This window comes from Podarcis erhardii (assembly GCF_964252035.2).
Source record: "Podarcis erhardii genome assembly, chromosome: 2".
Classification (NCBI taxonomy): Eukaryota; Metazoa; Chordata; class Lepidosauria; order Squamata; family Lacertidae; genus Podarcis; species Podarcis erhardii.
Window position 1 is genome coordinate 56,596,830 of NC_138498.1, and position 121,422 is coordinate 56,718,251.

Genomic DNA, 121,422 nt, shown 5'->3' on the forward strand with positions numbered 1-121,422 from the left:
GGCAGCTTCTCAATCGGTATTTATGTAATTTGTTAGTCGTGTTATCTTGCCCAGGGCAACCCAAAGCAACTAACAACCAACCAGTCAATTGACTGGTCGCTGATTGGAGCATAGTTCACACCTTCCTCCGAACTCTCCAGCACCCAGACTCCGAATGTGCTCCCAGGCGGCGCCATCCCTTCAGCCTAAAACACTCACAGTTTGTTTACTGGAGGGGGCGGGAAGGGCAGGAGGAATTATCTGACCCAGGCCACACCCTCCACTGACCCTGCTTTGCACTCCCAGGTGTTTTGGGCCTGGCTGGAAAGTTTCTTGTTTGCTGGATGGAGGCTAGAAAGGGCGATGTATGGAAACTAGCCTATTCTATAACATTTCTTGCTCCACCTACTTTTGGCCCTGGCCACGCCCACCACTGCCACTCCGAGCTCAGAAGATTGAACAGAAGGGAATGTGGTCCCAAAGCTGAAAAATGTTTTCCACTGCTAGCCTTTGCCTCACAAGTGTGCTGGAATGCCTCATATCTGTCTCTGGGCTTCTCTTGCAGCAGTGCAGTTCTCCACAAGGATCTCCCCAGTACCTACACTTTCCAAAGTGCTCATTTCAAAACTGATGGGGGGGGTAGAATCTGGGCCAGGACTTGGCCTCAAAACTTATAAAATGCACACCAGAGTGAGTTTTCAGTGCCAGCCTTGGCGCTGGAAGAAGAATCCATCTGAGTGTACAAATACTTTATTTTCCTCACCACTGAATTCTCATGGCCCCTTTTTGCTATATGGTTGCAAGCCATATTTACATAAAGGCCCCAAACTCTTCTACTGACATCATGTCCAGTTATGCTGGCAACCTTCCAAATCTCCTGTCTCTGTTCACACCTCAGGGCAGGAGGGAAGGACTATGTTCTTGCAGTACCAATGGCCCACAATGACCCTCTATTGTTTCTTAATGGCCCTTGCTTTGCCAGGTTGTTTGGCATAGGCTAGAGCAGGAATTCCTCTCCAACTTGTATTTCTCTCTTCATGTCCCAATTAGTCAGAATCCTACCATGTACAGTTGTACCTTGGATCTCAAACGCCTTGGCTCCCAAACCAACTGGTTTCCAAATTATTGAAACTCGGAAGTGAGTATTCTGATTTTTGAACAATATTTGGTAGCCGAATGTTTGGCATGGCTTCCGTGGCTTCCGATAGGCTGCAGGAGGTTCCTGCAGCCAATCATAAGCCGTGCTTTGGTTTTGGAAGTCAAATGGACTTCCAGAACGGATTCCATTCGACTTCCAAGGTATGGTTGTATTAATTTTTATGGTTTAGGGAGGTTTCCCCCCCCCCCTCAACCTATATAACTTGTATCAAATGTTGGCAGTTGTTGTTGGAGGAACAATATTCATTCAAAAAGATGGAGTCTTTTGTCTGGGAGCTTAAATGAAGCAACTGTTGCAAGCTGGAAACTGCAGTTTAAACATGCTGGTAACACACTAAGGAGAGCACTTTTATGGCAAATGATTCAGATATGAACCCTACCATGGAAATTCATTTAAGAAACAACCACCCAGTAAAAACAGCCAGCAGATAAAGCCGCACGATCAGCAATATTTTTAAATGCCTAAAATATCTTGAAAGCCTGGGAGGATAAACTAGGTTTTGTGCTGTACCTAAAAGAAAGCAAAGAAGGTGCCAGACAAGTCTCTGGAAAAGGCATCCCATGGAAGGAAACACAGCTGAAAACATCCTTCTCTGGTTGTCACCCACTTTACCACTAACAAGCAGGAAGGGCTACAGATTATGATTTCATGGTGTGAGCAGGTCCCTGGGTCTGAATAAAAGGCAGTCATCATTTAGATGTCTGCCTAGCAACATTACTGTGTCAAAGGGCGCAGAACCCACACTACACGGAGCAGCAGGAGAAGGATGTATTATGGTCTAGCTGTTATGATCTAGCCCATATACACTAGGACCAAGATAATCTTAACCTGGAGAAGCATGGCAGGTGTCACATGGAGGAGGTTTCATCTTCGTATGATACCCAAAGCACCGTAAGGTAAAACGTGTGGAAGACATTTGGAGAGATAACCTATGTTTATATGCTGATGCCAGCAGTCTCCAAGCCCAGGTGGGCAAGCTGGAGTGTTGGGTGTTAGAGGAGAGCATAAATATACAGTAGGAAGCGTAGTAAAATGGAATAAAACATAGTAAAATGGAAAGAAGCAGTGGGGCATAGGAAGGGCATTCTGAAGGTGGTGATGCAAAAAGGGCATAAGAGTCCAAGAAACCAGAAATCCCAATAGGGCCACACTGCTCCACAGAATTGCTGTGGGTGGTGATATAGGACTCCCAAGTCCAAATGGGAAAAAAGAACACACTTCAGCAAAAGAAATGCAAGCAGAAACTGGTGCACATCGCTAAAAACATAAAGAGCAGCAACACATTTTTTTAAAAAAATTACATTAGTAGTAAGACTAGGCAGGAGATTGGACCTTTAGATAAGAAGGAAGTCAAAGATATGGTCAAAGGTGAAAATGAGATTACAGAGAAGATGAATGATTTGTATCTGTGGGTCAGAAGATGTAGATCAGAGCCCTATGCCTGAGCTTGCTTTCTTGAGAACAAGAGCAAAGGAGCAGAGGCAAATAGTAATGGCAAGAAATAAAGTGCTAGGCCTTGTTGATAAATAAAAAATAACAAATAAAAAAACAAATCACTGGGTCTGGGTGGGCTAATTTACTTCCCTGTAGTTCTTCCCCTCGGCCAGGTGTGGGTAGCGGTGTGCCAGCTGAACCTTTGCCTGACATCTATTAGATCAAAACTTCAGGACTTAACTTTTGTGGGCTTAACTTTTGACATTCACTTTGCTTTATCCATTAGGCTTTGGACAAATAAAATTTGGTCTGCGTTCTACTGAAACTGGAAGAGGGGGAGAGAATAATTCCTCAACTGCAGCATGGGATTCAAAGATATTTTAGTCATTCCTTTGTTGTGAGAAAGCCACATTTTTACAGGGCTTAAAACCAAAATATTTTGTCGCTTAGTGTCATAGGCAGCTGCCAGACTGTCAGTATTTTGCATTCCACCAAATTCAGGCTGCATAAATAAAGTGGATTTGGTACATTCTCATGACCCTGCGTAGGGAGGTGGGGAGGATCAGGATTTCTGCAGTAAGTAAATATTATGATTATTATGGTATCTTGTTTATGAAGTGACTAAAATTTACTAAGTGCTGTACTGTGATTAAAAAACCAAGGCAACCCCTCTCTTCAGACTTACATTCTAGTAAGAGTGACACAAAAGGGAAAAGGAATGAGGTTCGAAGAGAAAAGTTATGCAAACTGAGTCAGTATTAATTCCTAAAGTTACATAGTTATTATAATGACCAGGTTGAATGGAAATAGTTCATGGAGGATAACAGTTGAGTGGAAGCTCGTCTCTGAGTTGTGCCAATCGAGTGAACCCCCAGCCCTAACTCTTTATCAGCAGCCAGGTGGAGGGGTTGCAGTCAGAAGAGCTTGAGTGCCCCTCAACGTCTTTTTTATTGTTCATTCACAACAATTTGTTCTCATTATGCTATTGGAGTAGTCATACACAATCCTGATTTCAATACCGTTTGTGTCTGCAGAGGCTTTGCAGCAGCAATACTGCTTCATTTCCCATCAGCGAATAGCTTGTAACTTCCTGCTGAAATCATATAACTTTTCATGCCACAAATCTTCTGGTGTTTTTGTGTGTAGAAGGGGTTGCTGCTTTTGTTGTGTTATAGTGCTTTTTTCTGGTGGTTACTCAGTGGGACACAGTACTGGCACCTTCCGCCCAAAAACAATCTTGTGAGCGTGCACATGCATGGCTGGGCGGCAGTGCAGGTACAGTGTGGCTTAGCCACTATGAGGGGAAGGGACAGGACAGGTGTCTGACTGTCTTGCTCATCAGGTGGCGGACATTTTGAGGGGCTCCGTGATGCACCCCTGTGAAAAGGGATGGTGGTGGTGGAAGGCAAATCACCATGAACCTGTTGAGCACCGGCACTGTTTTTCCTAGGGGAAAAAAAGCACTGGTTATAACCCCTCCAGATAGCAATGGTGTGGTAAGCAGTGGAGAAGCATCACAGAACAAAAAAGAAAGCAAAATAAATCTATCATTAATGCTGTGCTATGGAGTTAAAGACACTTGCAATAAAGCAGTCCGTAAAGGCCCTGAGACCAAATTCTAATGCAATGCTTGGTAATTGGGTAAAAGCACAATGGTGAGCTGAAAACCCCTGATTTAATGTCATAGGTAGCCTTAGGGCTCGTCCACACATCGGCTTGTCCTGCCACTTTCCCCCAGGGAAAACCTGCTGTTTACCACTGAATCAGAGCAAATATAAATCAGGATTGACATTAGCTCTGATTCAGTGGTAACCAGTGGGTTTTCCAGGGAAAGCATCAAGACAAATGGAAATCTGGTCAGACTCATGCTTTCTAGGCACTTAGACAAGTGTTATCTTCCTCATTCTCGCCTCCTGTTATATTGGCAAAATGAACCAAACCTACCTTATAAAGCTGCTGTAGAGGTTGCATGTGAGCACTTAGGGTAAGTGAAATAAAAAGGATAAGTATCATTACTGAGGTCATATGACTTAAATGCTAAATATCTTCAGCAGTTGATTGAGTATTAAAGGAACAGAATTGTTCTCGTGACACTAGGTGACCTTGGGGCAGTCACACTCTCTCAGCCTAACCTACCTCACAAAGTTGTTGCGAGGATAAAACGGAGAAGGGAGTGAACTATGTGCTCCACCCTGAGCTCCTGGGAGGAAAGGTGGAGTATAAATGTAATGATGATAATGGGAAAGTCTGTGGTTTACAGGACAGAATAAATCAAAGTCACTATGAAAGCTAACCTTGACGTCATGTGTATTTCTGCCTTTTTTCACTTTCCTTTTGAAGAGACCCCTTGCCAGAACATGACCGGGATGGGATACAGCGGCCCACATGCATCACAAGATCTTTCATGCTGATATAATAGCCTACAACTGTCTCCTCACACCTGTTTTGCATGTCACTTGACACCTCAGTGAAGCTCTCCCTACTAGAAAAAAAATATATATTGATAGTTATATATGGCAAGGAAACTCTCTATCAGAAGAACATGGCTATAGCAGGCTAATCCTGTTATGATCCAACCATCCCAGCGGCTGTTATGTCAGGGCTAATGCCAGCATAACATGAGTGCCATCCTTTGCACCGCCAGTAGCAGCTCCACAGTTTTGAGATGGCAGCCTTGGGCAAAACGTCCTCAGCCGGCCTCATCCCTGAGTCTGTCCCCCCTTCTTGCCATTGGCATGAGTGTCTCCCTCTGGGCCAAATCCATACTACTACCCAGAAGGAGAGGGCAGGGCACATGAGCGTGCTAGTCCTACTTGTTGATATCACTGCTTGGCTCAGCCCCACTAAAGCCTTGGAGACAACAGTGAATAGGCAGAAACAGCAAGGAGATAGCTCTGGGTGTCAGCCATGGGCCTCATCAGATGCCCAACTATCTATATCTATCTATGTTGCATCAGAGAGGTTCCCAGGCTCTATTGTGAAAACTCTGCCTTCTATATGACTGGGATATAAATTTATAAACCAGAGAAAGAGCCCCTTTCTTTCCCAGCGTGTATCCCGCTCTCATTAATAAGTCATCTTTTCTGTTCAATTACGGTATATTTCATTATCAGAAAGAGTTTCCAGAATTATTGTTGTAGCCAATGGAAATCATGGATATAAGTAATGTTGGTCTATTCATTTCCATGTGTCTACTCTGAGTAGGACTGAATGGGATACAAAACAAAGTACTATATCTGATTAACAGTGTGATCCTAGACATATCGGCTTGGAGGTCAGTCACATTGAGCTAAATGGCACATTCCCAATTCTAGAATTACAGCATAAGGGTATTAATAATTCCTTCTCCTGTTCCCTTTACTTACCTTGTGAAAAAGTAAAATAGTGCAGGAATACACTTCACACCTGCCTGCCTTTATATCCTGGCTTATGTCCAGATGTCCTGGCCTTGTATGTTGTGACATAGCCTGAAAACCACTGATAGATGCCTGAGCGTTAAAATAGATGTGACCTGAATATAAACCATAGCTACTATTTGTGTCAATCAGTCCTGATGTCATTGCACGCAGCCCTAGCATGTCATGTAACATATTGCTCATAGTGCTATTCTCGGGTGTGCATGCACGAGCGGCGTTTGTAGTCTCTTGCACTCAGGAATATCATGTTTCTCAGAGGCCACATTCAAATCGTCGGCAGATAATGTTACACAGTTCTCAGAACATCCCAACTGTCTGTGGAATTGAAAGTTGTATATAAGCCACTTTCCACCAGAACAAGTTTCCAAATATTTGAAGGAAATTTGTATTTTGATTATTTATATGGTCCATAAAACTTCTCTGTTTTAAAGGCCTGGTTATAAGTTCAGTGGCTTCTTATTTTATTGTCAATAATCCAAGGGTGCTTCCAAGCAGAGTGACTTCTTTATGGTTCATTATGGGGGTTTTCACAGGGCTCCACACAACATCATTATCTTTTTGAAAGTACCCCATGCCGACCCCTCCTTCCAGTCACTTATTTTCTCCTAACACAGATAGTTCAACTTTTATGAAAGATCTGAAACAGCACCAGAAAAGAATCTGGTTGTGAAGTTGTGGGTTCTTTTTTGCACTTTTATCCCTCAGGTTTTGGTGGGTGTGGTTTTGACAGTGACATTCTTTTTCTTCTTCTTTTTCCCCCTTGTACGCCACTTTTTATTGAACATGAGCGGAATTACTAAACCATACCCGACTGGTATGACTCACAATACCATAAGGCTGACTAGAATTCTCTTTTTTAAAATAAAATAAAATTATTTTTACATAAAGTTATACACAATAACCATATCCAGTGGTTGTTTTTTTCTGGGGGGTACGCAGGGGTACGCATACCCCTAAACATTTTGTGAATCTTTGTACTTTTGCCCATTTACTGTATTTCTTTTTTCTGATTTCAACTATAAAATGGTGATTTTCTTGAGTCAAAATGAGAGTACCCCTAAACATTTTTTAAAGAAAAAACCCACTGACCATATCCATTCCAAAACATAAAAATAAAAAAGGTTCCTTTGATCCTTCAGACCTCTTCCCCTCCCTCCATGGGTTCCATTTCTAAAGATTTATTCCTTTCCCCCTGAATCTTTTTACCGTTTTATATTTATTATGCAATCATAGTAACCAAAGTTCATTTCACTTTACAAGTTTCACTGTATTCCTCCCAATGATTTCAGCTGGCTGTAGTAGTCTTTTACATATACTAAAAAGTCATTCCAATATTTTAAAAATACTTGGTCTTCCTGGTTTCTGATCTTCCCTGTTAGTCTTGCCACTTCTGCATATTCCATCAGTTTGGTCTGCCATTTGACAGTGACATTCTTGCAAGGCTGCCTGGCAGCTATAATCTGTAAGGCATGCAAACAGGCTAAGTCCCTCTCCCCCTCCCACCTTCGGTTTCCCCTGCCCCCAACAGACACTCAACATTCTGCAGCTCCCAGTGACCACTGAGCATGATCATTCCTCACTGGGCAGCTTTTTTTGGGGGGGGGGGTGCCCACTCTTGGTTGTTATTGGTTTCTAAAAAAAAACAAAACACTTCTGTGAACATGCTATCCTCTCATTTCTTGGAAGTCCCATTGGACTCCATTTCTGCTGGCATCTACCATCCTGAGCCTGAGGTCTTCTGGGAGGAACAGGGCTCACAGAGAAACTCAGCATTGAAGGACCACACATATCTGCTATTTGGGTCCCTGAAGCACAGATTCACACAAAGCGGCAAAACGCTCTTGCAGGTTATTAACAGGATTTTTATTTGAAGTGCATATGCAGAACAAAGGAACAGGGCGATCAGTACGCAACCTGTACACAGTAGTCAGGGTGCGCCCCTTTATATAGATTTGCAAAATAGAATACCACCTGATCTCTTGCAAGTCACCTGATTTCTTGTAAGTCACCTGATTTCTGGGAAATCGAAACTTATAATAAGTTCCTATATTACCATATAAGGTCTTGGTCTTCTCTCCCTCCTTCCTGCAACCTCCCTCATCCTGGTGTGACAATAAATCCTTGTTCTTTATCTCTAGCTGCCCAGGCTAGACATTCTGAGGGGCCCATTTGCAATGTAACATTTAAGCATGTCCTTCAATAATAGAACAATTATATTGTAATATGCTCCTTCAGCATCACCAGCAATCCTAAAGAGCCCACTGTTCCTGCAGTGCCTTCTGACCAGAGGACCGACACGTTGCCTGGGCTTGTTAATAGCAGGGCCATGGGAGTAGAGCACATGACAAGTTATCCAGGATCTTCAGGGCTACCAGCAAGGTGCACAGCTAGCTGCCGGATGCTTCCATTTACATGAGACTACTCAAGAGGAGGGAGGAACCCATGCACATACTCGCCTAGATCACAGTGGTTGCAGTGGTGTGAAACACCACAATGCTGAGGTGGGGTAGTTATGGGAGTCGAAGCAAGATGCTGTGGCGGGTGTATCCCAATAGCTTCTTGGGTATGCTGGGTGCTGATGTTGGGCCCAGCAGGCATTGACTGAGTTTTCTGTTAAAGGGAATGACAGAGGTGCCTCTGAGCTATAAAAGGAATATCCTTAGGAGTCATGTTGGCAGATTACTATAACAACACCAACTGGATTGGGAATAGTACAGCATAGACAGTTGAATGATTCACTACTCCTTCGCCAATGTTTACTTACCCACTTCACACATTGAGGTAGGCTTCAGAGTCACTAGAGATTGAGATTTATTGCACGAGAGAAACATTTGTAGATGTAAATAAAACATGAAATACATTCCAATAATTTGTTGAATGGTGTATGTCTCTGCAAATCCACCCAGAGTGGCTGGGGCAATCCCGCCAGATGGATGGGGTATAAACAATAAAATTATTATTATTATTATTATTATTATTATTATTATTATTATTATTCACCTCAGTAATATCCTTCTTACACCCACAAACATCACATTCTAGCAGTGCTGTTTGTGAACTGTTGCCACACAGAGATACACCATGTTCAAGGAAATGTGAGTTCAGCATCTAAAAATACCACAGATCTTTATAGTCCAATGCTTGGGACACTCACCATGCAAGCATTTACTAAGGAAACAGAAAGGCAACAGCATGCTTCCATGGGTACATTACATTAAAATGAATCAGTAGTATCAGGTTCACAGGGCATGAAACAGAAGGCCTGAGAAATGGTAATTAGAACAAAAACCAACAGACAATTTGTTGACCCTTGAGTACTGAAACAGCTTGGTCCTAATCAATATGTTTGCTTCTATATTCTACCAACTCCCTCACTTTCTTATATTATGTTATAGAATCATATATAAAATAAAGGGGAGTTCTGTATGGATTTTTCATACAGCTTGGTGTACAACCCAGCAAAATATATTATGTTCCATGTTTGGATCTAGTAACCATGAGGTCATGAGAGGGACCCATGGAAGGTTCCCCATGAGACAATATAGTGCTTTGTCTGAAAAAAATATTCATCACCCCTTAAACGGCCCAGGACCACAATACCTCAAGGGTTGCCTCTCCTCATATGAACCAATCTGGACCCTGCAATCATCATCTGAGGCCCTTATTTGGATGCCTTCTCTTATTTGGATGCCTTCTCCACAAGAAGTCCAGAAGGTGACAATATGAGAATGGGCCTTTTCTGTAGTGGGTCCTTTATTTGTTGAATGCTGTCCCCAAATAGGCCCACCTGGTGCCTTTATTACATATCTTTAGGCGCAAAGTGAAAACGTTTCTCTATAATGGGGGTACAGGACTTATTCTGCAACCCAGCTTGTCGGGGTGCCACTCCCCGCTGGTCCCTCCAGTCAGCAAAGAAGGAATCTCCAGCCAAGTTACAGAAGCCAATCAGCGGTCAGTAGACCTGGTCATTATTTGTTGCAACAAAGGTTCAAATGCAAAAAGAGAAAGAACCAAGAACATGGGGCTGCACAGACTTTTGAAATTTTCCCAGCTTTCCCATAATACACAGTAAAGGGAGATGGGAAGGATTTCTTTCAATACTCTCTGTGCCTTGTACTTTGTACCTAAGAAAGATTGCTCTCAAATGCTATCTGCAGTAGAAATCCTGTGCTAATCTCACTTCTCCAAATTTGCCAGACGATTAGCACATCGCCAGCTAAATTTGTCTGGCAGGTCAAAAGTCCATTTCTTAGCTTGCAAAAATATTTTAGCTGCTGTTTGCAGATTTAACCAGGCCCCTTCTTCCTGTCTTATGCTTACTAATGCAAAGATAAGAAAAGACACGTGTAAGCAAGAGGGGAGGGGGAGTGCTTAGCTAGCAGAAAGGCACGTATAAGGAATGTTTAGCAAGCATTAAAATGTGTTTAACAAGCAATATAGATGTGCCATATAAGGGAATAAGTTGAACATTTGCCAGCTGATTGGGCAAATCTGGAAAGGGTATGGGAGGGGGAAGAGTGTTCAGAAAAGTATAAGAAAGTCTGCTGAAGTGTTTTGCTTTACAGCCAGTCTTTCAGGAGAGATCCTGCTGGTTGTCACTCTGCGCAGATTGCAATAAACTCTTTTCTCCAAAGAAGAAGTTGCTTTCCTGGTACTTTTGTTCCCTCCATGGTCCAGGGGATGGCGAGGCTAATGGATCCCTAGGTAAATAAGGCTTCATTTCTTTGGGGGCTCGTCCGGGATCAGCCTCCTCCCCAATACGGACCGGAGGGCCAGGCTCGACCTCGGTGAACAGCTCGGATCGGTGGTGCAGGCTCCAAGCGCGCACCCTGCCAATTCGTGGGGGGAAGCCGGCCACACCGCTCCGGAGTGGAGACACAGGTCGAGGGAGAAAAGAGAACTGGCCAGGAGGGGTCCGCAGCGGAAAAGGTAAGCCTGACGGAAAGGGCAGCCCGAGGGAAAGGGCGAGGCCTGATCAGCCTCACCTGGCCGTGGCAAATAAAGTGCCGCCAGGGAAAAGGGAACTGGCTGTGGTAGAAGTGTGCCAGTAAGGTTAAATAAAAGGGAAACAAAGGGGACTGGTTGTGCAGGAGAGTGCCACCAGCAGAAGTTGGGAACAGAAGAGGGAGGGATATATATATATATATTGTGATTTTTTGATGTGTTCTGTGTGGTGTGTGTGTACCAGGTATTATGTTATGTTTTAATAGTTGGATTTTGTTGAGGTTTTAGTTATTGTTATACTGTCTTGTGTTTGGTTTGGTGTGCGAATTAGATTGGCCCACCCAATCTAATTGGGCCAAGCGATTGAGTGTGTGAGAGAATTTTTACTGTGAATAGGAGCGGAGTATTTGGAAAAAGGGTTCTGGCCAAAGTAAAAGTACCCCTTTGGAATGCTTTTGGGGATTTAAGCTGATGAGGGGAGGATGAGGACATTGTGTAAATTAGATTGGCCCACCCAAAAGAATAAATTGGCCGTCCACCGGGACCCTTGATTTGCAATTCATTAATCCATTAGATCAGAACATTTTGAATGTCCATTCTGATCAAATCCCCTATATCTCCACATGGAAGACCAATGTGGAAAAGAACCCCCCCCCCCGGCTGAAGTCATGCTGCCAAGAAGCCTCAGGCAGCTGAATCTGCTCAGTCAGGAAGACAGGAGGACAACCCCCAGTCCTCCAGGATTCAGAGGGGGAAGAAGATAAAGTTTTAATGCCCCCACCGCCTTATGCCCCGGCAACAGCCCTGGCACCACCCCCGCCACAGGGAGCAGATGCCCCAGCCCCAATCCCGTGGATAATGCATTGTTAGATCTGGGCAAAGATGAAGAAAGGGAAGAAAGAGAAGAGGATGATGAGGATGAGGCATTTGTAGGAAGATTGGTTAAATTGACAAGTGATGGAAAGACATGGACAGAGGAACAGGCAGAACGTTTGAGAAAGTCTGTGGAACTTTATGCAGGAGAAGTGAACGTCAGTCCCCATTTGTTAAGAACAGCAGGATATATAGGGGAACAGAGAAGGAAGTGGCAGAAAGAGTGGGGAAGGCAGTGAAGAGAGTGACCCTCCATAGGGCACATGAAGCACAGGAAAAGGGCACGGCCAGAGTGATGCCTCTACGTAGAGTATATGACCCTCCGGCCCCCGCGGGACCTGATGGGGTGGTGCCCAATGGAACTTATACAGTTCAACATGCCCCCTTCTCTAGTGCAGAAGTTTGTAATTAGAGGAACCAAAACCCTTCGTTTGAGGAAAACCCAGCAAATCAGACCACTGAAGGGCAGAATACCCTCACCATTTATCGCCAGAATGTCTTAAATGGCATGAGAAGGGCAGCCAGAAAACCCACCAATTTTGTGAAGGCCAGAAAAATAGTGCAAGGGACAGAGGAGGCCCCTGGAGCCTACTTAAAGAGGCTGAAGGAAGCCTACCGCCAGTATGCCCCTGTGGACCCAGATAAGGCTGCCAATGTCCCTATCATAAAAACTGCCTTTGTAGCCCAGGCAGCGCCCGATATTCGCCGAAAAATCCAGATGGGCCACACCCTGAAATGGATGTTAGACATAGCCCAAACCACTTATAATCAGAGGGAGGAAGAGGCCCAGAAGAAAAAGGAGAAGTTGATGGCCCTGAGGACGGGAGGTCCACCGTTAGGAGAAACCGCCCGGGGAGGAGGGCGAGGCCGCTTAGGAAAGAATCAGCATGCCATCTGCCGAGAGGCACCTATTTCCTCTCCCAGGCTAAAATGAGGAAATGTCAGATGCTATTATTACATCCGCGTTTGAAATTCCAAGTCACCACAGCCCCCAACCCAGCTACCCCATTACCGGTAGGAGAAGGTGAGGAGCCCACGCATGACTGCATTGAAGTAATGGATGAGGTGTACTCTAGCAGGCCTGACCTTAAAGATGAAGCAGACCCCAGTGGCCATCATGGTTTATGGATGGAAGCAGCTTCATTGAGGCTGGACATCGGAAGGCAGGTTATGCAGTGGTAGCCCTGGAAGACCAGGTGATCAAGGCAAAGCCACTCCCACCTGGAATATCAGCACAACTGGTAGAAATAACAGCGCTCACCAGAGCCCTAAACCTGGCAAAGGGGCAGAAGCTGATAATGGACCAGCCTTTGTTCATTTAATGTTGCAGGAATTGGCTAAGGCACTACAAATCAACTGAAAGTTGCATACAGCATACAGACCCCAGAATCGGCTATCCAAGCTGACACAGGAAACTGGGTCTAATTGGGTGACAATGTTACCTCTGGCATTACTCAGGGTCCGCAATCTCCCATTAAATTGTGTTTGGGAGACCGGTCCCATATGTCAGAATGTTGTCCCCACATGCTGGTCAGGATATGCAATTGAATAATTATGTCCAGACATTCTTCCGAGTTTTCTTTTGTCTCAACAGGTGGACCCAGGCTCACAACCCCTGTGTATTGGCTGAATCAGTTCGAGCCAGGTGATGAAGTGTGGGTAAAAGATTGGGCACGGACGCAGCTACAATCGTGCTGGAAGGGACCTTATACCGTCCTGCTCTCCACACCCACAGCCGTGAAAGTTGCCGGCATCACCCCTTGGGTCCACCACACCAGAGTGACCATTACAGATTGGACTGTGCAACTAAATCCCGATTAACCCCTTCGGCTGACCATCTCCAGACCCTCCACTGACGACCGCTCTGCTGATATCACACCGGAAGCTGATATCTCTACGCACAGCTGAAGAATTGGATGGGAGGGGCGCCCGCGGGCAGCGTCCCCAACGTGAAAACCCGTGCTGGGACTGATCCAGGAAGTCCACCAGGACATTTAATACTTTCATAAGGACTTTTCCTTTTGTGTGTGTGTGTGTTATCTGCTCTATGCCCCACAGCCCTGACCCCACTGAGCCATATCGCCCTTACTGGCCTGCTGGCCTCTGCTACGAATGGTTCGTCTTGCCGGTGGAAAGAGATGGCGTGCTCTTTGGCTATTGGAAACTGGGGTTTGATGAGGTTGCCGTATTGAAACACCCCACTGCCCCGTTGTGGCTCCTCTCCCACACCACTGTCCAGCACGCGTGGGTAGTGCTCATACGGGAAGTTGCAGAAGCGGTCGAATTCTATCAAGTTCTGGACCGCTCTTGCTGTTGTGGGAGGGTAGTCAACTGTTATCTGGGGGGTAGAGCACTGTACCAACCTCATCTGATAGACCAGGTCCTACTCTTAATCCAGGCGCTAGATGGGACGGAACCTATCTTAATGCAAGTGTTGCAGGGGTGGGAGCCTTAACCAGGTGTGCATTGAAATTGCTGAACAAGTGCCAGTAAGAGTTGCCACCCCAGGATTTCAGCTTCCATATGCTCTGGTCAGTAGGGAGGCAGCACGAGAGTTCAATCCACCCAACAGGGTTAGTAGGAAAGTTGACCCACATAGTGGGAGCATCAGCTCACCGGTGGGCTCTCATCCTTGAGGCTCAACAGGTAATCAAGCACGAATATCAGTGGGCTCTTCAACAATGAGCACACCCCCTGAATATTGCTGGGAGGAACCATGGAGTGATTGGGGATGGTGGATGGGAGTTATTTCAACTGCCCTTGCCACATGGATGTGTCTCTTTTTCTGCTGGCATGAGCGTCATAGGCTCTGCGGGAGACGACGGCCCGATCCTTCTATCCCCTTGATGATCCTCCTAGTGTTCCTCGTTCTCCTAGTTGCAGGAGACAAGGAGGGTGCTGCACCTGGTGAACATGGTCAGATGGGAACTAGATTATTGAGTAAAATATCACGAGGAGAAAATTATCATAAGATGTGGAAAGACAATATTTATATCAAGGATATGTTCAAGTTCACCACAATGTTAAATCTTTCCAATTGTTGGCTGTGTATGCACATACCACCTTATGCTAAAAGGCCAGGTTTGATGCTACATGGAATTCCCATTGATGATATCTTCAATATAGAAAATAGAAAAAACCCTGAAGAAGCTCAGTGGCCGCCCGTAAAATTGGCCCTGTCCGAGCCAGCTTTTATTTGTTTAAAATTTTCTGAAGGGTCAACCCCACGAGGGATTTACCCTGATTGCTTACATGTATTGAATTTTGTATTTGATAGGGCCTGCTCTGCCTTCGTTAATTATGGAAATACCTCCCGGTGTTATCAATCCGATACTAGCGCCAAGTTAATGACTGATATGCACCACCTCCACAAAAGCTCTATTTCCAATTCCTCTGTTCAGACCCTATTAAATTTTACCCAGGAGCTATGGCACGTAAGCCTTCTGTTTTCACAAGCTTTCAAGTGGTCGGAGCAACACCAAAACATCAGTCGCCTTCTTCCGGAAGAGCTCTGGCTAATTTGTGGCGATGCAGCATTTAAATCCGTTCCCCGAGATCTTACTGGAGTTTGTACCCTAGGAGTGGTGGTTCCCCTTTTATATAAAATAGGAGAGTTACCAACATCTCTCAGACTGCGTAACCGCAGGGCAGTGAACGCACCTATTAACCACTATGTTGGGACCCAGATATCGCGGGCCCTACTACCCTCCTTAGGGGCAGCCATGAATTATAAAGATCTTCATTTGCTCGCCAATTGGACAGAAGGACTATTTAATGATACCATTAAGGCATTAAAGGACCTCAACCAAGAAGTGTCTGCTATGAGGGAGGTCGTTTTGCAAAATCGTTATGCTTTAGATGTAATGTTGGCCTCGAAGGGAGGAGTTTGTGCGTTAATTCATTCTCATTGCTGCATGTTTATCCCAGATAATAATGTCAGCATTTCGGCCACCATTGACCACATGGAAACAATGATAGCTGAAAACCCGCTAAAAATTACAGAAGGTGATCCATGGAATTGGTTATATTCTTGGCTGCCCGATGGTGGTTGGATCAGGCATATTATGGTATTTATAGCAGGGCCACTTATAATCCTTTTGCTTCTCTGCTTTTGTATTCCCTGCTTGATGCAATGCTTACAGAATATGATGGGAAAAATGATGTCTCGCATGATGGGACCTCGCGTGATTGCTGTAATGAGAGAATATAGACCCCTACCCCAGAACGAATCTAAGTAATAGATTGTTCAAAAGAAGAGGAGGGAGTAAAGGGAGATGGGAAGGATTTCTTTCAATACTCTCTGTGCCTTGTACTTTGTACCTAAGAAAGATTGCTCTCAAATGCTATCTGCAGTAGAAATCCTGTGCTAATCTCACTTCTCCAAATTTGCCAGACGATTAGCACATCGCCAGCTAAATTTGTCTGGCAGGTCAAAAGTCCATTTCTTAGCTTGCAAAAATATTTTAGCTGCTGTTTGCAGATTTAACCAGGCCCCTTCTTCCTGTCTTATGCTTACTAATGCAAAGATAAGAAAAGACACGTGTAAGCAAGAGGGGAGGGGGAGTGCTTAGCTAGCAGAAAGGCACGTATAAGGAATGTTTAGCAAGCATTAAAATGTGTTTAACAAGCAATATAGATGTGCCATATAAGGGAATAAGTTGAACATTTGCCAGCTGATTGGGCAAATCTGGAAAGGGTATGGGAGGGGGAAGAGTGTTCAGAAAAGTATAAGAAAGTCTGCTGAAGTGTTTTGCTTTACAGCCAGTCTTTCAGGAGAGATCCTGCTGGTTGTCACTCTGCGCAGATTGCAATAAACTCTTTTCTCCAAAGAAGAAGTTGCTTTCCTGGTACTTTTGTTCCCTCCATGGTCCAGGGGATGGCGAGGCTAATGGATCCCTAGGTAAATAAGGCTTCAACATCATCATCAAAACATCATGAAAGAAGAGTGGTTGGCATGCAGAAACACGAAACTTTCACCCACCCAAGTCAATCATTCCAGTTCCCAACGCCTTTTAATGACCCTCTTCCCCAAAGAACAATAAAAATATTTACACATTCCCCTAGCTGCAAGGCTTTCCTGTGTTTCTTCTCTGAAAGTACAGTATCAGGATTCAATCTACCATCCGATGAGTTTTTTGGCTGCTTAAACAAATCTATGTATGGCCTTTTAAATGTGTCTTTGCAAGGGGGGTTATTGGTTTGTTCTTGTTTTTATTTTACTATGTATTTTGTTTTCTTATTTTGTATTTTCTGTTGTCAACTGTTCTGTGATCTTCGGATGAAGGGAAGAAGAAGAAGAAGAAGAAGAAGAAGAAGAAGAAGAAGAAGAAGACTGTCTCATTCATGTACAGCGCACACTCTACTTTCACATTTCCTTCATTTAACTTCAGCATTAGGCATCTCCATTCACAGCTATGCTAGTGAGGGGCATCAAAACACTGGTTGTGGTGTGTGAGGGTTGCTTCTGACACAATCCAGTGGGGGCGGGGGCAGGGAACTATTTTACTTGAACCACTAAAAACTTGAATTAGTTCATTCTCTTCCGCTGAGTACCAGCTCTCACCACAAGGGGGCAATAAAGACATGGACTGAGAGGGCAGGGAAGCATGCAAAACAAGCTCCTCCTTCATGTTCACATCATGGTTGCCACCAACCATAGATGTTTTTATTTTTCTCTGTCTGCTTCCATGAAACTGACCTTCTGGGCTTTAACTGGCTCAACCCACTGTTGGGTAGAGTGGTGTGGAGAAAGTGGCTAGAGAGTAGTTTCTCTCCCTCTCCCTTCGCCCTACGGCATCCCAGTGTGTGAGTTTGTTGTCCTGCTAGCAATAAGGAGAGAGAGGAAGGAGGACTAGCAGGTCTATAAGCTGCAAGGACCTCCAGTGGCAAGGCCATGAGATGGATGACATCTTTCAGCCTTGGTGGGTGGGGCAGCGTAAAACCCAGGCCACCCTGGAAATAACAGTAGTGAGTATTGTGGGAGAGGCTTCCTCTCTGCTAACCATGAGAAGAGATGCACAGGTCAAACACCCACAGCTTTAAATGAATGGCAGAGACAATGAGCACATATTGCAGAGGGGCAACAGCACCTATCCACCCCCCAAGGGTGGTCACAGCTGGAATATATGCTCCAGTGTGATCTTGGCTTCTGGTTCCCAGGCTTTCATGCTAGCGACAGCAGCCCAAGTCCACATTAACTGTGATACATAACACAGCACACTTGGGCATGCGGCTCTAAGCACTTTCTGCGTTATGTGCCAACTGGCTATTAGGTGCTGGGTGTTTGTGACACAATATAGCAGAAAGGTGTGATATAGCTTCCAAACAAATACTTAGAGTACCTGTCCCCCCACTCTTCAGCCAAAAAGGCTTCCAAAGCAGCCTACATACGGTGAAAATCTATGCTGCCTTAGGGGTCAGCACTCCTATGCTTTTTATCAGCTTTCTCGTCTCACATGTATGGTGTCTAGAAGAAAAAGAAAATTAAAGGCAATATCGTTTATCAGCAATGTTCACACACACCATTTATAATAAGCATTTTTTACCAGAGCCCTTGCCCAGTGCCATTGCAACTATATATTTTTGCAAGGCAGGGGTGCAGTGATTTCCACTGTTAGGAACGACAGCTGCATTAATGGATTCCTAGTCTTCATTACGCCCTCTCTGTCCCTCCCCCAACCCTGCTTTACCCACTGTATCACCAGAGGAACTGCACATATTTGTGGGCCTCTCTTAGCTAGACTTGTCACCAAATGCCCCCTTCTTATCTTGTGCTGTAATGCTCTGATTCTTGATTCTGACCACAGAGCACCCCATAGGTTTATGACTTCTTTCCAACTTCCTTAGTCCCCTAATCTTGCTCTCTTTCAGTTATGATGAAAGCATGAAAGCCAGTGGGTTGAATGTGAACTCGTCCCCTTTCTGATTCTTTCTCTCAGTCTCCTCCCCACCAGCTAAGCTGGATCCTTCAAGCTCTGGCCCACATCTCCATATAAGGTCACCCCCCCCCCATCTTCAGCCTTCTCCCTTCCTATAATTACATGAAAAGCAGAGACATCACCTTGCCAACAAAGGTTCGTATAGTTAAAGCCATGGTTTTCCCAGTAGTGATGTATGGAAGTGAGAGCTGGACCATAAAGAAGGCTGATCGCCGAAGAATTGATGCTTTTGAATTATGGTGCTGGAGGAGACTCTTGAGAGTCCCATGGACTGCAGGAAGATCAAATGTATCCATTCTTAAGGAAATCAGCCCTGAGTGCTCACTGGAAGGACAGATCGTGAAGCTGAGGCTCCAATATTTTGGCCACCTCATGAGAAGTGTCCCTGGAAAAGAGCCTGACGTTGGGAAAGATGGAGGGCACAAGGAGAAGGGGACGACAGAGGACGAGATGGTTGGACAGTGTTCTTGAAGCTACGAACATGAGTCTGACCAAACTGCGGGAGGCAGTGGAAGACAGGAGTGCCTGGCGTGCTCTGGTCCATGGGGTCACGAAGAGTCGGACATGACTAAACGACTAAACAACATAACTACATGCTAATCTGGCCAATGTGAGTGGGTGGCCTGCATAAGGTCTTATTAAACTTTTTTACTCTCTGTATTTTTGGAAGGGCATGCTAAACCTCAAAAGCCGCTTTTTATGCTTAAACTGTTTTATCTTCCATAAATAAGCAAGCATATTAATATGGGTTTCTTACTGATCAGTGCTAAATCACCCAAAGTTAGAAAAGTCATCACTATCAAGGCTGGCCCTAGAACAACAGTGAGTCTCATAACGGCCTACCACTCCTCCTCATTCGTCCTGTGAGTCTGTTTTGAACAAGCTACACCCTCCTGTCCCCCACAACTGAGCCGAAAGGGGGGGTTGCAGACACCAACCACCAGCTGATTAGTGCCACCCACAAAGCTGCACACACCATGTTTGGAAAGTGTTGATGACCAGCTGATTGTTGAGGCATGCAAAAGTGCTGTGCACAGGGCTTTGCGAACACCCAAAATCACCTGATCCTTAGTGCCTGCAAAGCTCTTCACTGAAGCTTGCAAAGCATTGTGCCCTGAGCCATACAATTCAATTTCAAACCATGTGAGCAAAAACAAGTCATTGTGACTTCAGGTGATTGACAGGTAGAGGGCCCCACCCACTTGTCAAACTTGGCCTGTGGGACATGGGGTGGAGTAGATAAAGATGTGGCTTGCTGGTAGGATCCAGTTTTCCCTCTCTGCCCTATAATGAGGTACCGGGAGACATGTGCCTCATGCAGTGGGCAGAGACAATGACATTCTGGAGAATGTCACAGGGAACCACCTGATGAGCAATGACCCATCACCAAACTATAGGTCCTCCTTGCCAAATCACAGCATCGCATCATCAACATCTCATGGTAAACTGTATCAAAGGTCACAGTAAAGATGGAAGAGGTTTAAGAGGGTGCAGTGCCTCTTATCAGACTCTAGGTGGAGATAATCAGTCTGGGCCATAAACACAGTCAGTGCCATAGCCAGACTGTGAAAACCAGATTGGGATGGGCTTGAATTGCTAATGCTAATGTGCGCATTAGTTTTCAGAGGAAAGGTAATCATCACGGTTAGCTAGGCTTGAGGTAAGATTGGAATCCAGGGAAGTAGGCTGAAGCAGAGGGATAAAGGACAGGGAAGGCATGAGCTGAAGGCAAGATCAAACAGCTTTGAGGAGGGAACAAATATCAAATCCTCTATCACTCCCTCTTGTTAGCATATTCAGGTGGTGAGAAATGGAGCCAAGCACAGCCTCTTGAGAAACAAGAGGGGGGATAAGAATAGCACTGTTGTTTCAGAAATATAAAACAAAAATAAAACACCAAACCCTAAGAGGGCACCCTGCAAAAAGAAAAGAAAAAGATACCAACCCAATGAGGGCTGGGGACTGACCATGTTCAATAGAATGTGGAGTTTGGGTTAGAAAAGAAAAATGACCGACTTGGGTGGTGGAGGTAAAATGGAATGCCCTGCTGTCAATGGGCTTGGCTGGCTGGCTGACAACACTCCTGTGAGGGGATGAGAATATATTGCAGTATCTTGTTAAAATTCTCCTTTGTCCTGAAATAATGCCAACAGAATGTACATCCATTGGTGATTACATATATATCCCAACTAGCTAGTAAACCAGTAGCCTTCAGGGCTTTAAAAGGAAAAGTCAGATAGATTTTGCTGCTTTGAAGGCATTTGCAAAAACAGGGCCAGTTGAGGCTTTTACCCACAATCAGCTAGATTATGGGGGGGGGGGGTTCTAGGTGTTGCCCTCTGAAGTGTTGCCTCTGTTGTGTCTCAATGACTTTTAACGTCACGTGTGAGTTGTCCTTGATCCTGTCCCACTTTTCTGACAGCCACACCCCCTGGCTATGCCATCTTCATGTAACAACAAGCTTACTTCTGTTACGCCACAAATACTAATAGCTGAGGTTACCAATACTGTAGGACACTGCCCTGTCATTGCAGCACATTGGTTTAAAAGTAGCATTAATGCTACAATTCTTACATCTGATTTTTGCTTATTGGCACAGGCATAGCTGTCAACTTTCCCCCCTTTCTTGCGAGGAATCCTATTCGGAATAAGGGAATTTCCTTTTAAAAAAGGGAAAAGTTGACAGCTATGGGCACAGGGGTCCATAGGAGTAGGCTAAGAGGTAGCAGTACCAGTAAGCATGATTTAGGTTGCTCAGTCTAGGAAGCATCTTAAACGAAGTACTGTACTGGATATTTGGCAGTAGAGGTTGCAGTGGTGGACAACAAGAGGCAGATATGAGTAATCACAATATAAGTGCATGGTATCATATAGACAACGAATAGAACAATCAAGCAGTAAAACTGAAAAGGAGCAGAACTATCAAACAGCACCATTAAGAGTGCAAGCACACAAGCAGTTATTCAACATTACAATTAAAATGTTCAGAAATGGGAGTTGCTTTGGGATTCAGTCATGAGTCATGAAGTAATTAACAGTGATAATTTAGAGGCCTGAATATCAAATCAAAATCTTGATTAGTTTAAATGGCAGGTGAGGCAAGGGGATGTATTTTCTTTCCTTAAAAAAAAAATTAATAAAGCATTTATTATATATGGCAAGCCTTCAGAAATTCCTGATGTGAAACAGGTAAGTGATAGTTTTACTGAGTCAATGTTTGAACATCAGTAACAATTACGGTACTTAGTATTTCTTAGGGAAAAGCAATATATATTCAGTTCTGATCATATTAGAATATGCATTAGATTCATGGCACAAAATGAGTCCTGAAATTGGCCCATGTTGGAAAGCCTAAGAAGTCAGAGCAGACCCGTGTATGCAGGTGTAACATTTGTGACATCAGTTCTTATCCAGCTTTTAAGTGGGTCATTAAATTCTGCCCCAACTTCAGTTTCTGATAGCGTTGGAAAGCAAGTTTCCCCAAAATGTTTGTTGTAAGCTATTGTCATATGTGCCGTTCATAGAATTTCATTTCATGGAAATGATTGTTCAGCTTAGCATAAGGAATCATCTCAGCTTCTTATATCAATGCTTTTATGTTAGGCTGTTGCAGCACACATCCTAACTGGTTGTCATACTACAGTTATGTCTTTGTATGAAATATCTAGTGGTAGCACATTAAGACTGGCAGTATTTTTAAATACAGAGTAGCAGCTTTTAAAAATCTATTTATGTGGCTCATTACATATATTGTTAAATCCTTGCCCATTTATGAATTCAGCACAAATGCGTTCATCCCTTACCTTTAAAGCTCTCAGTGACTTTGCACCATGCTATTTTTCATAGTTTCCATTTTGTCCTTACCTTTGACCTTCACTCCTCCATATTAATGCAATACTTCTCCTGTTACTTTTGCCTCTCCATTCCCTCTTCTGTCTCCTCCCTTGGTTGTCTCCACCAGAGTCCAAAGTGAGCTTTCAGGCCTGCCCTACTGGAAGGCAGCCAACTCAAGTAGCAAACATGGAGGAGGGTGTGTGTCAGGGAGTAGTGGTGAGGTGTTTGAAGACAGAGCCATCTCACCTGTCCTGTATCCTCTAAGGCTAAGCTAGCCTGCTGCCGTCAGGTGTAGCGGAGGGCATTTATCCCACTGCCAGAGTTGATGTAAGATCCCAGTTTTCATACATGGATTGGTCGTGGGGCATGGGGGGGGGGAGACACCAGCTTGTCCTTTGCCTCAGGCAACAAAATGTATTGGTGCTGGCTTGTTCAGTTTGCACTTCTCATGACTGGCATTGTGTCATGAGCAGTAATAGAACAGACAATTATCACTTTAGTCAAGCTAATTTGCACAGCATAATTCCGTAGGCTGAAATGAATGGTTAAAAGTGGAATGCTCATAAGACACTCAAGAGTTTCTATTGATCAGGCTTATCACTGACGTGCATACAGAAGGAAAACTAGAGCATCAATACAATAGTGAGGCTGTTAATGCCTAAACTTTAATCTGCCAGAGGACACCTTGTTGGAAACAAACTTTTTTTTGTCCAAATGGCACTATATGAGCAGGAACAAAAATTCCCCAAATACTACACAGATATACTTAGTACTGTATTGTTAATCATGCCTCACTTCCCCAAGCACTGAGAAGTACAGAAGTTTTACTGGACAAGAGAGAAATGGAGACTTGGGATCTCTACAGATGTACCATCTTATGTACAGCAGATATAATTTGAATATACACATTCCCTGCTCAGTACATATTTATTTATTAAACTTATTAGATGCTTGTCACCCAAAGAGTCTCCAAGCAACTTACACTGAATACACACACACACACACACACACACACACACATTCAACCATGGGGGGGGGAGGGGAGGATCTTATATTCCATACAACATATGGGGGGAGGGGAAACCAAACCGCTTAACAGTAATAAAAAAGCAGTGTACAAACAATAAACAAAACAATACTCCCAATAATAGCATTGGCACTCCCTCCCTAGCCCCAAATCATTCGCATCAACCTAGCAATTAAAAATAAAATAAAATCCCATTTTGCCTTATCTCTGTAACAGCACATAACATGAGAACAGTGGATCAGACCAGGACCAGATCAGGATCTGTGTCCCTCTAGCCCAGCATTCTGTTCGCACAGTGCCCAGCTAGAAATCAATGGGAAGCCCATAGCAGGACCTGAGTGCTGTAGCATTCGCCCCTCCTGTGGTTTCTGGCAACTGATATTCAGAGGTATACCGCCTCCAACAGTGGAAGGAGGAAGCACAGCTTTACTGTATCCAGAAACCAATTTCCCAGCTAATTTCACCTGCAAGTGAGTTGGCAGCATTCCCCACCCACCCAAAGATGCCGGCACAGCTACAGGAGGGCATTTCACCATTTGGTCATTGTTGAAAACATTCCCCACTCCCAGCCCTACCTACAATAGTTACCTAGGATTATTCTCACTTGCAGCTTAGTGGGTAAGCTGTCGTCTAAATAAGCTATGATATGTGAACATAGATGACTCAAGATGCTGCAGCATTACAGTATCTGAACATTTACATCACTTATAGTCGTGGAAGGACTGCACAAGAAACATTTTACCGTATTTGTACAGGGTTGTCTCAAGATACATCAGATCAAGCCTGACAAAACTCACATACAGGGGTACCTCGGGTTAAGTACTTAATTTGTTCCGGAGGTCCATTCTTAACCTGAAACTGTTCTTAACCTGAAGCACCACTTTAGCTAATGGGGCCTCCCGCTGCTGCGATTTCTGTTCTCATCCTGAAGCAAAGTTCTTAACCCGAGGTAATATTTATGGGTTCGCGGAGTCTGTAACCTGAAGCGTATGTAACCTGAAGCGTATGTAACCCGAGGTACCACTGTACTAGTTTGGACTTTATTCACAATTTCCCCCAAGTAAGTCATCTGATTCATGGTAACTACTATTCTTCTGTTTCATCAATTGAATGTAATTCAAATGTAATTACTTTTCTTTTCTGCTGGTTTTTCCCATGCTGCATTACACACCGAGAATTGCTATCACATTTTCTTTTGCAATTGAGACAAATGGGACTGCTAAGTTAAATCCATATGAAGAAGATCACAGCCATACCCTATGATATTTGGGGGGACCTGCCTTCACCTCCCTTGTGGGATATAAGCTTGCCAGCCTTATTTTTTTTCTGAGCAAAGGCTCTGTGCCTTCAATTAGTAGCATGACAGGCATCTGTCAATAGAAGAAACTTTCTCTCCATCACTGCATCGCTATACGGAGGGAAATATTCATTTATTGATTTCTGCATCTTAAAAAGACACAGAGCTTCTGTTTATAAAAAGTGGCAACCATACAGCACGGATGTTTGAAAACCTCCCGGCAGAATCTAAAACAGGCAGCATCGAACTTGTGTAATAGTGCAAACATTCATTGTTTTTTTTAAAGCCACATACATAAATAAAGTGTGATCCTATGCCTGTCATTCCAATAGCATTTCAGTTATGGAAATGCCTCTCTCTGAAGGTTAAACTGGTGCCAACACTGCATAACTTTAAGGGCCAGCCGAATATCTGTTTGTACAACCCTTTTAAGCTAACCCATTGAATAAACAGACATGTTTAACTTTTACATTTTGTATGATTTTTACTTGTCTTTATACTTGCAACCCCTTTCTGAGATTTTGGACAAAAGGTAGTGCAGTATGTAAGTCTGATAGATACAGATAAACACAATACCATATCAACTTGAAGATACGTAGTAGCTTAAATTAGTGGCTAAAGTTTAACACCAGCAAGAAGGGATAGTCTGTGTCCTATGATGCCAATTACACTTGTAAACTGTGATTGTATCTAATCTGTGAGCTGGATTGCAAGCTGTGTGTGTGTCAGTGAGCCGAATATATCTGAGCAAAAGAAAGCTGTATAATTCTGTAGTAGCAAGATAGGATGGCAGAGGTTGCAATGCCCAGAGGTGCAATCTTATGGAAGTCTACTTTCAGTTAACTACTTGTGCAGCAGAGGTTTAGTCTGTAGGGGATGTGAACACAAACGAAGCCCAGAATGTATGGTTTACAGTCAGGGCTGGTGCTGTCCTTAGGCCGACTGTCCAGGGTGCAGACTTCAGAGGGGTGAAGAGTACTGACCTTTGAGGGGCACAGTTTTATTCAGATTAGTTTTTGGTATATCTTACAAATTTCTGGTAATATTTGACTTTTATTTTATATTTTGAAGAATTTTATCATTTATACCAGACATCTGTTTTTGAAAACTGAAATTAGCAATTTGGAGTGGGTGGAGGAAGCCCTTAGCTGTGCCAAGGGTGCAAAATAGCTTGGCACTGTTTACAGTATTTGCATGTATGTCACATAAACCTACTTGTTAAATATTTTATTTTTGTCCACCTTTCCCCCAAGGAGCTCAGGACATCATACATTATTCATTCCTCCCCTCTTCTAATTTCATCCTCACAACCATCTTGTAACAGAGGCAAGTTGAGATAGTGGGGCACGATCTCCCTGTGAGCTTCATAGCAGAGTGGGGATTTGAGCAGGAATCTCGAGTCCTAGTCCAACACTTGAACAGGACACCTTATCTATGGTGTTTATTAGGTACCAAGGTATGTATCTTACGCTGTGAGCAGCATGCTATCAATTAAAGTGATGCTTCACTTGGGTTTTTATAGATTTCTCATATTACAGGTTGGATCCACACATGCAGCAGAGGTCAGGAATTAGAGGAAAGAGTTCTGAAGTGAATGAATGGAATGGATCACTTAGTACTGCAGATGCTGTCCGACATTAAAACAAAACAGAGTGCCCTGTAAGTAGGAAACTAGACAGCAGGGAAAGGGGCATGGCAAATGTTTCTCTTTGATGAGGTAGTTTTCCTCTCGCAATTTGTTTAAACGTGGCGTAATCAGACATTATATGGAACACCACCTGCAGTCTGAAACAGCACACTCCGTTTTTGTCATTCAGTGGTTGTAAAGCGGACTGTCCAACTCAAGTCTGCAGGTGGGCCGCACCATTTATGATACCACACAACAACATCGCTTGCAAGAAAGCAAACTACTTCGGGTCCTCCCTGCTGTGCTAGATTTCCACTTGCAGGGAGTTATTCTCTTAACGCAAGGGAGAACGAAAGCGGCCCAATCCTATGTCTTTTAGAAACCGCAGAGCTTTCTAAAGCGCCAAGTACATAACTTGCAGCCGTCATTTCGAGATTGAGAAGGGAAGCTGGGAGAAGAGGACTGTAAAGCAGGTCCGGCTCCGTACAGCGAAGACGCGGGGATGGGGGTGAGTGGAGGAGGAGTGAGACCGTCTTCGGCCCCCCCCCCGCCCCTAATGGTACCGCCCTACTCCCCCCCCCCCCCCGCTCCCGGCGTTCGCTCGACGGGCTGCTTGAGCCCGGCTCGTCCAATAGGGCGGATAAAGGGAGGGCGGCGTTCCCGGCATGCAGCGTGCGCTAGTGCCCGGCCGGTGGCTAAGATGGCGACTCCCATGCACCGCCTTATCGCTCGGAGACAGGCGTAAGTGTGCGAGGGGCTGCTGCTGCGGCGGGCGAGGGTCGGGGGTCGCGCTGCGGGGAAAGAGGCGGCGGGGGGGGGAGGGGAGGCGCCGCCGCTAGAGACCAGCCGCGGGGAGCGGCATCCTGCCGGGGAGTCGCGTGCAGCCGAAGAAGCTCCCGGGTTGCTGCTACCTGTCAGCCGCGAGGACGAGCGCGAGCTCTCGGAGCGGGGCCGGAGCGCGCGCGGCCTGAAAGCGAAATAGAAATGGAATGAGAGCGCGAGAGGAGGCGGCGGCGGGGGGGGGGCGCGCCTGGTCCTTCGCGAGGCGGGACCGTCCCTTGGTGTCCAGGCGGGGATGTGCCACCCGGGCTTCTACCTCGCACCTGCCTCTGAATGTCCGGCTATGGGAAGCGCCAGGGTTGTGGGCGGGCGATAGATGGGGGTCTTGAAAGGCTTCAAATCCCCTTCGGGTTCACGAAGGGAGGCTCTCCGTGGCCTGGTGGGCGCTGCTTTCTCCTTTTCTTGTTTATCTTGCCTGCTAGCAAAATATGGTTAGGCATTCAAATGAATCTTAGTGGCCTTGGTCGTCTTTCGTTTGCGAAGTTGTGATCTCGCCCAGTAGCGCTTCTAGCCGTTCAAAAGCTACTGTTGTGTAGAAGGTGGTCTTGTGTTTTGGGACGTACGGTTGTTTCCTCGCCACACACACACACACACACACACACACACCTCCTTCTCGCGCGGAATGACACACTGCTTTCATACAGGCTTTGCGGTAAGTTGCCTTCGGTGCAGTGCAGCTGGAAAAGTTGCTGCTTGGAAGTAAGCTGTAGCTGCTTGGAAGTAAGCGCCGCTAAGTTGAATGGGGCTGGCTTCTGTGTAAGGGTGAAAAGGACTGTGGTTTTAAAAAAGATTATCTAGGCACACAGAGTTGGGAGCTGATTCCCTCAGAGTGAATGCTTAGCAAAGGTTGAAGGTATTTTCTTTGGCTTGGTGCCTTCACTAGGGTTCCACATGTAGACTGGATATGTGGATATAACACTGAATTGGAAATAACCAAAGCTTTCCAGTTGACTTCTTGCTGTGACATTTCTATTAATAAATATATAGAAATGATTCTCACACTAGAATTGTGTAATCCCTGTGAATCTCGGCACTTTTTGATGGCTCTAAGCTTAAAGGAAAATGTGAAAAGGAGACATGACTTCATGCTTGTTTTTAATTACCCATAAATGCTGCTTCACATTATTGTACTAATACAGTAAAGTAGTAATACTTATGTGAGTTAGTCAAGGTCATTTACAGAAAGAATATCAGAGGGACAATTTAAAATGTTGCATGTTCTTTGGTTTCAAAAATTAAGATGCCTGCACAAAACAATTCTATCCCTGTTTGACCGATTCAGTTTTCCTATATTTTTTCTAGTTTCTCTTGCAGCATGGATTGTAGGGTCTGTTGTAATATCCTTTCATTTCTATCATGCAGAAGGCTTGTACAGTGTTGATTCTTAATCCTCATTAAGATTTATGATTTACTCAGAAACGGTATAGGGCCTTTTATGAGATCTTGGTATGCGTATTAGTAGTGTACCATTCCTTAAAAATGTTGTTCCCTTTACTAAGGGTAAGTAAAACGGCAAGTTGAATAAAGACACAAGTATCCATCTAACCCATCTCCTAGTTATTATTTATTACTTGGTACAAACCACATACTCTTAGCTGCTTCATATACACACGTACAGCTTCAAAAATGCTTGGAGGAAAATCCATCATAGTCATACTCTTTGATTTAGTACAACAGGGTGAAGCAAACAACACTTGTAGGTCTAAAGAGGATTTCTTTTGGAGTGGTTTCACAATATTCTCCTTCAGGACACCCACAACCACTCCTTATCAGAATGAGACACTAATGCCCACTTCGAGCCAGCTGGTTAACCATCTCTTACTGGACATTAGAAGCCATGAGTATCAGGCGTCCAGCAATGTGTAGTAAGCCACATCCTTGCAAGCATGTTGACCTTCAACAACTGGCATTCATCTGATAAACTATTACCAGTTATTTCTACGGACACATTCACTGATTGCAGCAATAGTAGTGGTGTCTAGGTCAAAGCAGGTGCAAGCAATTTTATTCTTAAAGTGCTTAGCAAATAAATCACAGGAGACTACTGAGGCTTTTTAAAAGTAAACTTGTAGACCCCAAACCAGGTGTGGGAAACCTTTGGCCCTCCAGGTGTTCCTGAACTACAACTCCCGTTGGCCAGGGATGGCAGGACTTCTAGTTAGGCAACATCTGGAGAACCACATGTTCACCACACCTGCCCCAAACCATTCAAAGTTTTACTGAACATGGGATTCAGCAGTTGTGAAGTATTCATTCTTCACTCCTATCACTGGTACAGAGTAGCTCTTAATATTAGTTGTTCATTGGAATCAGTTGAATTGACCCAAAATTCCCATAACTTGTGTTCAAACCAGTGTTTGGTCTGCTTCATTGTCCCCAGTTCACTAGTATAACAGAGAGCTAAATGTGCTCTGTTTAATAGGTATGGGCATTTGGGAGTGATGTTCGAAGCCCAAGTCATTTCTGCAGCTATGACTGCTATGACTTTGACATGAGCATCAGCCCTTCCTAATTAGGTCCCAAACATTGTCAGGAAATGTGGCTCACTCTGTTTCCAAGATGGACTATTCTAATTTGTTCACTACTCCTGCAAAGGGAAGAGGTCTTCTTGGTGTATTTGTCCTGTAGGGAGCCTCACTTTTATCATGTGGACACTCAAATAATTATTTATTTAAGAAACTTTATGTACCACTTGATTGTAGAAAAGAGTTCAAAGTGGTTTACAAAAAAACCCCACACACAATCCCAATAAAATTATTACTTAAAAAATATTGTCTGTAATTTGAAACACACAGAAGGTTAAAGCTGCAGTAAGCTAGACTAAACAAATCAAAACTCCTACAAACTTTCTAAACATCTGCGTAGGCTTATCTAAATAAGAATGTATTCAGCAGGCACTGAAAGTAATACACAGAAAGTGCCTGCCTGTTATCAGTAAACAGGGAGTTTCAAACATGCAGAAATGTCTGCAGTGCAGCTGTTAACTATGGGATACTTTTCTGCTTTTTAAGTTGAATATTCTCTACATTCCTGAGCAGTTTTTAATTTTTACTTCTTGTTGTGTTGGTGCTGCCACACTAAATGATCAAGTTCTTGCAGAAGTGATGTGGGTTATATGGCATTGGTAAAAGTGCCAATTCTGCTGTTCAAGTGGGCACATAAGGGATACAGCAATCTCCTAGGTTAACTGGTCCCAAGTTGTTAAGGGCTTTATATATTCATAGTAACACCTTCAACTTGGCCCGGCAGCAGACAGGCAACCAGTGCAGACTCTGAGCACAGGTGTTAAATGTGGACAAGGCCTCACCCCCCCAGAAATGCTGTTGTGTTACAGCTTTCTGTGCATAGAATTTCAATGGGGGTATAGTGATTGGCCCTTCAAGTTTTTATGGGGATATATTTGAGATATAGTTTATAGAGTGCCTCATTATCAAACCTTGCATGGTGTCAACTATTGTCATTCTGACACCAAGTGAGCACAAATGTTTCATGGTATTCCTACATATAATGTAAATTGGTTCTAGATGTAGTTTCATCTGTTTTGCTGAATTTATTGACGTTCTGACCTTTGTTCTCCATTGTGTTTTAGAAACTTTTTACCATAAGATGCATTAAAAATGTAAATTGAAGGATAGTGTAGAAATATTCTAAATATAAAAAAGATGATAGTAGCTTTTATTTACTCATTTAGAAGTGTAAGTATCTTGACTTTTTCTAATGGCTCATAACTGCTTACAACAGAATTAATGTTATATAAATCAACTCCAGGAATTGAGAACATTAAAATTTACTTAACGAAAACAAAACTAAATCCTCAGTTAGCACACCTCTCTTCAATTCACTCATACTTACATCTCTTTTTAAACCTTTTGTCTAGTTAGAAACAATTTATTATTTTGTTTTTATTTATTGTTTATTTATTAGATGTGTGACATCCACATGTAGATTTGTACACACGACACCCAGGTAATCTTGCTTAGTTTCAGCAATAGAAATGTAGTAGAATATCAGATATTCACTGGTTCAGTTTTTGTGGATCTGTGAGGCACCAAAGGGTGGAGCCTATTGCTATAATATTGAAATCAATTTGAAGTCAGAAAAGATGCTCTCATGTAAATAGCTCCTGGACTGCAGCCCAGATTCCTGACTCTGGTTTTAGTTTTAAAAAGCCAAAAAGATACTCTGTGCCTTCTAGGAACAATCTCAGGCCGGGTAGAATGTATTTGTTTTTCAGATAAATTCTCAATTTTTATCTTCAGAAATACTTTCAACTTGCTGCTCATGGCGAAGAGCTTATATTTTTAATACATTTGCTCCAATTTATACAGTTGCTGCTTTGCAGCTGTAATCATTATCACCGAATAATAGTCTGTGAATAAATGTACTAATATTTACCATAGCTGTTATTCCAGTTTGGATATTATCACCAGTCTTGTGAATTGCATGTGATAGGCTGGGGTGTGTGTAGTGGTGGAGAAGGAGAAAGTCAATAACTGCTAGCTCCACAGCTAGTGAGGTGAAAATAGCTCTTGGCTACATTTTCCCTACTTTTGTCTGGTGTTTTTTATCATAGTAACAGTTCCTTAAGCTTTCCTGCACTTATTTGCATTCTAACAGGACAGTTTGAAACCATATTTACCACTTTCCAATATGGGAATTAAATTTGTCAAAAGTTTGTGCCTTAATTCTGAAACAACAACAAAAGCACTGCTTTAGTTCTAGAAGATTAATCCTCAGTCCAGCTAAACAAGAGTACTGTACTTAAATGTAAGTCATATTTGTCCCAAGGGAGGAAAAGTTAGTAATGCAGCAACCATTGGAGGCAATGGTAAAACCGCAATCATTTAAAAAATGTTATTAATGGAGTTAGATTGCACTGGAGCGTTGATGTAATCCATGTACTCTGGTTCAACTGGCTTGTGGATCAGTCACCTAAATTCCAGTTAGGTCGTTGGTGTGAGTAGCAAAGCATACATTAAGTGAAGCTATAATTTTAGTTTAAGCATATTTCCTTTACCAACTTTTCTTTGTAGTGTAGTATCCAAGAGTGTTCTCTCTCCCTGCCTTTGGAGCTCCTGCCTCCAAAACCAGAGATGTTGTCACTACCTCTCCATTTCCTCTGACCTTGAGACAAGGACAATTCTCAAGACAGTAGGTGATTACTATTGTCGATATGAGGGAGCATCCAGTCTGTGCCTCTTTCTCTCCTGGGAAGCAGGGCATCTTAAGAATGTAAGACAAGCCTACTGCATCAGGCCAGTCCAAGTCTGTTTTTGCAGTGGCTGACCAGATTCCTGTAGGAAGTCTGCAAACTGGACATCAGCACAACAGCACTTTGCCCACCTGTGATTCCCAGCACCTAGTATTCAGGGGCATACTACCTTTGACACTTCCCTTCAGTTCTCCCTAGACACAACTGAGTAGCAAGGGTTGAAGATGTAGGCAATGTCTCCTGAGCAGTCAGAAGCACACCCCAAATCCCAGTAACTATAATGGGAAACAACTATAACTTTATGCATCTTGTCTATCTTGGTTTGTCTTATGATAACCGTGCAAACATGGCAAGTCTCCAACTTATATATCCAACATGATCCAGTGAGACCTGTAATGCAGATGAAGCTATGAATCCACATCAGTACTGAACCTGTATTTCGTACCATCCCCCAAATCAATTGTCAGGCAGAGGGTAAGGAGGAGTTTAATATGGTGTAATAAATTGAATAGGAAAATTTAAATTAGGATCTAGCAACGATCTGTCATTTGATCTTGTATAAATACACTTGGCCTTTGCTGTCCAGTTTGCTCTTGGGTGTATTAACTTATTTTCAAGAATGTACTTCAGAATCTTATACCACCTTGATGTTCTGGCAGGCAGCTCAAGGAAACTGAAAGAGGGTTTGACAGCTGTTCCTTGATTTTTCATTTTTTGTGTGATGTAAAACTATGTAAACATTTTTTTCTATTAAATAATTATATGGACAGAAATACATTTCTGTCTAGATTCAGTTTTCACCTATCTTTGCTATGACAGTGGAAAGAACATTCAAATGTTATTTTGGAACATGCTGTAGTTCTAGCTGTTCCTTTTTCTTGTTACAGCTGCTCCTGCTGGTAACACATCTGTGTCTCATGCTGGGTTGGGGGAAGAGATGAAAGGATTTCTGCAGCAGGTGTGGAATGACTTCATTGGACATTCAGCCTCCTTTGCACTGTCCCCCTTTTACTAATTTACTGCCTTTTTGGAATAAACAGGGATGGCACACTCATGAATATTTAAGGACAGAGATCATAAGCTGGGAAGTGTTAAAATTACCCTCATCAGTAGATTGGTTCAATACAGTAGCTAGCTCCTTGTGACACCTTGCCACCTTATTGTCTGGAAATGGAACTTTCTGATTCCTTTAAATTCTATATTTTCCCCTTTCTCCTGGGGTGGAAGTAAGAGCTGCCCATAGGAAACAGTGGGATTTCAGTGTTGCTTGCATTTAGATGGCATTGTGCCCACCCAGGAATTGAAGCAGAGAGATTAGTGCATGCTCATTCTAAATTGGATCTAATTTCATTTGTGACTTTTAAAAATCAAAGCACACACCAGAGCAAATCAAAGGAGCACAAGGCTTCTTCATGTAATTGAGTACAGGATTTGGGCTGGTAAGGGAACTAAGGGAACAAGTGAACTAGAATGACCTTAGCTGTGATGTGAGGGATATCTTAGATAGGAGATATTTTTGCTGGAAGTTGAACCCAGCCTCTAACTTGTAATGTTATCAGTGGATTATACTACACAGTTATCATAAGCTTCTTGTTCAGCCACAGTCTGTTCTCATCAAATTACAAATATAATCCCCTACTAGGGGCCCAAAGTTGGTAGTTTTTATGTTGGAATTGCCATCTATTTTCTAGAATGTTGATCTTAGCTGTGGTTAATAGTCAGCTTTTAAATCAAAGACATATGCTTTCAAATACTCTTGGATATTTCCATAGGGAAGCAAACAAGCAGCATGTGAGATGTCAGAAGTGTTTGGAATTTGGGCACTGGACCTATGAATGTACAGGGAAAAGAAAATATCTGCATAGACCATCAAGGACAACAGAGTTTAAAAAAGCACTTCAGGAAAAAGAGAAGCAACTATTACAACAGAGGTAAGATCACAGGGGAAGGAGACTGTACACCATTTGCAGAAAAGTGCATGTGATCAAGCTGTAGTTTAAGAGCCCTTGAATCGTACAATTGTAGAGTTGGAAGGTGCCCAAGGATCATCTAGTCCAACCCCCAGCAATGCAGGAATCTCAACTAAAGCATCCATGGCAGAGGGGCATCCAAACTCTGCTCAAAAACCTCCCAGGAAGGAGAGTCCACCACCTCTCATGTGAGTCTATTTCACTGAAGGTTCTTCCTGATGTTTAGTCAGAATATCATTTCTTGTAACTTGAATCCATTGGTTGATTTCAGTGGAAAAGATAAACATGTTCTGGGAACAAGGGCTACTGCACATGTGATGCAACTGTGGTGTTATCTTGCAACTTGACATGGGATGACCTGTTCTCTTATTCCACCCCCCCCCCGGCTTAAACATTGTAGTGTTCTTCTTTCTGGTTTGCCTCATCTTTCCTCCAGTCTTAACTCTGCTGCTAGTTTAGAATTTGCCCCTTTCTGCATCTCACGTTGACCAAGCTTCTCTTTTCATAACACTCCCTTTCATTTTTTTTATTACTCCCTGACCCCAACCTAATAATATTTATGCCCTCCCTCCTGTCTGTCCTTTTTGCTTGCTTCTTTTTATAGTGGTACCTCGGTTCTCGAACGTCTCCATTGATGAACGTTTCGGAACCCGAACGTCGAAAACCTGGAAGTAAATGCTTCTGTTTTTGGACGCGCCTTGGAAGTAGTACAGCTTCCGCTGCATATTTTTCCATTTTCTCAATTGAATTTGCAGGGAGCTCCTTACGCCTCGGTTTTCGAACGTTTCGGAACTCGGAACGGTCTTCCGGAATGGATTACGTTCGAGGACCGAGGTACCACTGTCCTTGGTTTCTTGTTGCCTTTGTTATGTTGATACTTTCTTATTAGCTAAACCTTGCCATACTACTTTTGCATGTTTCCACCTTGTCTTGTTGCCCCTTTTCCCTGGAATGTCTTGCCTCAGAATCTCTGCACCTCTCACTTCTGTCTGCTCTTTAAGCATTTGAAAACATGGTTTTTGTCCTGTTGTTTTTTTACCTCTAAAATTCCTCCTTTCCTTTTTAGTATATCCCTTCACTCTTAAGCCTTACAGGGTTGTTCACTACAATTGCCATACAGCAATTAAATGCGAGAAAGCTTTTAAAGCAGGGGTTGCAAATGTAGTGCTCACCTCCATGAAATCTGCTCTGGAGGGTCCCCCAGCCTTCCAGAGCAGATTTTTTTCTGGAGGGCATGGGGTTGCAGGGGAAACAGAAGACTAGAAAGTCCACTTGAGTGATGTTGCATCTTAACCCATTGAGAACAATGCTTAGTGAATATTTATGTAGCCCACTCCTATGCAGTTTAAAATCAATGGATTTGTGTATTTTAAATTACTACTATTGCAGATTTAGATATTTATTTAACAAAACATAGTTGGCTGTGTAATAAAGCTAACATTGTTGCTATTGTCTGCCAGCCAAGGGGCTTAAAAAAATAACCAAGAGGTTTTTGTTTTGTTTTTCGTTTTGCAAGCACACATTTAACTCTCAACCTAACATTTCCTCATATCATTATGTTTAGTACATATTTTCCCACTCTCCCAGCAAATTTTAGAGTATTTCAGTACTCCTTAAAACAGCCTTGTAAAGCAAGTCATTATCTCCACACTAAAGATAATTTGCTGAGTTTGAGGCAATAGTAGCTTTCCAAGGCCAACAGGTGAGTTTGCAGCCGAAGTGATACTTGAGCCAAGGGGTATCCAGCTTACATTCTTAGCCATTTCACCGCATCATGTGTAAACTAAGAAATAGGAGCTATAGTATCATAATAGGAATAAATGGATGCAGTGAGACACGTATTAAACTACAATGGGCATGATGAAGATGATGCTGGTTTCCTGTTTATAGTAAAGATACAGCCTCGCCATTTTCTGTTGAAGATATAAATGTTAGCCAAGAGCAGCAAAGCAGCCATCCATATTATATTCACCCAGAATTACTAGTGCTGCTATTTACTTAAACAGCTGGCATCTGAGCTGCATGATGTTTTGACAGCACTGGCATTTTAATATACTAGCTATTCCTGCAGTATTGCTGAACTCTGAATAATTTCCTAAACATTCATGCCTGAAAATTATTATTCTTGTGTAATTCTGATAAATGACTGAACCAACTATTTTTCCATGCTTATATTTTCAAAGCAGTTTAACTGTGTAAAAACCAAGACTGCAAATTCGCCCTCTTTTTAAGCAACACCAAATCAAATAATAATGGATGTATAGAATAAACTGCAGACTCTTGAGACTGAGATACATGGATAAGTAGGTTCGCTACAGCTAGCTGGTACAGTTTCAAAACAATTGCCCACGCTTTCTCTTTATCTATGCATCCGTCATCTGGTATTACAAATTCACCATAAAAGCTCGGGCAAATTACACTACATATAATATACCCATTTACATCCCTGTTCTTTTTAGCAAATTTGACGAGTCTTGTGAAATCAAGCTGTGTGATATGTTGAAAGGCAACTATATCTAACGAAGAAAAATTCAGTAATGCTGTTACCACGCTACCGGGTTTCTTATTTCCTTTAAGTGGGACAACTTGAGAGAGAGGCCAGCACATGGTTTTTCTCAGTTTTGCTTCTTATTTATTTATTTCATAAAAATTTTGCACCGCTTGATTGTAAGAAACCTCAAAGCAGCTTGCTAAAAGATAAAGCAAGAAAACCAGGAAAGAGTCACAACCCTGCTTTAAAACATACTAAAATAAAAATACTAAAACAGATTAAAATTACCTAAACTTTTAAAGCATCTGGGTAGGCTTACCTAAACAAGAATGTTTTTAGCAGGCACTGAAAAGAGAACAATGAAGACACCTGCTTGATCTCAATAGGCAGTGAGTTCCAAAGGGCAGGTGGGGCCACACTAAACAATCAAGTGCTTACCAATGCAGAATGTGTATTATGTGGCACCTGTAATTCCAGTTCTGCCAACTGAAGAGCACAAGTGGAGTAAAGGTGGTCTCGTAGGTAAACTGGTCCCAAGTTGTGGCATCTTAAACTTGGCCTGGTAGCAAATCAGTAACCAGTGCATATCTCTGAGCACAGTTGTTATATGTGGACAAGACCCTCGCTCCAATCAGCAATCTTGCTACCCCATTTTTACTAACTGCAGCTTCTGGATCAAGCACAAGGGAAGTACATTAGCTTGTGTACTAATGCCTGTATGCAGTTCTGTCCATGTGTGAGTGGAATGGACTTCCATCCTTGTGAAATAAAACTTTGCCTTGCAACACCCCCTGCATCCCCAAATCTGCTCTAGAAAGTGGAGGTGGGGCTGTGCAAGAGATAGGGGAGGTATGGGTGCAATGGGAAAGGAAGTCCTTTTTCTCTGCTTGCATGATATTGGATTTCATTAATATATATATACTGGCTTTCAATGTCTTCCCCAGGGCAGTTTGCATAAACACCTCTGCCACTAGCATTCAATAAAGTAATTTATTAATACCTGTATCATTGCCACTTACCCCTTTTGCTCGTCTTAAGTTTAAGTTCTAACTGTGAGATATATATATATATATATATATATATATATATATATATATATATATAAAATCCAGCATATTAGTTAAAACAATTGTTTCTCTTCTTTTGCCCTTACTTTCAACCAGTTCTGGAGAATGCACTACAGACAGGAAGAGCAAGAAGAAGAGGTATGTGAGAAAACCTGAAACTCAGCCAATTGCCCCTGTCTAATGCCTATATTCTGTGATAAATGATGTAGCTTGGCTAATGAACTAGATATGCATGTTGTCGGCTGCAGTGCTAATTATGGACATGGAGAAGTAAGTGTCTGTGGGACCTACTTTCCAATCTGGGATTTACTTAATTCTAATAGCCTTTTAATATTATGCATAGTGTGTTCTATTCCAGTTTATTTTTTGTTCCATTTGCTCTACCTCTTCGTCTTTAGTGGTAAGCACAGGTGTATCACTTGACAGATAACGTGAGATGGTTTTATTAGAAGTAGCTGTCAAAACCAAGGGATAGAAGGAAAAAACGTTTCCCTACAGAGTTTCAACTGCAAAACTGTGCTTCCTAGCCTGCAGTAGTTTCTCATACTAAGATATATCCACTATTTTAATTTCCAAGTCTCTCTGAAAACCATAGGCCTCTTGAACTTGTAAGTGGCCCTCTGCTATATATCTGCTGATTATTGGATTCTCTAGAAACAAACAGATAAACACTGACAAAATAAACTTCAATGTACTTTGGAAAACTGGGATCTTCCCATTTATAGTAACTGCTCTTGGCTGTTTCACACAGCTTTTCTTTTGTGCTGAAGGAAATACAGGATTCAACTAATGATAAACTACTTTTTTTAATGCTGCCAATTTTTTACAAAATAATGTAATTTTAAGAACTTTGTGGAGGCTTCAAAATAACGCCCCCTGCTTGCAGCTTAGAGGCTGCAGGCCTCTTTTGCTTCTGGGTGGAATAAACTAGTTTCCCATTCTGGCAGATGCAGAAACTGGAAGCAAAATCTTCCACTCTTATCCCTGGGTGCTTGAAATATAGGAGTAGCATATGGGCCCAAGCCTTATTGCAGCTCATCCATATAGCAGGAAACCATAGCCTTGCTATTCCCTCAAGTGGGACTGAGCCTAGAACCCAGTCAGGGAGATCATTGATTATATGAATCTTTTTGTTAAAATAATGTTTTGTTGATAGTGGCACATCTACAGAATTCAAAACTAGGAATGGTTTTGATCAATGCTTTGTTTCTGCGGGGACGCAGGGGTATGCATACCCCTAAACATTTTGTGAATCTTTTGTCCATTTACTGTATTTATTTTTCCAGATTTGAACTATAAAATGGTGATTTTCTTGAGTCAAAATGAGAGTACCCCTAAACATTTTTTTTTAGAAAAAAAGCACTGGTTTTGATAATTGTTGGGGACTAATGCTCACCTAACGCTTAAATTTAATATTCATGGTAACTTGTATACCAATGTGAAACTCCCATATTCCTTGCTTTTGTTTTCAGCTACTTTAAATAGCAGCCAAACATCTATAAAGAGAGAACCAAGCTCCCCGCACCCCGCAAATCCTTGCTATACAAAATAAGAAAAAAAAAATGTTTTTCATCCTAAGAATATTTTAGGAAACACATGAATGCTGTTCTATGATTGAGATTGCTTTACAAGGCTTTGCTAGTCACAGAATCGCGCAGTGCCATTGAATAATATCTGCTGGTCATCTTAAAACTCTTGTGCAGGTCTAAAAGTGTCACAAGTTCCAGCAGTAGCAGCAGCGCCAGCTCAGCCAGTGAGTCATCATCTGAGAGTGAAGATTCCTCATCCTCCTCTTCGGATGACAGTGACAGTGATGAAAGCACTTCCTCTTCCTCATCATCCCCCTCTTCAAGTAGTTCTTCCAGTTCTTCTGACTTTGAGACAGATTCTAGTTCCTCCAGCAGTAGCAGCAGCAGCAGCACAGACAGCAGCACGGATGATGAGCCGCCAAAGAAAAAGAAGAAGAAAAGTAATCTGGTGCAGTGTTAGGACTCTGGTGTTGATGAACGATTAGCATCTAAAATGCTTAATGGCCAAACAAAACTAACAGGTCAATTTTTACAATTGATTTCTTTTTTTTTGGTGTGTTTTACATAGTAGTTGATAGGACATAAACCATTAAATGGCAAGTAACGCTTATTGAAAGAGTATTTTTGTGGATTATTGTTTAATAGGAAATGCTACTTTTTTTTCTTAGTTTTTAAAGAAATCTATCAAATGTTTATATGAACTAAGGTCCAGTCACCCTGATGTTTACATGCCAGCAAGCAAAACACATTTATTTGAACCATCCTGTTATGTTATAAGCAATCAATGTCCATACCAATATACTTCATGTGAAAAGCAAGATAGGAAGATAAAGGGTGCAAAGTTTTATTTCAGTTGGCTGATATGTCAAAGCCATATTCAATCTCCACTAACAGTTAAAAGGGGTTGGTGGGTGATACTGCCTTCAGCACAAGTGAAACAGATCTCCCCTTTCTGCCAGTAGCTGCTCAAATATTTGTTGCAATATCATATTGCTGAATTTTGGAGATCAGGACCATACATTCATGCCAGTCCAGTGGGGTTGCTTCAGCCTGTTGAAAGAGGCTTCTGTGCATAGACTGCCCTTCTGAATGTGGTCCTGCATATGCAGAATGATATGCATTGACCCTAACATGGTAGTGGGAATCACACATGGTACTACACTTAAGGATCTCCGCCCCCCAAAGGGATTGGTATAGAAAAGTATAGAAAAGTATATTCTCAGTATAGAAAAGTCACAGTCACTCCATCTGGGTTAGAGGGTAAATGATTTCCAGAAATCTTTCTGCTCCCCCAAGTAAACAGCACTGTCAAATGTTAACAATGCCTACCATCTGTTTATCAGTGGAGATCCTTCCATGCAACTACATACATGCCTCTCTCCAGCATGTACCACAATTTCTGGACCAGGGTCAAATGCTTTAATTTTTTTAACAAGACCCGTTCAGAGCTTAAAGGCCATCCCTTAAGCTGCATTTGCACTGCGCATGGAGAGTAGTGTTAACTGTTGCAACTGAAGTGTTTCATCTTTGTGCCTTTTCATAAAATTAAATGTTCCCCAATGAGGGTGTTAAAAAGAGGAGAGTTTTAAGTCTTCATTTTATCTTCCATAATCTAATTTGGGAGGCTAGAGAAATTGTAATAACATACAAATGTTGTATTTTCAATGAGGAAAAAAGAAAAAGAAACATTTATTTTCATTGGAACCCGATTTAAAAAAAAGAAAGTATCTTTAAATATTTCCCCTTGTGCTATTTTTGCATAGTAATTCTTAACTGTAAGATAAATTTGATTTATTTTGGTCATATAGCAACTTTCATTGTATTCTAATTTACAATCACTTATTTAGAATTATTTCTTTTTTGCATAGCACAAGTTATATATAATTGTATGAACTTTGAAATGGAGAGTACATAATAGCAAAAATCATATTGCAGTACATTTCTTGCTAGTTACAGAAGTGAACTAACTTGCTATTGTGATAAATTTTAGCAATTGGCAGTAGTCACTTAATTTGTGATACAGTCTCCTTTTAGTTTCTTATTGATGGGAGTCTTTTTAAGAGGGAACATGTGGGGGAAGATCTTAAATATCCTAGTCTAGTTAAAATATGAATTAACTATTGAACTATTTTTTATATTTTTATGAAAATGTAGTGTGTAGAATGCCTTTTGAATACAAATGTTCTATTTAAATGTTTATGTAAGTTGTGCATTTTAGTCTGTAACCATTTCTATGTTTTGCAGAACTCAGATACTGTAATTCTAAAAGTACAAGAAAACTATTTGAAAGTCATGCTAAAGAATGTATCATTTAAGAGGAAAGATTAATAAATTATTAAATGCAAATAAATGGCTTTATTTTTTATTTTAACAGAATGCAGATTCAGTGCCAATACAGTGGTAACTTGGTTGTCGAACTGAATCCGTTCCGGGAGTTCGTTCAACTCCTGGAACCATTTGAAAACCATGGTGCGGCTTCCGATTGGCTTCCTGCACTCAATAGGAAGCCGCAGAAGCTGCGTCGGACATTCGGCTTCTAAAAAAACATTCACAAACCAGAACACTCACTTCCAGGTTTGCGGCATTCGGGAGCCGATTTGTTTGGGAGCCAAGCCATTTGACAACCAAGGTACCACTGTATTGCAGTTGGTTTCCTTAGCTGATTGTAGTCTTAAGGACCTGAAGCCATGGACAATAATGAAGATAATATCTTAAGAGATGGTGGGGACCTACTGTTGGCTAATCACTTACAGAAGAGAATGAGAGGAGCAAGAGTGGTATGGAGATTATATCGAGTAGACTCATTACAGTTATTCTATGGCTGCTTGCTCTAATGGTTTGTATGCAATATGCTACTTAATATTAGTTCAAAGGCAATTGAGTAGCTGCAATACAGCAGCATTAGGGCTTTTGCTTCATGTCATGTTTGTGGACTTCACAGAGATGTCTGGTGGTCCACGGTGGGTACAGAATTCCAGGCTAATTGCATTTTGGTCTGCTCCAGCCAAGGCTCTTGTCTCTTGTTTCATAAGCATGAGATCTTGCTAAGAAAACTCTCTAATGTGGAATGAAGAACAACAAAGATCTGGTAGGAGAAAAAAAAGAATAGCTATCAAAACTGAAATGAAATGTAAACCTTAAGAAAACATTGATGAGAATGTATGGATGAGATTGAAATGGGTAAGAGTCGTTAATGGCCTTGTTGGTGCCTGATGGCAAACCATAGTCAGAAACTAATTACGGCTTGTTGTGAATGAGCAGGGTGCGGTTCATGCTGCTTAATCGCACTCGTTCTGCCCTGCTTCCTCTGGAAGAAAACCATGGCAATTGGTTTAGTGTTACATGTAGACTAGCACTTGTGGTTTGTAGCACTCCAAACAAACATGACTTCTGCTCATGGTTTGGAGAGAACCAAGCTGTGAGTGGTGCTTTGCATGTAATGCTAAGCCAAGTTCACGGTCCTTCTCCTGGAAGCAGGCAAGACAGATTAAGTGAAACCAAGCACCATGCACCATACCTTCATTCCCAGTAAGCCATCATTTGCTTCTAACTGTTGTTTACCACTGCATGCAAACTAGTTAGCTCATTAAGGTATTTATTGAGCATGTTACCATCTTAGATTAGGGGCCAATCTACATGTTTTCTTTAAAAAAGCACAAGACAGAGTCTTTCTGATAATGTATCATAGGGGAGGGGAACCTGTGTTTCAGGGCCAAATGTGGCTCTCCAGGCTTTGCTTTTTGGCCCTTGGAACTTGCCATAGGCCACAGTTTTCACTAGCCCTACTTTGTCCCCTCCTGGAGTGTGCTTTTGCCTGACTGGAATATGTCCTTGAACTCTGGTGATGCCCCTTGCTTGCCTGAATGGAGGTCAGAGGAGTGTGTGTGTATGTATGTGTTTAGAAACTAGCCTACTGTACAAAGGCAAAAGGTACATCCATTGATTCGCCCACTTTTGCTTCTGGCCCCAGTCAAAAGATGCACCACCCCTTTTCTACCACGCCAGATTACATTTTGGGGTGGTATATTGTTGGTCTTCTAGTAGTTTGCTGTTTATCAAAAACTATGTCGTGGAAAAGGAGCCTAGTCTAGTATTTTCTGGTGGACATATAATAATAATTATAATAATAATTTATTATTTGTACCCCGCCCATCTGGCTGGGTTTCCCCAGCCACTCTGGGCGGCTTCCAACAGAGATAAAAAATACACTAAAATGTCACATATTAAAAACTTCCCTGAACAGGGCTGCCTTCAGATGTCTTCTGAATGTCAGGTAGTTGTCCATCGCCTTGACATCCGATGGGAGGGCATTCCACAGGGCGGGCGCCACCACCGAGAAGGCCCTCTGCCTGGTTCCCTGCAACTTGGCCTCTCGCAGTGAGGGAACCGCCAGAAGGCCCTCGGAGCTGGACCTCAGTGTCCGGGCAGAACGATGGGGGAGGAGACGCTCCTTCAGATATACTGGACCGAGGCCATTTAGGGCTTTAAAGGTCAGCACCAACACTTTGAATTGTGCTCGGAAACGTACTGGGAGCCAATGTAGGTCTTTCAAGACCGGTGTTATATGGTCTCGGCGGCCGCTCCCAGTCACCAGTCTAGCTGCCGCATTCTGGATTAGTTGTAGTTTCCGGGTCACCTTCAAAGGTAGCCCCACGTAGAGCGCATTGCAGTAGTCCAAGCGGGAGATAACCAGAGCATGTACCACTCTGGCGAGACAGACCGCAGGCAGATAGGGTCTCAGCCTACGTACCTGATGGAGCTGGTAAACAGCTGCCCTGGATACAGATTTGACCTGTGCCTCCATGGACAGCTGTGAGTCCAAAATGACTCCCAGGCTGCGCACCTGGTCCTTCAGGGGCACAGTTACCCCATTCAGGACCAGGGAATCCTCCACACCTGCCCGCCTCTTGTCCCCCAAAAACAGTACTTCTGTCTTGTCAGGATTCAGCCTCAATCTGTTAGCCGCCATCCATCCTCCAACCGCTTCCAGACACTCACACAGGACCTTTACCGCCTTCACTGGTTCTGATTTAAAAGAGAGGTAGAGCTGGGTATCATCTGCATACTGATGAACACCCAGCCCAAACCTCCTGATGATCCCTCCCAGCGGCTGCATGTAGATGTTGAAAAGCATGGGGGAGAGGACAGAACCCTGAGGCACCCCACAAGTGAGCGGCCAGGGGTCTGAACACTCATCCCCCACCACCAGTTTCTGAACACGGCCCAGGAGGAAGGAGCGGAACCACTGTATGACAGTGCCCCCAGCTCCCAGCCCCTCAAGACGGTCCAGAAGGATGTCATGGTCGATGGTATCAAACGCCGCTGAGAGATCCAGCAGAACTAGGAAACAGCTCTCACCTTTGTCCCTAGCCCGCCGGAGATCATCAACCAGTGCGACCAAGGCAGTTTCAGTCCCATGATGAGGCCTGAATCCCGACTGGAAGGGATCCAAATGGACAATGATTTCTACATGACAAACCATTCAGTCATGCTTCATTTTGAACTGCTACTGCCTGGAGATGATGGTACTACAGTGGTGCCCCACAAGACGAAATTAATTCGTTCCGCAATTTTTGTCGTCTAGCGAATTTTTCGTCTTGCGAAGCACGAAATCCCATAGGAATGCATTGAAAATCAATTAATGCGTTCCTATGGTCAAAAAAAGTCCAAACAAAGCCAAATTTGGTACAACAACAGTTTATTAACTGCTCTTTAAAGTCACACATACTGTAAAGAGCAGTTCAAAAATTGAAGGGAAAATAAATTAACTTTATAAACATGACAGAAAAACATTTAAAAATCAACAAAGTGTACAGTACATTTTCTAAGACTCTGGGGGACCACTCGAAGAAGGCTCCTCTTCCACTCTTTGCTTCTTGGTCAAGAACCTGTCCATAGTCTGCTGCTTTATCCGCCTTTTCAGCAGCTCCCTGAAAGACGACATGACCCTCGTATCATAAAAGTTCCCAGCGTCATGTGCCACGTGCTTCTCATGGTGGTGTAGATCTGCAAAAGTCTGCACCTCCTTCCACTTCTGGCAAATGTCCCTCAGTCTTTCGGAGGACAGCCGTTCCTCAGTTGCTTCCTCCTCTTCCAGTGAGGCCTGCTCCTGCGCAGCCTCTGCCTGCAGAACGTAGCCCTCCGTCGTCACAACCTCCAGGAACTCCGCTGCAAAGTCTTCAGCCGCAGGAACATCAGAACTGGCAGCCTCTCCATGCCTGACCACACTGTGGATGCCAGATCTTGTCTTGAACCGGTCAAACCAACCTCTGCTAGCCTTGAAGACTTCTGGCTCGGCTGAGGTTCCTGGCTGTTCCCGGATGAGGTCAGCGTGCAAGGCCTTGGCCTTCTCACAAATGACGGCCTCAGACACTGTGTCCCCTGCACGCTGCTTCTCTTCTATCCAGATGAGCAGCAACTTCTCGACCTCCTCCAGGACAGCTGGGCGGTTCTTCACGATCCTGGTGACTCCCTTGGCTGCATCAGTCGCCAGGATCTTCTCCCTCATCTTCAGGATGGTCCCGATGGTCGATGGGTTCCTGCCGTACTCCCTGGCGATGTCCGTCACACGCATTCCGCCGTCGTGCTTCCAGATGATCTCCTTCTTCATTTCCAGCGTCACCTTCTCCTTCTTCCTCTCGCCGGCCACCGCAGCAGCAGTCTTCTTGGGTCCCATGGCAGCACAGCTCCTACCTTCGTAAACTCAGAAACAGAAAAAAAAATCAGTGATGTGCTTCAAACCCAAAAAATACAAAAGCAGCCAGCCACCCACCACACAGAAATTAAAACCCAGAACCAAGGCCTTGAATCCCAAGCACCCCAACCCCAAATCCAAAATCCAAAAACCCCCAAAAAAGTTTTAAAAGTTTAGCTTACCAAATGGATGAAAGAGAAGTTCTGGAAAAGCTTCAACAATCAACCACCGACGTCCTCAGAAACCTCAAATGGCTGCAAAATAAGTTTAGGAAAAGCTTCAAAAATCACCAATGTCTTCAAAAACCTCAACTGCTCCCACAGACATGCACCAACCCACCCACAACACAGAAATTGCAAACCCCTCCCCAACTGCTCCCCCAGCCCCTCCCCAACTGCTGCAAACCCCTCCCCAACTGCTTCCCCACCCAGACAAAAAAAAATTTCAAAAAATAACAACATGGCCAGCACTCAGAAATTCAAACTCAGAAAATTTTTCAAAAAAAATCAACCTGGCCCAGTGGTCACAGAAAATCATAAAAATTCCCAAAAAAGGCCCACAAGCCCCCAGATTATCGCAAACCCCTTCCCAACACCAAGTCCTTGAATCCCAAACACCCCAACCCAAAATCCAAACCCCCCCAAAAAAGTTTTAAAAGTTTAACTTACCAAATGGATGAAAGAGAAGTTCTGGAAAAGTTCTGGAAAAGTTTTGGAAAATCTTCAAAAGTGAGCAAAGTCTGAGAAAAGGCTACCAAACCACGTGCTAACAGTTGCTCCTCGAAGTCAAGTCGCAACTGCAGCTGCTCAAGCTAAGCACCCTTGGTTTTAACGGTTTTTACACAAAGGAAACAAAGTCGCGAGACGTTTTCGTTTTGCGAAGCAAGCCCATAGGGGAATTCGTCTTGCGAGGCAAATCGCGGGCGAAAAAACCTTTCGTCTAGCGAGTTTTTTGTCTTGCGAGGCATTCGTATTGCGGGGCACTACTGTATATGCTTTTCCAAATGTATAGGTCAGTTTTAAGTGGCTTTTTCAGGTTTCATGCCGACTTTGTCAGTGTAATCAAACCTGCTGTAAATTATCCCAGTGAAGATTAGGCATCAACCACACAGTTAAATGTGAAGCATGAAAGTGTTTTAACTAACCCTTTTCCTCAAGGTAATGCACAAGTATGCCTGGGCTGCAAATGGGAGAGATTCTCACAAATCTGATTTTCCTGCCTAAACAGATAAACATACATCATTGTAATGGTAATGTTGATGTGGCCTTTCCTGCTTATGTGCGAAAGAGACTTCCAGCTATTCATGTTACCTAAAATATATATTCCTTACCAGATAGATTATCTCATATGGGTTTCAACAATGTTTGCTGAAGACATAGGAACTCTGGTTTTATCTAAAACCTAAGATAAATTTGTTCAAGGACATGGAATTGGTTATCTTTCTTTTCAACATGAGCAAAAACAGCTATAATTATAACCGGAAAATGCTGAATCTGCCCCGTTATGGATTGGTTGTTAAGAGACAAGGGACATGGTTTGCATGGAAAAATTGACAAACTTTGTGAGTAAAGGCACATAGGCTGCTAAGAGCTTTATTGAAAAGTGAAGTATGTAATATTTTGGAACGACAAAGTGCCAAAAAATCTACAACCATAGATTTGGGGCAATATTTAAGGACACTCCTTTATGATGTTTTAATTATCTGTGAATGAAGTCCTGCGTACTTAAGTTGACCATGTTAAAGAGATGTTGTTAATTGAACCTTAATTTATTCAACCTTACTCATTCCACTGAGAAAATGAATAGACTTTATTTGATGAATAGATCTTATTGCACTGATTTTATGGGTTATTGCTAGCCATTTGGAGACTTGGAGGAATTTATTTTAGTGTTCAACACTGAGCATCATACAGCTTCACAGACACTTTGAAGAATGTACACTGGAACGTACCGTAGAGGCTTTCCTTCTCGTGAAGTCTTCTGTGGCATGGTTTGCATGTTTTTATTCTTAGAATATGTATTCAGAACCCTTTTAAACATGCCTCTTGATTTGTTAAAGTCATTACAGAGTGGTTTAAAATTACTTGAACTGGACCTTGTTTTTGAACCTTCTATTGTTGTTTTTCAGCCTGGGAATGAGTTATATATCATACAAAGAATTTGAACTGGTTTCAATAATTAATTACAGGAGAGGACAAAGAACATCAAAGGGGGGAAATGAAAGCAATCCATAAGCTGGTGTTGTTGTCTCTGTCAAGGGCAATTAATATCCTAATCTAACCTAGGGCAGTTGAGACCAGCGCATGGTATGCACAGATGTTGACAGAATGTGGAGTCCTGTTAACCCATTTGGGGTCTCTATCAAGCTCTGTCTTGCTATCACTAACAGCAGGGGGTCATTTGAATACCAGGCTCTTTAGAGAAAGGGAGGTGGATTCCACGCTGTGAATCAAAGTGACATTGTCTTCTCCTTGTATTTAGCATCTCTATTGTTATAAAACATGTTCTGCTGCATGAAAAGATTCTTTTACTTCTTGAATTATGTACATATTTGGTTGATTCCCCTCATCTGAAATAAATATAACAACTGGTGTAATTTGTTTTCTATATACCACAAGAAAAGCAATTTTGTGTGTGCAGATATTTTCCTATGTCTACCAACTGTTTGTGGTCGCTATATTTCCAGTAGCTAGAGTTTCAGAGAAATGTGGGCATTAAATGGGAACCATGTGGTAGGGAGTAAAAAATCACTTCCTGCTTTTAGAACATTAATTGATGAAGCCCTTCTGACAAACATATTCAGTCTTTGGAATTGTGATAAAATATAGAAGCAGCAGTCTCTGTTGAAGAAAGTTTTATTTCTTATGGACATTCATAGAGGGAAAATGTAGAATACCATCCTCTGTTGTTTACATAAGGGTAAAGGGACCCCTGACCATTAGGTCCAGTCGTGACTGACTCTGGGGTTGCGGCACTCATCTCACTTTATTGGCCGAGGGAGCCGGCATACAGCTTCTGGGTCATGTGGCCAGCATGACTAAGCCGCTTCTGGCAAACCAGAGCAGCGCACGGAAACACTGTTTACCTTCCCACCAGAAGGTAAACTTTGACATGCTTTCGAACTGCTAGGTTGGCAGGAGCAGGGACCGAGCAACGGGAGCTCACCCCGTTGCAGGGATTCGAACCACCGACTTTCTGATCAGCAAGTCCTAGGCTCTGTGGTTTAACCCACCCGCGTCCACATAGAGGCACTTTATTGATTGCCAAGTATACTTGGTATATTAGATATATCTTGCCTACTGGGGCGGGGAGGGGTGGTAATACTGAAGGAAATAGGCTTACATTCTTGAAAGTAGCTGGCAAAAGACAAACAGAATTCTGCAGTTGGCTGACAAAGAGGACATTGGCAGAGTTCAAAGAAGTACAGTATGCTGTTTCTTTTGAGAAAACCAATTCTGCTTTACAAGCTAGTGCTAGGTGTCCAGTCCACCCCAATGTGTATTTTCAGGCAGATATTGTGGAAACATCTTCTCCATAAGGCTATCACAAGGAAACAGATATTGTAAAAAGCTGTCCCTAAACTAAGTTTGTGTGTGTGTGTGTGTGTGTGTGTGTGTGTAGTACAGAACAATAAATTCTCTGTTGTTTTGCTCTTATCTGCCTGTTTGCATTTACTGAATGTTATCAAATTATTCTGGTTTATTATAGATTTCTAGTCACCACCTCTGGATTTATTCTAGTGTGTTAGTGGACTCTTAATGTGAAATTCCATTGCTGTATGACCACACACTACCTCTCTTTTTTGAGGCATTTGAGTCTGATAATAGGCAGCAGGGTGAGGCAACTGTCCTTTTAGGTCTATGAACAGAAGGAGGATCTTGTTATTCCTGTCCATCCTGTCAGTGCACTGCATGCAAAGTGTCCTCTCTTCAGAAATGGTTTTAGAGCACCCAGAAACGAAGAGATAAACCCATGTTTACTTCTGTTCTTTAAGCTGGATATTGTTACCAACTTTCTCTTTCTTGAGATTTGAGCCCGTTGCACCTATAAAATGTTGTCGAGGGGCTCTCTCTTTGGAAGGAATTGTCAGCAGCAGCGAGGAGTGTTTCCCCCCCTGTCAGAACCTGCAATTATATTATTCGTAAACTTATTAAGGGTACAATACTTGGTAACATATGAAGGCTTTAGATAACTTTCTTGGCTAATAATATGTGTTACCTGGGTGGATAAAATCACTTTAAAAAACCACAATTTAAGTTAGCGGGCGCCTGTCGGTCGGATCTCAACAGGAATGCCGTTTCTCAAAACAGGGGCAGGCAAATGACTGCGGAGAACGAGGAGGAGGCTACTGATATTGCAGGGAATCTGAAGGAGAAGCCCTCCCGCAGAAAGCAGTGACCTCCTTGGGCATTTGCGTGGAAGAATTGCGCACCATAGCCGATTTGAATCCATTCCTCAATGGCGGCTAGGCATGCGGTTAACCCCCTTTACTCGCCCCTTGAGCTTTGCAGGACTCCATCCCTCGGATGGTCCGAGGGGGTCTCCCAGACTCCTATGCAAACCCAGACCCTACTTCGCCGCATCCGCCCGGATCGACCACAGCACAGGCGCCCACGTTGCTGCTCCGACTTTCCCCTGTAGAGGGCGCGGGAGAGCAACGGTTTTTTGTAATCATCGACTTCCAAAAAAGAAAAAAAAGAAAATGAAGAGATCCCTGGTCACGTGACGTGCCCGAATCCTCCTGCGCTTCCTTTCTGGGCGAGGGCGGTGCTCGCCTTCTCCTGGCGGTGTTGGCTGCTTTCCGCCGGGGGGTCACGTGGTGAGGCCTTAGGCCCCTCCTCTCAGCTGCTGGGCTTGGGGGCGGTGGGGCTGTGCTTGCCGCGGGGGCTGCTGGGTAATCCGACTCCAGAGAGGGAAAGAGAAGGAGGGAGGCGGCGGCGGCGGCGGCGGCAGAGACTGGCGTCGTCGGGGAGGCCCTGACACCGCCGCCCTCTCGCGTTTCAGCGCAGCCCCGGCTCGGCGGCCCCCAGACATGGAGCGGCGGGGGAGCCGGAGATGGAACTCCGCCTCCGCGCCTTTCTCTCCGCGGTGATCTCCCTCGGCCTGCCCCTCCTCTCGCCTGTGGCGGCGGCGGCGGCGGCGGCTGCTGCTGCTACTTCTTCTGGGGCCTTCCTGGCTCTCCTCACGCCCGCCCGGCGGTGGCGGCAACCGGGAAATGGTCGGGGTGTAGCGACGGAGCCCACGGAGGTGAGTGGCCGGGCGGCTCGGGGCGGAGCTGGCGCCGCTGTCGGTGGCACTTGGGCTGGGGCGAGGCAAGGTAAGGTAGGCCCCGCTTCACCTCCCCCCCCCTCTCAGGTAGCGGGAAGAAGGAGCCCTCCCCGGGGGTGGGTGAGACGGCCCCTCCCTCCTCGCTGCCGAGGGCAGCAGGCTGTTACTGCACCCCCGTCCCAGGCAACCCCCCCTCCCATAGAAAGCGTCGAAAGTCGCCTCAGGATGTATCTCCCCCGCTCTTTTCCTCTTCTTCCGGGAGGGGTGGTGGTGGTGGTGGATGGGTAGGCATTTTCTGCTTCCGCTCCTCCCTCTCTACTTTGGAATGGGCTTCCTTTCTTCGCTTCTCCCACGCCCCGGATTCTCCCCGTCCTCCCTCCTTCGAAATTCAGGGGAGCTCCTCTCCCTTGGATCCCTTTCCTAATCTGTCCCTTACTGCTCTCCGGACTTCATCCTTAAGCGAGGTATCCCCAGAATGACTGCTAGCATAGGGATAAGCACACCTGGTTACTAGCGCTTCTATTTCTCTCTCTCCCCCCCCCCCCCATATATATGCCGTATCACATAAATGCACACACGTGAGGGCTTCTGATGATACATTGTGTGTTCGAAGGATGGAAGCAGAGATGGGATGGCACTGCCTTTCTTTCCCAGAAGTGCCCGTAGCTTGAGATAAATGTGCATCTGAGCTTGTTCTTGGATGGTTTTGCTAACTAAACCACCACTACCTCCTCTATTGCAATAGTTGGGTTTTAATCCCACTCACTCTAGTGATCAGTCAGCAGTTTGTTATGTTGTTGAAATACTGAGTAGCTCTTAGGACAGATCAGGCAAAGCGATTGTAGTTCTGTAGATTGCTTTTTGAGTGAGTTTTCTGGCAGATCCTATCTGTCTATGTCAGCAGAAGTTCCTCTAAAAGTGATATGGGGATTTCACCATCTCTTTTGTTACTATACCCAAAGCTGCAGTAGTCTCACCATTTGAAGGAAGGACTGTCTTGATCTCTGTTACTCCACACAGAATCTGAATTTGAAATGTCTTATCCAATGTAACACGGATAAGATACATCTTAACTGTATAACTATTATCTCTTTAACTGTAATACTGAGGGCAGGTTTACATAATACTAGTTCTGTATTTGTGGGACATCCCAACTGTCCTTAACAATGAGTATTAACAAATATAACATGTGAATTGGGTAATTGTGAACAGAGCAGTCCTTCTGCAAAGGTCTACTATCACTGGAACTCCTGCTGGCACAGTTCATGTGTTGTGTTGATCTCAGTACTGTATGTACACCTGAGCAAGAACAATCATAATTACTTGTGCAAAAATGTATTTGAACTGCTTGTGTATAAGTATGGAATGGCGGCTATAGTTTGGATGGGATCCAGAAAGCCTTGGATGATACAGCTCTGGGCCAACAGTGTTGATAGAAGAAGCTTTCAGTTGTGTTGATCTCTTTCTAGGCAGGAATGAGATGTTAATGACTCAGACTTAGTTCCTTATCATCTGTTGAAAGAGCTTGACTCTGAGAAATGTGAAAAAGAAACATTTTACAATTTACTATATTGCCTTAAGGAATCAGGACAGTATCCCTGCACTGTGATTTGAAATGTATGGTGTTGAGAGTGAGAGGAACGAAAGTCATTCAGCAAAGAGTAGTGTTCCAAGGAAAATACTTCTCAGACAAGTATCACACTTCTTTCCTTTGTTTATTACTGTGCCTGTTACCTTCAGCAAATGACTGTTGTTTATCAGGCTGATGATTTAATGGGGACATTTGGATTTAAATCTGTTGAATCCTATTGACGATAATAGGATTAAGCTAGTTTAAATCTAAATACTTTGCTTTAAGTGATGGTGAGTTCATAACCTAAGCCCCACAATTTGTTTGGACTAAATTTTCTATACATCACAAAATTAAGGCTAAAGAACCTCTTAGCTTACTTTGTATGCACTTGACTATTACTATGGGATGTACCAGAACAGAAGTTTAACAAAGACTCCACCAATACTTATGAGATTGCACTGTTTATTGTCAATAAAGTTATGATTTCCTCCGGACTTAAATCTTGTCTCAAAGCTGCTGTAGCCACAAGTGGGGGCTGATTTCTGGTTTAAGCTCTTAAGCCCATATGTTTTCCTCTCTGCACATAATAGCCTCTAGGTTGGAGCAAATTTAAATTTGGCCTTCAGCACAGGGGCAAAGGGTTGCAAGTCCAAATTGCCCCCCTCCTTAAAGATGTCATGGAACTCACATGCCATATATAGGTTTATTTTTTTACCTGAATGGAACTTAAGTTTATTCACCCTCATCTTCTCTATCACTGACCTCAGACGAATAGAGAGATGACACTGCTTCACCAGGAGTTGACAGTTTTCATCAGTATATTGATAGCCAGGTCAGGTAGCCAGCACCAGTTCATGTAAGTTTTCTGAGTAATTTTGAATTAGAAAACTATTTCTCCTCTCCTGTGTGTGATTCTTAATTTGCAAAGTATATATGCTTTTTAGGGAAAATGACCTGTTAAATTGTAGTTTAACTGGTATGCAGCAGGGAATCCATTTAATGAATTTATCCTCATCTTCAGTTCTAAACTGATGGTATGGTGAACTAAAACCTGTCCAAATGCATTTTTTGGGAGACAGGGAGTTGTCTTGGTTAGGCTAAAACTTGGATGAAGGGTCTATATACTTCCTGACAGGAGATCCCTGCCAGTGCTTGTGTCTTGCTGTGTTCTCACTGTTTAGTTATTCTAAGGTAGATTGCAATCATTGTCATTTTAAAATATGTGACTTCCCAGTAGCAAGTGGCAAGCCCATGAAAGAGGTCAGTGAATAGACATAGGCCTCCCTAGTCCAGTTCTAACATTTTATTTTCTGAAGCACCCTGTTTCTCATAATATTTCCTTTAGAATGTACCCTGCCCTTTTATGATTGTCTGCGAGGCACTATATTCACTGATACTGTATAAATAATAAACAGTATTTATCTCTTCTGTTTAAAGAATCAGATGATCATAGTTTGAACATGCAACTAAAAATGAACTATATGCATAAGCAACAGCTGTTTCTCATTTAGTAATGTTTGGAAATGCTAACTGCCACTATTAAAGTGTTTAAATAATATCCTAATAAATACTAAACTAATACCAAATTTCTGAAATGAGCTTTGACCAGAAACCATGGTGCAGCAAATTTAGTGGCACTCTGCTGACAGTAAGACTTTCATCAGAGGCTAAGGGAGGAAAACCTCCCTCTGTATTCTCTCTCCCCCCCCCCCATGATTGCTCTAGAGCAGGGGCGCCCAACTCCCAAGAGACTGCGATCCACTCACAGAATAAAAAACTGGCAGTGATCTACCCCATTTTTGGGGTGTTCAGGTCAAAGTTGTTGAGCTTCGTTTAGGGACAAAAATGTCAAAATTGAGGAAAGGGGAAAACTCACTCACCAAAAGATCGCTAAGAAAACAATCTGTCTCACAGCGAAAAGTCCATCTTCCATTACAGCTATCATGCAAAAATGGAGGACAGGCCGAGGGGGTGGGGCTGGATGCTCTGATGACAATGCAAAGGAAAAGGAGACCGCGATCAACTGGAACCTTCCAGGGATCAAACAGTTGATCTTGATCGACCTGTTGGACACCCCTGCTCTAGAGGATCCCCCAGTCTGTCAAGCAAGCAACTGAGAGGGTCTGCCTTTGTAAATTACAAACTGCTTATTGACGAATCAATGGGTAATGCAAGAGGTCTTTGGGAGATGTGGAAAGGAGATCTAGGTATCAGCACTATGAAACATGACAGGTTTGATAAGGTCTGGCCCTATTTTATAAGTTACATGAATAACTCACCTTCATCCACTGCACCATATGACAGTGTGGAGTTACATGGATATGAAATTACCTGTTCATTGTGTTGCTTAGTGATCACTGTATTGTAACAGGAAAATATATTTTGCATTTGTATATCCCTGGTCCTGAATGGGGTAACTGTGCCCCTGAAGGACCAGGTGCGCAGCCTGGGAGTCATTCTGGACTCACAGCTGTCCATGGAGATGCAGGTCAATTCTGTGTCCGGGGCAGCTGTTTATCAGCTCCATCTGGTACGCAGGCTGAGACCCTGCCTGCCCGCAGACTGTCTCACCAGAGTGGTACATGCTCTGGTTATCTCCCGCTTGGACTACTGCAATGCGCTCTACGTGGGGCTACCTTTGAAGGTAACCTGGAAACTACAACTAATCCAGAATGCAGCAGCTTAGACTGGTGCCTGTGAGCGGCTGCCGAGACCATATAACACTGGTCTTGAAAGACCTACATTGGCTCCCAGTAAATTTCCGAGCACAATTCAAAGTGTTGGTGCTCACATTTAAAGCCCTAAATGGCCTTGGTCCAGTATACCTGAAGGAGCGTCTCCACCTCTGTTCTTCTGCCCGGACACTGAGGTCCAGTGCCGAGGGCCTTCTGGTGGTTCCCAGAAGTTACAGGGAACCAGGCAGAGGGCCTTCTTGGTAGTGGCGCCCACCCTGTGGAACGCCCTCCCACCAGATGTCAAAGAGAAAAACAACTACCAGACTTTTAGAAGACATCCGAAGGCAGCCCTCTTTAGGGAAGCTTTTAATGTTTAATAGGTTATTGTATTGTAGTGTTCTGTTGGAAGCCAACCAGATGGGCGGGGTGTAAATAATAAATTATTATTATTATTATTATTATTATTATTATTATTATTATTATTATTACCATTTAAATCACACTGTGACTATTGGATTTGAATTGTTTTATTTTTAGAAAACTAATACAGTGATTCTCATGGTGTGGCATTTGACATCAAGTATAGTGGGAAGATTCAAGGATAATCAAAGAAACATTTAAACATTTCAATGTAGTATAGGATCATAATATGTTTTTATTTTCAGAATATGGATAAATATTTTTTCAAAATGAGAGCAAGAGCATCAAGAATATTGAGGATAATCGTAGTTGTCATTTATAATTATATTTTGGGAGTTATTCAAGTTCTCATGTAGCTGCATTGTTTTACTCTTTCTGGATGTCCCACGATCATATTATAAAATAGTTGTATTCTGTGTTATAAATTAAGCACGAACAAATTTTCTCTGGTACAGAGAAAAAGTTTGAGAACCACTGCTTTAATAAATACCTTTCGGGGGTGAAATTTCTTTCCTCCCAGTACCACTGATTGACGTCTTACTGTCAGCTGAGCAACACCACTGGACACAATCCACTGTGAATATAAAACTATATATAAAATTCTGAAAAGCTGGTACTATTTATATCCTTCTCATATTTTACATAGTGAATATATATAATAGCTCACATAGTCCTATATATAAATGAGACTTTTTGTCTTATTTTTGAAGCAGTATTGAATATATGCTTCCCATCCTTATTCTGCTTTCAGATAAGATGGCAATATTGGCAAGTAGGAAGGAATAACGTTGTGGTGAAGTAGTTAAGTGTTGTTTGTCAACAACTGGAATGTGTTCATGTAGTCATGGTTTTTTGCTCAGTTTTAGATTTTTCATTCAGGTCACAGTGGTTTGATGAAAAGCCTGCTTAATTTATGCTTTGCTTTTGCATTTTATTGCAGTAAGAGGTATGGTTTGCTAGAAGACATCTGCTGGTATGATTAAATCGTTTGAGTCAATAGGCATGTTCTGTTTGGCACAGACCATAGATACCATGCTTTGGGAGGTGCATAAGCTTCATACTTGTAAGTGTCTGGGCAAAAGAAATGCAGCCACTCGGGCAGAAATGGATTGAGGAATTGAAGGATTTGTATAAGATTTACTGGGTAATTCATAAAGAAGTGGAAGTAAGGCAGTGTGTGTACCAGCCTTCTGAATTACCCATCAAAGTTACTAGCCAATAAATAAATAAATAAATAAATAAACAAACAAACAAATAAATAAATAAATAAATAACCAACCAACCAACCAACCAACCAACCAACCAACGTACAGTACCTGCCTTGTACTTACAAGAGGAGTTGGTAGAGTAGAGGGATCTTTCTAGCCTTTCTTATGAGTAGGTGAGGAAAACATTTTAAATGAAGCTGGCTAGTGGAGGGCACATAGAATGTTCCCTGCCTTGTTCTCTCCTCACCTGGTTTCTGTGCCGGATGTGCAGAAAGGGGCTTCACTGCCTGGTTGCTGAGCATAGAAGGCTTGTTAGTGAAGGTGTGGGTCCCTGTGTCACTTCATCAGCTCATTATGTTTCTTTGTTGAGCCACACAAGGAACAAAGCACTCTTCTCTGTGTGTCCAGAACAGAAGCTTAGCGGACGATCATAGCAACCCAACCTTCCACTGACAGACTCCTTGATTTCAGTTCTAGGTGAGGAGGAGGCAAAGTTCCCTCCTATACAACATAAAACTGAGCAGACTGCCAGAAGAAGCAGGTGGGTGGGTGGGTGCACGCGCACACACAAACTATATGTAGCACCCTTAATCGAAAAATCTCAGGATGGTTAACATTAAAATCTAATTGAATAACCGTGTACTGGAAGCAACCATTTTACATTCATCCAATTGACACACAACCATGCACACGCTCATCGTTACTGAAGCAGAAGATGGGTTCCTGTTCTTAATAGTTATAGTAAAAATGTTAGACTGGGGGAAATGGAGAGGCTCAGGTAGTGAAGAATGAATGCAAACAAATGTAGCTACATGCACATGGCTTAATTTTAGTTGGGAATGTGGGCTAAGGTTAGTGCAATCCTATGTTACTCAAAAGTAAGTCTCATTGCTTTCAATGAGAGTTCTTTGCAGCTAAATGTGTACTGGAATGCAGCTTTAAGCCCAAAGCTTTATAGAAGAGACAAATGTTGGGCTGAGGTCTGAAGGAAATTGGACAGTGAGGAAAGGGGATGGGAACATCAAATGGCAACAGAAAGGCATAGAGGGTCACAATCTGAAGTGTTAGCAGAGTGTAATTGTGACAATATGTTAAGACTTAAGCTTGTGGCCATATGACTTTGGAAAAGTTTATGCTTCAAGAGAGTTGAGCCAAATTCTTGTTCATTTTTGCAGTTAAGTGAGATAATACATTGGAGAAGATACTAAAATTGTTGATGTATTCATAAGAAGCTCTGCTCAGTTAAGAAGGTGATGATACCTTTGTAGGCATCAAATTCCTGAGCATTGAGAGAGCTGTTAATTCCATTGTGTTTCTACAGTACTTCCACTTCTTACCATAGTTGGTTTCTTAGTCACCTGACATACAGTGGTGCCCCGCAAGATGAATGCCTCACAAGACGAAAGAGTTTTCCGTTTTTGAGGTGCTTCGCAAGACGAATTTCCCTATGGGCTTGCTTCGCAAGACGTTTTCGTTCTTTCGCAACGAAAGACGAGTTCTTGCGAGTTTTTTTCCCTTTCCCCCCCTTTTTCTAAGCCGCTAATAGCGCTAAGCCGCAATAGCCGTGCTTCACAAGATGAAAAAACCGCAAGACGAAGAGACTCGCAGAACGAATTAATTTCGTCTTGCGAGGCACCACTGTATATCAAATAGTCTTAACCTGATGATTTGATTATATGACAAATGTTACATGAAGGCAGTGAATAAGCTATAGTGGATAGTAATGTACAGACTGTGTATTTGAATTTACAGAGAAATGATGAATACCTACATACTTTTGGTTCACATATATTTTTGAGTTTAATTAATTATGGAAATAAGACAATACATCAGGAACTGTCAGAGCTATGTACTTGGGCATGTAAAAGCATGCCCCACAGAAACTCTGCATGCTAATCATTCTGCTGTAACTGCAAGAACTAAGAGTGATATCTAAGTACATCATGCTCAGATTAACGCCATTGAAATCAGTGAACTTGTAGAATTTAAGTACATTCTGAGTATGACTAACACTGGATATGACCCTAAATATCAAATTCTCTGGAATAATATCCCGCTTTTCTCCAAATAGTGTTGATATATTAATTTCTTTGTCTTGTGGCTTTTGTCCTGAATACTGTAGGTATTCAGGATTAAGTGAAGCTCAAGTCATCCACTGGTATAAGGATAACTGAACAGGAAACTGTTGAAACCAAAGACACTTTGTTTTATTTCAGTGATAGACAAAGCTGATAAAGGTTTATTAGAGCTTTCAGAATGAAAGTGGATGAAGCCAACTTTGAATGTTGTTTTGTTGTCTTTTAGCTTGCTTTTTGCTTTGTTGGTGAAACAAGGAACAGCCAGGCTAGAATAATCCTGTGTATTTTGAATGAAGTAGAAACACTTTTGGAAACAGACCAGTGCAACTATAACTTTACTAACTTCAGTCAGCAGGGCTTATCATAACTGGGGAATCTCGTAACTGCAACCAAGCAAGTTGGCAGCATTTTTATGCTTCCTTTGGAACAATGAGGTTCCAATTATAGAGAAACTGTCATCTCTGATACTCTCATAATATTGAGACTTAATTATTTTAATTCATTATATTGTTATTTGACAAAGAATATCACATGAAGCCATATTTTATCTTGTTATCAAATAAACTGATATTTATTAAAGTGACAGAGCTTCAGACCTGGTATTAAAGGTGAGAGAAATAAACATAACAGATTATGGCATTTAATTGCGAACTTGGCAAACTATGCCCTCATAAGTTTATTCTGCATTATTACATTCCTGGCAGTTTCAGCTGAAATACGATTTTTAAAAGCCCCTTTTATGTGCAAGATTATAACAGCCCTATGCCAACATTATTGCTACGAGTGAGGCAGTCTGTAACTGACGCTGACATGAATGTCTGTATATATCAGATACATGCATTGATACAAGTTTGCTGTGCATCAAAGCCAACCATTGGATATTAAACTAAAAGATACCTGCCTTTGAAAGATAGGGACACATTCTTGTGCACAATGGGTATATTACATCACTTATTTCAAGACTTTTTGAATTTCTTACTGAGCAAATGTATTTACTCTTAGCTTTCAGAAGCATATATTATATCAGAAATGACCCAAAGGCCTTCAGTTAATTAATGTTGCCTCCTAGGGTGGTGCTCATATTTTAGAGTGGAGGGTAGAACTTAGTCCTTAATAATATCTTGTGGATTTTGTATTGTCAGTTGTTTTAGTTTTTTCCTGGTTTTAAATTGTCTTTTACATACTTTTGTCAGGTCACATTGAGACTTTATTGTAAAAAGTAACTGATAAATGAAATAAATAATTTGCTCATTTTAGATTATACAAGTTTGTGTAGAACTGCATTAGCTCAGCATTTACTTGGTATTTTGAAATGATTTCTTAGATCTGCTGTACTTCTAACTAGTTCTGGTGGTAGTTAGGTGGATAGGCATCCTGTGGAATAACAAAGACCTAGTTATTTATAGCTGTGCTGGAGCTTATTTATCATTCATAGCCAAATATTGGCAAACATAGCTCATGTTGCATCATGTCTAGTTCACTGGCACTGAATGTGCTTTTGCTTATGAAAGCATTTAAACAACAAACCATTCAAAAGCCCTCAAGACCACTGAAATGGTGATTTCTTCTCAAGGAGATACTTCAAAACTCACTAACATTCTTTAATAGAATTTTTAAATCTTGTTTTTCAAAAAGCCTTATACATAAATGCGTAAATGCTTGTATTTGTGTTTTGGGCATGAAACATGGCAGTCGGCTATACAGTACATTCATTTGATTTGAATAGCACTGCACTGTATCTCAGTGATACTGCATGTGCTTTGCTGCCCAAAAGTTCCAGGTTAAATCTGACATATTGACATAGATCTGGGAAAGACTGCCTGAAAGTGTTAAACCCTGGAGAGCCACTGCCATTCGGTGTGAATGGTATTGAACTACATGGACCAATGGTATCGCTCAGTATAGCAATTGTGCATGTTCTTAAGAGGACATTACTGTAGTTTAGAACGTATTAGGTAATGACAGGGGTAAGTAGGAGGAAATGAAACCACATCCAAAAATGGTGACATCCTTTGACATCTTGACATCCTTTATCCTACCAATTTCCTAGTATGTGTGATGTGTTTTGTTTTGTTTTGTCAGATGAAGGTAGAATGACTTTTAAAGATTGATATGTAAACTTCTGCCTTTGGGCAAAATGCTAAGTGTTTCAGAATAAATGTTCTTATTGTCATATAACAGGGGTCAGCAACCATTTTCAGCCATGGGCCGGTCCACCGTCCCTCAGACCATGTGGTGGGCCCGACTATATTTTTTTTGCAGGCGGGTGGGGGGGGGATGAACGAATTCCTATGCCCCACAAATAACCCAGAGATGCATTTTAAATAAAAGGACACATTCTACTCATGTAAAAACGTGCTGATTCCTGGTCCGTCTTGCAGCTTTAAAATAAATAAGTAGAGTTTAATTTTTCAAAATCACCCTTTCATAGATAGTTGATGGTAGTGAAAGAATGTATTTAACTCTGGTTTTAACACTTAGTATGTCACTTCATTTGATCTTCAGTGGTGTTTATCCTTCTACCTTCCAAGTATATTTGCCTGAGGACAAGCTTAAGGTTTGAAAAGTCACCTGCAATGTTGGTTTTTAAAGATAATTACTGATTGAAGTTTGATTTTGCTTTTGTTATAAAGCTTCTAATTTAGTAAACAACTGTTGCTGTTTTGCCTGCTTAAAGGTTAATTAAAGTTACTAAGTTAATTGTTTGCCTTCTAGGCATGTTTCAAATAATACTTTTTAATATAAAAACTAAACATCATAGCTAGAGCAATTTCATGATTTCCTAACGCATTCTGTCTTTAATATTCATAGTAATATTTCTCATTCTGGAAAAATGGTGCATTCTGTTTTAAAATGTTGGGTAGTATCCAACACTGCTATTCTGCTAGTGCAACAGACTTCCACTTGCACAACAAAATCCTCCCTGCAGCCCTGGCATACCCTCCACATCTGCTCTAGAGGGTTGCAAGACCCTATGGAGAAGATTTTGATGGTGTGGGGGGAGGGGAAGTCCCGTAAGTCACACTTAGCATTAGATATGATCCATTACAGTGGTAGTTCAGCTTATGAATGTGATCCGTTTCAGGGTGCCATCCGCACCCCGAAAAGTCTGTAAGTAGAGTGTTGCTACTGCGCGTGCGCAAAGCACACAGATTGCTTCTGTGCATGCACTGAACCCGGAAGTAAACACTTCCGGGTTTGCCGCGTTCATAACCTGAAAAGCTGCAACGTGAAGCAAACGTAACATGAGGTATGTCTGTACTTCCATTCTAGTTTATAAAGGAGGGTGTTACTGAGAAGGCAATGGATTATACAAAATACGTAAAGTGAAATTTATTCCACTAGCTGTTAATGGTTATGTAAGATTCAGTTTTGCGATGAACCTTTGTGAGCTTTCCAGAACCTTTGAGAGTTTACTCTGCTCAATCTGTGACTGGGAGGAGTGGATTGACTATAAACGTCTGTGCAATAAGTCATCAGCCAGATGTTTCTTGTGAAGAAGCTCTTCACTGTGCCCCATCAAGTGGTTATTAGTGGCAGTTAAACTTATTGCTCTGGAAATCTTGGGGTGACTGCATACCTATGTGTTTAGAAGATACTGCACATTAAATAATCTCTTTTTATAACAGGAGTGGGGAACTGAGGGCTGCATTCTCTCATGGAAGAACTTCTGGGGGCTTCATGCCACTGATGAATGAGGCCAGAGGCAAGAATGGATTGTGACTCTTGCCTTCTATAGTAGGCTACTATCCAGTCACACAAAAGTCAGAGGTTCTATACCCACACACCCACATCCTCCATCTAGGTTACCAAGAATCATTGTTAGAGGTCAAGGACATATTCCAGCCAGGCAGAAGCACTCAATATGGGTGCAGAGCAGGCCTGGGGACGGGTGTAGACTGGGGAGAGGGACTTGCCCAGGATGAATGCTGAGGGCGAGACAGAGGCCTAGAGGGCTATATTTGGCCTCTGGACCTACAGTTCCCCACCCACACTATATAATGTAAGTGAATTTCATGGAGATTCCACAACTTAACTTCCTTCTGCTTGTAATAGACTAACAGCCTAGGCCAAAGTCAATTTATTGTGAAAATAGTGTTAATTGAAGTTGACCTAAGAGGATATCTAGTTTTGTGACCAGAAGTGTACTCATTTAATGAGGTTTCCCTGCCACCATTTCTCCCCTGCAGCCCATGCATCCTCAAGATGCCTCTACTGAAGGTTGCAGGACTCAGGAAAGGCCCAGTACAGTATGTGACATGGGCCGCAGTGGGAGGGGGCAATGACCAAAAATTAGATGGAGGCAGGTTGCACGTGGTATTGCTCTAGATGACTTTTGGGAAAGAAAAGTGGTGGCCGCTGTGAATTAACCCCCCCCTTCCAAATTTGTTGTCTACCCTGCTCTCACCTTGGAAATCCAAACTAAAACTCGGCCTTAATTGAAAGTAAGTTAAGTGTTCTGAACATGAAACACTCTTAGTGTGACTTTGCACTCAGCACACTGTGTTCACAAACTTTCTTGTAAGTAGAATCTTGTTCTTAACTTAGATGCTTCCTTGAGCTTAAGGGGAATCCTTTTAGATTTATGGCTTATATTTAGAGCAGTAGGTCAAATTAAAGCAGTGTTCTGTTACGTCAGATGTCAGTAAGCCTGTTTTATAAGGGAAACCTTCCAAGTTCTTAACCCACAAGGATCAGAAGTTCCTATTCAGGGAGGAAGTGTAGGCATTTTTAGAGGTTGTTGTAAATTTGGAGATGTTTACTGAAATGTGTATTTAGAGTAGAAATGTCATTTTTAGGGAACCTAGAAACAGCAAAGCTGAGAGCATGCTACGGAGGATGGACACCAAGGAGGCTCTGTTGGGGACAGAAAGAAAGAAAAATGAGGTAGATCAAACGTAGATGGCAATTGTTGTATATGGGAATGTGTGTTCATAGGCTGGCTGGTGGGAGGTGATTTGAATAACCATAAAAAATAGAAAGCTGAAGTTAATAAAGTGTTTAATTGGATAAAAACCTTTGATTCTCATCTCGATTGGCCTATTCTAATTGTGCAGGTAACATGATCTAAGAGTAGGAGTTCGTTTAAATAATGCTTTGCAGTTTTACATATCAAAGTAATTGCATAAGTTATACCAGTGTCATATCTGTAAGGCAAGTTGTAGTGTGGAGGCATTCCCTACCGGAGGGTGTTAAAGGGGAGGGGGGTTCATAAGACTGTCCAGGGGACAACCCTTCATCAGTTCTTTTACCTCTGTACCCATTTAGGTAATCAAATTGTTTTTGTTCATAGCAACATGAACCGTGAAGACCGGAATGCGCTGCGTATCAAAGAAAGAGAGAGGCGTAATCAAGAAATTCAGCAGGGTGAAGAAGCCTTTCCACCTAACTCTCCTCTCTTTGCTGAACCATATAAAGTTGTAAGTGCATGAGGTTTTTTAAAAATGCAGTTTTTATCTCACTCCAAATTAAAATGGTTTGAGTTTTTCCCCCTGTAATACAACTTCAGTATCATATGGTTTCATTAAAATACAAATAAATGTCATTTATATAGTGGTTCCAAGTCTTACATCCTCAAAATTCCTGTGATGTAGGCAAGAGTCTACAAGAGACTTGACTGTGGAAGAGACTAAGACCTGTTGCTCTAGATCTAGAAAAAGTAAAGAAACCTGGAAGTTGTGTTATGATTTGAACATTTTTAAAGTAATGTTGCTGAAATATAAGATTACTAGAATTTTATGACTGCTCTGGTTTTAACAAAAGGACATTGTATCAACATTTTTTTTAAAAAGAAAGAATTAAATATCTCATTATGCTAATAATAACTATCCACACTTGAAGCTAGCTTGCAGTTGAACAGCCTAAATTGAAATTATAGAAATGATAAATGTGAATTAGAGCCCTAAAGTATTTGAACAGTTAATTGTTATAAAGTACTCTTGCCTTTGTAGTAAAAGAGTAATACAGCATATTAACATTTTTGAACTTTGTAGACAATAGTCTATTAATTACAAGTAATTGTTGGAGCTTGATGTTTTTAGTCTAGCTCTTTATTTGTAAGGTTCACTAGTTAATACTGCTAATTTGCTTTGTTCATGCAGTTAAATCTAATTGTAGCTGTTGTGAGTAAGATTGAAACCAAATTAGAAGGAAGACTGGGTTATGAAATACTGTCAGTTTGAGAAATTTGGGTTTTGTTTTGTTTTAAATACTGACTTGTTTTTGTGAGGCTGCAAATGTATCCCTGTACACCTCTCTTTCAGGCAACAGATTGGTTAAAGGTTACTTTATTTAAATTGTGTGTCATTTAGCATTTGCATTTCACTAACAGTGACATATTTTCTTCATATCCCTGAATTTAAAGTTAACTTGGGTACATGTTTCCTTTCCTTCTCAATACAATTTTCCTTCTCTGTGTTCTTCAAGGTGTGGTTACTGGACAATCAATACCATCTAATTATTTTGGTCTGTGATTTTTAGTAGTTAGCGACTCATTCAAGGTGCTTGTCTCAAAGTGTGTGCTGTTTATTACAAAAAATACATATGGTGAAGGGATTTGTGTTGAATAGTAAACATTTGATATCAGGCAGTCTACAGAATACATTGCAATGTATGTCTCTATCCATGGTGAGGTGGGAGTAAGGAGCCCCACTGTCTCCTTTGCCATTTGTGTGTACATCAGGTTAAAATGGTTTTCTTCCAGGAGGCCTTTGCATTATGGGTGCTGTTTTCTGCTCTCTTGTATTTTAATCTATGTTTTAATTTTTTTCAGTTTCATGCTTCATTAATTATTTTTGTAAGCAGCTTTGTGATACATAGTAAAAAGTGTGGTATAAATTTCTTGAATAATAATACATGAAACACGAGGGAAGGAGGGCACAATGACCTGTCTGTTTGATCTTGTTCCTCCTTCAGCCACCTTACATTTAAAAATGCCACTTAAGATATCTGTAACACTGCTCTAGTATAGGCTTTTAGCCATGTTATATATGGATTGGCCTGGGCAACAGGGGCAGTTCTAGAAGGGCTGAATTCACCCCCAGCTATAAGATTGACCAGTGCTGATTTTGACTAACAGTCACTAGAAAGAAAGAAAAACTGAAATCTTACTTGCTTCTTCCATCCTTTAAAAATATTCATAGACGTGGAAGAAGCTGAAAGAAGGGAAAGTAGTCCTTTATGTTTTTAGTCTTGTTTTTTAAAAGTACATGCATGATGGAAAGAGGTAGATGCAGTGTACTGAAATACTAAATAAGAGGAGTGCAGCTTAAACTACCTGAAAGGCATGTGAATAGAGATTACAATAATAAATGTGTTTCAGTTATTTAAGAGGATTTTTTAAATTATCTATTTATCTTTGTTGCTTGAGCTTTACTACTTTTAAAAATCTGTTTGGTTTCTAAATGTGCAAAAAACAGTTTTCAAACTGTTTCTTCTAGCATAAGAAGCTTTTAGAGTCTTTCTCATTTTGCTCCCAGCACCATACAAATCCTAATGAATGTGATATCTTGGGAATTCCTAAGAAAGCATCCTGAAAGCTTCTGTAAATGGAGATTTTGCCTTTTGGTCCTTTGAACAGTTACTTAGCAGAACCAGGAAAGACCCTTATATGTTCTGGTTGAGAAACATGTAGAGGGACCGCTTGTCATAGCCACTTTGTTTGGTGAATGGTAGAGTTAGAAGAAAAATCTGGTTAGGGTTTTACAGAGAATCATTTGTGCATTTCTGGAATGATGAATATAATGGGTGATATCCAATGGTGCCAATTCACAAGTGGAACATATTTCTTCAAGAACAGTGTGACTTCCCTTCTCCTCCTCCTCCTACAGCTCCCTGCATGCCCCCCAGGTCTACTCTAGAGAGTTGAGGAACCCTCCAGTACATTGGAGGGCACTGAGGCTGCAGGGGAGGACAAGAGAAAGGGGAATTTCACTGGTGCAGTGTTGGATATTTCCTAATGACTACGCTGTTGGATTCCTTAACTGCAAGTTTTGTTTCTGTACAGTAGGGGTGAGGAACCTCTGGCCCATATGCCATATGTGATATCAAATGTGGGCCCAGGTATCATTGTGGTGTCAAAGGAACAATTGGAACCTTAAAGTGAGTTCCCTCTTGTGCCTTTGCTGGAACAAGACATGCTCCAGGATCGTCAAGTAGTTTGCATTGAAACCACAGCTAAAATGGGAGACTTTAAGCAGTGGTGTTAGTTGAAACTGCTTCCTGCTCCTAAATCAAGCCCCTTTGAAAGCGTACTGGGAGCACTGGGATTCAGAGGGGCTCACCTTTGACTGACAGATGGGTAGCCCCACCCACAGCTCAGATTTAGCTTGTGGGGGGTACAGCAGATACTGATCTAGACTGCTGGGGGAAACAGTCTGCCACCCTTGCTGTATAGGATGTCAGTATGATATCAAAATGTTCTTCTGTTTTAGAAAAGAGATGTTTCTAATATATTATTTATACTGCACATCTGAAATGAGGCTTCTTTTAAGCTTTCTAAAGGAAAGGACACTTTCACAGGAGTAGAATAAATTGCATTTTAATAAACAAGTAACCAGTAATTGCTGGATCTTGAATATTTTTGTCATGGAATATTCCATCTTCTAGTAAGAAACAATATGATTCAATATGATTCAAGAGCTAGATATAATTTATATTGGTTTTAGTAATCAGTTAATTAAACTTTAGTTTACTGGTGGCAATTAATAAAAGTGCACAGTACTATTAGTATATTCATGATAAAATGAATTTTGGTGAAATCAGTAAGCATTAGCCATTGTGGATGGCAGATTAAGTGGTTCCCAAGTTAATTTTATTTTCGGTGCAAAATAAAGACTGACCGCTTTATTCTATAGGTAAATTTCAAATATATGTTATCATAAAGGACATTCAGCTGACCCAAAAGTTTAATTGTAGAAGGAGTGTATTTTAAAATAAACTTCTGCATCATGTTTTTGTTCCTTACACAGACCAGCAAAGAAGATAAATTATCTAGCCGTATCCAAAGTATGCTTGGAAACTATGATGAAATGAAGGATTTTATAGGTGACCGGTCCCTCCAGAAGCTTGTTGAAATTCCTAAACCAACAGTACCATCAACAACAGATGAAAAATCAAACCAAAGTTTCTTTGGTGATCAGAGGCACAGTACTGGCTCTCATCAGAGCAGCAAATGGACGCCTGTAGGTCCAGCACCTAGCACTTCTTCCCAGTCGCAGAAGCGTTCCATAGGTTTACAGAGTGGACATGGTGGCCAGCGCAACAGTGGCAATAACACTAGCAGTAGTGGGCAAAGGCACGACCGTGACTCGTATAGCAGTAGTGGGAGCAGCAGTAGCCGTAAAAAAGCCCAGCATGGATCTGAACATTCAAAGTCCCGTTCTTCCAGCCCTGGAAAACCACCTGCTGTTTCTTCTCTGAACTCCAGTCATTCCAGGTCTCATGGAAATGATCACCACAGCAAGGAACATCAGCGCTCCAAATCTCCGCGAGACCCTGATGCCAACTGGGACTCACCCTCCCGTGTCCCTTCCTTTTCTAGTGGTAGTCAGGCTTTCCCTCCTTCGCTTATGTCTAAATCTAACACAATGTTGCAGAAGCCTACTGCCTATGTAAGGCCTATGGATGGTCAGGAGTCCATGGAACCAAAGCTATCTTCTGAACACTACAGTAGCCAGACACACAGCAACAATATGAATGAACTGAAACCTGGTAAAGCACATCTAACAAAGCTGAAAATTCCATCTCAGCCGCTTGACGTAAGTTGCCTTAAAAAAATTAAAATAAAATAAAGCTCATTTGTGCTTATTCCATAGATAAGAGAGACTGCTTAGAAAAATACTTTTATTGACATCTTGAGTTGTATGTAAGGAACACACCTAACTAAAATGCAATAATTTCTTTTAATTTCAATTTCTTTGACAATTGAAGGATTTACAGCTTTCTGATCTGCCATGCTTCTAATAACTGGGCATTTATGCTGGTCTGGCCCGGCACATGTTTTTGCTTGGGTGTTTCAGCTTTAAATAAACACTAATGTGACATTATTTTTATTTTATTTACAACTCAGTTGAGCATCTCCTCTGTCATAGTGGAAGATAAAATTATGCTAAATATTGACTTTTAATAACGGTGTTTTATTAACAAGCGTATAGCAGCCTCATCTACTTCCCAGTCAGAAATGACTGGTTGGAATTCATTGCTTCATGAATGGATTTGCACAACAGGACTTTCCCTTCCTTTCCTTCCTCTGCAAGCCCCGCCCCCTCCGGTACCTAAAACTGTTCTGGAGGGTTTCCAGGCTTTGAGGGAAGTCCAGGAGACTGCCTGGTAATAAGCAAATGAAGTCCCATTGCACAAGCAAAAGTCCATTCTGCTCACACAGAGACAGTATTGGATACAACCCTCCTACTTGGTCATACTCAGAGTAGAATAATTGAAAACAATGTAATGGAACTATTACAGGTTAATTGGAATAGATTGATTTCAGTGGGTCAACTGTGAATATGACTTGGACATAACACCCCGTTTGAAAAGAAAAAGTGAGAGAATGTGTACTGTCATTGTTGTGCCATGTCTTGCACTTTAAAATATAATTAAAATGCCATCTGATATTTAATTTCAAGTATGAAACAGTATTCATATGGGCATTTAATTCTTCATAGATTACTGTTTCCTTTTTTTGTGCTGGATCTGACAGTGCAAAAAGAAATGGATATGAGAAACTGGGTTCTACCTCCTTCTTCTTCTTTGGCAATCACTCGTAGCCGAGTAAGATTGTCTTCCATAAACACGGTTTTAACAATGAGTCCGTAAGTGAAGCGTTCATGAAACAGGAATGTTAAAATTATATTGCTTAGATTATCATTTTTCTCAGAAATTTAAAAAGTTAACAATAGTTTCCCTCAGCTGCATACATTTTAGGAAACTTTGATGAGAAATACAAAGGTGTGAACAAGTTATGAAAAGATGTTTGTAGAGTCTCTTTTCATCTGCAGTATGAAGGTTGCTCTTTGTACCTTAATACTGAATTTGAATCCCATTTTAAGTAATTTTATAATAATTGAATTTTCTAGAAGTTTTATAACATTGAATTACAAATATGCCAGTTAAGTTCTGATCATTCATTTGTAGGCATCAGCATCCAGTGACATGAGTAGTGTGGATGAAATTCTAAAAGTAAGTTGTTCTCTTATTCTGGCTTTTGAGATTTTCTTGCTTAAATGTGTTGAATTTTTTGAAAAAATCCAAAATAAATTGCCCACGTATATTGCTTAACATTTCATTCAAAACTGATTATCCTTTTTTTCTCTTCTGTGTACCATTGGTATCCACCAGTTTGTTCTCTATTTTTAATAATACTTTCGGATTATTTTTCTAAAGTCTTCCTTTGGTAAAGTCTTAAAATATTTTAAAAGAATATTTTCCTGTATATGCGAATCAGTATGTTATTGTATTTTCTCTTCAGAAATTAAATAAAAAGGTTATTTCCCCCCCCCCCCCATTGATTGAATATGCATAGTGGAAAAGCATATCAATATATTAAATTGGCAATAAAACTGATGGATTAAATAAATAGATGTTTTGTTTTCCTTGGAAGACTTCCTTAAGTCAATCAAATAATTTTTGTGTATCCTGCATGAAAATGACATTGATGTAATTCTGAAAGACTAATCACAGTCAGTCTTGAAAGAAGATTATGTTGTAACTTCCTCTCCACTTATTCCTTCCATTTCTCTCTGATAAACCTAAAGCTTTTAGGTTATTTGGTAAATATAGCAGTTTCATTTAAGACTCTTAATACAAGTGAAGTAGAATCCCATGGGTGTTACTATTCCGAAGAATGACATATACCAGCAGGACAGTGAGGGAGACAATTCATTCTCTCATTTGAAGTCCCCCATTTTGGGGGGGGGTGGCGGGGTGATGACGAGTGACGACTGTCATGATTAGATGGGACCAAGGGAGAATGCAAGGAACAATTGCTAAAAATGTCTCCATCTCTTTTTTCCTGATGGATTTTGTCAGTAGAACAACATCCATTGGATTCCACCCATAGTTGGTTCAATTTATCCCTGTTCACAAGGATAACAATTATTTTTTAGTTCTCTGATCACAATGTTTTGTTGGGATTGGTCATTGATAATGTTGCAGTAAAGCAAATACTTCGGCTTGTGCAAGGACACTCCCCCCTTCTCTTTTCCGCTGCAGCCCCCTGCAGCCCTGTAAAATCTACTTTGGAGCACTTGGGGAACCTTCCGGTCAATCAGTAGGGGACAGGAGACTGCAGGGGGCAGGAGAAGAGTAAATCTTATTACATGAATTGGCATCTTTTCCCATTATTTTAATTTAAAACACATGTAAGCTGTGCTTTTTGGTTTGCATTAAGTTAAAGGTATAATGGTTTCTGGAATCTTTGGTTTGTGTTCCGAACAGGAGATGACCCATATTTGGCCACCGCCATTGACAGCTATTCACACACCTTGCAAAACTGAACCTTCAAAGTTTCCATTCCCAACAAAGGTCAGTGGATAACAGAAAGATCATGATTGCACACGGCAGTTGGCTGATTCTAAAATAAGGAAGCTACCTTTTGTGGATCAAGATTTTCATCATTTAATTATAATTATTACAGCATTGTTCACTCTTTGTTTTTATTGGCTTCATGTTATATTGTTTGCTTGAAAGTTCTGCTTTGGCTTTATTTTTCCTTAACTCTGTTTGCCTTTCATATTGAACTTATTATAATTGTGTCCTGTTCTTTCATCTAGAACAAATTTACATACCCTTTTTAACAGGCATGTTATTTCATGCATTCAAAACATTAGGTCATATGAATTGTTCAAATTCTCTTCCTGTCAGGAAGCTCCAGCTATGCTGTTTCCATACACAATACTTTGTGTTCTTTTAGACATCTTAAAATCTGGTGCAGCCACTTCAATAGTGATCCTGGGTTGATTTGTGAGGTTTATCAACAGCAATTTGTATTGAGCAGGTGACTTGAGTTGATGCTTAAGAAAACCCTTTTCCTAGGTAAACTCTTGTCTCCTACGAATACCCCAGTAGCTGTCTACAGTATATGCATATTGGAGGCTAGAAATGTACAGAAATTATCAAACAAGAGGACTTTAAATTTATCCAAAGAAGGCAGGACTTCTTTAAAATGCTCCTGTTTTGTAGCATTTATTTTTTAAAAAATGTTGCCGTGCTATTTGCTTTCATTTTTATTCAGTTCAAATATTAGCTTGTGGAGTGATCTCTCCATGTTAAGAGAGATCATGTTGTGGGAAAACTCTAATATTCTTTGCTTGAAATACTTTCTGACAACTTATCAAAAGATTATAGCATGTATTTTTTTCAGTATCATGTTTTAATGTATCCTGAAGAGACAAACATGATACAATTGTATCATTCTTGGCACATGGTTTCTGGTGGTGCCTAGGGCAAAGGTTTATTACTTACATAAATATGTTATTTCATAAACCTAGTGTTCGTTAGTCCTTAATAGACTCTGATATTCAACTTCAATTTTTCATATAACTACATGAAGCACTGGCAGTAGTGAATTTCTCAAAGTCATCTTAGACGGTTACCAATGGCAATAGCTTAGTTTTGTGATTGCATTCTTTCTACTGTTCTTGAAAAGGAAACTCCTAGGTTCATTGGTTCCATGTAATCAAGCATAAACACAGCATGTAGTACCTACATGATTATGACATATATGAATCACTTCCAGGCATGGAAACTTCTAAATAGAGAGACTATTTAGAAGAAAGTGTGTGTTGCATTACTTTATTTCTTTCATGCCATTTACTTACCATACTTGATTAACATAGGCATCTGTTGGAACACACAAGACTAGTACATGTTTGTTGGCTATTTTTAAGTATATTTTAATGTTTTTTTTAATTCAAAGAGCTCAGGATGGATAATAGTTATTCAGTAGAACAACCATAACAAAGTAACAAAAAGCACAGCCTTTTTTTGCATCTTTCAGCTGAACATATGCTACCAATCAGTTCCCAAAAGTCTATGCCAGCAGCCAGGTTTTGAGCTGATGTCTAAGTGACAGAAGCATAGAAGCTGAATTGGAAAGGGCAGGGAGTTCTAAAGCTGGGGTGCACAACAGAAAAGGCCTGCCCCCATGATGATGGTAGAATGCTGAAGAGATCCTTTGTGGAAAAATAATCTGAGTGGGAAAATGCACTCCACACCACTGTAGACACTTGGGACTCAAGTGGTAAAGTGTAATCAAGGAATATCCTAGAAGCAGGACCTGCTCTTTTGAAGAGGCCTGCAACCTTATCCAAAACACCTAATTCCTAGGCCTTAGAACTGTCCGATCATAGCATCTTCATCTTACCTGGATTCAGTTTATTACAGTTGCCTTGAGTGCCTCACCCAGCAGCTTCATTTTTATGTTAGATACTACTTAGGATATAAAGAAACCCTGCAGGACTGCATGGACCAACTTCCTTGGACTCATGCAGAAGTCCCATCTCCCCAAACCACCTTCTGGAATCAACCCTGTGGGTTGGAGTGAAAACACTCTGACGTTGTGTCTCCTACTCTGCCCCATGTAGTCAGTGGTATCCGAATTTGTTGCAGTTTGTGGCCTTTCATCTGAACTGGACTTCAGTTGTCTAGTCACTAGTCAGAACAACAGTGCTGGACAACTCTTGGAAAATGTAATGGAGAAAGCAAATCAATTCTTCTTTGTTTTCTTCATATAAATTGTGCCTGTAACTTGTATTCGGCCATTCTGGAACTCACACAGTGTCGGGCTTAAGCTGACAAATCTTGGTACACTCTGGACTGCACTACCACTTCTTTGGTGGTGGCAGTTGCACATCTCTATACTGCAGTTTACTCATCCTTAGGAGAACATCAAATATTGGGAGATGGGATAGGCTGGTGTTGCAGCGTTAGCTCTCCAGATATTCCTCTGATTATCTTTTGCTGCTCCTTCACATCTGGCTGCAGCTGACCTCTGTAGAGAATCCCTAGGCCCAGGACAGATGTGGATGCCCAGTGTAGATATTTATCTTACATGCAATAGTTGTAAATTGTCATATGTAGTTGTAAATTGGCATTATATAAATGTTAGCTTGTATAAATGACTGCATGGCATGAGTCATGTAGCACAAAAGTGGTAACCTCAGAATTTAGAAGTGGAAGCTTGATCCAGGAGAATCCCTAGCCTAATGTGCAAAGTAGGCATTCCTTTTTCCTTTCCAGTAGTCAACTATCATCACTTTAAATTTTATTCATATTCAGTGGGTTGCACTTAAAAACATGTTTGAGGGACACCACTGTGTGTGTTCATTAAAAAAAAGAAAAAAGGATGAGAAACTTTACCATGTGATCAGTGCCTTAAACCATAGGAAAGAAGGCATCAGCTTTTAGGATTCTCTTGGCTCTAAAGTCTGGGGAAGATTCAGATAGGCTTGGATAACACTTCAAAGGAATTGTAGTTTTTTCTAAAATTTAAATAATCAAGCACAAGCACAACTAAAACACTTCCTCTTTTAGTAGTCTCTGTTAAACAGATAAGTAACCTTTTTGTATTTTTACAGGAAGCTCAGCAATCTAATTTTGGCACTGGAGAACAAAGTAAGTGTGTGTTTATATTATGTACTGAATTATTTCTCTCTTTTTTTAAAAGAAGAATTTACAGTAAAATTCTCTTTTGGATGCTTTACTTGAAGAAAAGTTCTATTGATAGTTTTTCTGGTCTTGTGGGTAGGATGCCTGGCCCAATAAAAGACCTGAATCAGAATGTTAATGTGTTCTCGTTTTATCTATTTTTGTGTGTGTGCTTACTGTACTAGGAAGGTTTGATTTGAGAATTAGTGTTTGTTATTTTTGTTCCCTTTGAAAGTTGTAGCACTTTTTGAGAAATCTTTGCCATTACGCTCTGAATGCTTTCATAACTCCAGTCTGTGAGAATTAAGGAAGTTCAGCTGGTTAAGGCACCCTGGAGAATGAGCTTAAAGTAATCTCTAGGTGAGAAGGATAAGTAACAGAACAGCTTCACTTCTAGCTTACTTGTGTTTCCCTTATTGGGACATAACTCAGAGCAGTCCTTGCCTGTCTCTGTAGCTTGTGTGAGACTGTGCCAATTTCTATTATTCTCTGCCCTTGGAGTGCTTCCATTCTTTAAACAAAGGCCGTTCTTTTTAAGAACTAGCTTTCTCCAAAATAATAATTATGACTAGGAATGCAGTCACTGTGAATGAAACGGGACTGCACCATTTAATTCACAACATCTGACTTAATGTCTTCTGTAACTAGGATAACTAATTGATTAAGTTGTAAAAGCATAAGTAGTTATTCATATACTGTGACTCCATTTAGATGGCACAGAGCTGATTGTCAAACCATTAGTTTGGCATTTGGGCACACGTCTGTAAGCTTGCGAACTGCTTCTCCTCCTTCCTCACAGGGTTCTATAGTATGAGATAATTGTTGCTTTATTACATGTGAATGACATCTGAATCAGACAGATTGGTTATTTCTAAGATTAACTGGCCTTTATACCAGCAGTTAGAATGGCAGATGATCAATATTTGATTATTTCCATTTTCGAGCACCAGTTTCAAGTCTTGCCTCTCTTGCTGCTCTTCTTGTTTTATTAGAAGAATTTTATTGGAAAAGTGAACTTGAAAAGGTCACTGGGCCCCAACCTAGTATTTGTATTTTGCATCAGAACCTCCAACAAATGTGTGCATTGTTTCCTGATCCATATAACAAGTGCATCTTGTTTCTCCTCCCTCTCAAAAAGCACCACTCTCTTTATATGGTCTGTTGTCAGTTGCTTCCATCTACTTAAGTGATTCCTGAAAATGGTAGGCCTTCTTCTGGTGGCAACACAGTTGCTGCATTGACCAATGAATTGCTAACATTGTCCAAGTTCTTCAAACCATTGCATGACTCAACATCCCTAAAGTGTAAACATTTTCTCATTGAGATAGCAAAGAAGCTCAAAACAAGTTACATTAGGCTGCAGTCCTAACCCTGTTTCCCTAGAAGTAAACCCCATTGATTAAAATAGGATTTACTTCTGAAAAGACATTGTTAGGCTTGTGATGATAGTTACTAGGTCTGAAGCATGTAATATTTTAACTTTAGGAAACATGATAGGATGAGGTATTTTGAAATGTTGCGTATTAATTTTGCCTTTGAGAACAAAAGGTTCATTGCTCACCTTCTGCAAGCAGGGGTGATAATGAAACTGCTGCTAAGATAACAGCATTACTAGCCAAATCATTAAGTAGCTGTGTGAAATAATAAACAGCACATTTTTGTCTGGAACAATATCTACTTTATGTTAAGGAAGAACTTGTTTATATTTGTAAAACAAACAAGTCAAACTATCACAAACAAGTCACTTCCAAGTCTGTGAATTCAGTAGTTGATTTACTGTTAGTCTTTCACTCTCCTATTTTCTAGAAACCAGGTAAAGACATAGCTAGAGTACAGTAGTAAGTTTAGCATGTAAGTCAGAAAAGAAAGGGCTACTGAATGCAGAGGGTTAGCCCACTCTTGCAATCTGCATCTGAGTCATACTTGCCTCCATATATATCATTTGGGTGATGTATATGTTTTTGTAACTTAGAGTTCAGCAATTATTTTATCTTTCTCACCTCCAGAAAGATACAATTCTTCATCAAAAACATCTAATGTCCACCAGTCTAAATCGTAAGTATGTCCTATAATTTTCTTTGCAATATTTACAGTAATATTCTGAAAATATATATGATGGAAATGGCCATATTGATTCATAGAGATGGAACTGCTACAGACAGAAAATCTATATAGTTGCATAGTACATCTCTTTACTTTTAATATGCTCACTTTCAATATATGTTTATGAGTGATGGGATTTCTTAATCAGGTTAGTAATTCAACATGAAATCTTGAGTGCTGCTTCTTGATTATTTACTGCACAAGGCTATCACTTTCACTTGAACTTTATATACCCAGGTGCACTTAATTACTTAATTCTCAGTACTTCACAGCCATAAAAGAACGTGGTTTACACTTGACGAAGGGGGACTATTATGGTCAAGGCTACACAATTTTTGCTTAGCTTGAGTAGCAAAGCCTAACTTTGTGATCTCCAGGCCCTCCCCATCTGTCCTTTGTTCATGTCATTGCTTTGTTCAATGTCAAAGACCATCTCCTCCAATCCAGCTTCAGATTTGGAGCTGGAGAATAGCCCAGAGGTTGTTCCCATAAGAATAGCCTGCTGGCCCAGGCCAATGGCTCATCTAATCTAGCTATGGCTAACCAGAAGCCTGTGGGAAACAAATAGGATCTGAGCACAAGAACACTCTTCCTCCTATGGTTTCCAACAACTGGTATTCAGAAGCATTACTGCGTTGAGCTATGGAGGCCGAGCATAGATGGCATATTGAGTATTCCCACAATTGCACTGGGATTTGAAAACAGTTAGATCACCTTGGCAGCCCAGAACAATTGTGCAGTCAGTCTGTCCCCAATTTTGCTCCAAACCTGAAGCTGAGGGAGAACATAGAATTGATTGGGCACTGGGCTGTTGAGATATACTAAGGACTTTGGTATCCCAGCACCAAAAGGATAACCCCCGTCTTCTTCTGAAAGATCACCTCAATTTTTGTCTTGTGCTTCTAAGCTTGAGGATGAACCCCAGTTCCTCTCTAGTTCTAAGCTGGGACCTCTATTGTCACATTTGCTCAGAGGGTGATGAAAAGCATGCTGAGCAGAATGTCAGACCTCCTAACTGACCTTCAGAAGTATTGAGAGTTAGCACACCTCCCTCCCCTGAATTTATTCAGCAACTTAACTTGGGAAATAATGTCTAATAGTTAGTTTTTCTTGGTAATACTATCCATGTACCCAGCACTATGCAGGGAATAAGAGGGCAAGTCCTTGCTCAAGGAGCTTACAATCTAGAAAAACCCTGTATTCGAAATAAACATAGAGATGGCATATTTGGCCTTAATAAAACTGACCTCATTTCCTTTCAACTGCAAATTCATTTCATTAAATAATAAGCAATCAGCATTTTTGGAGAGACTCACCTGGAGTGCCCAACTTTCTCCTAGTGCCCCCTTGGTAATCCCACTGCCCTTTAGGGGGCAGTACCGTCCAGTTTGGGAACCAATACCTTAGATGAACATCATTCAGCTGTATAAATAGTCGTAAACTAGATATAGGAAGCTAACATTGCAAAGCAACTTTTATTTTACTGCAGAACTACCCAGAAGGTTGAATAATTTTAACCATATTTCTGTTTCCCCCCAGGTGTGAATCAAACCAGACAAAGTAAGATGCTATGTTTGTTACTGATGTCAAGTGTTGCTTTTAAATTCTTGCTAATGCAAGAATTTTATTCGTATTTCGTTTTATGCAGAAAGTTAATTCACAGCCCAGCTCTTGGAGAGTTCATAGTAAAGCATGAAAGAGTTCAAGTTAATATCCTTCAATTATGTTTTAAAAATATAGCAGTGATTCTTAAGCAAATGGTAAAACTAAAAATGACTTACCATTAATTTATGCCAGAATTTATGAAGCCTACTCTGTATTTAGTTTCCCTGTCTCCTATCTTTTTGGTGTTGTGTGGTCACGCACAGTCTATGCTCTTAAAAGTTTAGTCTTAGCTTTTTTCAAAGTACATTTTGTCTGTGATGTACTGGCCTTTGCACTTGATGACTGCATTTTCAGTATAGTATTAATGGGTGGTGGTGGTTGCGGCAGCATTGCACTGATGCCTATGAATTCCCTAACCTTGTTAATTGAGATAGGATTCTGCTTAATTTAGGCCCACAGCGTTCTCCTTCTTCTCTGCCTATATGTGACTTGCATGGTGCCCCACTCAGTGTTCCTACAGTGATTCAATGTTTTGTGTGTTTTCCTTGTTCCAGCAGGACAACTATGCTAATAGCTCTTTTGAGCCTATCTGCTCTTTGCATTTTGTCACCCACCACAAGGATGTTAAGCGTCTTAATTTCTTCTGTTGCCCTTGTAATGGTGTAAGCACTTCAGGATTTTCAGTATGCTTCTTCAACGGAGCGTCAATCCATTATGTAAAGGGAGGAAAATTAATGGCAATCATCAGAAATTAGGTTAAATTGTTAGGATAGTACGGTATTATTTGGTAAAAAAACACACACCAAACCATTCCTTTTTCTGTTTGTTTCTAGTGTTCTTATAAATGACTTGAAAATCAGCAGCAGCGAAGACAGTGATGTCGAGCAGGTTATTTTTGTGTTTTTTTAAAAAAATTCTGTCCTGCCTTTCTACCAAGCTATACAGGGGAGCTGACAGCACCATCAAAAGAAAGTAATACAAAGCACAACATTTAAAAAGGCAAAAACTGAAAATGAATAGAAACAAGCAACTAATACACTGTTTTAAAATAGTGTGGGAATTTGAACCCTGGGCTCCCAGTTCCTAGTCCAATTCTCTGGACAACTACATCACACTGGCTCTCAGTTTTGAGAGTATAGGAAGGGCTAGCTGGGCTGCTTTGCAAGTGAAAGGGAGAAAAATACTTGCAAATGAACATGCCAATTGACATTCAAAACCTGTCAAACAACATTTGAAATAGTATAACCCTGCTAGGATGGCTGATGGATCTCATATTATGTTTGTCCATAGGTTGCTTGTAAACTTTGGCCAATTATGCAATATTTTCGCTAGTTTCATTCTTATAGATGGATAATGTTCATGTCAGTGAAAGACAGCAAAATATGTTTTTCCAGTACCCTTGTTGAGTGTGTTATACCTGTTACAAGGACAGTAATTCTAGTTTGGATCTTTTATTTCAATTATAGGATTCTGATAAGACTGTGCCAAGAGGTACACCTGGAAGGTAAATATTGGTTGATACACCTGGCATTATAAAGCTATGTTGAACTGGTAGTGCTGTAACAATTTGACTGTGGGGAATTAAGATATCTGTTTAAAGCAAGAGCCAATTAGGATTTCATCTTCAATTGAATTGCCATGGGTCTTCAACTGCTTGGGTTAAACATTAAAATATTTCTTAATAGTCTTATGCATAAACTATTTTATCCATAGTTTGAAAGTAACTACGGATAAAATCCTATAGCGTCCTTTGATTTTTGTTCTACCTCCCCCTCTCCCCAGTAATTCTGAACCTTCCCAGCATACAAGTGAAGGAGCCGATAATTCTAGAGATGACTCAAGCAGCCATAGCGGATCTGAGAGCAGTTCTGGTTCCGACTCTGAAAGTGAAAGTAGTTCAAGTGACAGTGAGGCAAATGAGCCATCCCAGAGTGCGTCTCCTGAGGTATGGTTTTTTTCCTCCCTTGCATGTGGTCTTCATATTTCCCATATGTGTCTATAGCACAGCAGTAATGTGACAAAAGGGGGAATATGAATGTTAGAGACTATGCACTGTTTATACCCAGCTTATTAATGTTCATTGATCTTCTTTCATTTTAGAAGCAATCATATCCAAGAATTAATGTGAAACAGGACTTCCTATGTGTTCAGAAGTATACATAGAAACACAATCCAGCATGGCCTCTGAGCTTCTGGGACTTGTGGAATGCTTAGTGCATTGTCTATAATAGGGAGATCATCTGAGTTCACACTGAACGCCTGTTCTTGTTTCCACCTTGCTGGCCTATCACAATGAAGCAAATCACCATTGTTTTCTGTGAGCAGTTTATTGCTTCTGTCCTTGGGAATGGGACAAAAAGGGGCCAAGTGGACCAGAAGTTAGGCAGGCTGTGAATCATTTAATACAAATTAAAAATGATGATGATGATTTAGGCTGCAGTCAAGACATGGAATATTACATTGGCAGTTTGGAGAGAAATGTAAGGCAAAGGGCTCATGCCTAGCAGCTTAAAACTATATTGGAGAGGGGGATTAGTGTTGGGGAGCATGTGTGCCATGAGGCTAAAAAATTCCCTTCACTGACATATGCAGGTTTGTTTCAGGCAGAAGGAGATAAATATATGAATTTCCCCTTTCCCACTCTCTAGGCACCACTACCACCTATACAGTAATAAAACTGTCAGCCAGCCAGCCAGAACATGGCTTCTGCTCTATGCTGGCTGGGGCCTCCATATTATTCCTATTTAAGGCTCCTGCTAATGTGGTTCCCAGGGAGTGGGATATCCTTTTAACATTTTGCCGCAGGGCCTACTTGTTTGTTTTACAGTTAACTAAGTCAGCCATGCAGCTTGACAGTAATCTGCTGCCCTGAGCAGGGGAGCAATTGATCCCAGATGAGTAGATAAGTGGCACGCTGCCCCCGCTGCAACTTGATGAAGAAAACCTAGCACCTTGTGGCAGCCCCCCTCTCCTGTTGTGACATGGCTAGGCTGGAGAGAGTACATACTTAAATCAGCAGTTTCCTCAATTTTCTATAGCAACAGAGGCGTAAGCTGCATAATGGATGGCCACGTTCCAAATTTGCAAGCTTGGAATAAAATGTTTATTATATATTCTTTGGTTCAACTTGTTAGCCACTCGGGAAATGGAGGGAATGTAGGTATTGACTTTTAAGATTCCCTGTGTTCTGTCTTTAGCCGGAACCACCTCCAACGAACAAGTGGCAGCTGGACAACTGGCTGAACAAGGTGAATCCGCATAAAGTATCACCAGCTTCTTCTGTGGACAGTAACATCCCATCAACACAAGGCTACAAAAATGAGGGTAGAGATCAGAGCACAGGGGGTGGATATGCAGATCAGAGTGGATCTAAAGAATCAATTTCTTCCACTCCTGGGAGAGATTCAAAAACCAGCCAGAAAGGATCAGAGAGCAATCGGGGCAGACAAAAGTCACCTGCTCAGAGTGACAGCATGACCCAAAGGAGGACTGTAGGTAAAAAACAGCCCAAAAAGACAGACAAACCATCTGTGGAAGAGCCCAGAGGGGGGCTGAAAATAGAAAGTGAAACTCCAGTGGACATGACAACAAATATACCCTCTAACAGACACAAGGCAGCCACAAAAGGCTCTAGAAAGCCCAACATAAAGAAGGAGCCCAAATCTTCACCTCGGCCTACAACCGAGAAAAAGAAGTGCAAGATTGCAAACAAATCCTCCCAGAAATCCAAGGAATTCATAGAAACAGATACCTCATCCTCTGATTCTGATGAGAATGAGAGCTTGCCTCCTTCATCACAAACCCCCAAATATTCTGAGAGCAATAGGACTCCTGTTAAACCCTCCATGGAGGAGGATGACAGCTTTTTACGGCAACGAATGTTCTCTCCTATGGAAGAGAAGGAACTCCTTTCACCACTCAGTGATCCTGATGAAAGGTATCCCCTTATTGTGAAGATTGACTTGAGCCTCTTAACCAGAATACCAGGGAAGCCTTACAAAGACACAGACCCATCAAAAGTTGAGAGGAAGAATGTGTCCGAGAAGCATCCAAGGGAGCCCCAGAAAACATCCTCCGACAAAGGTTCCACCAAGGGCAAGCGGAAGCATAAGTTATGTCAGGTCAGTTTTCAGTATGTCGTTTTAGTGTCATCTAAATGGAGGGTTAAGGGAGTAGTTTTTCAAAACCTAGTATCCTCTGTGCAATCAAAGATGTGTAGTGAACTGATTTAGCCTTTTTAATTTTAGTTTTAAGGTCACTTCCATGAAGAAAAGAAAAAAGTTAAACAAAAGAATAAGAAAACATTATAATTCAGTTGCAATATTTGCATATTGCTGTAAACTAGCAATAGGTGTAACTCATACCTCAACCAGCATGGCCAGTAGTCAGGGTTGATTGGAACTGTAGTCCAGCAATATCTGGCTTTCCCTGTTGTTCAACCATAATTAAAAGTTTGCCAGGAGCATGCATATGGCTTCCTCTTTGTTCTTTTTAGTGGGAGCTACAAACCATAGTCCTTGGCTTAGTGTTTCATATTGTGAAGCCAAGGTTTGTACTTGATTTACTATGATCTCCTTGTTTGGATGTCATACTGAGCAAATGATCCAAACCACTAAATATTGTTTACTATAATATGCAAACTGGGCCATTGCAATGTGATTTTGCATTTAAGTTCACCTCAAATTTCTGTGGTTGGTTATAAATGTTGCCAGTAGTACTTCAGTCAGTAAGTAGTCTGACTAAAATGTATGTTGGTATTTGCTTGATCTTTAATGTGAATGGAGCAACATAACTATTAGCCAATAATCTATGTGCTAAACTGGAAGCTAATCGGTTTAGAAGGTAGTGAAATATGGCAAACTACACCCCATACATTGTTTATAGATACATGCTGAGAAGAGTTAATTGTTACATGTAGTCCTGCATTGGTAAGAAAATGGGCTTGTGTGATCTTATCAATTTCTTGCATTATAGAGTTTTGCAACTTTATGGCATCATGCCAGTAGATGCCCTGTTTACATGGATAAAAGTGTCCGCCTGAAAGTTATGCAAGGGAGCCTTAATCACACTTGTAGGCTTGGGTTGAAAATTTCTTTGGTTATTCTTCTTCTGTGAATGTTTTGCAGACCCAAGATAAGACTTTGGGAGTTAATCACTGTGCAATGGCTATAGTAAAGCAGCTACACAGCCAATGAGTTGGTGGTGGCTTAGGAAAGTTATACATGTTAAAAACTATGCTGAATTTGGAACAGATACATGACCATCTGTTTGGAATTAATGGCATTCATTTCAACCATTCCCTCTTGATAGTTGATCCACAGCTAAGCTAGCTATTGTTCCGAGGACTCAAAGTGTCGTAAAAGTTGGGAAGGAAAAAACAGCACAGTAAGGATTGAGAGGCTTGGGTGAAATCCAGTGGCATCTGTCCAACAGCAGAGCAGGCACTGTTGGCAGAAGAAGTTCCAGATTCTCCTTCCCTACATCTTCTGCATCCCTCCATAATCTTTTCCAGGGGGATCCTGTGGAGCAAATTGGGAAGGACCTGGGGGAAGGCTGCAGGAGTAATGGGAAGTCCCGCCTAATAAGTGAATGACCACTGTGCAGTGATGCCTATGGTCAGTGTAAGAAACTCAGGTGTATTAGCTAGGCACCAAATGGTGTCTTAAATCTAGCTTGCTGTCATTGCAGTGGAATGTCTATTCGCCAGGGAGTTGGACTAGATGACTCTAGGGGTCCCTTTCAATGCTACGATTCTATGATCTCAACTGCATTGCTTGACTGTAGCCTGTCCTTACAACAATTCACTTGTCCCAGTATGCAAGAAGGAGAAACACACGCAGTAGAAATGGAAATGATATTAACTGTGAACTAAGGCAGATGTTTTTAAACTGTGGTCGCCAACCTGGTGCCCAGGAATATCCTTGTAGGTGTAATTGGACCCATGCCAGTAGCAAAGCACACCTGGGGAATATTGAACACTGGCTATTGCCAGTTGTTTGTTCTGACTGTCTTCCCGCAATTTAAGTACACTTAGTTCTTTTGCCTTTAATTTTAAAAGTGGGGCAAAATATTACCTGAATGAGTGCACAAAGTGTTCACACTCCACTTCTCATATATATGAATTCTAACAGTAAACCCCCCCCCATTTTTCTTGTGTAAAAGGCTTCATTAAATAATTCTAGTTATTCTTGTTATTGTGACTGTTGGTGGGGCACACTAAATTTAAACTGGATCAGTTGTGTCACAGCTGTTGCCAAAATTCTCTCAGCAACTATATGCACAATCTTGCATTAAAGGGTAATTAAGATTAATAAGATCTTTATAGAGTGTTTAAGGCACGTCTCGAAAATTATCAAAATCAGGAATTTACAAACTGACTGGCATCATTCCTTTCTGTTAGTCATTTGTGAAGCCCAGTCTAACAGCAATACTATTATATGTATGTATTTTTAAAAGCCATGTTTTATCACAAAATGACGTTAATAGACACATCATATGTCAGAGTAATAAGCCAAGTTATAAACAAAGGAGGCAGGAGAACATTGCTGCATTCCAGTTCAAACACTTCCTAACTTCCAACTGTTCCTCACTACAAAAGATTCTTCGTAGTCTTCTAAGACTACATGGGACTAAGCACCAGTGCAGGCCAGAAACAGCAAGAGAGAGAAAGATGTTGAAATCATCAAGCTCAGCCCCAAAGGGATCGCTGCTATTTCCCAATACTTTATGATGTGGCCATCTTCCTATATCTCTACACCTTAATAATTTGTTGCAAACAACAGTAATTCAGACAACAGTAATTTTTAAAGTGGGGGAGGGGACTAGAACTAGTGTCACATAACCAGCCTGCCAAGCCTTTTTTCACTGGCCCACCAGATACCCTCCACTTTTTCGCGGTGGTGGTGGTGGTTACAAAACAGAACATACATGCTGCAGTGTTCCCAGAAACTCTTCTTTCTCCTGTCTCCCTGTATTCTGTCTTTGCCAGTGTTTCCAGAGCCCTCAACTCACATTGGACCAATTCTTGGCTAGCATTCCCTTTGCCTTCAGGGAGTACTCAGCTTTCATTGCCCATGCTCGGAGGTGACTGGGAATTACCAGAGGTTCCAACAAGTTTCATGAACAGCAAACAGCAGAGATCTTAAGAGTAATTTAAATCAATTAAGAGCCAGTGGGGCAAGTTAGGTCAGATAGCAAATTAGCAGGCACATCCCTCTTATGGTGGCTGACCAAATCCTGGGTTAATAAGTCAGGACATGTATGAGCTTGGTGCATTGGCAATTTCTCTCTTTTCTTGCCTCTTGACATCTTCCTTTAGACAAGCAGTTAATCATAGTTTTCAATTTTATGTGAACTGAGAGCCATGGTTAATGGGATCCAAATAAACAGGATTCAAAAGCCAACTTTAAACCAGCTCATGCATATTCTGGCTTATTTTCCAGTTTTGCATGCCAGACTTGAAATCTATATACCGGTATATTACATATATTAGAAGACTTGTAGTGCTGCATCACAACCCTTTATTTGCATGAAGTCAAATAATAACCCCTATGGGACGATTTGCATGAAATCACTATCCTGGATTTGCATGAAATCAGGATAGAGGAAAGGAGCAAAAAAGAAAGTAGAAGATGGACACACAGGAAAATGGAAGCTTTAACAACAGCAGAGGTTTGAGTAAAGCAGAGATGGAACCAAACTGAGGGGGGAAAGTGGTGATTTTAAACAGTGGCAGAGATTTGAGTAGAGTGGCAGTTTGAAACATTTTGAGTACAGTGAAAATGAAACTGGGAAAGGTTCTGTTGCATTAACTTTTTGGTGTTTTCTTCTCTATTTTCCTTATCTGCTATTTCTCCATGTTAAAACTATTAGGAGTTGGGGTTTTTTAAAACACCTCAGTGTGCCCTTCTTCCTGATTTACTTAAACCTCTGATGTTGTTTAAAACTTCATTTCAGTGACCCTCTATTCCTGCTTTACAGTGGTGCCTCGCAAGACGAAAGTAATCCGTTCTGTGAGGCTCTTCGTCTAGCGGTTTTTTCGTCTTGCGAAGCAAGCCCATTGACAGCTTAGCGGATTAGCGCTATTAGCAGTTTAGCGGCTTTTAGCGGATCAGCTGATAAGCGGCTTATCAGCGGCTCAGCTGATAAGCGGCTTAGGGCTTAGGAAAAGGGGGGGGAGGGGGAAAACCCTGCAGGAACTCGCAAGACATTTTTGTCTTGCGAAGCAAGCCCATAGGAAAATTCGTTTTGTGAAGCGCCTCCAAAACGGAAAACCCTTTCGTCTAGCAGGTTTTCCGTCTTGCGAGGCGTTCGTCTTGCGGGGCACCACTGTACTTTAAATTTCTGCCGTTGTTTGAATACAGCGAGAAGAGAGAAGCAATGAGGGGGGAGGAATGGCTGCTTTAACCTTCTTCCTCTTCCATTCCTTGGCTGCCTGATGTGATATAGATCCCTCAAATATTCCACAGTGCCTTCCCACAAAGCATTTCACCCTTGGTACCGCATGTTGCCTTATTGAAGTTCCATATTCAATATAGTAATTTAGAAGATACGCCAATATTTGGACAACATCCTTCAACTGAATTTAACTTTCCCTCACTAAACAAGCTGACAGGCTAGTTCCTTATGATTCTGTTAATCTAAAAGATGCAGTAGCATGTATCATTATGGGATGTGTGCTCCAAGGGAGCTGCAGAATAGGAGAGAGAAGAAGGCATGGATATTGAGTGATCTGTGTTCAAGAGAGAGCTGAAAAAGTGGGAAGAGTAAAGGGAAAAAAGGAGTGAATGTGAAAATGGGGTGGCAAAAAGGAGGTAATAGGAAGCATAGGCATGGGGTTAAAGGTGAAAGCAAGGAAATGAAAGGTTCTGCAAAATACGAGGGGAAGGGGAAGCTCTAGGCTCTTAATGGGGAGGGGAGGAATGGCAGGGGCTTGGTAAGCGGAGTGAGCAGGGGCACAGTACCTAGTACATTTATATTATTTCATTTATATTTTTACCATATTAATGAACACCCTTAAAAAGTAATTTAATGTTTCATTTTTTTCTGCTATGAAAGGTTTAACATGTGCATTTACAAGGAGCAGTTTACAAATAGTAAATGTGTCTTTTGCTAAACATTAAAGTAAGCCTTTAAATTGCACATTTCTTAGCATAGTAAATAGGAATAAATTTTCGCTGGTGAGATCCAGTATAGAGACTCTTGTGTCAGCATGACAAGACCAGTTGCTGTTTTGACAGTCTATAGTGGGAGTAAACTGAGCTGTCACATTTTTGCATGCATGAAGCTATTAAAGCCACACTTAGATCTCCTTGTATTGCAGGAGTATGACATCTACAATACTTCAGCCTTATGTTCATTTTGTCAGTAAGGTTTATTGACATTATCTTGTACTGTTCCTGCAGGGAATGTTTTTATTACTTGCTGTATTATTATCTTAATCCTGTAAGTGGCTTGTTAAATCATTGTGGTGGTCTGTGAAAGATAGCTGCACTTATTTAATGTGAGATCATCAAACTTTGTGGTTGTTTCATTTTAGAATGCAGAGGAAAGCCGAGGCGTTGAAAGCAAGAAAACTAAACTAGAAGAAAAGGCTCCTTCAGCGCACAAAACTTCCAGTAACAGAGAGTGAGTGCCTGTTTACACTATGTAAGATCCGAAATGCATGAAGCAGAAGGTTTGCTCAGAGCACACAGTTTTAAATGCGGTCCATTTGCACACAAAGTTCCAGTTTTTGTTTGATCAGTTACCCCTGCAGAATTGTCAGATTGCTTTCTTTAAAAGAAATCTCAATTTTGGGTTGACACAGCACTTGTTCAAAGGTAAAGTTAGGGGGGAAACGTATACCTGCTTTTAGCAAGTATTTTTTATAAAAAAGCTGCCATGTCAAATGCCCCACCACACATATAACATTTGGTAGTTTAAATTGCAATTTGTCCATTCTGAAGAGACAGCTTATAAGAGCTCCATTTTTTTTGTAAGTGGGCACCTTTCTGGATCATAGCTCGTTATCTCTACCTTTTTAGATCAGAGGTCACCATCCTTTTTCAAACAGTGGGCATATTTGAATTTTGAGAATGCTTTGGGCACCTGTCCCAAAATGGCCGTGGGCCACTGCTTGACCACCATTGCTGTAAAGCGGGGGCGGGGGGCACCTGTAGCCCTCCAAATGTTGCTGCACTACAACCCCCATCATCTCTAACCATTTGCATCAAACAACATCTGGGGACAGGGGTGTCACAAGCTCCGATTGGTTGGTTTTTCTGTTTAATGTTGTACTTTTAGAGCTGCCATATTTTCTTCATTCTTACATGGGATATTTTTGCTAGTGGCACTTGAAGCATGGAATAGGTTTCCATAGGTTCATGGTTGCAGTAACTTGCATTGGTTAATATTTTTTTCCCTTCCCTGTGGGGCAGATCATCAAAGCAGAGTGCTGTTAAGGAGAAGGATCTTCTTCCGTCTCCAGCCACAACCCCAGCCACCCAGAAAGATTCCAAGCAAGAGCATGGGTCTCGGAAGAGAACCGTCAGTCAGTCATCTTCCTTGAAATCGAGCAGTAACAATAACAAGGAGAGTAGCAGCAGCAAAGGTAGCTCTTCTAAACAAAAGAAGACTGAAGGGAAGGCCTCAAGTAATACCAAGGAAGCAAAGGTAAAAAGATTATACTTCCATCATAGTTTTCCATTGTCCATAACCCTTCGTTTGCACTTTTTGTAAAACCAAGCAAATAAGCCCTCTTCAGAAGAAACCCTTACATGTTGAACAAAAAATGGGAGCAGGGCTGCATTGACTGACCTGACTTACGCATGCTAGCTTGGCCTGCCCTCTTGTCCATGCCTACATCACAAACGTTTGCAAGGAGGTTACCTTCCTGTGTACTCTTGTACCAGCAAAGGCATCCATGTAATCTGGAACCAGTAGAATTTCAGGTTGCATGGATGCCTTTGTTAGTACAGCTGTAAGCACAAAGGGTTTCTCTTTGCAGACATTCATGCTATATGCTTTTAGACGTCAGAGGGAGGGCCTTGTTTTCCACTCAGACATTGTAGGAGTATTTGACTGTTTTGTCTGGCTAAGGCTAGAATTTCACAGCTTTTGAGTTCTCTAATTGAGACACGACAGCTTGGAGTTTATAAGATACCTGTTAGAGCAGGGTGGTCCAATGTGTGGCCCAGGGGGTGTATATGACCTGCAATGCCTTTTGGTGTTCCCCCCGGCAACATTTGATGTCCCCTGCAAAGGAGAAGGTGTGAGGGCTCTGACAGGGTTTTTAGAGTCTTCTCATCTCCTTTCCAAATCCTAGTTAGTGCTTTCTCAGCTTTGGGAATGAGGTAGGAGGACTCTAGGACCCTGCCAGAGCCTCACAGCTCCTTCCCAAAGTGCAGCGCCCTTTTACTGGGATTTGGGAAGGCTGCACAAGGGCTGGTTGGGCAGGGGGTTCAGATTTTGGCCTTGTTTCCCCCCACCGCACGTAACAAGGCAGTGTGCAGCCCGTGGATTGTATGCTGAAGTAAACTTGATATGAAAAGTTGTACCACCCTGTGTTAGAGGAACCTTTGTGGACATGAGCACACCGTTAAGTAGACAACAAAGCTGATATGTTGCATGCCGGTAGTTCCTAGACTGCAAATGTTTCTCTGAATTAGAGGTTTTCTGTTCATCAGTGGTCAGTGTTTCATTAATAGGAACATAGTAGTAGATAAACTAGTAAGTGAAAGTAAATTTGCTTTTGCCTCAAGCAAAACTAGAGCCTTGTAGAAACTAGGACAATGGGAGGACCTCAGAAAGTAAACAAGTGGCTAAATATTTCACCAAGGAATGTAGCTGCAAAAGTCTTGATTTTTTGAGCCAAGTAGAGTTGGACTAAACAGTGCTTTCACGGGGGAAATTCCAAAGAGCTTGTGTATGTGGCAGGAGTTGGTTTTTAATAGATTTTTTGGCACCCTTCTTTTAAGCCTACACTGAGTCATGTCTGGACCAATTTAAAATTAGGGTAATTAGTATCCCCTCATAGTTCTGCTGGGTTTTAATAATTCTCCTGCTAGGGTAGCATTGATGTGTTCTATTAATGCATTAGCCTAGTTGGCTGAGTTTCATTATTGAAGCAGAATTTGGTTTATCTGTTTTGTAAACAGATTTAACATACAGATGATGATTGAAAGAAAAACTAAAGTTGAATAGAAAGAAGACTGTAGACTCCCTTCATATATTAAAAGGGCAGTGTGATGCTTCTTGCTCCCCATGTCCCCTGTGAACCCGGTTCCAGGTGAACCCTTAGGAGTCTCATGCTAGAGGGTTTTTCTTTTTTCCGTCATCATGCTTCTCTGTTTCCTTGGTTTATCAGTGCCATTGGCGTAATTAACACTAGAGATCCTTTGTAAACCCCCTGCCTTGGTTTTTCCCCTCTCATGGAGGAAGTACAAGCCAGTTAAACTTGTGTTGTATGAAGCTCCTTCCCTTCCTTTTACACCTTCTAACTCTCATTTTCCTCGTGACTTCACGCAGACTCGCAGGTTCAAGTGCACACACAAGCTTTCTCTCTCTCTGTTTCATTCCTTGTAACCTTTCGATTTGTGTGCTTTCACACTCCATACCTTTCTCTGCCTCTAGCTGTTTTTCTCTACATTTCTCACTTACAAGCTCTCTCCCCGCTGCTTCTCTCAGCAGCCAATCAGCCCGTTCCCCCCCTTCCTTTTCCCTCTCTCTGTGCCTACAAGCACACACAGTTGTTTGTTCTGCTGGGTTTCCTTCTTTTTGCTTCCACTTCCCTCCAGAGTCTCTCGCTGTTGGTGAGCTTTAGGACCCACCCCGCTGGCTGCTTGTGGCTCTTTAATCCTGACAGGGTGGGACAGGTCAGCGCCCTCAAAGCCCTTGACACCCCCCAGCCTCCCAGCTGGGCCCCTCCCTTCCCGGGCAGATTGACAGCTAGAAAGACTGCTTCTCTGCTGCCGCCTCTACTCACAAGCACAAAAGTACTGGAGGAACAGAGAGGTGCTAAAAGCCCTAGGAGCGGGGTTGGCACATTGCACCTCTGCCTTACTGTGATGTATTTTAAGTTCAAGTTCAAGTTCAATAGGGTAAACAGCTGTTGGAGGGTTGGAAGAAGGAGCGAGACATAACAGTGATTACGGAGAACTGTTGGGGACGTGGGAGCAGTGATAAGAATGGTGGGCATCTGAAAAGTTTGCTGTAGTTATTAGATTTCAGAACTTTGGCCACCCTGGAACTTGTAGCTTTCTTTGGAAAAAAGTATTGCACTTTGTCTGGAAAGTAGAATATCTTTGGTTGTATGCTGCACTGTTACATAATGGCAATATTCAGCCGTTGCTCAGGCATCTGACTGTAATTTGATCCTTCCTGCATAGTTCTACTGCAGCATAGGTTGGAACAGCGCTGAGAACGAGACCTAACAAAGCTGTATATATGTGAGCATTAGAAAATGCCTAATAAATTGTTTAAATTAATTATATGCACACAATAACAATTGGGTTCCTAATTGAAAAGTGCCCGTGTTGTGTTTTGAATCTGTTGGAGTACATATGGCAACATCTGTGTCGGTCAAGCTGTATATGTGGTAAACATGAATGACGGTACACATCTGGATTGCATTTAGCCAGCCTGAGCTCAGCAAGTGAAGCACAAGCAGTGAATATTTGTTCGCCAAAAATCAGTGTTTTAACTAATTGTGGTCTGTCTTCTTTCAAGGAGAAGCTTTTAAATAATTCTTCAAACTGCCCTTCTGCCTCCACCATGACTACAGATAACTCGAAGTCCCGGAGAGCAAAGCTAGTGTTTGATGACAGGTGAGAACAGATAGAAGTCAGGCAGTTGGTCTCTATGTTACCAAGAATATGTGATGAATATTTATACTGACATCTGTGTGTCGTCCATTTTAGTCTTTTTGCTCTGTCTTTCTGACATGATAGTTTGGGTACCTTTGCGCTCATCTGTTGCAAGGAGTTACAGCTGCTAGGAGTGAAATGCAGCATGATGCCATCTATTTCTGCAAACCTGCAGATCTTCTCTGAGCTGAATTAGTTCCCCTATCCTCCCAAAAAGACACTGTTCTCCTGAGAAGGGTCCCAGGTTCAATCCCAGACATTTCCTTTAGGGAGGGCTGAGAAAGATTCCTGCCTGAAACCCTGGAGAGCTTCTGCCGGTCATTATAAATCAGGGACTGGGACCACCAGCCTGCAGCCCAATCTTGGCCTCCCAGAAGATCCACTTTGGTCCACAAGGCCATTTCCCTTAAACCATGCCCACCAGTCCAAACATGTTTTGTTGTGGAATTGAAGGCCAATACTACGTATCTGCTGTGCAAAGCTAGTAACACAGACCCAAACCAGTACCAAACCAAACGTCATTCCTTTGCTCCAGTACAGTGAGAACACATTGTAAGCCAAAGTGCCACTGTGTGGATGCAATGCATTGTGCCAGTGCAGGAGCGGTGTGTTGTGAGCATTGTCAGGCCAGGAAATTAGGGCTTCTCACACAGTATCCTGCATGCTGCTAGAGCAGCTTAGAGCTCCTAGATAACCATTCATAAATGGGAGAGGCACCACAGGATAAGACTGCTCTGATATTATCAGTCTCATAGGTTTTTATTTTATGTTGCAGGACTTACTCAGCAGATCACTACTTGCAAGAAGCAAAGAAATTAAAGCACAATGCTGATGCATTGGTAAGGAAAATGCTAAACTGTTGTTTACTTAGAGGCATTGCTTATTGTCCTAGGTTGGCATGATTCTCTCCCCGCCCCCTGACTATTTTGCCTGACACTGTAGTAGTAATCCTCACTTTTATGAGTTGATTGTCAAAAGGCTTTATATTTCTTTAGTCTGACAGGTTTGAGAAAGCTGTGTACTACCTTGATGCCGTCGTGTCGTTCATTGAATGTGGGAATGCATTAGAGAAAAATGCTCAGGAATCAAAGTCCCCGTTCCCTATGTATTCGGAAACTGTGGAGCTGATCAAGTAAGTGATACAGAACATGCAACAAGCATTGTCATCAAAATGGGGATTAGGAGCTGTGGCGTGAGTGCCTTAGTAAAACATTGAACAAAAATATTCCACTCTCGGTATTTTTCAACTTGGGGTTAACTGCAGATTTTTTGGCTCAAAGAATAAAGCACAAACCTCACATTTGTTCATTAAAGAATTGTGAATAAGAACTGAATGTTTTGACCTGACAGTTGCTTACATTATTTTTTGGTTGCAGGTACACTATGAAACTGAAGAATTACTCAGCACCAGATGCTACTGCAGCAGACAAAAGGCTAGCAGTGCTGTGGTATGTACAGTTTGAGCAATTACAGTTAAATAGCTTTGAAGGCAGACTATATCTGTATAATATACATTTTGTGATAAGGAAAAAACCCAAAGCTTACTATCTAGCCAAATACTTTTTGTTCTTGACTAGTAACAGCTCTTCAAGATGTCAAGGAGAAGTCCACACTTCTACTTGGGATTTAGTATCACTTTAATCTTCTTTGAATTCAACTGTTCTAATACTCCTGGTTATGTTACAGAAGTGCACTGTACATTTCCCATCACATAGCTGTTATTATTTGTCCTGCCATTGGCAATATTCCAAAGTAATAATTAGCTTACTGTAGTCACCTCATTATTATGTACTATAAAATAATACATTTAGTATTTTACACCCCCCAGACCGATTTTTGGTTAGTCATGTCGTGTTTTATTATTTGTTTGCACAATTTCATAACAAGAAAATTATATATATAATAATTAAAGTGATGGTGTTATTTCTTTTACTAGTCTTAGATGCCAGTCCCTGTTATACTTAAGACTTTTCAAACTGAAGAAGGAGAGTGCCCTGAAGTATTCCAAGACATTGACTGAACATCTAAAGGTAAAAAACATGTTCATTGTAGCTTTGGAAAGAAATTGCCTAACCCAAAGGGTTATTCATTGTGATCACCATGCTTCTCTAATGGTTTTTTTTTGGGGGGGGGCGGTGTAGTTAAACTTGATGAATTGTGTAAGAAAGACATTTTGTATTAGGTGACTAATAAATTGAATGAAGAATAATAACTCCCATTATCCCTGACATCTGGCATCAACATACTTGGTGACTGCTGTATTTTCCAGATTTTATTGTACAATTTATTGAATGGGTTGTTTTTCCTCAACAGAATTCCTATAACAATTCTCAAGCACCATCACCTGGTATGGGAAGGTAAGTGTTTCTTTTATACACAATACTGGGTTGTATCCAATGATGCCATTCAGAAAGGCTTCCGTCAGCAGAACAGGGAGGAAAGCATTTTTCAGCAATTACTCCTCCATTCTGTGCTCCATAGTCGCCTCTGGAAAGCCACACAAGCTTTTGGAGCAGATTTGGGGTTTGGTGCAGCAGCATGAGGAAACACTGAAAATTACTATCCTCCCAGTCAGTTGAACAGCACTGTTGGATACAACCAAAATGAGAAATCTAGCTGTTGATACTTGGATCATCATCAGATAAGTGGTGGTTTCTGTGTTCTCTGATATTCCTTCATTTTCTCTAAGGGTCTGTGCACTGTTGCATTCTGAGGCTTTAATGTGATAGACTTTTTTCCTTCTAGAAAAACATGCAGATTTTCATGATTTATTTCCATTTCTCAAAGGACTGTATTCAGTCTCCCACAAATTGAGAGGGAAACACACTAATAATTAACTGACAAGATTATCACAACATTAATATTACTCGTAGCACTTACTGGAAGTGCTACATGGTTTAAATAAGAGTTTGCACACTTGGGTCTAGTAGCAATAACATATTGGCAATATTTTTGTATGTAGTGTTACATAAACCTCCAGGAAAATTTAGCCCCCTCTGCGTCAGCTTGTATGAATGCAAATGGATGCTATATGGGTGGTTAATCCCATATCTAGCATCCTGGACTGTGCACAATGTGATATGTGCTGAATTAGATCTATGAGTAATGGGTGACGTCAATTTTAATAGTTCTAATTGTCCCTATAGAGTGAATGTCAGAATATAGTTTTAATATTACATAACTTTGTCAGTATCACATACCTTCTCTTAATGTTTGGCTTAATGTTGATGGTGGCAAACAAATGTGTGTGATCTTATTAATTATTAGCAAACCAGTCAGCATGCCGTCTCCAGTCTCTCCGAAGTTGTCTCCGGGAAATTCAGGAAATTACTCTTCAGGGTCAACCAACCCTTCAGGGAGCACATCTTCAGTTACTATTCCACAACGGATACACCAGATGGCAGCCAGCTATGTCCAGGTTACATCCAATTTTCTGTATGCCACTGAAATTTGGGACCAAGCTGATCAGCTTGCTAGAGAGCAAAAGGGTAAGACTTGGCTGTGTTAATCTACCGTCAGGTCTAGTCACATAGACCATGACATTTAAAGTTTTTTTAAAATCAGTACTTAAATTATTGCTGGTACTGGTTCACTTAAGACTGTAAAATGTCTGTACTTTTGTTGGTACATTCCATGACCTCAAGAGACCCGTTCCTCTCCCCAGCCCATACACTTTAAAAAGGGGGGAAAGAAGGAGGAAAATTAAACTGAAACCAATAACACTGAGCCCCTAAGAAGCCATCCTCAGGCATTTTCTGGAGCACTTGAGCTGCAAAATGGGGGCTGCTGCCAGTGTCAAGCTTCATCCCAAAGCGTGCAAGCTACTCTTCAGATGTACAAAGATCATAAGTGGGTTTTAAGCTCATTCAGTAGAACACACTTGGAAACCCTCCTACAAGCAGGAACCCTGTCTTGTCAGATCACAGGGAGCATTTCCAAGCTCATTCAGTTGAAACCCTCTTCAGACTCTCACTTGTCTGGAGGACCAGCCTGTAAGGCCAGTGGATGTTAGGAGACAGCTCCATCCCCATTGTTACAGCTCACGTATTCAGCTGTCTGCAGTGGCTCCCCATTCGTAGAATGCTCTCCCCAGGGAGTTTTGTCAGCGCCATCATTATAATGGAGAGAGCATTCTACGAATGGGGAGCCACTGCAGACAGCTGAAAATATCTATCTAGCTATCTATTAATATATATATATATATATATATATGCTTTCGTAGATTTTCACGGGTACAGGAATGCAGGTTTTGGTGTCCTCGGGTGTCTTCCCGTGTAAAAGTTGGGGTGTCTAGGCGACGTTTCGACGAGGTCTCACTCGTCATCTTCAGGCTGGTGCTTTCGGCTTCTTGTTACTGGAACAAGAAGTAACAAGAAGCCGAAAGCACCAGCCTGAAGATGACGAGTGAGACCTCGTCGAAACGTCGCCTAGACACCCCAACTTTTACACGGGAAGACACCCGAGGACACCAAAACCTGCATATATATATATATATATATATATATATATATATATATATATAATATACATATATTAGACACCAGGTGAAAACATTCCACTTCAACCAGGCCTTTGGCTGATTAATATTCTATGGCCTTTTAAATATGTTTGTGGGAGGGGGTTTTATAGTTTTGTATTCTAACCTTTTATTTGTGCTTTTATCCTATATTTTTATCTTGTGAACTGTCCTGAGATCTTCAGTTGAAAGGGTGTGTGTGCGCGCGCACACACACATACGCGCACACATATCTATATTTTTTTCTATATAGGTATATGAAATGTTCTGAGGCTTAGAGAAAATTGACCAATATTAGAATGTATTGTTTGAATGTTATATGAAACTTTGAGCACTTTGTTATATCTAAAGTACACTAAGATCCCACTCTGTGAACACTTATTATACAAACCTTCAGTTATCTGCACTTGAAAGATTTCTACCCTACTATCACTAAATAAACATCTGATTTAGATGCCCCAGCATACAAATCAGTTAGCAGTTGCTCAGAGCCCGGAAAGGTTCTCTGACTGAGCGTGATCCCTGCAAGAGTAGTTAAGAGATTCAGAGAATCAAAGTTCCCATTCCGTGCTTTTTTATTTTGTTTAGCATTGCTCAGAGCCCGGAAAGGTTCTCTGACTGAGCGTGATCCCTGCAAGAGTAGTTAAGAGATTCAGAGAATCAAAGTTCCCATTCCGTGCTTTTTTATTTTGTTTAGCATTGCTCAGAGCCCGGAAAGGTTCTCTGTCTGAGCGTGATCCCTGCAAGAGTAGTTAAGAGATTCAGAGAATCAAAGTTCCCATTCCGTGCTTTTTTATTTTGTTTAGCATTGCTCAGAGCCCGGAAAGGTTCTCTGACTGAGCGTGATCCCTGCAAGAGTAGTTAAGAGATTCATAGAATCAAAGTTCCCATTCCGTGCTTTTTTATTTTGTTTAGCATTGCTCAGAGCCCCGGAAAGTTCTCTGACTGAGCGTGATCCCTGCAAGAGTAGTTAAGAGATTCAGAGAATCAAAGTTCCCATTCCGTGCTTTTTTATTTTGTTTAGCATTGCTCAGAGCCCCGGAAAGTTCTCTGACTGAGCGTGATCCCTGCAAGAGTAGTTAAGAGATTCAGAGAATCAAAGTTCCCATTCCGTGCTTTTTTATTTTGTTTAGCATTGCTCAGAGCCCGGAAAGTTCTCTGACTGAGCGTGATCCCTGCAAGAGTAGTTAAGAGATTCAGAGAATCAAAGTTCCCATTCCGTGCTTTTTTATTTTGTTTAGCATTGCAGTCAGAAAAAATACAATTTTAATGTGAATTTTCCATCGTTTTAATCTTGGGGAATATGTTGCGTAAAGGTGTATTTCAATCTGGTTGCTTCTTCTTTTCTGCAGAATTCTTTGCTGAACTGGATAAAGTGATGGGCCCTCTGATCTTTAATGCAAGTGTCATGACAGACCTAGTACGTTACACAAGACAGGGACTGCATTGGTTGCGTTTGGATGCCAAGTGATAACTGGATTGAAGAAATCTAAAGCATAGAAGATACTTTTCTTGCTGCCTCTGATTTTTTTTCAACACTGTGTCATAAAAAAATAAGGAAGACTGCCATAATGCATTGCTTAGTGGACACTGAGATTAAGGAATGCTTTCATGTGTCTCCCAGCATCATGTGTTTGAGAACCTCCCAACCATCATGTTAATGAACTTTTTCAGTTGTTCCATTTTAAAGGTATTTAAAAAATAGTTTAAACTCTGCAACGTTTTAATGTAAGATGGATTCATTGAGCTGCAATTGGATTGGAATTCTAGTAATTATGCCTAACAAATCTGTTTTAAAACATATTTATTTTAATTTGTTTTTGAAAGCTCTATTTTTGGGCTTTTTTAAGATTTAGCAATTTTTCCTATAAATTTTACCTGATCAAGTACTTAGTGAAGATAAAATGTAGACACTTTATTTAAGTATTTTGTGAGCTTTGTTATTCTGTAATGTCTTGTGGTGGTAGAGCTTGTAAGAGAAAGTCAGGGTTGATAGATTCTAAAGTGTAGGGATATATTTTCATGAATATCTCAGTTAAACCCCTAAATGACAGCCACAGGTTTATTATTGTACTAAGTTCCAAGGATGTTGTTCTATACATTAAGCCATTTTATTTAAGTGAGATGTAAAAAAATAATATCTCTATGGACACTTAGCTTCAAAACACATGTCTTAACACTAATAATATGAAAACCTTCCAGGAAGTTGCATTTAATGCAATATCAAAGTGATGTGGGTCTCACAATTGAGCTTCAGTCTGCAGGTGTATACCAGAAATGGTTTCAAATGGACAATCTTGTGCTTTGGTGCAGCCTCTGTTTCCTTGCTTGTCTTTATTAGACACTGAAGCCACTAACTCACTCCTACATGGAAGTGATGCTTGTCCATTTCCAGTGGTAAATCAGAAAATGTGAGTAGTAACTAAACACCCTTGGGTTTCTCATGGTTAGGTGTACGCAGTGGGCAACATGGGGTTGAGAGTAGACCTATGATTACAGGGACATTTTAAACTGTTAACGTCCAGTTGATTTAAAATCTTGCTTTTACCCCATTTTATGACACCTTCCTTAATGTTAAGTGTTTGTGATGGGAACAGAATCTTTAATTTTCAAGGAAATAACTGTGATCAGCAAAAATCATGCGTGGAATTCTAAGTGACTGCTTTAAGGTTACTAACCAGAGCACCTTTCCATAGAAGGTGCCTGCCTGACGAAAAGAATACTGCTTAGCATCCCTAACATGTCTGGTGTGCCTTATGCCTTTTTAGACGAAGATTTTGAATACTGTTTACAAGAGGTTTTACACTTAGGACCTGGTATACTGTATCCAGTTGGTCTCCTGCAGTACTTTGGTAAAATTCCACTTCCTTTTCCTGATAACTAGTGGCTGTCATTTGTTGAGAATACACACATTGGTTGTTCGTTAGAGTCAAACTCTGAACCCCTCTCAGTGTGGGGTTGTGGAATGCTGCTTTACCTGCCCTTGTCCCTGAACCCTACCCCAGATATAAATGTGCATGTTCAAGAAAATGATTGCACTAAATTTATGTCTAGCTGTATAGCTATGTGCCAAAATGATGGCGAACGTTGAAAGAAGGAATAGAATTCTACATTGATTAGTACTGCAGTGTGTCCTTGGGACGTTGAAAAACTTCATAAATTATAGTCACTAAACTATAGCTTGCATAGTCAACGGAGCCTTGTGTTCAGATGTTTTGTACTTCAAGGAATGCACAGGTTCTCTTACCTTGATACTTTGAATTATTTCCGATGAAATCAACTATCCCTTGGTTCTGTATTCACAATCATTAATGCTGTTTACTGTTGCACTCTTATCCACAAGAATGCATTGTAAGAGTGGAGGGAAAAATATGAAGTCGCACCCATGCATACAAAAGATGATAAATCAAACAATATTTGAGAAAATGATGCAGCCTAGGATGATTTGCTGTGGGCAAACTGAATTTCAGTTAAGCAGTAATGGGTGATGATGTATTAAATGGCTACATATTCTTTTGGTGTCGCTGTTTGGCCAGTGCAAATACAACTGCTGTCATATGGAACCTTCTTTAAACCGCTTCCTTGGCAAGCAGTTTATTGTGTATGTGCCCGGCACACAGACTAAGAGAGTTTCAGATTATTTTTTTAAAAATGAAAAGAAATGGTTTCTGTGGTCCATTTCATGTGAGCTGCTTGTGTAGAGGTACCAGTCTCGTGAAGCAGTTTTAAAGCAGGCACGTTTTAATGTGCTTTGGTCCCAAGAGGTACAGCAAAGATGCTAACTCAGATCCAGTGGGTAGGTTTTTCCTTAACATTCAGAAGTGCCTGGCACACTTATCATACCGAAGCCTCTACACTGTTAGCAGGAGTTGGATTACAAGCTCACTTGCTGTGTAGTGCTGCAGTGATCAGCAGGGTGATTTGGCTTGGTTTTGTACCCAGTTACCATAACTGCCAGTGGGAAAATCTCTCGTTTTTTTAAAAAAACATTGTTTTCAGAAGTAGAATACTCTATATCAGATTGGATTTTTTTAAAAGAAGCTTCTTCAGATGAATCCTAGACATTTGTATGTTTAATAATTTAGCAAGGCCTCTGTAGTTTTAAATGTATACCTAAGCTAGCAAGCATTATCTTTTGTAATATATGCCTCCCAGAGGTATTATTTGTATTTCCTAAATAAGTGCAGTTCTTTTCCGTCATGAATGCAAACTGTCTAGCAGTTTCCAGCCAGTTAAATTAGTAGACAAAATTTCAAAAGGCCATCGAACTTGGAATTCCTTTGTCTCTGAAGTGCATGAGTAATTTGCCAAAGTTAATTGTTAAATGCAAACACATCATGAGCTTTTCCTTCTCTTCTCAAAGAGCAAAAGCAAGCTTAACATCTGCCCTTAAGATGCATTATGTGTATATTTTGAGCACTGGCATTGTGCTGTTGTCTTTGTGTGGAAACTCTGGAATAAGGGGTTTTATGGTTGTGTATTTACACATATCAATGTTGCTGTGTATCCCAGTGATGAGCCTTTTAGAACTGCTTAATAGTCAGACTAGGCTTGCTCAGGTGTTCAAGTAATTCTGAATTTTCTCTCAAAAGTTGCAGGGTCATAGGAGAGCAATTCATGAATATGGTGGCACGGGATCCACCAGTGGAATTCTTTAGGTGTTTCACCAGCCTGCTGGCAGTGAGTGGGTGAGACACTGTAGCATTAGAAGCTACAAACGTTTCACTTCATCAGTCGATTCTGACTAGCACGTCCCCAAACTATAGATCAGTTCTGATGGCAGATCCCCTTAATAAAATGCCTAGGAAACACTGACCTTGTTGACACTTAGCTACTTCATTTTGTATCTTAAATGAGCATTCAGGGTACCAGACTAAGATGACCCAGTGTGTTCAGTTCAATATGATTTAAATCTCTTGGCTGTAAAGCAGAGCAAGTGGCTCTTGACCTTTGACAGCAGTATGCAATTTGTAATATACATGTTTCTAATACATATATCTACATACATATATAAATGAATGAACTCAAGTCTGTCCAAAGTTTGTTATACTTGTGTTAGGTTATAGTACAGCTGACTATATCAATATATTTATTGAGTGCTGAGCCATCCTCATTTTGGTGATGGTGATAAACTTTGCATATTATGCTGGAGTGCTATCAGTTTCTTTTAGATTATTGAAGCTTGATTGCTGTGATTTTATACACGAGAAACCCTGTAGTGTGTGTTATGAGCAGCCACAGCAGGTAGGGAGTCTGGATATAATGGGGGGATTGCCAAAGGCAAGTGAGACATAGCTGTAGGCAGATAACCACGAAGCTTGCCAAATCTGGCAAATATTGGGAAAGACTACTTTTGCTATATATAGTAACATTTCCCAGCATTGTAAACTTTGCAGTATTTTTTATTAAGGGGGTTTCGATGGACCTGAGCAAATCAAGTCTGAATACATTTTACCCATACAAGAAGTAAGCAACAACCAGACCACATGGCAGAGTCCAGAATGGCAAATATTTCATAAATATTTGCGTCAAGGACAGAATGACGTTAAATTGAGTGGAAATCAGTATTGTGGGAAGTTTGGGTTTTTGGTAGCTAAGTTAATGTTGGAGATCTTTCAACAGAGTGTAGCCAAAGCTTTTACTAGTGTGCTCTGTCAGCAACTTTCCCCCAAGACCTAGAAAATGCAGGTTAACTGTACAGAGTATGAGAAATCAGTTTCATTATTTTGGGTGGGTACTGGGGTGCTTATGGCATTTTAAAAATAGCAGTTATGGGAAATGGGTTGATTGTAACATTCTCACTGGAGTCGAGACTTTTGTAGAAACCCGAGTGGTTTTACAAAATGGCTTCTCCCGATTCATCGAGGCTTTAAGCAAACTCAGCCGAAGACAGTTTGTTGCTTCCTGCTCAGATTAATTGTCAAAGTGGATCTAATTTTGGCTTGTCTTCCCAATTCCATGTGTAAATGTATTGACCACACATTTGTTTCTGGTAATGTAACTGAACAGAACTGGTGCTGGCAAATTGGGCTCAGACGTTTTCCTTCTCCTAGTTCATAGATCACATCAGTATTGGCAGCCAACATTCCAAGATGGTTGCACTAAAATAACATAGAACTTGGCTTCATGAGCCAGGCCAAAAGCCTCTGCAAGCACAGTTGCTGGCATATGTATCTGGTTCCATTTTTAAATGGTTTTAAGAAGTTTTGTATATGGAGGATAAAGTGCTTATATATTTATTAAAGATCCTTTATCATATTTGAAATTACTTGGTAAAGGTGGCTTTTCTTTTCCTTTTGGGGGCAAATGTGTTGGGAGGGGGGAAGTTGTTTTTAACCTTTGGCTTATCAATTGAAAAATTATTTTTAAAAAATCCTTCTTGAGCATGCAGCTTGGTACTGAACATGATTGGCAGGATGGCTCTCTGTTGTATGCTTTGTACATGACATGTCCATGTCTTATACATTTTGTTACTTATCAATGTATTAGTCATCTGTTTTCAACCAAAACTAAACTTTTAAAACAAAACTGTGATCCCCCCCCCTTTACTTTGCAATATATTTGAAATTTCAAAAGGGTACTTTGGGGCTCCAAATTAGGATTTCTAAGTCAGTATGTGCATTTCACGTATGTTAATGGTGAGCAAAGTATTATATACTAACTAGATTTCCCCCCCACATCTGTATAGTATATCTATGTATTTTGTGGTATTGAGATTATAGAAAGTTTAGTGTCTGAAATATGCGTTTAATGTGTATTTTTAAACAAATTTATGGCAATTAAATATTTGGAGAAAAGGGTATCACATTTCAATTTGTAAAGATCTTTTTAACTACTGTGTCATTAAAATGCTTTGTACAATGCAAAACTGTAACTGGAGAAACTAAGTTTAATAAATATCAAATAGATTTTCTGTATTAAACTTTATAAGCACTGTGCTTGAATTAATCCTTTTGTATGGGCCTTTCTACAAGAGCATTACACATTGGTTCAGAAAGAATTGTTCTGTTTGAGGATGAGTGGCCAGAGTGGCATGCTGCGCCCATATGTTCCAAGTGGGGAAAACTCCATTTTATGTTTCCAGTATGCGCATAATTACCCATTCCTTACTATTAAGCCAGTTACATCATTCCCCACCACACAATTAAAGTTTGAAAGGCAAACATTGTAAAAGAGGTGACATCAATTGTGGTACCGAGGTGCTTATTGCTCTTATGGCTTTTTTTGATTTACCAGCGCTGAATAATTGCTTGAGGATTTAATGGGGGGAAACCTATATCATTCCCTTAGCTCCTGTAGAATGGTAAAGGTCTATAGTTCAGCTTTGCTCAGGGTACTTCCAGGGTATCTTCCCAGACTGGCTTTTCCTTTTGGCTTGCATACAAGGCACATAGCAAAATGTGTTTGCTTAACAGCTATTTAATGTCTTGCATAGAAAAACATGATAAACAGTACAAAAAACAAGATAGGTTTAAACTACTTGAGCTTCCTCTAAAGGACTGATGATGGAAAGATGTAGCCTAAATTAAAATGTGCTTCTGACACGTTGAAGTCCTTTGTAGCTGTCCATACAACAGAAGCTTTCATTGAAAATCTTTAAGCACATGATCTCAGGAGATGTGATAATAAATAAACAGGGAGGAGCATTATCAAAAGCAGCAGCAGTTTCTTCACCTTAGTGAACAATCACTCCTGCGATACTCTTAAAGAACAGTGTTTGTTTCTGAAAAAGAAAAAAGCAATATACAGAGAGGAATTAATATACTTTAATACAAGCTCTGTAATATGAAAGCAAAGTTAAATGTGATGTTTTTTATTTTAAAAAAACTGATTGGTGTCTGGTATTTGTCTTAAGGGGAGAGCAAATAGTGTCACCAGCAAACATTTCATTAGCACAGAGTAATTTTGTTTTTAGAACAGCACACCAAAAATAATTTTTTCTTTTAGTTTTTGGTGCTCAGTTGATGTATATTTTCAGGGAATAGTCTAATGACTAGCATAAATATAAATAGCTTTATTGACTAGTCTGTGTTTTACTGTCTTGATCCTAAACTATTTTCACAGTTGACATCTCTATCGTAATTCATCTGGCAATATTTAAAATGTTCCAGATAATCTAGACTGTATTAAAGGCTCAGTGTGGTTTAAAGTTTATTCATTTTAAAATGGGACAGTCTAGATTTGCAATTCCTATCATTCTGAATTTTTTTTTTTTTTTTGCGGGATTTGGAAGCTCAAAGAGTCACATATGTTCCTCATTTCTCTTCAGGATGACTCAAATGGCTGCCCCTTGCATGATGGAATTCATTTCGAGGAGTGAGATAGAAATTACCTGCATAGTCTTGTGGCACATTCACTGTTATCCCTGCACGCTGCTCCAATTGGTCTTGAGATCCCTCTCCAGAACGGTGTCATTCTCTTCGGCCTTAATAGCTGAGAGTTTTGTGGATGCAGAGAGGCACAGTGTGTCTGAAACAGAATTTTAGACAGCTGTTATCTATTTTGTTGAGGTCCATTTAGCTATTAAGCCCTCCTGTTTCTCTGCAGAATTTGACTGGAGTCTGACATTTCTATATGGAAGCTATTGTTTATTGGTGTTTCTGCACAACCGTTCTCCAGACCAGTAGGAATGTCAAAACCTAACACTTCCTACATCCAAAAATACACAACTCACTGGAGTCATTAAGTACACCGTTTTACTTTCTTTCCAGTACAAGTTACTGGTTGACATTCATTTCTATGGGACAAAAGTAGAGCTTGGGCTCTGTTGCAGTAAAGGCAAAACAGGCCTTTGCCTGGCCTAGTTAACACACACAACCTGTGTGGCAGCAAAACATGTCTGCTCCAAGTCCTTGCAATAGCCAAACCCTCCTTCCAAACACACATGGCATAATGATGAGCAGAATGCTAATAACAGCTAGTAGTGCTCTCTTGATACGGCTGGTAATGCTGGTCTCTTAACTTGGCATAGCCAAGCATAAAGACACCTGAAATGCATGCCATGCAAATAAGCTAGCATCTCCCTCATCTTTAGAATTGAAATACCAGAAGTGTTCTTACCTGAGACAGCAGGACTGAACAAGCGAAGATGACTGCCACAACTTTCAAACACTGCATCATCTTTGGATAGCTGTCCTACGACAATCGTGTTTCCCAAATGATGTTAAGTCTCTTTCGGACATACTTGTCCAGCTGTTCTGCTTGGACTTTTATAGATGCAAATTGGCATTGCATCAGCTTATTAAAGGAGCAAAGATCACCCTGAGAGGCAAAGGGATTTCATAAGTTAATGTCTACTAAACTGATAGTCCAAGGTCTGTCCTGGAGGCTAAATATATTTACTTTTCCAGCACTTGTACTTTGATCGATGTATCAAACATGCCAACAGCTCCTTTTTTAAAACCTAGATCTCATCCAATGTTTCACGGTGTACCTGCAAAAGGGTCAATGGTCAGAGCAGAAGGCTTTTTTTACACAGAGTTCCTTGGAGTTAATTGAAAAGAAGTGGGGTGATGGTGAGAGAGGATTCAAGCAATTTGGTTTCACCAGAGGGTGGTGTCTTTTTGCAGGCTATGGATGCCCATCCAAAGGGCTACAGTCCTTAAAAAAAAAAAGAATAATTTTTTAATTTGATTTTCAAAAATATAAACCTACAATGCCTGAATAGGGAATAACTTCTGAATATGCAGCAACACTGTGCAACAAACCTCTTCTAGCAGAGCACCTAGAGCAGGGTTTTCTGGGTCTCCAGCTGTTTTGAGATTACAGTTCTCATCATCGCTGACCACTGGTCCTCCTAGCTATGATGGGATGATGGGAGTTGTAGCCCAAAAACAACTGGAGACCCAACTTTACCCAACAACTGGAGACCCAAAAACAACTGGAGACCCAAACCTTAACCTAGAGGCATAGCACAGTTGCAAATCTCCAACCCTTAACTCATTAGAAGTACCCCAAGACAAGCCATTGTCTCTCATCTCAGCCCTCTCTCCCTGCCTGGAAAATGGAGATAAGATCAAACTGCCTTATCTGCAAGAGCTGTAAAACCTGGAATCGTTGCATTTGTGGCCTGGCTCTTTTCTCCAAGGCCCTTCCTTGCGGCCCTGATTCTTCCCCACAAATCAGATTTCCAGACCAGGCAGTGGGAGTGTGCATATGAAGGGCTCTTCATCTCCACCACCTTTTTAGTACCCCACCAAAGACTTTTTAGTAAGCTTAGCAGTCATGGAATAAGAGGTCCTCTTGTGGATCAGCTATTGGTGAAGTAACAAGAAGCAGAGAGTAGGAATAACTGGGTAGTTCTCCAGTAGACAGCAGAGTCCCCCAATATCAGTTTTGAGGCCTGTGCTTTTTATTTGTTCATAACTGATACGAAGTTAGTGAAGTAGTCAAGTTTGCTGATGATACTTAACTGTTCAAGGTGGGCTTTTTAAAGGGATTGTGAAGAGCTGCAGAAGGATTTCTCCTGAATGAATCGGCAGTAAAATGGCAAATGCAATTCATTGTAAACAACTGTAAAGTGATGCATATCTGGGCAAAACCCCCTAATTGCACATACAGTGGTACCTCAGGTTAAGTACTTAATTCGTTCCGGAGGTCCATTCTTAACCTGAAACTGTTCTTAACCTGAAGCACCACTTTAGCTAATGGGGCCTCCCGCTGCTGCCGGAGCACAATTTCTGTTCTCATCCTGAAGCAAAGTTCTTAACCTGAAGCACTATTTCTGTGTTAGCGGAGTCTGTAACCTGAAGCGTATGTAATCCGAGGTACCACTGTATTGCACATATATACATACTGCATATATGCTCATGGGGTCTCATATTTACTATGAATAAGCCACAATATGTCTAACTTTACCCACCCAGGCCCTCCAAAAGATGCCAAAAAATGCCTGGCCACATTTTCAGTGGGTTGGGTGTAGGCTCTCCTAGTTCCACTTAACTGCAAACGTTCACAAACATTTAATGTTTCACTTCCGCTATGGCCCCTGCCTCATCCCCCAAAATCGCAAGCTCCGACTCCAGCATTGTGTCCACTCTGTTTCATGTGTTCTGTCCACGTGTTTCCAAGTATGGTTATTAATTAAATCTCTAGGAAGCTAATCTTGGCTTGTTTGAAAATACTGTAGATAGAAATAGTGCTGTCCCTTGGCAAATAGGACTCTCAAGTGCAACACACAGGCTGAACATTTTCAGGGAAGAAAACACAGCAAAGCTTTATTTGGTGTTGCTTTATCCAAACTATTTATCCATACTTTCTAAATCAAGCTTTTTTAGCCACCACAGGTGGTGGTAGTGGATAGGTCTGTAGGATTTGTCTATTCAGGGTGAGGCAGGGGTGAGCAATGTCCCCCCAGTTTTCTTACTTTTTGAAAACCCTCTCTCTGCTCCACAGTGCATACTGAAGCTTCTAAAGATTCATATGTGGCTCTTTAATTTTTGGTAGCTTAGTTCTAACACAGATAAACCGTTTTTGGGTCTCACTTGGGCTTGAGGGCTTGAAACCTCTTGCTGAAAGACAAGAATTCTAGTGAGAGTACACACACAGCAATTGTATTAAGTGTAAAAGTACTGGGACAGTACTGCCTCCTGAATAGACAAGTGATGGTGAAACTGTATTAAGTTCAGGAAATTATACTCAGCGAGTTCTAAAAGAGTCCCTGTCAGTTTCAGTTCCTTATCTTTGAAATGGGATTGGTGGAAACCCAACAGGGCTGATTCAAGAAATAACCAAGAGAAAAACTAAAAATAATGCTATTCCTGTAACTTGTTTTAACTGTTTATAATACTGAATTTTACATTGCTATAGCCCACCCAGGAACCTGCTGGTGAAAGACAGGTAATAAACGTACTAATGATTTCAACAACATATGAAGAGTTATCTTTTGTATACAGTGGTACCTCGAGTTAAGTACTTAATTCGTTCCGGAGGTCCGTTCTTAACCTGAAACTGTTCTTAACCTGAAGCACCACTTTAGCTAATGGGGCCTCCTGCTGCTGCCAGAGCACGATTTCTGTTCTTATTCTGAAGCAAAGTTTTAACCTGAAGCACTATTTCTGGGTTAGCGGAGACTGTAACCTAAAGCGTATGTAACCTGAAGCGTATGTAATCCGAGGTACCACTGTATAACACTTCATATGTTGTTGACATTATTATTGTTAGGTTATTTACCTGTCTTTTTAAAAAAAAAAAACCCAAACCCTACTACTGGACTTTTAAAAAAAAGCAAGTCTGGAGTTGGAGTTGATAAAAATAACACTCAATCAAATGTTTCAAACAATAAAATGAAACAAAATAGTACTTCAAAAATATTTACTGTCTTTAGAACAGAATGTATGGGTTTGGAGTTAAATTGCATAAACTTTTGTTCCTGTACTAGTACACAGTACGATGTGCAATGTGTGCAAAAAGAACAAAGACTTTGGTGCAAATGTATCTGGGTGGAACTTGCACTGTGCGACTTAACCTCTGAGCAGACATGCATAGGATTGCAGAGTCAGCCACACTTAAACCCTCCACTTTTGTGTTTCTGAAGTACACACAGCCAATATCTATGCATGCTACACACACACACACACACACACACACACACACACACACACACACACTCACACACACACACACACAAAATCCATAAATAATTACCTAGGGCAAATATCAAAAGCAAGAAACATAATTTGCTCCCATTCCTAAATGCGAATGCAAGATTGTACAGCTAATATAAAACAGGGAATACTTTTTGTACTCTAGTGTCCCAAACTCAAGGTGGTACATAAAGAATACACTTTGTAACTTGTAACATCAAAATCTGATGCCGATAGCTTAGAAAATTGATGAATCTTAGCTTTGTAGCATGGGCTAAAAGCCTTGCAAGCTCATCTGTAAAACTGGGGTTTTACTGTTCTCTTCATTATTATTTTTCTGATGTGGTCGCAATAAGGGTGTGTGTGCACCTGTCTCCACAAATCCATTTGTCATGTCTTCCTTTCACCTCAGCAGTGAAACCTCCCAGGCAAGCAGGATAAAAAGGAGAAGTACCTTTTCTGCTCCCCCAGCAGCAGGTTTGTAGGGAGAGTATTAAATTATCGTATTTTTCGCTCTATAAGATGCACCAGACCATAAGACAAGGAGGAAAACAAGAAAAAAAGTATTCTGAATCTCAGAAGCCAGAACAACAAGAGGGATCGCTGAGCAGCGAAAGCATCAATCACTCTTGCTGTTCTGGCTTCTGGGATAGCTGCGCAGCCTGCATTTGCTCCATAAGACGCACACACATTTCCCCTTACTTTTTAGGAGGGGGAAAAGTGAGTCTTATAGAGCAAAAAATACGGTACTTCCCGTGCATTCAATTAAGCAAAATCTCACAGGGCTGAACCTACAATTAGGCACAGTGAAGCAACAGCCCGAGGTGACTGATGCTGTGGGCTAGCAGCCCTTGAGTTGTTCTTACTGTTCCCCCTGGCCTGTTTGTTACACAACCACTACGCTTCAAGGTGTGGTGGGGAACTCCATCCTATTACTAGTGTTGAAAATTCAGCTGCCAGTCTAATCAACTACTGCATTTCAAAGGGGGAGGCGCCATTTTGTCCTTTTCCTCAGACAGCAAACTCAACCCAGTTTTAAAACGGAGAGGTTATCGGTTTCCTAGAATTACTCAGGAGAGAGATACTGAACAGTGCCAAGTGAGTGCTTAATTTAGATAAGATAACGCCACGTCACAGCCAGATTCCGCCACAACCTGTTCTTTGCCACTGGTGTCCCCATTCAGCTGGGGTCAGCCAGGCACTGCTTCAGCGTTCTCCCGACATGCAGCTCACTGCCTGTTTGCTCCCTGTCAGACCTGTTTTATTTTAACTTGTCCTTCCCACCACTCACAGCAGCATTCAAGGTTTCTTTTTCAACTTGAGCCCCTCCTTCTCAACTTTCTGCGCCCTCCTCTAGCCATGCATCAGCCATCTATTTGGTGGGTGAGCATACACAGTACCTCACATATAGCAGCCCATTGCTATATATAATGTTTTGTGTAAAATACTATTTTGGCAGAACTGACTGCGCTCTCTCTCTCTCTCTCTCTGCCCATGACTGTTTTCCATCTCTCTTATTCCCTTGCCTGTTCAATCGACTGGGCTTCAGATGTATTTCACCTCAATTTGTACAGAGCACGGACAGACAACCACAGAAATAAACGTCTTTCAAATATTTGGGCATTTATTTTGTGACTGGCAAATAAAAGCTGAGGAATCCAGTATACACTGGTACCTCAGGTTACATATGCTTCAGGTTACATACACTTCAGGTTACATACTCCGCTAACCCAGAAATAGTACGTCAGGTTAAGAACTTAGCTTCAGGATGAGAACAGAAATTGTGCTCCGGCGGCGCGGCGGCAGCAGGAGTCAGTGGCGTAGCGTGGGTTGTCAGCACCCGGGGCAAGGCAAGTAATTTGTGCCCCCTAACTCGGTAGGGGCAGAGAGCTGCGAGTGCGAGCGCCCCCCCCCCCAGATTTTGCGCCCGGTGCGGCCGGCCTCCCCTGCACCCCCCACGCTACGCCACTGGCAGGAGGTCCCATTAGCTAAAGTGGTGCCTCAGGTTAAGAACAGTTTCAGGTTAAGAACGGACCTCCGGAACGAATTGAGCACTTAACCTGAGGTACCACTGTATAAGATTCAAAGCATCCCTTCCTCCAGAGCATTCCAGCATTTCTGTGGAAGCGATGGTGGAAATCTGACCAATGCTGATCAGTCTTTTTGAAGCCAAAGTAATTTCCTATACCTTGTAGTACAGGTTTATGGGGGGGGGTAGTGTGCATATTTGCTTGAATGCCATGGTTTTAAAATAGTAACACCTCTCAGGATGGGGTGAACTCCCCTTCCTTGGAGGTTTATAAGCAGAGGTTGGATGGCCATCTGTCATGGATGCTTTAGCTGAGATTCCTGCATTGCAGGGGGTTGGACTAGATGACCCTCGGGGTCCCTTCCAGCTCTACAGTTCTATGATTTTATGATTTTTTGAGTTCTTTGGTACAAAGGCAGCATATAAATGTAGTTAAAATGAATCACACTTTGCTCCAACTTCCATGAAGTTACCAGAAATGGCTATGTGTTTGTGTAGGGTTGCCATAATTTGGAAATTCCCCTCGGATGTCATTTCAGCCTTTGGAATCCTGGTAACGTCTGGGAAAATCCAGATATATGGCACATATATGTTTGTATCAAAGATTCACCATTGCTTCTGTGCACAAATCCAATTGCACATTTTAAGCACTCCCAACTCTTTGGAAGTTCTTACTCATGAAACAAAGAAAAGACACTTGCTTTTAAAATCCCTATTAGGGTGATAACTTCATTAAGCCAACAAAGATATAGCAAAATATTGTGAAAGTTTCCAGTTCTCCAAACACTTCATCTGGCTCAGAAGCAGGCAACTGGGCACAACTCCCATCAGCCCCAACCAGTATAAATAGTGATCGGAGATAATGCAGGTTTGTAGTCCAGCAACATGTGGAGGGCACAGAGTTTGCTACCCCTGTTGCAGGATGGTAAACAGAGAAAGGCTGGGGGGCGGGGCAGGGCGAAAGCAGCTTATGGCCTTTTCAACTGACACCTGGCTTGAGAGCAGTACATGTGAAAAGGATCTAGGAGTCTTGGTTGACCACAATCTTGACATGAGCCAACAGTGTGACGCGGCAGCTAAAAAGCCAATGCAATTCTGGGCTGCATCAATAGGAGTATTGCATCTAGATCAAGGGAAGTAATAGTGCCACTGTATTCTGCTCTGGTCAGACCTCACCTGGAGTACTGTGTCCAGTTCTGGGCACCACAGTTCAAGAAGGACACTGACAAACTGGAACGTGTCCAGAGGAGGGCAACCAAAATGGTCAAAGGCCTGGAAACGATGCCTTATGAGGAACGGCTAAGGGAGCTGGGCATGTTTAGCCTGGAGAAGAGGAGGTTAAGGGGTGATATGATAGCCATGTTCAAATATATAAAAGGATGTCACATAGAGGAGGGAGAAAGGTTGTTTTCTGCTGCTCCAGAGAAGCGGACACGGAGCAATGGATCCAAACTACAAGAAAGAAGATTCCACCTAAACATTAGGAAGAACTTCCTGACAGTAAGAGCTGTTTGACAGTGGAATTTGCTGCCAAGGAGTGTGGTGGAGTCTCCTTCTTTGGAGGTCTTTAAGCAGAGGCTTGACAACCATATGTCAGGAGTGCTCTGATGGTGTTTCCTGCTTGGCAGGGGGTTGGACTCGATGGCCCTTGTGGTCTCTTCCAACTCATATGATTCTATGATTCTAACTCTGGCTCCGGCCTGGTGGAACGCTCTGCCTCATGAGACCAGGGCCCTGCAGGATCTGATTTCTTTCCGCAGGGCCTGTAAAACAGAGTTGTTCCGCCTGGCCTTTGGCTTGGAGCCAATTTGATTCCCTTCCTCTCTTTCTTTTTTTCTTTCCTTCTCCTCCTGCGTTGAGGCTACATTTTATTTTAATGTTGTAATATTTTAATGTTATATTTTAATTTTGTTGTTAAGTTGTAATCATTCAACTTGCTTTTATTATTGCTTGTAAGCCACTCTGAGCCCGGCCTTGGCTGGGGAGGAAAGGGTATAAATAAAAAATTGTTATTATTATTATTATTATTATTATTATTATTATTATTTTATGGATTCTGCATCTTTTCAAAGGCTTTAGATGGGATCATAGAGAAGCTGACATACATTCAAGTGAGCCTGTGTTAGGTGCTAGTTTCTGGTTGCCCATAGGGATGCCGGGAAGGTGGAACACGCAACGGTTGTGTGTCAATAACTGAAAGCCACTTGTAACCATGGTTTCCCCCTGCCTAGTCTGAAAAAGAGTTCTGTAGAACTTAAAAGCTAGCACACTGCTCTAATATGGTTTTCGGAATTTTTCTTATGGGCCAGCACAGATACCTTTACCTTTTGGGTTGCTTTTTAAATTTATCATTCAGCAGCAAGCAGACAGATCAAGAAAGGTTTGTAAACAGATGCACCCATGAAGCTATTCAAGCAAAGGATGCACAAGTATTTGATACCTCCGATTACCAAGGAAATGGCAACATAGTTGTTCAGCAATGCCAGAAGCTTAAGTAGTACAGTTAATGGTTCATGCCTTGCTTTACAGCCGGTGTGATGTGGCTACCTTTTTTTGGTCTGAGGGCCACATTGATCCTTGTCCCACCTTCCAGGGATCACATGGCAGTGGTGGGTGTGGCCATACCACATTTGCCCACACGTCTTGCAGACACACACACAGAGGCACACAGCTTCCCCTTCTCAGCTGGTCCATGCAGGTCATATGAGGAAGGGGCCTATCACCCTATCAAATATTTGATTTATGACCCAGGGAGGATGCTGGGCTCTGTTCACACTGTCATGATGTTTACTGCCACTGCCTTTTTAGAACTGCCAAAAGCTCAGTCTTGGGAGGGTGGAGATAAAAATTGCTTTGGCTGGATCAGGCAACAGCTTAGGAAGCAGTGGCTCCATTTTGAAAGAAGTGCTAGGCTCTGCTGAAGTTCAAGTGGCACTGTGGAAAAGTATTCTGCTGAAAATGCACAGTGGTCTGTAGGTATCCAAAAGAAAGTGGTTAGAGATGTGAGCATCTCATGGAGGGTGAGGCAGAAGATCTCAGGAACAGCAAAGGGTCTAATGCAGGGGTCAGCAAACTTTTTCAGCAGGGGGCTGGTAAACTGTCCTTGTGGGGGGCTGGACTATGTTTTTTGGGGGGGAAATGAATGAATTCCTATGCCCCACAAATAACCCAGAGATGCATTTTAAATAAAAGGGCACATTCTACTCATGTAAAAACACGCTGATTCCCGGACCATCCGTCGGCCGGATTTAGAAGGCGATTGGGCTGAATCCAGCCCCCGGGCCTTATGTTGCCTACCCATGGTCTAACGGAATCAGTCTAAGACTTGTTGTTCTCAAAATAGCCACAGGCACAAGGCAGCACAAAGGGGAACAAGCCCGAATGATAGTTGTTTGTCCATTTGCAAGGTGAATGAACATTAGCACACTTGGCAAAGCCTATGTTTAAATTTACACGGAACAGGGTGATAAGAGGATGATTACTTGTAAATACAAGCGAGATCTGCAGCTAAGTGCTGCAGTGTGGAGTGTTCCTGTTTGTGGCTGGCTGGGCTAGTACTCTGTACTCTTCCAGTCCATACCATTCCCCATCTCTTCCCTTGACCCCACCTCACCTAAAGATTTAGCAATCCTCCACTGACTTTACTCATGTCTTTTTTGGGCTGTTTTATGGGAGGGCTGCTCCTCCCCCTACAAGCTTTATCTGAAATTTTCTGTCTCCCCCACTCTCAGCAGTCAGCCAGCTTTCTGTGGGCGCTTGAGCATGATTTCATTGGGTTGTTTTAGGGGGTTTCCTCCCCCTTTGTCCCCCCAAACATTGTTTTTACTGCAAACATTGAAGTTGCTTCAAGCTTGCTAATTCCTCGTATGTGTCTATTGCGATTTTGACTACATAAGCAATGGCACTGAGAGAAGTGAATCAGAATTAGAATGCAAGATGATAGATTGACTTGTCATGATAATGGAGCTCATTTTTATCCTGGCTGCTTTCAAGCCAATACAGATCAGCTTAATATCTCAGCTTCAGTTTTAAATGCACTGGTCATCTAGGTCATAGTGTCATCTAGGCAATCATTTCAAAGCATGTTCTTTTGACATTTGATCCTGAGAAAGAGAGGGAGGGAGACCTAATGTCCAAAATAATGCAAAGACAATACTGAAATATCTACCCAACATGTATGAACCATATGTGGGTGAGTGGAGAGGAGGAATAGGGGAAAGCTCACCTCAATGAATCATAACCCTCAAATTCCCAGCTTATTTTTTTTTGAAACTTCTAGCTACTTGAGATATGTGGGGAAATGTACACACACTATTATTGCTAGAAATGAGTCTGCTCCCTCATTCTCCCCATCTGCTTTTCTCCAACGCCCAGGAAAAACTCCTGCAGAAACCTATGCCTCCAGCCATTGCTGCACTACAGGTCCCATCACTCCTGACCATTGGCTACAGTGGCTGGGGCTGATGGGAGATGAAGTTTAATAATATCTGGAGAGCCAAAGGTACCCTACCACCACTTAAAAAACAAGAACCACAAGTATAATACATGCTGCTGCAGCACGTGGGTGTGGGTGTGCTCACCTTACCAAAGGAAGAAGAAAAAGGAACTAGCATGGTTGCTGAAACTGACTACTTTCACCAGCCCACCAAAGTCTCATAGCAAACTTGGGAGAGCAGACTTCAAAAATCAAGCATCTCTCCTGCCTAACGGTTTGAAGGCACACGTTGAAATTATACCACTGCACTGAAGTAAGTTAAGCATCCATTTGTATTGAGAGACTGTACGTAGTCTGCTATGGCCCTCTTTGGAGGAACAGCAGGATGTGTGGCATATGGAAAAGAGCTTATCTACAGTTTGCCTTGACTGGTGCTTCAGCCAGTCATCTCGGCAGATGGATGAGCTATGGATTTAGGATCCCAGCAGACTCTGCATAATGGAGACAGGCCATTTGTCATTAGCTAGTATCAACATTCCAGATAGTACTCCTGAAACAAACACCCTGGCTTTAATCAGCCTTTGCCAATCTGGTGCCTCCCCCTTAGTCCCAACAACATACTTCCTTTCTCTTGCTAACTCTACTTTTAATTATGTGGTTCACCCCCCTTCTAATGCTCTTGGACAAAAAGGTCTCTGCAGCTTGAGGAATGAGATTATCACCCCTCTTATTGTCCATTCCTGGTCACCCAACCACTGCCAGTGTCCTTTCTCTTGGCAGATCAAGATGAGCAGGTGACAGCAAAGGTTGCAAGGTTTTTAGCTGGTCCAATCAGAATAAGATCCACTGTTTGACAATTGATTCAAAACCCTAAAATGTATTTTACATAATTGACTTTTTATTTCTATTCTTTGTATATCGTATTGTTGTTTTATTGCTATGGCCGATGGCTGATGCAAATAAAGATTAATTCTCTGCAGCTTTTATTCCACAATGTGTGTTACGGTCACAATTCAGAGAAATGCACATCTAATTGTGCATGCCCGGTATTCTATTTTTATTTAACAAAATTTATATACCACTTGATTGCACTAAAACCTCCAAGCAGTTTATGGTAGTTTACAGACTCAAGGCAAAACAAAACTGCAGTCACCTGTGCTGCGTGGCAAGCTTAGAGAAGCTTCTAAAAAGCCACTGGAAGTGCAGCACGGAGGGAGAGGGGAGGAAGCAGAAAAATGTTGAATGTTAAAGCCTGTTGAACAGGCTTAAGCCCTTAATTCAGGGATCGGTGAGCAACCTGTGACTTTCCAGGTGTCATCGGACCCCAACTCCCATCAGACCCAGTCAATATGGCCAGTGGTCCAAAGGATGGAAGTTGGGAGAGACCAGGGTCATCTGAAAGACCACAGGTTCCCCACCCTAAAGAAACTCTGAATTCGCACACTTAATATTGCATTGTCTCACCCACTGGATTTATTTCTGTGGTGTTATATTGATAAGCAAGACAGTTGAAGTGTGCTTTTCATATTTTAAGGTTGTATTTTACATTGTAGGGGGTAAACAACAAATCGATCTAAAAGTTGGAAATGGAAATGTACTGGTAAATTTTGCTGGGCAGAGCCGTGGCAGCTTTTGACTCAAAACTTCCAGAATGGTGGTAGCAGCAGAGAATTACAGCTGGAATCCTGCCAAGGCATACTTGGGACTAAACTTCCAAGTAAACATGAGTAAGATGGAGTCGTGCCTGAGTTTCATAGTCATATCCCTCTCCTCCAGGAACCAGAGAAATTAGAAACAAGAGCAGGGCACTCTCAGCAAACTGCATTTCCCAGGATTCTTTGGGGTGAAGCCACTCGAGGTTTCAGCAAAATGTGTTCGGCACGCAGATATACTCAAAGAATGCCCTTAAGGTGCAAAAGGGACGGGTGTGTGTCTTTAAGTCTTGTACAAACGTGTTATAACCAGTCAAGCAATGCTCCTGTCTTCCTGTAAGCAAACACCTTAGAACAAGAGCAATCGCGGGCGGTAAAGTCGCAGGTCGCGTCAGCTCACGGGCCATTTTCAATAGTCTTGCGGCCTTTTAAAGAGTGACGCATTTATGAGGCCATTAGCAATCTGTTAGCCTTTGACGGTGCCAAAACACCACAAACAGGCTAAGCCTCCGTCATTGTTATAAGCCTGCTGCGGACTTTTTGCCTGTCCCAGCCTTTATTCTTAGAAGTTTCTCAGAAATCAACGGACTGGGCTGGACGAGGCGCCCGCCCTCAGGCCGCTGTTTCTTGCAGGTTGAGAAGCCCGGGCGCCCCCCTCGCGCGCCGGATCGGCTGCCGGGGAGGCGACGTGGGCTCGGTGCTCCCTCTGCAGGACTCCAGCGGTAAAGGCGGGAACCCCACATTCACATGCCTAAGGGGGGGGGCCGAGCCCTCTCAGCCGTTTCCCCCCCCCCACCCTCTTCCATATCCAATGCCCTTGAATGGCTCCAGGTAGAGAGTGGAAAGGATACTTATCGCCGCCACACACACCCCTCGCCCCTACCAGCACTTTGACAGCTTCCCCTCAGGTGTGGTAAGTAAGTCCCAACCTTAAGGGAAAGAGTCGCGCACGCTCGACTGGTGGGACCCTCACCCTCAAATGCGCAGGGCAAAACTCACACCAACCCAACCCACCAGCATCACCAAGCAGGGGCATCCAATGCCTCCTCGTTTTGTTTGGGGCGGCGGGAAAGACGAGGAGGGGGGAGAGTTGGCTTATTACATTTCTATCCCCCCCCCAAAAAAAACCCCTTCCTGACTGAGCCAGAACACGAACCAGGTAGGTGAGAAAATGAATGCCTATTTGAAACCCTGGAAAACTGCTGCCAGTTAGTGTAGAAAACACTGATGGACTACTGGTGTGACTCTCTGCAAAGCAGCTTCATGAATGTGGACAGTGGGCATTTATCCCATATACAGATCAGAGGCATATGCTTTGCCCAGTGCTGGATTTACAATATAAGCTAAACAAGCTATAGCTTAAGGCCCCACTCTCTTGGGGCCCCAAAAAAATTAAAGGAAAAAACCCCCTGGATGTACATTTCCAAATTTTAAGATAAAAAACAAAATAAAACCTACATACAGCAACAGTAGCAAATGGCTATTAGGTCCATAAATTACCATATAGCATATATTCAACACCAGAAACAGCAACAATTTGTTGTTGACAAAGGACAGCTGGACATATAAAGGGCCCCATTAACTTCAGTAGCTTAGGGCCTCATCAAACCTAAATCTGGCCCTGCTTGCATCACTGAGTGCTATGCTGTGTTACATATGCTGTTCCACTACTATTATTTTTTTGTCTGTGCAACAACTTGTTATGGTTTACTCACATATGTTTAAAGGAACTTTACAGCTGCAGACGAGAATGGGCATTTCATTTATCTTTGCCATTTTCCTATCCTGCATTAAAATTTGTGTGCAGCACAGTAGCATGAAGGCACCTTTTTTAGCATGTTATGTGATAACTAATATTTGAGGCACATGCATGTCCAAAAAGAGCCAAATATGTGTGTGTGCGCACACACACCTTCGGTACTATTTTAGCTTGGGTGCCCCATGCAGTGGTGGAGCTTCATGCTCTGGCACTGGGGTAGGGGGGAGGCGAGGGGGGGCTGGCAGTGTGTGTGTGTGTGGGGGGGACAGCCGCAATGGCACCCCACCAGGATTGCGCTGCCGGGGGCAGTACACGCCTCCTGAACCTCTCTTCCTTCGCCTGTGTCCTCATGGTCACTGTACATCTTCTCAGCTGCAAGAGTTGTACTATTCTGCATAGAGAACTGGTACTTGTTTACATACTGCTATTCTACACATTTGGGATTAAAAAAACCCCCATTTAGATGGAGACAGATTTAGCAGTCAGGGTCATGGCCACCTGCAGCCATTAGCAGAGCACAAAGGTGAGGAATCAGCCCAACACTGGTTTGCAGCCCAGCACCATAGCATGACTGAGTAAGCATGTAAAGTTGTTCACTTTTAGAGTAAGACTACAGAATTTAGAATTAAAAGGCTCGCAAAAAAGTGTGTCAGGATATCCCCAGCCACCAACATGAAACAGGAGTTGAAGCTCTGAGAGAATTCCCTTTATATTTCCTATCAGCCTGAAACCTTCCCTACATCAATGAAAAAGGGCTTAGGTTTGAGGTTGGCTGCCAGTTCTGAAATTAAATGCTTTATTTATACATAGCTAGGGAAAAATCTAATAGGGAGAATTAATCAAATGGAATATATAACTTGAGTGGATAAACTTTTTCAGCCAGATGTAGGACTAGTCCATGCCCTGCAGGCCCCTTTTGTTAAGGGGTGGGGCTGCCTACCTGTTGATCAGCTGACATCATTATGACATCAGGCAACAACTTCAAAAAGGCCTTTGAAATTATGCAGTCACTCCTGTCAGCGTGGGCCCCATTTTGTTTGGTACACTGGTATACAAAAGAATCTGGGTTTTCAATAACCACACAGCATAAAGAGAATTATGAAATGAGTACACAGATGTGTCCAAGTCAATGGCAAACTTGGGAAATCTGTAAGGGGAAGGAAAGCATTGAATGCTTTAAGCAACAAAAAGGAGGCTTGTTTCATATGTGGTTGGTATGTAAAAGGCAGCCAAATATTGGAGAATGGTGTTGGGGTTAATTGGACAAACATATGAAATGAAGCTAGACCTAGACCCAGGTATATATTTAACTACATTAAATATAATGTCCGAGATGAAAAACATACAGATCTGTATGCCCTCACTATTTTATATGAGAAAACACGGAAAAGTAATTCATGTCTCCGAGACTGAACTACCACAAAAACTTTGAAAGCAATGTTAAATTATCAAATTGATAGTTCTCTTAAAGGGGAGCACTATATAAAGAAGTTGCAGAAATGGATCAGTGATCTGGTAGGCAGGTTTTAGAGGACTGGAGATAAAAATATATCGTTCAAAGTAATAATCTATGTGTCAAGCTTCTGTACGTACACAATGTGCTGCATAATAATTTGCTTATTGGCTTTTTAGAGAAGAAGAAGTCTGGTGAGGTCATATTGGAAGCAAGTTCTTCAGAATAGCAGCAGAAACAACGT

General features: G+C 41.7%; 4 protein-coding genes across 6 annotated transcripts; 2 read left to right on the plus strand and 2 right to left on the minus strand.

Annotated features, from left to right (window-relative positions):
* Positions 1-27,131: 27,131 nt before the first annotated feature.
* ZCCHC10 (zinc finger CCHC-type containing 10) lies at positions 27,132-41,987 on the plus strand. The gene is made up of 4 exons (XM_081850599.1): positions 27,132-27,269; positions 34,353-34,511; positions 38,205-38,246; positions 39,812-41,987. The coding sequence occupies exons 1-4, from the start codon at positions 27,229-27,231 to the stop codon at positions 40,095-40,097; spliced, it is 528 nt and encodes a 175-aa protein (XP_081706725.1). The 5' UTR covers positions 27,132-27,228; the 3' UTR covers positions 40,098-41,987.
* A 3,331-nt stretch (positions 41,988-45,318) lies between these two features.
* Positions 45,319-46,543, minus strand: LOC309335822 (putative CENPB DNA-binding domain-containing protein 1). The gene is made up of 2 exons (XM_081851097.1): positions 45,831-46,543; positions 45,319-45,755 (listed from the first exon to the last, which is right to left on the minus strand). The coding sequence occupies exons 1-2, from the start codon at positions 46,311-46,313 to the stop codon at positions 45,462-45,464; spliced, it is 777 nt and encodes a 258-aa protein (XP_081707223.1). The 5' UTR covers positions 46,314-46,543; the 3' UTR covers positions 45,319-45,461.
* A 4,888-nt stretch (positions 46,544-51,431) lies between these two features.
* AFF4 (ALF transcription elongation factor 4) lies at positions 51,432-103,626 on the plus strand (the record flags this gene model as incomplete). Of its 3 annotated transcripts, XM_081851051.1 has the most annotated exons (23): positions 51,432-51,578; positions 64,353-64,440; positions 64,847-64,973; positions 68,523-69,311; positions 70,687-70,731; positions 71,989-72,075; positions 75,129-75,165; positions 77,205-77,253; positions 78,841-78,861; positions 79,740-79,794; positions 80,373-80,410; positions 80,689-80,851; positions 82,104-83,027; positions 88,445-88,533; positions 89,325-89,559; positions 92,614-92,711; positions 93,526-93,589; positions 93,746-93,882; positions 94,127-94,198; positions 94,687-94,780; positions 95,064-95,107; positions 96,018-96,238; positions 98,619-103,626. In XM_081851051.1, the coding sequence occupies 22 exons, from the start codon at positions 64,436-64,438 to the stop codon at positions 98,735-98,737; spliced, it is 3,513 nt and encodes a 1,170-aa protein (XP_081707177.1). In that variant the 3' UTR covers positions 98,738-103,626. The 3 variants fall into 3 exon arrangements, with proteins under 3 accessions (XP_081707177.1, XP_081707178.1, XP_081707176.1); XM_081851052.1 differs by lacking the exon at positions 64,353-64,440 and having other exon boundaries at positions 51,434-51,578; XM_081851050.1 differs by lacking the exon at positions 51,432-51,578 and having other exon boundaries at positions 64,340-64,440.
* LEAP2 (liver enriched antimicrobial peptide 2) lies at positions 100,921-106,486 on the minus strand. The gene is made up of 3 exons (XM_081851099.1): positions 106,327-106,486; positions 105,599-105,735; positions 100,921-104,989 (listed from the first exon to the last, which is right to left on the minus strand). The coding sequence occupies exons 1-3, from the start codon at positions 106,384-106,386 to the stop codon at positions 104,953-104,955; spliced, it is 234 nt and encodes a 77-aa protein (XP_081707225.1). The 5' UTR covers positions 106,387-106,486; the 3' UTR covers positions 100,921-104,952.
* Positions 106,487-121,422: the final 14,936 nt, after the last annotated feature.

Excerpts from the sequence above, each read along its gene's own strand:
- ZCCHC10 (XM_081850599.1), top strand. The coding sequence starts at position 27,229 with ATGGCGACTCCCATGCACCGCCTTATCGCTCGGAGACAGGC. Across the intron at positions 27,270-34,352 it reads CTTATCGCTCGGAGACAGGC|GGAAGCAAACAAGCAGCATG; the intron begins GTAAGTGTGCGA and ends ATATTTCCATAG. Across the intron at positions 34,512-38,204 it reads AAGCAACTATTACAACAGAG|TTCTGGAGAATGCACTACAG; the intron begins GTAAGATCACAG and ends ACTTTCAACCAG.
- LOC309335822 (XM_081851097.1), bottom strand. The coding sequence starts at position 46,313 with ATGGGACCCAAGAAGACTGCTGCTGCGGTGGCCGGCGAGAGGAAGAAG. Across the intron at positions 45,756-45,830 it reads GAGAGGCTGCCAGTTCTGAT|GCTGCGCAGGAGCAGGCCTC; the intron begins GTTCCTGCGGCT and ends CTGCAGGCAGAG.
- LEAP2 (XM_081851099.1), bottom strand. The coding sequence starts at position 106,386 with ATGATGCAGTGTTTGAAAGTTGTGGCAGTCATCTTCGCTTGTTCAGTC. Across the intron at positions 105,736-106,326 it reads GTTCAGTCCTGCTGTCTCAG|ACACACTGTGCCTCTCTGCA; the intron begins GTAAGAACACTT and ends ATTCTGTTTCAG. Across the intron at positions 104,990-105,598 it reads TGTGCCACAAGACTATGCAG|AAACAAACACTGTTCTTTAA; the intron begins GTAATTTCTATC and ends TTTCTTTTTCAG.